General features: G+C 46.3%; 2 protein-coding genes across 3 annotated transcripts in view; one reads left to right on the top strand and one right to left on the bottom strand.

Moving 5' to 3' along the window:
• POF1B (POF1B actin binding protein) overlaps positions 1–17535 on the top strand; it is a 165927-nt gene extending 148392 nt beyond the window's left edge. The window contains exons 20-26 of the mRNA XM_082263304.1: positions 4171–4284; positions 6675–6827; positions 12037–12156; positions 12238–12366; positions 12950–13014; positions 14348–14459; positions 17299–17535. Of these exons, the coding sequence (XP_082119430.1) occupies positions 4171–4284; positions 6675–6827; positions 12037–12156; positions 12238–12366; positions 12950–13014; positions 14348–14459; positions 17299–17304 (699 nt within the window). The 3' untranslated portion in view covers positions 17305–17535. The remainder of the gene's footprint in view (positions 1–4170; positions 4285–6674; positions 6828–12036; positions 12157–12237; positions 12367–12949; positions 13015–14347; positions 14460–17298) is intronic.
• A 35944-nt stretch (positions 17536–53479) lies between these two features.
• ZNF711 (zinc finger protein 711) lies at positions 53480–140272 on the bottom strand (the record flags this gene model as incomplete). 2 transcript variants are annotated; one of them, XM_082263117.1, is made up of 9 exons in its annotated part: positions 53480–54937; positions 71357–71497; positions 74598–74645; positions 81109–81246; positions 86772–86921; positions 103743–103796; positions 103872–104030; positions 125868–126395; positions 140200–140272. In XM_082263117.1, the coding sequence occupies 9 exons, from the start codon at positions 140270–140272 to the stop codon at positions 53760–53762; spliced, it is 2469 nt and encodes an 822-aa protein (XP_082119243.1). In that variant the 3' UTR covers positions 53480–53759. The 2 variants fall into 2 exon arrangements, with proteins under 2 accessions (XP_082119243.1, XP_082119244.1); XM_082263118.1 differs by lacking the exon at positions 103743–103796.
• Positions 140273–144179: the final 3907 nt, after the last annotated feature.

Here is a 144179-nt window from a genome sequence, read left to right as displayed (position 1 = left end):
GTCACGTGGAGACATGCTGGGGGACATGGGTCAGGTGAGGTTTCCAGGGTATTGGGGCCATGTGGAGACATACTGGGTGACATGGGTCAGGTGAGGTTTCCTGGGTATTGGGGTCACGTGGAGACATACTGGGTGACATGGGTCATGTGGGGTGTGTTGGGTGGAGGAGCACTGAAACCTTGGCACAATGCAGTCATTGATGTCACATTATGGGAGCAGTGTGGGAGTTTTGTGTAACAGGTCCGACCAGGAGAACATGAATTAGGAATGTTGTATATATAATAGAAGGGTGTTTTATATCTGAGCAGGCGGGGGCTGGGAGACACTGAAATCTCAACACACGTTCATTTAAGAACAGCAAAGAGCCCCTTGTGGTCACCTGTACACCCTCTCTGCTCCTCTCTGATCCCATCTCATAGTGTATAGAGGATAATGCAAACTCTGCCCCCTACTGGATTCACCAGCAAGTGCAGAGAACCAGTGGGCGGAGCTCTGACTCTGAATTCAAGAATGTCTCTCATCCCCTGAAGGTGGTCACAGACATGTGAAGGTTGTAGTCATTTCGATGACTTGATCTGACCAGTCGACATGTCTATTGGCCAGTGGGGTCCTAAACATGTATGACTCCTATTCTACATCTGTATTATCTCTTCCCTGCTCCCATTATAAAGCCACAAACCATCCCACCACCCCAATACAATTGGATTTATTTTGTTTCTCAAATTCCCAGCCCAAGTCATCCTGATAACTGAAAAGAGTTCTCAGCCTATCAGGGTGTAGGATTTCATGCCGTCACTCACTGTAATAAACAATTCTACATCTGCTGCGCCTAGTACGAGTGTACCTTCAATAATTTGATGATCTCAACAGCAGCTGACAAAATATTGTGAAATTAATGATATTACAAACATAAAAAGAGAAATAGTGCAGCGCTAGATAGTAAATGACATAAACCAGTGGAAAAGTCCACGTCCACAAAGATGGAACAGCGTACAGAGGCCACCACCGACACCCAACAACACAGCCTCTTACCATCCAAACATAACCCTCATTACAAAGGTCTGAGCCAGCGATGTTTGTATCGCCAGTTGGCCCTTGGATTGTGACGGTACCTCTTTCCTCCTCTCTCAAGCGATTTTCCCCAGGTCTTGTATAACTCATAAAAACAAACAAAATACTCTCCATAGTGTAGGCATCTCAAGCCAATTTATTATAAATTAACTTCAAAAACTCACTCACATGGTGAAGATGAAAAAACCAGCGTATTATTATAGAAAAATCTCCAGCTGACCCTACGCGTTACGTCATCAGATGACGTCATCTTGCTGATTGATTTCTATAATAACACGCTGGTTTTTTTCATCTTCACCATGTGTTTTGTTTTTAAAGTTAATTTATAGTAAATTGGCTTGAGATGCCTACACTATGAAGAGTATTTTTATATGAGTTATATAAGTCCTGCGGAAGTTCGCTTGAGAGAGGAGGAAAGAGGAACCGGCAGTCCAAAGGCCCACTGGAGATAGGTCTGAACCAGTGATGTTTGTATCTGCCAGTACCTCTTTCCTCCTCTCTCAAGCGATCTTCCCCAGGACTTGTATAACTCATATAAAAGCAAACAAAATACTCTCCATAGTGTAGGTGTCTCAAGCCAATTTACTATAAATTAAATTTAAAAACTCACTCACATGGTGAAGATGAAAAAAACAGCGTGCTATTATAGAAATCAATCAGTGTTGCAAACCAACAAGATGGCCGCCGCATCCCTGCATGTACTAGCTTCATGCACCTCCAGCTGACCCTACGCGTTTCGTCATCAGATGACGTCGTCGGGGGCTTGACTGCCATCTTTTTGGTTTGAAACGCTGATCGATTTCCATAATAACACGCCAGTTTTTTCATCTTCACCATGTGAGTGAGTTTTTAAAGTTAATTTATAGTAAATTGGCTTGAGACGCCTACACTATGAAGAGTATTTTGTTTGCTTTTATATGAGTTATACAAGTCCTGGGGAAGATTGCTTGAGAGAGGAGGAAAGAGAAACCGCCAGTCCAAGGGCCCACTGGAGATAGGTCTGAACCAGTGATGTAGAGATGTTTGTATCTCCAGTTGGCCCTTGGACTGCCAAAAGAACCTCTTTCCTCCTCTCTCAAGCGATCTTCCCCAGGACTTGTATAATTCATATAAAAGCAAACAAAATACTCTCCATAGTGTAGGCATCTCAAGCCAATTTATTATTTAATTAACTTCAAAAACTCACTCACATGGTGAAGATGAAAAAACCAGCGTATTATTATAGAAAAACGATCATCTCCAGCTGACCCTACGCGTTACGTCATCAGATGACGTCATCTTGCTGATTGATTTCTATAATAACACGCTGGTTTTTTTCATCTTCACCATGTGTTGTTTTTAAAGTTAATTTATAGTAAATTGGCTTGAAACGCCTACACTATGAAGAGTATTTCGTTTGCTTTTATATGAGTTATATAAGTCCTGCGGAAGTTCGCTTGAGAGAGGAGGAAAGAGGAACCGGCAGTCCAAGGGCCCACTGGAGATAGGTCTGAACCAGTGATGTTTGTATCTGCCAGTACCTCTTTCCTCCTCTCTCAAGCGATCTTCCCCAGGACTTGTATAACTCATATAAAAGCAAACAAAATACTCTCCATAGTGTAGGCGTCTCAAGCCAATTTACTATAAATTAACTTTAAAAACTCACTCACATGGTGAAGATGAAAAAACCAGTGTGCTATTATAGAAATCAATCAGTGTTGCAAACCAACAAGATGGCCGCCGCATCCCTGCATGTACTAGCTTCATGCACCTCCAGCTGACCCTACGCGTTTCGTCATCAGATGACGTCGTCAGGGGCTTGACTGCCATCTTGTTGGTTTGGAACGCTGATAGTTTTATAATAACATGCCGTTTTTTTCATCTTCATTATGTGAGTGAGTTTTTAAAGTTAATTTATAGTAAATTGGCTTGAGACGCCTACACTATGAAGAGTATTTTGTTTGCTTTTATATGAGTTATACAAGTCCTAGGGAAGATCGCTTGAGAGAGGCGGAAAGGGCCCACTGGAGATAGGTCTGAACCAGCGATGTTTGTATCTCCAGTGGGCTCTCGGACTGCCGGTACCTCTTTCCTCCTCTCTCAAGCGATCTTCCCCAGGACTTGTATAACTCGTATTAAAACAAACAAAATACTCTCCATAGTGTAGGCATCTCAAGCCAATTTATTATAAATTAACTTCAAAAACTCACTCACATGGTGAAGATGAAAAAACCAGCGTGTTATTATAGAAAAACGATCATCTCCAGCTGACCCTACGCGTTACGTCAACAGATGACGTCGTCTGGAGCGTGACGGCCATCCTGCTGATTGATTTCTATAATAACACGCTGGTTTTTTTCATCTTCACCATGTGTTGTTTTTAAAGTCAATTTATAGTAAATTGGCTTGAGACTCCTACACTATGAAGAGTATTTTGTTTGCTTTTATATGAGTTATACAAGTCCTGGGGAAGATCGCTTGAAAGAGGAGAAAAGAGGAACCTGCAGTCTAAGGGCCCACTGGAGATAGGTCTGAACCAGCGATGTTTGTATCTCCAGTGGGCCCTCGGACTGCCGGTTCCTCTTTCTTCCTCTCTCTAGCGATCTTCCCCAGGACTTGTATAACTCCTATTAAAGCAAACAAAATATTCTCCATAGTGTAGGCGTCTCAAGCCAATTTACTATAAATTAACTTTAAAAACTCACTCACACGGTGAAGATGAAAAAACCAGCGTGCTATTATAGAAATCGATCAGCGATGCAAATCAACAAGATGGCCGCCGCATCCCAGCATGTACTAGCTTCATGCGTCCCCAGCTGATCCTGCGCGTTTCGTCATCAGATGATGTCGTCATGGGCGTGACGGCCATCTTGTTGGTTGGGAACACTGATCGATTTCTATAATAACATGCCGGTTTTTTTCATCTTCACCATGTGAGTGAGTTTATAAAGAAATGATAACTTCTTTGTCAGTGGGAAAACTTACAAAATCAGCAGGGGAATCAAATATTTTTTTCTTCACTCTACTTGATTGGAAACCAATTTTTTGGGTTGTGACTTATGTATTGGGTGTCGACTTCCTTCCTTTGGAAACTGATACAAAGTGTTTTTTTTTTTACAGAAATTAGAAACTGCCAAAAAATCTCTGGAGAGAGATCTGACCTTCAAAGACGACCAGATCCGAGAATACGAGACCATCCTGGCCACCCTGAGAGAGAAGAACCGCCAGCAGCAGGTACAGCCAACGCTTTATAGGACAGATGGCATGTGATTAGATGCTGTGTGATTGGACAGCCCCATGCGATAGGACAGTGTGTGATAGGACACCATGTGATTGGACAGCCCCATATGATGGGACACCGTGTGATTGGACAGCCCCATAAGATAGGACACTGTGTGATTGGACAGCCCCATAAGATAGGACACTGTGTGATTGGACAGCCCCATATGATAGGACACCATATGATTGCACAGCCCCATAAGATAGGACACTGTGTGATTGGACAACCCCATGTGATAAGACACTGTGTGATTGGACAACCCCATGTGATAGGACACTGTGTGATTGGACAACCTCATGTGATGGGACACCGTGTGATTGGACAGCCCCATACAACAGGACACCATGTGATTGGACAGCCCCATGTGATAGGTCACTGTATGATTAGACAGCCCCATGTGATAGGACACTGTGTTACTGGACAGCCCCATATAATAGGTCACTGTATGATTGGACATCCCCATAAGATAGAATACCGTGTAATTGGACAGCCCCATAAAATAGGACGCTATGTGATTGGACAGCCCTATGTGTTAGGACACTGTGTGATTGGACAGCCCCATAAGATAGGATACCATGTGATTGGACAGCCCCATGTGATAGGACACAATGTGATTGGACAGTGCCATGCAATAGGACGCTATGTGATTGGACAGCCCCATGTGGTAGGACGCTGTGTGATTGGACAGCCCCATGCGATAGGGCACCCTGTGATTGGCCAGCCCCAAGTGATAGGACACTGTGTGTTTGGAAAGCCCCATGTAATAGGACACCGTGTGATTGGACAGCCCCGTATTATAGGACACCATATGATTGGAAAGCCCCAAGTCATAGGACACCGTGTGATTGGACAGCCCCAAGTCATAGGACACCGTGTGATTGGAAAGCCCCAAGTCATAGGACACCGTGTGGTTGGACAGGCCTATGTGATAGGACACCGTGTGATTGGACAGCCCCGTATTATAGGACACCATATGATTGGAAAGCCCCATGTCATAGAACGCCGTGTGATTGGACAGCCCCATGTGATAGGACACTGTGACTGGACAGCCCCATGTGATAGGACACTGTGTGACTGGACAGCCCCATGTGATAGGACACCGTGTGATTGGACAGCCCCATGTGATTGGACACTGTGGGATTGGACAGCCCCATGTGATAGGACACCGTGTGACTGGACAGCCCAATGTGATTGGACACTGTGGGATTGGACAGGCCTATGTGATTGGACAGCCCCATGTGATAGGACACCGTGTGATTGGACAGCCCCATGTGATTGGACACTGCGGGATTGGACAGACCCATGTGATTGGACAGCCCCATGTGATTGGACACTGTGGGATTGGACAGGCCCATGTGATTGGACAGCCCCATGTGATTGGACACTGTGTGATTGGACAGCCCCATGCGATAGGACACTGTGTGATTGGACAGCCCCAGGTGATGGGACACCATGTGATTGGACAGCCCCATGCGATAGGACACCATGTGATTGGACAGCCCCGTACTATAGGACACCATGTAATTGGACAGTGCCATTTAAAGTGGTATTAAACACTCAGCTTTTTTTAGTTGAACACATTGAGCTCAATAAATTAAACATTTCCCAGTACGCTATTTGTTAACATTCTTACCCCAGCACTTTTAGTTTACAACTTTCAATGCTGCTGGTTCCTGATCTCTCAGTGCTGCTTCCCTGAACTCCTGGCCTTCACAGGAAAGAGTTAACAATGCACAGTGCAGTCTCCAGCCAGTCCATAGAAGGAAGGAGTAGGGGAGTGCCTTGGCATCCTAGGCTATGGGGCTGTGTGTTTCTATTGATGCACACAGTGTAGGGAGACACAACTCTGGTTCCTGCATGCAAGGGTGACTCCATAAGATGCCACAGGAGAAAGGAGCCACCCTGAACCAGGAAACCTGGAGAAGAGGTCATGACACCAGCCAGAACCGGAACATATAAGAGAATAAATGATGATGAAGAAGATGCATAATCAGCAAGGGATAAATCTGCTGCTGAAAGTTAAAGTCATCCCATTCTGGGTATAACTCGGCACGCTAAAGTAAGCTTGTTGCCGATAGTGTGGGGATGGGGAGGATTTACAAAAGCCCTGATGAAGGGGGAGTGTGGTTGGTTCCCAAAACGCGTTGGAGAGACTTCCTTTGTGGTCCCATTGGGTGTCCCAGACAGGAAGTGGAAAAGGAAATCTCCCTAGTGGGACACAGGCATACAAATAAACACTTTCCATTTTGGCCGATGTTCTACTTTAAGAGAAGTGACCCCAGTCTCAGGGACACCCCACCCCCCCCCCTCCTAATCCCAGCTCTTTCGTCTTTTGTCCCTCCAGCAAGAACTAAAGGACAGTCAGATGAAGCTGCGCAATCTGGAGACGACCATCACATCCCTGCGCAACGCCGACAGCGACAAAGAATACCGACTGAAGGAGCTGGAGTACGCCAAGAACGCCATGCAGCAGGAGAACAAAAATCTGCGGGTTCAGGTGAGACCACCGGGGGCGCCGGACATCTTTCTTGAGACGCTCTACACTGGGGGAGATCTGCGTATTGTTACCTGCAGCATTGTATCCCCTCCAGTCTTGGGGTTTATACACTGAAGGTGTATCTAAACCCAAGAAAAAAAAAAAGTATTGCAGTTGATCAGTCCATAGATGGGGTGGCCACATTCGTTTTTCTTTTTTCAGGATATTGGTTTTTCTCTTTTTCCCCTGGGGATCCTATGAGTAGTAAACTTCCTGTCCTCGGGTGACAACACTCACTGACTGCACTGCATTGAGAAGCAAAGTTGTCACTCCTAAATTTCACCTAAAGAACACCTCCCCCTCTCTTCATCCCCATAACATGGGGGGGTCGTCCGCACTCTGTGGGATGTAGATTTTCACTTTTCCTTGTGTGAGGAGACATAAAGAGATCTATTTATCAAGTATTTTAGCCACTTGCTGACCGTGCATTTTCTGGCAATTATTATTTACAAGTTTAACCACTTTACCACCGGAGGATTTTGCTGTCTTACGTCTGGGCCACTTTTTGCGATTCGGCGCTGTGCGACTTTAACGGACAATTGCGCGGTCGTGCGATGCCGTACCCAAACGAAATTTACGTCCTTTTTTTCCCACAAACAGAGCTTTCTTTTGGTGGTATTTGATTACCTGTGCGATTTTTACTTTTTGCGCTATAAACAAAAAAAGAGCGTTTATTTTGAAAAAATAATATTTTTAACATTTTTTTATATGAAATTCCCCCCAAAAAAATGTAAAAATCAAAATTTTTTAAAATTTTTGGCCAAATTTCTGCTACCTATGTTTGGTAAAAAAAATCGCAATAAGCGTATTTTGATTGGTTTGCGCAAAAGTTATCGCGTTTACTAACTAAGGGAAAGATTTCTGTCATTATTGGTGGTTTTTTTTTTAACGCGTAATGGCGGCGATCTGCGATTTTTTTTTTTGCAGGACTGCAAAATTGCGGCAGACAGATCGGACCCCTGACTGACATTTTTGACACTTTTGGGGGTACCAGTGACATTACTGCAGTAATCAGTGCTATATATATGCACTGTTACTGTAAAAATGACACTCGCAGGGAAGGGGTTAATTTTATTGGAGAGGGAGGGGTTAATGTATGCCTGGTGCTTACTAACGTGTGGGGGGGGGGGGAGGTGACTGAGTGAGTCAGGGATAGATCGGATGTTCAGCTATGCTGAACCCTGCAATCTGTCACTCCCTGTCACTTAGGAGATCCGCCTGCTCTGTTTACACAAGCGGGCGGATCTCCAAACTAGATTCCCCGACGATCGGGGATGAGCGGCGGCGATCACCGCCGCTCCTCCCCTGGCCCGACTCCCGCTGTGACTGAACACAGCGGGAGCGAGCCTCCGGCGGCGCGAGCGCTGCCCACAAGGGGCGGAGTCCAGCGACGTAGGTCTACGTCGCTGGACGATAACGAGCCACATTATCATCCCCCAAATTGCTTAGAATCCCCAAACTATATATATATATATATATATATATATATATATATATATATAATATAAATAATGTTTGGGGCTCTAAGCTATTTTTTAGCAAAAATAGCAAAAATACTGATTTAAACTTGTAACTATATATATATATAATGTTTGGGGGTTCTAAGCAATTTTCTAGCAAAAAAAAAAAAAAAAGATTTCATCTTGTGAATAAAAATTGCCAGAAAATGCAAGTGGCTAAAATACATGATAAATAGACCTATTTATATATATATATATATATATATATATATATATATATATATAAATTATTAGCCGAGACCCTAGAGAATAAAATGCCTGTTGTTGCATTTCCTTTATGTCACACCGTTTTTGCGCAGCGGTTTTTCAAACGCAATGTTTTTCGAAAAATTACATTTTAATACATTTTAATTAAAAAAAAAAAAAAAAACACAATATAACACCTAATTTTTTAGTAAAGCATAACAGATAATGTTACCCTAAGTAAATAGATACCTAACATGTCACGCTTTGAAATTGCGCACCCGTGGAATGGCGACAAGCTATGATACTTAAGAAATCTCTATAGGTGACGCTTTAAACATTTTTACAGGTTACCAGTTTAGAGTTAGAGAGGAGGTCTAGTGCTAGAATTATTGCTCTCGCTATAAGGTTCGTGGCGATACCTCACATGTGGTGCGAACACCGTTTACATATGCGTGCGCGACTTACGTATGCATTCGCTACTGCGCGTGAGCACGGCGAGATGGGGGCGCATAACATTTTTTTTCCTTATTTATTTTTTATTTTTACACTGTCCCTTAAGAGCCCATTCAGACTAGCGCGACACGACTTTGGGGGGCGACCTGTGAAGTCGCGTGCACCGCGACTTCGGCGCGACTTGCAGAGACTTCACATAATGGAAGTCTATGCAAGTCGCTCCGAGGTCGCCACGAAGTAGTACAGGACCCTTTTTCTAAGTCGGAGCGACTTGTGTCGCTCCTTTTAGAACGGGTCCTGTGCTAATCAATGGACCGCGACCTACCGCGACTTGTCAGGCTGACAAGTCGCCTGACAAGTCGCGCTAATGTGAGTGGGCTCTAAATGTTTTCATTTATTTATTTTTTTTAATGTAAATATCCCTTGTAATAAAAAAAAAAGGGATGACAGGTCCTCTTTATGGAGAGATCGGGGGTCAATAAAACTCCAAATCTCTCCTCTACTTTTAAAAGTGAAAGATAAATTCTTTGTACAAAAAAAGATAGAAAAAATTACATATTTTAGCTTAAAAAAAAAAAAAAATTGTTTACTTTCACTCTGGACCGGAAGTGATGTCATGACGTCGCTTCAGTCCTCCAAGAGGGGATCAGAGATGATGTGGTCTCTGGAAACCTCTATGGCCAACCGTGCGACTCACTGCATTGTTTCTTGGGCACACCGGTAAAAACAGTAACACTGGTGAGCAGTGGGGGGGGTTGGGGGATAGGGATAGGACGTTCCCTCCTGCCGTTTCTGAAAGCTTTCCAGCGGCTCATGAGCTGTTTTGACCGCTTTCATGAGAAAGCCAGCTGAAAAATAAAATACCGGGGTTATGGCTGATAGCGTCATTCATAACTCCGGTCACCCACTTGTAAACCGCAACCTATATATACATATTGTAGTTGGCAAGTGGCTAGCAAGGTTGCCGAAATTTCCCATGATCTTTTTCTGAATACATTCATTCCTAAAGCATCGGCTCCATCTAGTGGCCAAGTGGTAGTATAATTCAGCCTTTTTCAACAAGGGTGGCGAAGCACACTGGGGTGCCTTCTGGTGTCTTCAGGGGTGTCCTGGAAAAATGCCTAGAAACTGCCCAAAATTCGGATACAAGCCAGCAGGTGGATGAAGCCTGCCTATTAGTTACATAAAGCCACAGGTTTTCGTTGTGCACCCTTACAACCTTCCAGCCACCAGTGTCCTAACAACCAGCGACATCAACGGTTGATAAGAAAAACATTGGGCACCTGCATAGCACCCTTGTTTGCCCTTCCTCTGCACCTCTCCATCAGCACTGGAGGTCCCATTAGCTGAGTGAGGGAGAGAAACTGAGGGAGAAGAGAAACATTGGAATACTAGTCAGTACCAGTGTGAAAAGTTGTTTTCTTTGGAACAATAAATCCCCTCTAATGTTGGGAGTCCTACACATATGGGTGTTGCTGCGTTAGGTTAAGTTATAAAATTTTAGAATGGGATGCCTCGAGATTGTGCAGAATTGTAAAGGGTACCTTGACCAGTGGCGGCCCGTCTATTGGGGGTGCCGCCCCTCCATTCATGTGTTCGGCCCCCTGATCTACATGCAGGGCGCTGGATGCATGGATTCCAATGGGTTTTTTTTTTAAGCACGTGATTAGAGCCAGAGGCTCTAATAGGCTTCAAAAAAAGGGTGGGCTCGGGGCGCAGAGCACTGTGCCCTGAGCCCGCCTAGTTGTGTGACAATAACGAATGAATATTCGCTATTATCACACTGATTCTCCTCCCGGCCACTCAGGAAGCGGGCCCAATTGGCCTGAAAGGAGAAGCCATGCCATTGGCCAAGGAGGAGGAGGAGGGAGGAGAAGCAGGGGAAGCCCGACCCACGGAGGAGACTAAGGGGGAAGCTGCCGGCGCTGCTGCCTGCCCTCCACATGTCAGCCCAGGGTGAGCGAGCCGGCGAATGGGTGGGGGGTATGGTGTGCAGGCTGGAGCTAGTGTGGTCGAGGGGGGGTATGGTGTGCGGGCTGTAGCTAGTGTGGTCCAGGGGGGTTATGATGTACGGGCTGGAGCTGGTGTGGGGGGGGAGAGTATGGTGTGCGGGCTGGAGCTGGTGTGGCTGGGGGGGAGGGGGGTATGGTGTGCGGGCTGAAGCAGATGTGGTTGGGGGGGGTATGGTGTGTGGGCTGCAGCTGGTGTGGTCGGGGTGGGGGGGGTATGGTGTGCGGGCTGGTGTGCTCAGTCTGCCGCCCCTGGCCCATGGAGCAACAGCCACCTCTGGCCTTGACTAAAAAAAGGTTGAGAATCATGTATTCTTTCTCATTGAGATGTTTCAGAAAGCTATACTGCCTTTTGACCACTAGATGAAGCCAACAACATTGGAATTAGCCTAAGGAAATGATCCCGGATGGCTGCACTTCCAAAAATCCTTTTATTGAAGCTTCAAATCCTTTTATTGAAGCTTCATATGACAAGTGGTTGACAGATGGAGCAAAGGACAAAGAGATAGATGCGTTTTACGCAAATGTTAGCGCTTAGTCATTACCTTGGAGTGGCTTTTTTTTTTGTTTTATAAGAATTAGCCCATTCGAGATAACATGGGGGGGTGGGGGAGGGGGGATTTCAGTCACCTTGCACAAATCCTTTTGACATTCGGCAAATTAATGTTTTATAAATAGACCCCAAAAATTCTTTATTGTTTAAACCTTTTGCTTTGTATGAAATGTGAACTGCTGCATCAGGGCCGGGACAAGGGTTGGGCAGGAGGGTCAGTTGCCCTGGGCGCAATGATTTATTGAAGGGATAGGGGGGGGCGCCTTGACCCTAACCCTAAGGGAAAGGGGGGGGCACACTTTGGCATCCTTGCCCTGGGTTCTGGATGACCTTGTCCCAGCACTGTGCTGCATGCTCCGGTGTCCACTCTGTATAATTGTGTAACACTCTTCGCTGTGATGCGCTCAGTAATTGGCTGCTATTGGACGGGTCTGTGTTTTCCCCCGCAGGTCTCCGAAACCGTCTCCAACCCCATGCTCCAGGCCAAGACCGACGAGATCACCCGGCATTACAAGGAGATGATCGAGAGCCTCCGAGAGGAGAAGGACAAGGAGATCCGCTCCCTGCGGGTAAGGCTGACAATGGGGGATGAGCTGACCTTTTCCCGTAAGACGCGGAATTCTAACCGGTTGATGTGATGTGTATTTCAGTCTCAGGTCACCAAGTTCCAGCATGACGTGACGCTGAAGCAAGGCAGCAGCAGCGACCTGCAGCTGAAGCTCCTGGAGCTGACGTCCTCGCTGGAGGAGAGAGACTCCCTCATTAAGAGGCAGCAGGAGGTGAGGACCAAATAAAGAGAACCTTTCATCTCACCTATACACGGCCACTTGTATCATAAGTGTGTGTGTGTATATATATATATATTTATACACACACTTATATATATATATACACACACACACACACCTGTGGTACACCTGTGCAATACTGGAGGGGGGTCGGAGGTCAGATGTTAGAAGCGCCTGAAATACAGAGCGCCTCTCCTGCTAGTTTTCTGGATGACAATATCTGTAAATGTCTGATATATTATTCATAAAGGTGTTCTGCGTGGAGGGGGAGGGGTTAGGATCTCTGGCTGAACTTTATTCTTGTCTGTGTCCCCATTGGGGAGATTTACCTTCACTTTCTCACCTGGTGACACCTCATCAAACCCATCACCATAGCTAAAAGTGAAGTCTCTCTAGCTGGGGTACAGAGAGCAATAATAACCTGATAGGGGTTCTAACCCTTCCCCCCCACCCTTCCCAGGACACGGGGCCGGAGTTTTAATTTCAGATTTAGAAGTTGAGAAATTTTACAAAAAATGTATTTGAATAAAACAGAACATGAAGGACGGCCCTTTAAATTCTACGTTTCCTGCAGGAACTTCTCCGGTTGCGCACACAAAGAGAGTCGAAGAGCGTCTCCCAGGAGGTCATCACAAGGAAGTAAGTGGAGAGCTCACCCAGAGGACTACAACTCCCAGCAAAATAATTATAATGGGCACAGTGGGTGTACAGATCCGGGAACCCAGCACAGGGATGGAGGGAACCCCTCATAATGGGCACAGCAGGTGTACAGACCCAGGAACTCAGCACAGGGATGGTGGGAACCCCTCATAATGGGCACAGGGGGTGTACAGACCCGGGAACTCAGTACAGGAATGGAGGGAACCCCTCATAATGGGCACAGCAGGTGTACAGACCCAGGAACTCAGCACAGGGATGGTGAGAACCCCTCATAATGGGTACAGCGGGTGTACAGACCCAGGAACTCAGCACAGGGATGGTGAGAACCCCTCATAATGGGCACAGCAGGTGTACAGACCCGGGAACCCAGCACAGGGATGGTGGGAACCCCTCATAATGGGCACAGCGGGGGGTACAGACCTGGGAACTCAGCACAGGGATGGTGAGAACCCCTCATAATGGGCACAGCGGGTGTACAGACCCGGGAACTCAGCACAGGGATGGTGGGAACCCCTCATAATGGGCACAGCGGGTGTACAGACCTGGGAACTCAGCACAGGGATGGTGGGAACCCCTCATAATGGGTACAGCAGGTGTACAGACCTGGGAACCCAGCACAGGGATGGTGGGAACCCCTCATAATGGGCACAGCAGGTGTACAGACCCGGGAACTCAGCACAGGGATGGGGGGAACCCCTCATAATGGGCACAGCGGGGGTACAGACCCGGGAGCTCGGCACAGGGATGGTGGGAACCCCTCATAATGGGCACAGCGGGTGTACAGACCCAGAAACTCAGCATAGAATAGAATATAACCCCCTTTCAATAAATTCAAATCGAACACAAAAATTACCAGACAAAACAAATTCAGAAAATTAATTTAACGTATTTAACAAAATTAAATTCTTCAAATAACGAATCGAAATGAAACACATTTTTCTGAACTAACATAACAAGTTACAGCAATAACATTGTAACACTTTTCGGCTGAAGCCTTACTCATAGCATGTCACGGCAATGCCCTTGACGAAACGCGTAAGCGTGTTATTGCTGTAACCTGTTCGGTAGTTGATAAAGAATGATTGCAATGGATGATATCGAGTAGCTGGATTTATTGTATCAGTGGTCAACCAGTACCCCCCCCCCCCCCCCCCCCTGGGTTCCAGTGAAAAACCAATACAGAATTCCCTGGACTCCACTCCTGTCACTGTACCCGGATAGGAAGGGTGGGCTGTAGAGGAAGGAGGAATTCTCTGGGTTCTGTAAAGTCCTCGCAGTTCTGAAATAACATTTTCTGAATGTGTAATAACAGATACAGCACCCAGTACCCCATCCTGAGGCTGCTGCATGACTACAAAGAGACCCCGGGGTTTACCACATCGCAGACATTCCTCCTTGAGCAAAAAGCGAACAGCTGGAAATCGGTAAGAATAAAACGATTTGTTTTATGTGATGGAAATGTGACGGTCATTTGTGGTTCCCAACACCTAGATCTATTCATATATGTATTGTCTTAAAGGACGAAATCGTCATTGTTAGTCTCATAGAAAATATTGAATTGGCCGTCTTGCCCGGGGAATTTTTCCATCAACCCAACGAAGGTGAAAATAATTCCTACCACCTGCAGACAGGCCAACAATCCATACTTCATCCAGACTGAGGAACTTATTATAATAAATGACAATTGTCATTATCCGACTCACATCTTTATTTCTACTGGTGACCATTGTCACGGAAACAGAAAATTAAGGGAAATCCAAAATGTTACAATTGTTACCAGAAAAGGAGGCGGGGGAAAATTTATTTAGTGGGGATAAATGTTCCGGCAAATCAACCAAAAATAATGTTTTGTCTATACATATACTTTATGATGTCCATCAATTTCCCCCCTCGCAAGTCCTACAGGTTTTGTCCAGAGGAGAACAAGAGCCCCTCACCTATTGCCGTACAGTTGTCTCAATCCCTGGATCAGAACATTTTTCTCTATGCCCTTAGTAATTATTATAACTTTGGATACTTTATATGGCCAAAGGGTTGTAGACACCACCTGACCATCACACCTAAAGGATCTTGCTGGACATCCCATTTCAAAACCATGGCCATTAATATGGAGTTCTCTACCTTCCCCATGGTCATTGATAGGAAGCTGCCTTCTTTGTAGCTAATACATCCCTCACTCTTCTGGGAAGGCTTTCCACAAGATTTTTGAGTGTCTGTAAGAATTTGTGCCCATTTGTGAAAGATAGTACTGATATTGGATGAGAAGACCTAGCTCACCATCGGCATACAAAACCTTTCCAAAGGTGTTCAGTAGGGTTGAGGTCAGGGCTCTGTGCGGCACACTGGTCACATGTCTTTATGGAGCTGGTCCAAACTGGTCACATGTCTTTATGGAACTGGTCCAAACTGGTCACTCCATGTCTTCATGGAGCTGGTCCAAACTGGTCACATGTCTTTATGGAACTGGTCCAAACTGGTCACTCCAGGTCTTTATGAAGCTGGTCCAAACTGGTCACCCCATGTCTTTATGGAGCTGGTCCAAACTGGTCACCCCATGTCTTTATGGAGCTGATCCAAACTGGTCAGACCATGTCTTTATGGAGCTGCTCCAAACTGGTTAGACCATGTCTTTATGGAGCTGGTCCAAACTGGTCACCCCATGTCTTTATGGAGCTGGTCAAAACTGGTCACCCCATGTCTTTATTGAGCTGGTCCAAACTGGTCACCCCATATCTTTATAAAGCTGGTCCAAACTGGTCATACCATGTCTTTTATGGAGCTGGTCCAAACTGGTCGCCCTTGTCTTTATAAAGCTGGTCCAAACTGGTCACACCATGTCTTTTATGGAGCTGGTTCAAACTGGTCACCCCAATGTCTCTATGGAGCTGGTCCAAACTGGTCACCCCATATCTTTATAAAGCTGGTCCAAACTGGTCACCCCATGTCTTTATGGAGCCGGTCCAAACTGGTCACCCCATATCTTTATAAAGCTGGTCCAAACTGGTCACACCATGTCTTTTATGGAGCTGGTCCAAACTGGTCGCCCCTTGTCTTTATAAAGCTGGTCCAAACTGGTCACACCATGTCTTTTATGGAGCTGGTCCAAACTGGTCACCCCAATGTCTCTATGGAGCTGGTCCAAACTGGTCACCCCAATGTCTCTATGGAGCTGGTCCAAAATGGTCACCCCATGTCTATATGGAGCTGGTCCAAACTGGGTAACCCATGTCTTTATTGAGCTGGCTTTGTACACAGGGGCACAGTCATGGTGGAACAGAAGGACCATCCCCAAACTGTTACCACAATGTTGGAAGGTGAACAATTGTCTAAAATGGCTTTGTATGATGGATTATTAACAGGACCCTTTTCACTGGAAACTGAACTCTATCAATGGGGGTGGTGGGGGTGATGGTTAGTTGTCAACATACTTTTTCCATATGGTGTACTATTAGTTACCTCATTTGGTTGGCATTCCACAGCCTATTCTTACAGTAAAGAAAATCTTTCTAAAGTGATGGAAATATCTTTCATTAAACAACTGATGTACCCCAGTCCTTAAAAAAAAAAAAAAATATATATATATATATATATATATATATATATATATATATATATATATATAGTCTTTGGGATACAGAGTTTGTTAACGAATACGAGAACCCATATCCTGACCTATTTTAGTGCAACTCACACTTCAAGTCTTCACTTTCCTGGCCTTGCTCGCATCTTATAGTCCCATAGACTTCTATGGGACCACCTTCATCTTAGGAATTGGCCCCATAGAAGTCTATAGGCTCTCAATATGCAGACCAGTGGTGAGTATGCAATCTGTGGAAGAGAACAAGGTTGGGTTCGGTTAGGTCAGAGGAAGGGAAGCCCTCAGTGGCTACTTTGGCTCATTTAAACAGCACATTCACTCTGTAGCAGCAGTGGAAGAGATCCATTGCTCAGAAAACTAATCAGAGCAGCTGCTGGGGGCACACTTCTAATGCCCGGCCTGTCCTGATTTAACGGGATCAGGAGTTTTTTCTTTGGGACAGGCTACGCACAGCCTACCTGCATGGACAAGGACAAGAGCAACTATTTAAACATGTAAAGTGTTGGGGATGCTGGAATGCACGGGGGATTTTTGGGGGAAAATGACCATTAAAAGGTGATCTAACCCTTTTACCCTCATTGTCTATAAGTTGAATACAATCTGTGCCATTTTAACTCCATTTCCACTTTGCGCCCTAAAACAATTTTTGATTCTTTGTCTTTTAGGAGTGAGCGAGTCCCAGCGGGAACAGAACGGTGACCGGGAAATGTCGTCCATCATTAGTCTGATAGCAAAATCGTCAAGTTTGTCAGTGTTGGTGGTCCAGTCCATGTAACTGTCACACACACACAGTGGATAAAAGCTGGGGGTGATTGCGCATCGGACATTGTAATTTAAATGGATTTAAATGGTGTTTGGAGTCATATATAAGATTTAGAGGCTTTTAGGAAGAATCTCTGTGCCAAACGTGCCGAGATTTGAGTCCTAGAGGTACAGACGAAACTCCAGGTCCCTACATTCGCTATAATCCATCCAAAACACAAATCTGCGTTTATCCGGACATTTTAGATCTCAACAAATGTTCCAGCGCAAATGTGCGCAATGTTATTGAAAAGAAAACATTGCACTTGTTCTTCCCAAACTCTAAATTTACTTAAGACTCCAAGTTTACCAACTCTTCTAAATAGTTTTATATTTGTATATATGTTATAAATTAAATTTCTAAATAGTGTAGTTATTGATAGGAAGCAATACAGAGTGTGTAAAAGTGACCAAACCCCTCCGGGATCTAATTTAAAAATTGCTCTTTGGATTTTGCTAAAATGACAGTGGACACAACAATAGGTGCTTTTTTTTAGAAGAGTATATACCCTCAGGTGGGGTACTGAGGAGGGGTGTGGGATGTGGATTATATACCTTTAGGTGGCGTAGTGAAGAGGGGCGAGATGGGTATATACCTTCAGGATGAGAAACAAATAGGGGTTAGTGGAGTATATACCCTCAGGTGGGGTAATAAGAGGGGTATATAACCACAGGTGGGGTAATGAGTAGCAGTGAGCAGAGTATATACCCTCAGGATGGGAAATAAGTAGGAGTGAGGGAAGTATGTACCCTCAGTTGATGTAATGAGGAGGGATGAAGGGGGTATAAAACCACAGGTGGTATAATAATGAGGAGGGGTTGGGGGATATAACCACAGGTGAGGAAATAAAGAAGGGGAGGGATAAGTGAGGTATATACCCTTAGGTGGGGATAATAAAGAGGTGTGAGGGGTTGTTGAAGATCTAATAAAGTTTCTCTGCATCAGGATTGTTCAGAATATTAATTGGTGACTTAGGCTCCATTTGTGCGGGCGATTACACATGCTGCGATTTCTGGGTAGCAGGGAAGGAAACGAGTAGATGGGTAGCGGGGGGACGATATTGGGAGAAAAAACGGGTAGATGGGTAGCGGGGGGAGGTTATTGGGAGAGGAGACGTTAACGGGAGTAGGATATTGGGAGAGGAAAGGGTAGATGGGTAGCGGGGGGAGGATATTGGGAGAGAAATCAAGTAGAAGGGTAGTTGGGGGGGGGGGGGGGATATTGGGAGAGGAATCAAGTAGAAGGGTAGCGGGGGGAGGTTATTGGGAGAGAAAACGGGTAGACGGGTGGCGAAGGAAGGATATTGGGAGAAGAAACGGGTAGACGGGTAGCAGGGGGAGGATATTGGGAGAGGAAACGGGTAGACGGGTAGCAGGGGGAGGATATTGGGAGAGGAAACGGGTAGATGGGTAGCTGGGGGAGGATATTGGGGGAAGAATCAAGTAGACAGGTAGCATGGGGAGGATATTAGGAGAGGAAACAGGGAAATGGGTGGCGGGGGGAGGTTATTGGAGGAGAAATTGGTAGATGGGTAGCGAGGGGAGGACATTAGGAGAGTAAATGGGAAGCAGGGGGAGGATATTGCTAGAAGAAACGGGTAGATGGGTAGTGGGGGAGGTTATTGGGAGAGGAATCAAGTAGATGGGTAGCGCGGGGAGGAAATTGGGAGAGTAAATGGGTAGCAGAGGGAGGATATTTGGAGAGGAATCAAGTAGACGGGTAGCGGGGGGAAGATATTGGGAGAGGCATCAAGTAAACGGGTAGCAGGGGAGGTTATTGGACAGATCTTTTTACAGCATCAGTCAAGCTGCAGCTGCACCTCCTCTGGGGAGATGCGGCTCTGCTGGAGCTCCCTGTGCATGTGTGCGCACAGTCATCCATCAATACACTGGACTGGAGCCGACACTGAGAAACGGATGTGACATTTTGTATTATATTTTGTGTTTTCCCCTCCGTACAAGTTTTATGAGCCATTTTTTGCTGTCTATTTAGTAACAATCCTGCTTCTTGGTGGAGTCCTGTCCCCATCTCCCACAAAGGGATTATCCACCTGTACCCACCGGGAGACTTATGACAGGGCTTGCTGGGCCAGGAGCCTGGACCGGCTTAGGGTCTCTTATTTTGTATTTTAGACTGGGGATGGATTTATTTTATGTTATGCCTGTTGGATGAGGTTTTCATGTATCACTAAGCTGCCCTACACATGGAGCATGAAAGACATTCACAAATACGTGGGCAAAGTGTCCAGGAGCCTCTAAGAAGGTGCACAGCAGTACAGATAATGTCAGAAGAGGACAGATTTTTATGACATGTCCCAATATGCAGCAACGGTTTCTTTTTTGTTATAAAAAGTTAATCTTTAATCATTTAAAACTCCTTGAGCTCTAGTTGGTGACTTTGCCTAGACAAAGATTATGTCACCCTTGAGTTCCAGTCAGTGACTTTGCTTACGCTGATATGAGGTCATCCTTAAGATCCATTCAATGACTTGCCTAGACTAAGATGAGGTCATCCTTGAGCTCCAAAGTGATTGACTGGATCTTAAGGATGACCTCATATCAGCCTAAGCAAAATTACTAACTGGAACTCAAGGATGACATCATTTTTGTCTAGACAAAGTCATTGATTAGATTTTAAGGGTGACCTCATCTCAGCCTAGGCAGTCAATGGCCTTGCCTAGGCTAAGATGATGTCATCCTTGAGCTCCAGGCAATGACTTAACCTAAGCTGAGATGAGGTCACCCTTGAGCTCCAGTCAATACCTTTGGCTAGGCTAAGATGTCGTCAGCCAGGGCAAAGCTATTGACTGGAGCTGAAGGATGAGGACATCTTAGCCTAGACAAAGGTATTGACTGGAGCTCAAGGATGATATCATGTTAGCCAGGGCAAAGCTATTGACTGGAGCTCAAGGATAACATGATATCATCCTTGAGCTCCAGGTAATGGCTTTGCCTAGGCTAAGATGATGTCATCCTTGAACTCCAGGCAATGACTTTACCTAGGCTAAGATTACGTCATCCTTGAGCTCCAGTCAATAGCTTTGCCCTGGCTAAAATTATATCATCCTTGAGCTCCAATTAATGGCTTTGCCTAGGCTAAGATGATGTCATCATTGAGCTCCAAGCAATGACTTTACCTAGACTGAGATGAGGTCACCATTGAGCTCCAGTCAATACCTTTTCCCTGGCTAAGATGATATCATCCTTGAGCTCCAGTCAATGGCTTTGCCTAGGCTAAGATGATGTCATCCTTGAGCTCCAGTCAATGGCTTTGCCTAGGCTAAGATGATATCATCCTTGAGCTCCAGGCAATGACTTTACCTTGAGCTCCAGTCAATAGCTTTGCCCTGGCTTAAAGCATCTCATCCTTGAGCTCCAGTCAATAGCTTTGCCCTGGCTAAGATGATGTCATCCTTGAGCTCCAGTCAATAGCTTTGCCCTGGCTAAGATGATATCATCCTTGAGCTCCAGTCAATGTCTTTGCCTAGGCTGAGATTAGGTCACCCTTGAGATCCAGTCAATGTATTTGTCTAGGCTAAAATGTCATCATCCTTGAGCTCCAGTCAATAATTTTGCCTTGGCTTATAGGATCTCATCCTTGGGCTCCAGTTAATGGCTTTGCCCTGGCTAAGATTATATCATCTTTGAGCTCCAGTCAATGGCTTAGCCTAGGCTAAGCTGATGCCATCCTTGAGCTCCAGGCAATGACTTTACCTAGCCTGAAATGAGGCCATTCTTGAGCTCCATTCGGTGATTTTGCCTAGGCTGAGTTGATGCCATCAGTCTGCTGCTGGCAGGAGGAAGCATTTCCTGGGTCTCCCCTCCCCAAGTGATTAGACTGGATATTGTACCTTTGTAGCAAGTCACAAGAAGGCTGTCCCAGGGGCTGATCTATGTCATACATTTGCGAACACCACCATGAGCTGCACAGACACCAGGATTTACATCATTGTGTCATCTCTGAGCCGGGATCCCACTCCAGGGAGTAGATGGTGACCCTGGATGATGATGCCTGAACAGAGATTGCGCCATCCTTCTGGAGAGGAAAGCAGATAAAGGCATGGTCAGTACTGTGATCTCTATGAGCGGTAATAAATACCTGGAAGGGTTATACTGACACATTACTTGGTATTACTCTGCACTTCAAAAATACAGTATATCTCACGCTAGGTCCTCTATGTCTAGCCCATTCTCTTCCTTTTCAGTAGGGGTGTATATTTTCTGTAAACTGCTGTATTTTTGTAGGTTATTACTCATGTTTTAAAGCTGTGTGGAATAAATACAATTCTAAAACAAAGACTGAGTGTCATCGCTTAATACAAATAATAAAACTAAGAAGGGTGGAAAATCTCACTTGGATTTAGAATGTCAGCTCCAGGGGTATAAAGAGCAATTCTAGACACCAAGGACACAACTAATGCTTTCCAGCAAACACTGAAACTGTGCCAGAGCTAAAAATATCACCCGATTACCTTCATCTGAGTTCTATGTAATCCGCAGGAGCCAGAATCTGGAGAGCTCCTTACATGTGGGGTGGACAGGTCTACTTCCTGGATCCATTTGGCATAGTTCCCAACTGTCCCTGATTTTGAGAGACTGTCCCTCATTCGGAACAATGTCCCTCTGTCCCCCTCATTTTGGTCTGATCTGTATAGGTGTACTTAAAATGCACTACTTATCTATCATAAAATGCTTCCCAGTGCTAAACCTTTCATCCAATTTCTAAATTGCTGCATTTGTAAATTCCAAAAGCCAATACAAAGGAATAGTAATGGTTAAAAAAAAAAAAAAAAAGCACCTGTGGGTTTAACTAATCATTTTTTTTGTACAATTCTCCTTTAAGGGGGCGTGGCAGAGGGTGTGTCTTATGCCTCTATAATTTTGCTGATAGGTGTCCCTCATTCCCTCAAGAAAATCTGTTGAATGTTTTTTTTGGCTTGCTTTTATTTCTATTACTAGGAATGTAAACATCCCTTGTAATATAAATAAGGATGACAGGTCCTCTTTATGAAGAGATCTGGGGGTCAAAAGATCTCTTCTTTATCTTTTAAAGCAAAAGATCAACAAAAAAAAAACTGAAACTATTTTCTCTTAAGTTCATTGACGGACGCAGTCCTCTGATCCATATCAGTAGGTTATACTGCCCCCTACAGGAGTAGGACACTAGGCAGAAAAAAAAGTTCTGGCTACGCCTATAGGCAGTCGCGGAGGGTACACCCTCTCCATTTCTGCATAGGATGTCAGTTTTGTATCAAAGCAGTGTCAGAAAAGTAACACCAACCCAACTCAAAATAGAGGGGCGGGTACTGCGTCCGTCAATAAACTTAAAAGCGGAGTTCCGGCCTCGGGGGTCAATTTGAGCTAAAAATACCCCCGGAACAGTCAGGGCTAGTACATTCCATAATGGATAGCCTCTGAACCGTCCTGGGTCGCACTTACCTGTAAGAAGAAATACTTACCTTGAAAATTTCTTCTCCAGCGCAGCCATCTCAGGTGTGGGCAGCTGAAGCCGCAGCGTCCCTCTTCGTGACGTCGGAGTCCCACAATGCACTGCACCGGCCCCGCTCGTCACTTCCGGTGCAGGTGCGGCATCCCTGCACAGCTTCTGTGCATAGCCAGAAGCTGTTTAGCAGTGAATGCCGCGCCTGCACCGGAAGTGACGAGCGGGGCTGGTGCAGGCGCATTGATTCCTGGGAGCGATGACGTTCAGCTCCCAGGAATCATCGCAAACCGGAAGAGACGGCGCGGGCCGCGGCCGCAGAGGGAGGAAGTGAAAGGAAGGTGAGTATATTTTCTTCTATAATAAGGTAAGTGACCAAAAAAAAAATCGCCAGTATCCATTTCTTTTTCAGGTTCCCCTTAGCAAGCGGATGGCCCAAAATCGATTTCATCGATTTTGAGGCCGGAACTCCGCTTTAAGAGAAAAGGAGTTTACGGTAAGTAAAAAATGCAGTGTTCTCTATCGTTCATTGACGGACGCAGTTCTCTCTGATCCATATCAGTAGGGACGTCCCAAATCCGTGCCATAAAATGAGGGGTGGGAACAGCAGAAAAGAACAAATCCCCAAGGCTACCGGGCACAATAGGACTGATCAGAACAAAAGATGAGGCCCACCTGAAAACAAACAGTAAACACCCTCAAGGAAGGCCAAAAGCCCTCCAGACAGCAGCCAGCAAGACTTTGCGGCCAAAAGAGGCATCTGCAGATGCCAGCACATCCACCTTATAAAATTTGGTAAAGGTGTGAACAGACGATCAGGTAGCCGTCTTGCAACCTGAAGCACAGAGGTCTGTATGGCGAAAAGCCCAGGAAGCACGAAGCGTCCGAGTAGAAGGCGCCGAAACAGGGAAAGGTAGGACCCGACCCTTAATTGAATAAGCCTGCACCACCGTCTGTCCGATCCATCTGGAAACAGTCGCAGCAGACGCAGGCAGCCCTCTTCTTGGGCCATCCGTGAGTACAGAGAGCGAACCTGACTCACGAAAAGACTCAGTAGTCGCCAAGTACACCTTGGGTGCCCAAACTCTATCCAGAGTACGCAATGCACATTCTTCAGGATGTTTGGGCTTAGGACACAAAGACAGTGTGACTGTGTTCACCGTCACTTTGAGTGAAAGACAGATAATTAATGGTTTGAATTGCTTCAGATGGGACAGTGATATTTGTCAGCAATATCTCTCAGGAAATGTAGGAAGATGAATGGTTTGACTTTTCCGATTGCTACATAGTGAGATGGGGTGGGGTTTGTTATTGGTAAGTGGCGTGCCTGTATTCCTTTGTTCTATTGTTTCTGTCTGCCTTAAGATAAACTTATTATGGGATGCATATGTGTATGTGGATTGGCTGCTAAGGGGGAGGGGGAGTTGTCCCACAGTGTATATCTCTTTGTGCATGTGTTTGAATAAACAGTCTGTTTTACCCCTTCATGAAGTCTCGACTCATGATTGGGGGAATCTGCTACAAGGGATTGCTATGCTCTTCATACTCCCTTGGATAATCACGAAGCTCTTGTAAGAGCTTGTTCCTGCTTCACTCTCTGGGGAAAGAGAGGTTCACCCACTGGAACCTTGTCGTAGGTCCAGGGTGGGTAGGGGACGGCGACACCCCAACCAAGCTGCAGTGGTTCTTGGGATCTGAGGTGGTTATGGTGTCTGGTGGAGTGCTTGGAGCCCTCGGGAAGCACTAGGAGCATCCATCAACGGAGGTACCCAGTCGGGGTGCCGGTTGATCCATTACATTGGTGGCAAGTGGTGGGATGCTTCCTGCAGTCTGGGACATATAAACCTCCACCAGGATCCGAGGTCCGGATAGCAGAATAGGAGAGGTACAGATATCAGCCAACATAGAAGAGGAATTCGGAAGGAGGTTGCAAGAGATGCAGGGGACCAGTGTCAGAGCAGGTTCTGCTAGGATGGCATGATTCTGTGCGCTTGGATCTCTGGAAGGAAACTCTAGCCTGTAAGCAGCGTGACCAGGGAAAAATCCTCCCCTCCATCCAGAAAAGGTACTGGTCGCAGTATGGATTGTGGGAGATGTTTTTGGGAGATACACCGCACAAGGAGCAGACAGCTGAGTTAAGCAGGCTGGTCTGGGCAGAGATGCGGTCGGAAGAGAGCTATAGAGCCCTCAGGTGGCATGTATCCCAAACATGCCCTTGGAAAGCGGATGACAACCCAACGGAAGGCTTTGGCTATGGCGGCCTGGAACTGATGTACAGGAAGCTGTTAGGGGACCCTAACTTTGGGAGCGATTTGGAGTGGCGGTTAGAGGAAATTATGGATTACAGAGAGAGGATTCTAAACATCTCAGAAGTGTTCTGGGCACTGGAAGATATGGAGTTTCTGGCCGTTCAGGAATGGGAGCTAGAGACGGCTGCTAGACTTGGCTCAGTGCTGGGCTCCCCCTGCCTGGGAATATTCAGAAGAACCAGCTGACAGTCCAGAAATCCTGACTGAAGAGTCGACAATTTGCCACAGTAATAGTCTGCTTTGCTCACCTGCACCCACGGTCTTGGATGCGGAGGTCTTATGGCGTATGCAGCAAGTGCTGACTCACCTGGACGAACTGTTTCTGCACAGGATGAGCGTGGATGGAAGAATGCGTCTGTCCAGCCACTGGATAAAGGTATGAAAGAGGAAGCCATCTTTATTCCCCAACCACGGATCACAGATGTAATTGCCTTTTCAGCGGAGGATGTTATGGATAAGTCACCTGCCAAAAGTGTTGGCACTGGGCCCAAGTGCCACCAGCCCATGCCCTGGACTTTCAGCAATTCCAGAGACTGGGGATTTAATAGATTTTTCTGCTGAGGAGGAACAATCCAGTGAGCCTACATCAGAAGAGCGGGCATCCAGGCATAGCGCTGCTGACCTCTGCCTGCAACAATTGGTGACCCAGGAAGATGTGTGCAAGGCCACTGACTTTTGAGTTTACTTTCCTGCAGAACAGCTGGCATCAGGGCCTAACATCACTGAGCACTGCTCAACACCAACAGGGTGTAAAATAATGTAAAGTAATGGGTGGGTTTAAATTAAATTTAAACTTAAATTAAAATTAAACTTACATTTAAATTAAATTAAAATTTCGGTTGGGTTTTGAACCTTCAGAAGTCATCCCTGGTCCCTTCCATGAGACTGGACTATCTGGGCCTGACTTTGGACTCGTCCTCAGTCAGGGTGCTTCTACCTCCGGCGAAAAAACTCTTGGAACTTCAGACTGTACCAGCATGTGGTCGTCTCTTCGGACCTGCATGCAAGTGCTGGGACTGATGGTGTCGTCTTTCGAGACAGTCCCTTTCGCTCAATCCCTCTCTGGGATCCCCCAGAAGGCAATCCTCCAATGGGACTAGAATCCAAACTCTCTCCAGGGAGTCTGGATCTGGAATCCTTCCTCCCCTTTTTTACTGGGCATTTAGCACCACGGATGCAAGCCTGTCCGGGTGGGGAGGAGTCCTCATGATGGGACTTGTAGTTCTGCAACAGCTGGAGGGCTGCCAGTTTGACACACCTGCGCTAGAGGGCGCCCAGTGTTGAAATTGTCTGCCCTGCGCCCTCTAGTGGACTCTCTATAGGAATATATAGCGACTCATGGTGAAGACAGGGCTTCCACACTTTTCTCCCACTCCATTCAAAATTGACCAGTCCTCCCTGGGTGGAGTTATCAGATTGAAATTTTCATTCACATGTCCACAAACTTAGCATAAAAAATATACCCTGAACATTTTCAAGCATTTGTACATTTCCAACACGTTCTTTCCACAGCCTGCTTAATAATACCGATGGGAATGCTTGAATGCTGCCAATGACCCCTCAGCCTTGTATTTTTTGAAGGCCCTTTCCTTTAGCATTAACATGCATTTTTATGTTGGAGTTTAGCCACCCAGGGTTTAGTTTTGCTCTTTTAAATGTATTTCCCTTTGGAATTCACTGGCCAATCCCTTTGTTTAGTATGCTCTTGAAGCACTCCCGTTTTTCCTCCGTGTTCTTTGTTCCCAGGGTTCTATTCCATTTGATATTTTCTAGTAAAGAGCGCAATTTTTGGGAAATTGGCTCTTTTGAAATTCAGTGTCCTTATATTACCCTTGTGTTTCCTATTACTATAATTAATACTGAAACGAATTGACCTATGGTCACTGTTTCCTAAGTTGCCCCGTATTTCTATATCCGTGAGCAGGTCTGTATTGTTGGTAATCATTAGGTCTAGTACCGCATTGTTTCTTGTCGGTGCGTTCACCATCTGACCCATAAAATTGTCCTGCAAAACATTTAGGAACTGCCGAGCCTTGGCTGAATGCGCGGTTCCTTCTGCCCAGTCTATATCTGGTTAATTAAAGTCCCCCATTATAATGACATTTCCCATTTTTGCTGCCAATCCTATCTGTAAAAGGAGGTCCGCCTCCCCCTCCTCTCTCTGGTTGGGGGGCCTATAGCATACGCCCAATATTACCTTCCCTATAGTGACGTCCCTTTTAAGTTCTACCCATAGGGATTCTGCCTCGTCCATAGCTCCATTATTAATATCATCCCTCATATTTATCTGTACACTGTTCTTAATATACAGACATACCCTGTCCGCTTTTTTATCTTCTCTATCTCTGCAATAAAGGGAATACCCCTGAATGGTCGCCATCCAATCATGAGAGTTGTCGAACCAAGTCTCTGTTATCCTCACAAAATCGAAGTCCTCCTCAATCATCAGCAGCTTCAGCTCTCCCATCTTGTTGGCCAGGCTTCTGGCATTGGTATACAATCCTCGTCATTTTGACCGGTTGCATACCATATCCTTATTTGATGTTGTTTTTAGGCTGCTCTTATGATTTTTCCCCATACCCACCTTGGATTTAGGAACGCTGAACACCCTACCACTAATGTCCCCATTTGTGCCCTCTGAATCTTGCTCTTCGCTGGCTAATTCTACATCTGTACCCTCCCCCCATCACCTAGTTTAAAAGCCCCTCAAACTTTTTGGCCATCCTCTCACCCAGTTTGGTTGCACTCTCCCCATTTAGGTGCAATCCGTCCCTACCAAAGAGCCGGTGGCCGACTGAGAAGTCGGCCCAGTTTTCCAGGAACCCAAAACCCTCCTTACTACACCAGCTCCTCAGCCACTTGTTAACTTCCCTAATCTCCCGCTGCCTCTCTGGTGTGGTTTGTGGTACACAGAGAAGCAGATTGGCCAGGAACCCAGGACCGACACACCCCGCTGCTGCAACAGCGCCAGGACCGGAGCCAACACTTTGTGAAGACCTGAGACCAATGGGTAACGCCACAAACCGATAGAGATCCTTCCCCATGGCAAAAGCTGAGAACCCGTTGGTGTCCTGCACATGACGGGATGTGAAGGTAGGCATCTTTGATGTCTATGGAGGCCAGAAATCCCCCTGATGTAGGGAAGCCACCATTGTGCGAACCGACACCATCAAATTTGTGATCCACACGGAACCATCAAGGGCCAGTAGGTTCAGCCTTGTTGAACTAGAGCCTGCACTGCCCCATAGAGCGCCTGCAAGCAATCCGGGGACAGTCGTACATTGGAAGGGAAAACCTTACCGGAAAAAACGGATCGAAACTCAATCTTGCAACTGAACCGCATGACCTCCCGAACCCAGCTGCCTGGGATCCGGGCCAGCTGCAGGTCCGAGAACCGGAAAGGACTTGCCCCCCACCTATATATGGGTGAGGACGCACCTTCAGGCCCAGTAGGCCTTGTCCGCAAGTCTGGAAAAAACGGTCTCTGGTTCGCCAGACCAGGGTTGTTTGGAACCACCCGAGGAAGTCTTGAAGGATTTGCCACATTGACTGTCCCTAAGGGACGAAGAAACTGTTAGTGAGCCGAAAAGGAGGGACCCCGTCTACAACGAAGGCCCTTACCCTTGGCTGTGGAAGAAAAGCACTCTTCCCCCCCCTGTGAGACCCTTATATAATGTCATCCAGGGCAGTGCCAAACAGGAGATCCCACTGAAAAGGGAGATCCACTAAGGCCTTCTTAGAAGCTTGATCCGCGGACCAACACTCCGGCCAAGGTACGCCGAATATCCACCGCCAAAACTGACAGGTGACCCAATAAAGGAGCCGTGCCCAGCGCGCTCCTCACCAAGTCACAGCATTGGAACTCTGCTCGTCATGCAGAGTCAGCATGGCAAGGGCAATCAAACACTTTTCCCAGTGCAGAGTCCGCCAGGGAGTACAGATCGTGGCCACAGCCCGTGCCATCCTATCCCCCAGGTCCTTAAAGGACGGGGATACCTCCACCGGAAAACAATAGTAGTCCTATTCAGCCTAGAGACCGGTAGGTCTACCTTAGGCGGTACAGTCCACCTTACCAGAGACTCCACGAAAGGGTAACATCTACCAGCCGCTGAGACACCCCAGGGGAATGTCTCAGATGGTCACATTCTTTATGAGCATGCTAGAAAATTAGGCTGCTCTGGGTGGCATGCGTGCCAGATGCAACCTGCTCCCCAGGCGCAGTCGCCGCTGCGTTCTCCAAATTGCAGGGTGTCACGCACAGAAACAACCAGTGCATCCACCAGAGCCTTTATCATGCGCGGCAGGGGAGGCAGAAATGTCATCCTCATTATCCGAGGAGACTGGGCAAGAGGTAAGAGACCCGGCAGGGAGGCCCATGTCTGCGGCCGCCTCCACCCGGGACCCAAATGCTTTCCGAACTGCCGAAAATGCCTTGATGGACAGTGGAGATCCAGAAGGGCCCTGCGGCCTCCGTGAGGGGGTCAGGTGGGGACACATGGTCTGCAGGGTCCATACTGAACCAGAAGAACCCACCAGTAAAATTTGCAAAAAAATGACAAAAATTATTATTTTTTTGCAAAAAAAACGACCCCCCAAAGGTCAGGCACGCCCGCAGACCCCCAACAGAGAGAGAGAGAGGCCCCCAGAACCCACTGTCCTAATATGCATTCTCAGGACAGCACGTGTAACCAGCAAGCCCTTCCATAAGGGAGTGAGCAATGGAAACTGCCCAGGGTAAAGGGAGGGGCTCCACCCCCCCCGGAAAACGCTCCAGTCACTCCCACCTAGATTCTCAGCAGAGAATCCACTGCAAAATGGCCGAAAACAGGTGTACCAAGATGGCCACCACCACAATAGCAGACGAGGCTACAACAAAATGGTGGCCCCGCGCGGCCAGTGTGGCAACAGGACCCACAGGGCGACCCCTCGCCAGCCTTCCTACACCCTACTGCAGCAGGAAGCCCTGGAGGAACCGAGGCCCCTCCTGCACGATCGACTGAGCGCTGCGGACGGCGCACCCCCTGGCCCCCCATGCAGCCTGCACATTAGGTCCCAGCCTCAGGTAGGCCCAAACAGTCCCCTACATGGGAAGGGAGGAGGGGGGGCACATCTGGACAGAGGGAAATCCAGGAGTGTGAGGGTCCAACCATCCCAGGGAGAGACCTGTGTCCACCCCAAAATCTGCCAGGGAAGAGGGGGTGGGAACGTTTACTCACCATACCAGGAACACAGGCGAGCGCCATCTCCTGACAGGACCTCTTTCCACCAAAGTTTGGGGGCTGTCGGCCAAATAGGAATGCTGCGACATAGGCCTAGGCCCTGTCGTGTGCGACCTGGTGAGACATTTAACTCGCGGGCCAGTCCCCGTCCAGTGGGACTATGTCGCGGCCGACCCAGCGCGGAGCTAAGGCCTGCACGCGCTCGCTGGCCAGACTGGGGTGACCACTGGATCTAGATATCCAGCCCGTCGCCCAGTCCGACATAGATGCTTGAAGATCTCACAGGAAAAAATTCCGGAGAAAAAGGCTAGCTAAAAAAATTCTACATAAAAAAATACTTTTATGCCAGGACCAAAGATCCCAGCAAGGAACGGGGTCCCTACTCCTGACTAGGCAGATAAAAACTGATATCCTATGCAGGAAGAGAGAGGGTGTACCCTCCGGGACTGCCCATAGGCTTAGCCAGAACTTTTTTTCTGCCTAGTGTCCTACTCCTGTAGGGGGCAGTATAACCTACTGATATGGATCAGAGGACTGCGTCTGTCAATGAACGATAGAGAAATAGGGTTTCCATCTGTCTGGATTTCACAGACATGATCGGATCAGATAGCAGCGGGTGTCAGCAAAGATGTCTCCGCTGACATCTGCCGCTCCATAGGGCTGCATGGAGAATCCGATCAGGTCCGCCTGAAAAACTGACAGGCGGACCGGATCGGAAAGCCCGTGTGAAAGGAGCCTTAAACTCCTGAACTCTCCTTGCATTTACTCTTCGAAGATTCAGTATGTGTAGCTCAACCGCACATGGAACAAGGAACCGTCATCCATAAAAAATAAAAGGGTCCAAAGATAGTGAAGCCCCGTTGGATAAGATTATAAAAGTTTATAAAAGTTTATTAAGCATGATACTCACAAACAGGATTATGTGTCAGACATTTGCAGAGATAATCAGTAGCCGCGGCTCTAGAGCGTACCAGCATCACGTTCAGCCTTACATGTTTCATCCAATCGGATTTCATCAGAGGCCTCTGATGTTTGTGAGTATCATGCTTAATAAACTTTTATAATCTTATCCAATGGGGCTTCACTATCTTTGGACCCTTTTATTTTTTATGGATGACATAGTTACATAGTAGTGGAGGTTGAATAAAAAGACAATAGTCCATCCAGTTCAACCTATGTAGGTGTGTGTGGCCGTAATTATTTCCCATACCTCTGAATGTTTTGATCCTTGAGGTGTACATCCAAGAGTCTTTTAAAAGTAGCCATACTTCCCGCAGTTACTACCATTTGTGATAGAGAATTCCACAGTCTAGTAGCCCTTACTGTAAAGAACCCCCTGCGTAGCCTGAGGTTAAATTGCTTCTCCTCTAACGGCATTGAATGGCCTTGTGTCCTCATGCATTCCTTGCAACTGAATAGTTTTTTTTCTATGTTGAGATCACCGTTGAGGTATTTATAAATCGCTATCATGTCCCCTCTCAGGCGTCTCCTGTCCAGGGAGAATAAATCAACCCGCTTGTAAGCGCTCTTCATAATTAAGGTCCTCCAATACCCTAGTTTAGTTGCCCTTCTCTGGACTCTTTCCAGCTCCAACACATACCTCCTGAGGACAGGCGACCAGAACTGGACAGAATACTCTTGATGCGGTCGGACCAGAGTTTTATAAAGTGGAAGGATTATAGTTTTATCTCTGGAATACATCCCCTTCCTTATGCATGCTAATATTCTGCCGGCTTTGGCAGCTGCCGCTTGACATTGCATACTATTGCTAAGTCTATCTTCTACTAAGACCCCCAGATCTTTCTCCATTTTTGATTCCCCCAGTTTCACCCCTAAAGTGTATTGAGCTTTTATGTTTTCTGTCCCCAAATGCAATACCTCACACTTCTCCACATTAAACCTCATTTGCCATATAGTTGCCCACTCTGCGATTTTGTTCAGGTCATTCTGTATCATTTCTACATCATGATGTGAAGTTATTGCCCTACTTAATTTTGTGTCATCTGCAAAAACTGAAATCGAACTACTGATCCCGTCCTCAATGCTATTCATGAATAAATTGAACAAGATTGGTCCCAGGACTGAGCCTTGGGGGACCCCATTTTTCACCCCAGACCAGTCTGAGTATGCGTTATTTATTACCACCCTTTGGACACGCCCCTTTAACCAGTTCCATATCCAAGAGCAGACCTTGTGGTCGATGCCTGCAGACCTTATTTTATATATTAAGCATTTGTGGGGAACTGTATCAAACGCCTTAGCAAAATCCAGGTACACCACATCCATAGGTCTCCCCCTATCTAGCTCACCTCCTCGTAGAATGTAAAACAGATTGGTTTGACAAGAACGCCTTTTTGTAAACCCGTGCTGATTATTACTGCTGATGATGTTGTTCTCTTTAGCAAACTCTTGGATATAGTCCCTTATCATCCCTTCCAGAAGTTTACATACTATTGATGTCAGGCTTACTGGCCTATAATTTCCCGCGATATGCCTCTGTCCTATTTTGAATATCGGTATCACGTTAGCTTTTCTCCAGTCACCAGGTACAGTTCCTGTCAAAATACTGTCAGCAAACATCAGGAACAGTGGTCTAGATATAACCTTACTGAGTTATTTGAGTACTCAGATGACGGCTCCTTGTTCCATGTGGGGTTGAGCTACACATCCTGAATCATTGGAGTAAATGCAAGGAATGTTTGAGAGTACAGGAGTTTAAAGGAATTTGTCTTTATACAGCTGTTCCTCCCTCCTCCAGGATTTTCCTACATGCTCCATGCCTATGGAGGTCTGGTAAGCAGCCTTTGAAGAGCACTTTGGTGTCATCTCACACGATTATCGGTGATGGGATCTTCTGTGTATGGACATTGGACTATCATCAGATTTTTATTCACTCAGCGCTGCTTGTTTGGATTTTTACTATTGATTTTTTCTGCTATCAACAGATTGCCGCTAGCTGCTTTGGAGTGACATTTTATAGTTCCTAAAGACATAGAGCGAATGTTATTTGTGTTTTTATTATTAGACCTTATAAGGTGAGACTTTATAAGCACCGATAGTGTGAAAGGTGTCAAGCTTTCTGTGTATCGTGCTCTTTGAATAAACACCCACTGACATTGCAGTTTAGCTTGGAATCCTTGTGTTTTTCATCATGATGGGACCAGGCAAGGTCTGGGGTTCTGCTGAGATAGAACATGTATGGAGAAGGACTGGTAGTCAGATCTCCCTTGCGTCAGCAGAAATTTATTGCAAAGGGATACAAGTTGCATGTCCACAAACTTCCCATCACAATGGGGTATGGAATACATGAATAGTGCAGACAACTGGAATTTAGAATACAACAAATAATTCTGAAAAACTTTTTAGATGCTTGGAAACCACATTATGGTGACCCCCCTGAACATGAGCCACATCACAACTGCATTCACAAATACCATTAAATTTGTTTCCTATACAAATGTGTTTGTTGCGCAGTTGCTAAGATGATCAAAGGTAAGTGCTCAGCTTGAAGTTCGTGGAGTTAACTGCTCCAAAATTGGCATGTTCAGACTTTTTACTGCACTTGCACCCCTCACCTGTGAAGCAGGACCTCTGTTATGTACCATTATGGGCAATGTAGTTCAGATCCCTGCATTACATTCGGAGTGCCATGACAGACCACATCAATGCTCCATCATGGAGCAGTCGGAATTCACTTTAGGCCTCCTAGGACACTTTATCAATGCACTGAAAGAGCAATTTGTGACTTTCTGTTTTCAATGCAGGAATTTAACAGATTCCCGACTGCACGCCGCCAATTTACTGTGGCAGTGCGGCCCTCCTGCGCGAAACGACGTAGACCTAGGGGGCAAAATGACCTTTAGCTAGGGGGCGAGCTCCCGCCGCCGGTGGCGGGCTCCCGCCCCCACTCGGCAGCAGGGACTCCGATGCACGGGGCAGGTAGCTCCGATTGCTGCCTGACACCCGCAATCGCACCCTGTTGAGAGAGAACGGTCAGCTGTTGTAAACACAGCTGGCCGTTCTTCTCTCTGGATGATCACAGAGCTCCTATGATCCTTCTATATAGGAACACATGTCTCTGTAAACATTTCACAAGCTACGCCCTCCCCCCCCCCACGGTTAGAATCACACCCCTAGGCTCACATTTAACCCATTGATCACCCACAGTGTTAACCCCTTCCCTGCCAGTGTCATTATTACAGTGACCGTGTATATTTTTAGCACTGATTACTGTAGTGATGTCACTGTCCCCCCAAAAGTGTCAAAAAAGTCAGTCAAGGTTCCGATCTGTCTGCCGCAATGTCGGAGTCCTGCTAAAAATCGCAGATTGCCGCCATTACTAGTAAAAAAAAAAAACAATAAAAATGACATCTTTCCCGTAGTTAGTAGACGCGATAAATTTTGCTCAAACCAATTGCGATTTTTTTTTACCAAAAATATGTAGCAAAAAACAAATTGGCCTAAAATGTTAAAAAAATTTGATTTTTACATTTTTTTGAGAATGTTATATAACAGAATGTGAAAAATATATATATTTTTTTCAGAATTGTCACTCTTTTTTGCTTATAGCACAAAAAAAAAAAAATCGCAGAGGTGATGAAATACCACCAAAAGAAAGCTCTATTTGTGGGAAAAAAGGACATCAATTTTATTTGGGTACAGTGTTGCATGACCGCGCAATTGTCCGTTAAAGTAACGCAGTGCCGAATCGCAAAATATGGCCTGGTCATTAAGGGGGGAAAATCTTCCGGTCCAGAATTAAATAATGTGGCTGGCACTTTTTTTTATCATACTGGAAAAACTCTCGAGCAGGTAAAGGCAACCTAGGGGGCGTGTGCCAGAATGGGTATGAAATGTAAGTTTTAATGACAACCAGAAGATTGGCCTCTGGCAGGCACACAAGCTCGGACTGGCCTGCCAGAGCTCTCGAGGATACTTTGATGTTCCCCTGCTCCCTAAAAATGTAATCACACTGAAATAAGCTTTGATTAAAAGCTCCCAAGACTGCTAATTATAAAGCCTGGAGTGCCCCTCTGTGTTTGTGCCCTACCCACCTCCATGACATTGCTGAGAGGTCCGCCTGACATCACTGACAATCAGGAGCTGTCCCCCCACAAAGAACTAGTGTGGGCCCACCTATAGCTGCAGACATCACTATGTGAAGAAGCCTGTGGCCTACCCACTTCCTCCTCCTACTGTAATGGAACCTCCTGCAGCAGCAGGTGTGGTGTAGAAACTGTAGTGGTTTGAGTACTGAAGGTGCATCACCTGGGGCTGAGTGATAGTTCAGGAATTGGGGTGATTGGAGGAGTGAAGGTGCAGGAATTGGGGTGATTGGAGGAGTGAAGGTGCAGGAATTGGTCTGATCTGAGGTGTGAAGGTGCAGGAATTAGATGGATCTGAGGTGTGATGGTGCAAGAATTGGGGTGATTGGAGGTCTGAAGGTGCAGGAATTGGGATCTGAGGGTGTGACAGTAAAGGAATTGGGGTGATCTGAGGGTGTGATGGTGCTGGAATTCTGAGGGCATGATGGTTCTGCAATTGTGAGTGATCAGAGGTCTGAAATTGGGGTGACCTGAGGGTGTGATGATGCAGGAACTGGGGTGATCTGAGGGTGTAATGGTGCAGGAATTGGGGTGATCTGAGGGTACAGGAATTTGGGTGATCTGAGGTATGAAGGTGCAGGAATTGGGGTGATCTGAGGGTGTGATAGTGCTGGAATTGTGAAATTGTGAGTTAGAGGGGTAAAGGTGCAGGAATTGGGGTGATCTGAGGGTGTGGTGGTAAAGGAATTGGGGTGATCTGAGGGTGTGATAGTGCTGGAATTGTGAGTGATCAGAGGGGTGAAGGTGCAGGAATTGGGGTGATCTGAGGGGTGAAGGTGCAGTAATTGGGGTGATCTGAGGCGTGAAGGTGCAGTAATTGGGGTGATCTGAGGCGTGAAGGTGCAGGAATTAGGTTGATCTTAGGCGTAAAGGTGCAAGAATTGGGGTGATCTGGGGGGGGGGGGGTGAAGGTGCAGGAACTGGGGTGATCTGAGGGTGTGGTGGTACAGGAATTGGGGTGATCTGAGGGTGTGATAGTGCTGGAATTGTGAGTGATCAGAGGGGTGAAGGTGCAGGAATTGGGATGATCTGGGGGGGGGGGGGGGGGTGTGAAGGTGCAGGAATTGGGTTGATCTAAGGTGTGAAGGTGCAGAAATTGGGTTGATCTGAAGGTGTGATGGAACAGAAATTGGGGTGATCTGAGGGTGTGATGGTGCTTGAATTGTGAGTAATCAGAGGTCTGAAGGTGCAGGATTTGGGGTGATCTGAGGGTGTAATGGTACAGGAATTGGGGTAATCTGAGGGTGTGATGATACAGGAAATGGGGTGATCTCAGGGTGAGATAGGGCTAGAATTGTGAGTGATCAGAGGGGTGAAGGTACAGGAATTGGGCTGATCTGAGGTGTAAAGGTGCAGGAATTGGGGTGATCTGAGGTGTGAAGGTGCAGGAATTGGGGTGATCTGAGGTGTGAAGGTGCAGGAATTAGGGTGATTTGAGGTCTAAGGGTGCAGGAATTGGGGTTATCTGAGGGTGTGATGGTGCTTGAATTGGGGTTATCAGAGGGTGTGATGGTGCTGGAATTGTGAGTGATCAGAGGGGCGAAGGTGCAGGAATTGGGGTGATCTGAGGGTGTAATGGTGCCGAAATTGGGGTGATCTGAGGGTGTGATTGTGCAGGAATTGGGTTGTTTTGAGGGTGTGATGGTGCTGGAATTGTGAGTGATCAGAGGTGTGAAGGTGCAGGAATTCTATGATCTGAGGTATGAAGGTGCAGGATTTGTAGTAATCTGAGGTATGAAGGTGTAGGAATTGGGGTGACCTGAGGCGTGAAGGTGCAGGAATTAGGTTGATCTTAGGCGTAAAGGTGCAAGAATTGGGGTGATCTGGGGGGGGGGGGGGTGAAGGTGCAGGAATTGGGGTGATCTGAGGGTGTGGTGGTACAGGAATTGGGTTGATCTGAGGGTGTGGTAGTGCTGGAATTGTGAGTGATCAGAGGGGTGAAGGTGCAGGAATTGGGATGATCTGGGGGGGGGGGGGGTGAAGGTGCAGGAATTGGGTTGATCTAAGGTGTGAAGGTGCAGGAATTGGGTTGATCTGAAGGTGTGATGGAACAGATATTGGGGTGATCAGAGGGTGTGATGGTGCTTGAATTGTGAGTAATCAGAGGTCTGAAGGTGCAGGATTTGGGGTGATCTGAGGGTGTAATGGTACAGGAATTGGGGTAATCTGAGAGTGTGATGATACAGGAAATGGGCTGACCCTTCTCTTGAGCAGGGGTCTCCAAAGGGCCAGTTAACTGTCCTTTAGATTTTAGGGTGGCCAGTGGCGGTATAAAATGCCCCGACATCAGTTGGAGTAAAAAATGCTTCAAGCTTGATGGTCTCTGGGACTAAAATTACATAGCGCTTGTGGTCAGGAGGAGGAATAGTACCCCATTACTGGCATCAGTGGAAGGAATAGTGCATCGTTGTTGGTGTCAGCGGGAAGATCTATGCCCTACTGTTGGTGTCTGTGGAAGGAATAGTGTCCCATTGTTTGTATCAGTAGGAGTAATAATATCTCATCATTAGTGTCGGTGGAAGGAGTTCTCCATTACATTGTGTCAATGGAAGGAATTATGCCCCACTGTTGGTGTCAGTGGAAGGAATATTTCCCTGTCATTGGTGTCAGTGGAAGAAATAGTTCCCCATTGTTGGTGTCAGTGGAAGGAATAGTTCCCCCGTTACTGGTGTCAGTGGAAGGAATAGTTCCTCATTGTTGGTGTCAGTTGAAGGAATATTTCCCCCATGATTGGTGTCAGTGGAAGGAATAGTTCCCGTCATTGGTGTCAATAGAAGGAATAGTTTCCCATTGTTGGTCTCAGTGAAAGGAATAGTTCCCCATTGTTGGTGTCAGTGGAAAGAATAATTTCCCCATCACTGGTGTCAGTGGAAGGAAAAGTTCACCATTGTTGGTCTCAGTGGAAGGAATATTTCCCCATTGCTGGTGCCAGTGGAAGGAATAGTTCCCCACTGTTGGTGTCAGTGGAAGAAATAGGTCCCCTATCATTGGTGCCAGTGGAAGGAATATTTCCCCATTGTTGGTGTCAATGGAAAGAATAATTTCCCCGTCACTGGTGTCAGTGGAAAGAATAGTTCCCAATTGTTGGTCTCAGTGGAATAAATAGTTCCCCATAGTTGGTCCCAGTGGAAGGAATATTTCCCCATTGTTGGTGCCATTGGAAGGAATAGTTCCCCATTGTTGGTGCCAGTGGAAGGAATATTTCCCCATTGTTGGTGTCAATGGAAAAAATAGTTTCCTGGTCATTGGAGGGAATAGTTCCCAATTGTTGGTGTCAGTGGAAGGAATAGTTCCCCATTGTTGGTCTCAGTAGAAGGAATAGTTCCCCATTGTTGGTGTCAATGGAAAGAATAATTTCCTGGTCATTGTAAGGAATAGTTCCCCATCGTTGGTGTCAATGGGGAGAATTATGCCCCACTAATGGTGTCAGTGGTAGGAATAGTGTCCTATGGGAGGCAAAGGACTGCACCCGGCTCATGGGCCACAGATTGGAGACCATTGCTGTAGAGGATAGCCTTCCCAAACAATCCATCCATCTGACTCTGAAAACTGCCTCATGCTCCCCCTTAAGAGCCCTTTCTGTTATTATCCTCCATCTTGCTATCTCCTGCCCCCTCAGCAGGACCAATGGAAATCAGTATGGAGGATAACTTTATACCATAGAAATCAGGAAACCTTCACCTGTTTCCAGAGAAAACATCCCAAAAACTATAAAATCTGCAGGTGAAGTTGCTTTTGTGTTTCATGGCAGTGGACTGCGTTCCCCCCCATCCCATAAATCCACATATACACCAAGATAAAAGTGCTAAACATTTCAATGTTATTGTTTTCCATCCATAGATATAATATATGTACACATATATTTGAAATTAAAACAAAATAATAACAGACCGGTTACATACAATAAAACAAGTGCCTACAAACAACAATAAACCGGAAACAGTAACAAAAAAGGGATTTTCCTTGCACAGTTCCCTTGTATCTTCTAGCACCGTGGCCTCCATATTAGAAGAGCGCTACTGCGTGAACACGGAATCCTATACACGCCTGTGTGTTAGCAGCTATGTAAACACTTTGCAGAAATTCTTCTTACTCCGCCGCCAGTCCTGGACTCAGAAGGGATGGGAACGGTCTTGCAGCGGGCGGTCGCTGAAATAAAACTTTCAGGCACAAACTTTAAAAAAAAAAAAACGAGTTGATCCCGGACAGCACCGGCTGCTTATATATCTGTAATACAACTTGTACATCAGCAAGAAAGGCTCGATGGAACTGGAATGCGATGATTTCCATCCAAAACTGCCCTCTGGGGAGGGGGGGGGGGATGATTTGGGTGCAAAAAGGCAACGTAGTCAGGAGGAAGCGTCTCCAACTTTTTGAGTTTCTTCCTTACCAGTTCCTGTGCTTTCCCCGTCATTATCGGAGGATCCTGAATAAATAAAAGAGACGTCGGAGGAACAAGTAGCATAACCGCCCCCTTCCCCATCCAAGTCAAAGCGGCATATCTTTTCTCCTAAAACAGAGTGACAACCAGCAGCCTTGAAACCCTCCAGAACCTGAAGGCCAACTAAGTCCCCTTTTGGCTTCATGCACACTGGAAGTTATCAAAACGTCAGTAGAAAGCTATAGAAGGATCTTTTCAGCTTTTTTGCAGTAGCGTTATTCAGCGTTTTTTAGCTGTAGTGTTTTTTAGCTTTTATTTTTTAGAAAAACTATATTCTCACACTAGCTTATGGCTCGAAAACCTTGATAAATGCAGAATAGCCACATTTTTTTGGTGTTTTTAAGCTTTTATCATAGAGTGTTTTTACAGCCTCGTTTTTGGGGTATTTTTACAGCCAGAAAACGCCCCTGCCAAAAACTGCTGATAACAGCCTGTGTGTGCATGGACACATAGCAGAAGTTGCTGGAGAGTTTACTGGAGTTTACTGGCTGCAGGAAAAAAAAACATCTGATGCCAAAAACAGCCGCTGTAAAAACATCCCGTGGTCCCGTGTGCATGAGGCCTCAAAAGTGGTTGTAAACCTCAGACATGAAATCTGAACAAAGTATATCTCTCTATAATGAGTACTTGTCTCAGTGCAGAGCACCAAGTGTCATTTCTGTCTGCTGCCTCCTTCCTCTGCTATCAACATGAGTCACTTCTGACAAGTTTTCCTGACACCAAGAGAAAAATGATGACAGGGGAGGGAGCGCCTCAGCTCTCTTCCTGTGTTGAAAGGGGGTGTGTTCTGCCCTCCAATCAGCTCTCAGAGCTCCCCTCACTGATGTAACTTCAGCTCTCCACCCCCAGCTTTTCAAAGCTTATAGGGCAGTGATGGCGAACATTGGCACCCCAGATGTTTTGGAACTACATTTTCCATGATGCTCATGAACTCTGCAGTGTAGTTAAGCATCATGGGAAATGCAGTTCCAAAACATCTGGGCTGCCAAGGTTTGCCATCAATCATTGTTATAGGGTATAGAGGATGTGGGGGAAAGACGGCTGTAGATAAACAGCTACAACATATGCAGGAGGATTTTTTTTCATCTCTGTATCACTTTGCTGGGTGTATGTGAGGGTTTACAACCACTTTAAGGGCTCATTTACACTTGCTTCAAAACAGGGCTTCAGACACGTTTTTTTAAAGCTCTCTTAAAGCCAGTCAAAGCCCCTGTCACTAAATAAAATGGTTAGCTTACAGTCCAGTTTACACCTTGCATCTGCTTTGCTTCAGCTTCACTTCAAAAATGATACCCCATGTCGCTTTAGTGGTGCTTCAAAGCATCTTCAAAGCCTCCATAGAAGTCTATAACAAAGCTCGCTTGAAGCACCACTGAAGCATCATTGAACCACCACCGAAGCACCACGAAGCACCAAAAATGCATCAAAAACAGCATGTTGAAGCAGGAGGCGTTTTAATGTGTTGAAGCCAAAGCAAATGTAAATGAGCCCTAAGGATTTGTTTACAGTCCTATTTACACCTTGCATCTGCTTTGCTTTGGCTTCACTTCAAAAATTATACCCCATGTCACTTTAGTGGTGCTTCAAAGTGTCTTCAAAGCCTTTAAAGACACTTTATAGGCTTTGAAAAAGCCTACAACAAGGCTCGCTTGAAGCATCACTAAAGCATCATCGAAGCATCATCCAAGCGCCAAAAAAGCACCACTGAAGCATCACCGAAGCATCAAAAACACTTAAAAAAAAGCATGTTGAAGCAGGAGGCCCTTTAATGTGTTGAAGCCAAAGCAAGTGTAATCAAACCCTAAGGATTTGCTCCATTTATGTATCACAGTGGTTCTCCAAAGCGTCTTTAAAGCCTCTATAGAAGCCTATAACAAAGCTTGCTTGAAGCGCCACTAAAGCATCACCGAACCACCACCACCGAAGCATCAAAAACACATAAAGAAAAGGATGTTGAAGCGGTAGGCGCTTTGTGTTGAAGCCAAAGCAGTGTAAACGAGCCCTAAGGATTTGTTTCATCTCTATATTACTTTGCTGGGTATATGCAAGGGTTTCAAACCACTTTAAGGGCTCTTTTACACTTGCTTAAAAATGGGGCTTCAGATACGCTTTTTTAAAGCTCTCCTAGCGCCAAAGCCCCTGTCACTAAATAAAATGGTTAGCTTACAGTCCTGTTTACACCTTGCATCTGCTTTGCTTCAGTTTCACTTAAAAAATGATACCCCATGTCACTTTACTGGCGTTTCAAAAGCATCTTCAAAGCCTCCATAGAAGTCTATGATAAAGCTCGCTCGAAGCACCTGCAGCTTTTGAGAGGCTTTAATTCAGCTTTAGCTTCACTTTGTTTTGAAAAAATTGCAGGTATGAGATATCAACACCCACACAGGGCATCTGCCAAGCTTCAACAGTGCAGCACAGAAGCTTCATTGAAGCACCACCAAAGCTTTATCGAAGTATCACCGAAGCTTCATCGAAGCATTAATGTGTAAGGGCTCGTTTACACTTGCTTCAAAACAGGGCTTCAGATACGCTTTTTTCAAGCTCTTTTAACACCAGTCAAGGCCCCTGTCACTAAATAAAATAGTTGGCTTACAGTCCTGTTTACACCTTGCATCTGCTTTGCTTTGGCTTCACTTTACAAATTTTACCCCATGTCGCTTTAGTGGTACTTCAAAGCCTCCATAGAAGTCTATGACAAAGCTCGCTTGAAGCATCATTGAAGCACCACCGAAGCATCAAAAATGCATCAAAGAAAGCATATTGAAGCAGGAGGCCCTTTAATGTGTTTTGAAGCCAAAGCAAATGTATATAACGCCTAAGGGTTTGTTTACACTTGCTTCAAAACAGGGCTTCAGAAAGATATTTTTAAAGCTCTCTTAACGCCAATCAAAGCCCCTGTCACTAAATAAAATTGGTTACTGTTTACATTTTGCATCTGCTTTGCTTCACTTCAAAAATGATACCCCATGTTGCTTTAGAGGTGCTTCAAAGCGTCTTCAAAGCCTCCGTAGAAGTCTATGATAAAGCTCGCTTGAAGCACCTGCAGCTTTTGAGAGGCTTTAATTCAGCTTTAGCTTCAATTTGTTTTGGAGAAATTGCAGGTATGAGATATCCACACCCACACAGGGCATCTGCCGAGCCTCAACAAAGCTTCAAAAGAGCATCACCGAAGCACCACCGAAACATCAAAAACACATCATAAAAAGCATGTTGAAGCGGTAGGCGCTTTAATGTGCGTTGAAGCTGAAGCAAGCATAAATGAACCCTAAGTCTATACACCCAAGCGCTGTTTCATTTTGGCTTGCAATCACAGGTCAAAAGAGGATTTACCAAGCATTACACCAAGCTAGGAGCAGCTTTCTTGAAGCTCTTTAAAACCACTTCAGCTCCAGTCTGGGATTCCAAACCAATGAAAATAGTACCGCTGGAATGCCCCCCAAAGCCATACCAGTCAGATCAGCATCTGAATAGACTGGTATAGCGCAAAGAATAAAATCGCACAGGTGATTGAATACCACCAAAAGAAAGCTCTATTTGTGGGAAAAAAAGGACATCAATTTTATTTGGGTACAGCGTCGCACGTCTGCGCAATTGTCAGTTAAAGTAACGCATTCCTGAATCGCAAAATATGGCCTGGTCATTAAGGGGGGGGGGAATCTTCCAGTCCAGAAGTGGTTAAAGTCCTTTAGAGGCATGGCATGCGTTCAGACGGAAGTCTATTGGCAAATGCTTGTAACAGCGTGTAAACGCGGTAACTCGCGTTTATAAGCGTTTACATTTCTGACCATTTTAACAATGTAAAAAAGCTTCTAAACGCAAACGCCTCTAAAGGCGCATAAACGCGGCATGTAAATGTGGCACAACCAATGGTTTTATCCGTCGGTTACTAGCTGTCAAGTTCCAGCATTCAAGAGAGGGTTTCATACGTCCCATGTACATGAAGCCTTAGTGGTCTATTTATGAAGATCAGCAAAATACCGTATTTTCCAGCGTATAAGACGACTGGGTGTATAAGACGACTGGGCGTATAAGACGACTGGGCGTATAAGACGACTGGGCATATAAGACGACTGGGCGTATAAGACGACCCTCCTTATTTTCAAGTTAAAACATAGGTTTTGGGCTATACTCGCCGTATAAGACTACCCTTCTTTGGAAGCAAGGCAACACCATTGAAAAACATCAGATTTCTCATAGCTCTCCAAGGTACCCCAAGTACTGTAATACATGTAATCTCTCATAATATCTCCAAGGTACCCTAAGTATAAGTATTACCAGTAGATGTAATCTCAAGACGCTGGCTATGCGGGAATCCTGTACCGGTATACCGTATGTACTGTAGCTTCGGCTACATACAGTATACCGCGCTGAGCCAAACACAGTGAGCGATGTATTCTATTATTGAATGCAAAGCCTGCTCGGATTGGCAGAGTCAGAGAGGCGGGCTGATGTTACTCCGCCAATGCGAGCAGGCTTTGCATTCAATAATAGAATACATCGCTCTCCCTGATTGGCTCAGCGCGGTACACTGTATGTAGCTGAAGCTATGGTACATACGGTATTCCGGTACAGGATTCCCACACAGCCAGTGTCTTGAGAGATTACATCCAGGGCTGCCATCAGGGGGGGCCAGCCCATTTACTTGTAGGGGGCCCCGGGATTCTGAGGGGCCCGGCCACCCAGGCCCCAACCAAGGAGATTGAGTGCTGTTGTAGTAACTAGAATTGCTAAACCAGGGCGGCCGCAGAGTAAGCCGATGCAGTGGAAGGGATGTCTCTTTGTTGGATTGGGATGTCTCTTTGCTGAATATTTGAGGCCATCTCTTTGCTGGATTGGGATTTCTCTTTGCTGAATAGTTGGTGCTGTATCTTTGCTGAATAGTTGGTGCTGTATCTTTGCTGGATTGGATTCATTTTCATATATTAAGTTGTAAGAGTGTTAAAATAAAAGAGTGTGCATTGAAGGACTTGGTGGGACGGCCAGTGGGTGGGTTCGGTGGGACGGCCAGTGGGCGGGTCCTGGAAAATATTGGTTGTCAGGCCCGGAGGGGCCCAGGCCTAAAGCTGTGTAAGGGGTCTCAAAATCTCTGATGGCTGCCCTGATTACATCTACCGGTAATACTTATACTTAGGTTACCTTGGAGATATTATACTCGGCGTATAAGACGCCCCCCCCCCCCCCATTTTTGGGGGATTTTTTTGAGGTTCACAAGAAGTCTTATATGCCAGAAAATACAGTAATCTCTTTTGGCTTCATCCATGATGATTCTTGGGACATAAAAAGTCCAAATAAAAAAAAGTTGTGATATCAAAAAAAATAAAAAGGAAAGTTTCTTCTCTGGATCCCTTAATGGAATATAACAAAATTCTCAGCTTGGGTGATAAAAAATGAATCGATACATTTAAAAGTGAAAATAAATTCTGAGGATAATCTATAAAAGTGCAAACTAGATTTTGCCTAGCTGCCAGGATCAATCATTTTCCATTTAAAAACACAGTAAAATAGTAATATAGGAATTTTAGACCTTCGTATGATGTTTTCTTAACTCTAGATAAACGTCTTCAGAGCTTTATTTGGCTGAGCCTGGCAACTCAGGGATGACCAGGGAACTGCTAAGCATGCTGGGACTTGTAGTTCCACAAAATCTATAGGCTCCTTGGTTGAGTCTCTCACTTCTATACTGATAAAGTTGGCAGTAAAGTCAGTTGGCAACAAATTGTTAAAGTATAACTTTGCCTCTCAGAGAAAATCAAACTGTAAGGCTGGAAAGTGAAACAATCAGCTTTGTAAATATGATATATAACTTTGTATAGAAGTTCTCTCTATTAGTTAAAACTGAACTTTTAAAAAAATAAATCTGTTATGGGTTAATATATATAAAAAAAAAAAAAAAAATCACATAAAATGTATTTTTAAATGAAGATAGTACAAGTACCTGCATCTGTACTGATATCCCTGCACAGCAGTATGCATACTGGGAGGGGGCAGGGCCAACACGATGGACCAATTAGAGCTATTGCCGTGCACAGTGCTGACCTTAGCAGTGTACTGCTGCTCCTGTGCACAGTGCTGAGCTCAGCAGTGTACTGCCGCTCCTGTGTTGAGCTCAGTAGTGTACTGCCGCTCCTGTGCAGTGCTGAGCTCAGCAGTGTACTGTTGCTCCTGTGCACAGTTCTGATCTTCTAGGTGCACTGCCGCTCCTGTGCAGTGCTGAACTTAGCAGTGTACTGCTACTCGTGTGCACAGTGCTGAGCTCAGCAGTGTACTGACGCTCCTGTGCACCGTGCTGAGCTCAGCAGTGTACTGCCGCTCCTGTGCAAAGTGCTGAGCTCAGTAGTGTACTGTTGCTCCTGTGCACAGTTCTGAGCTTATATGTGTACTGCCGCTCCTGTACATCGTGCTGAGCTCAGCAGTGTACTGCCGCTCCTGTGCACAGTGCTGAGCTCAGCAGTGTACTGCCACACCTGTGCACAGTTCTGAGCTCAGCAGTGTACTGCCACACCTGTGCACAGTTCTGAGCTCAGCAGTGTACTGCCACTCCTGTGCACAGTGCTGAGCTCAGCAGTGTACTGCCGCTTCTGTGCACTGTGCTGAGCTAAGCAGTGTACTGCTGCTTCTGTGCACAGTGCTGAGCCCAGCAGTGTACTGCCGCTCCTGTGCACAGTGCTGAGCTCAGCAGTGTACTGCGGCTCCTGTGCACAGTGCTGAGCCCAGCAGTGTACTGCCGCTCCTGTGCACAGTGCTGAGCTCAGCAGTGTACTGCCGCTCCTGTGCACAGTGCTGAGCTCAGCAGTGTACTGCCGCTCCTGTGCACAGTGCTGAGCTAAGCAGTGTACTGCCGCTTCTGTTCACAGTGCTGAGCTCAGCAGTGTACTGCCGCTCCTGTGCACAGTGCTGAGCTCAGCAGTGTACTGCCGCTCCTGTGCACAGTGCTGAGCTCAGCAGTGTACTGCCGCTCCTGTGCACAGTGCTGAGCTCAGCAGTGTACTGCCGCTCCTGTGCACAGTGCTGAGCTTAGCAATGTACTGCCGCTCATGTGCACCATGCTGAGCTTAGTAGTGTACGGACGCTCATGTGCACCATGCTGAGCTTAGCAGTGTACTGCCGCTCCTGTGCACAGTGCTGAGCTCAGTGTACTGTTTCTCCTGTGGACAGTTCTAAGCTTGCCAGTGTACTGCCGTTCCCGTGCACCGTGCTGAGCTTAGTAGTGTACTGCCACTCCTTTGCCCAGTGCTGAGCTTGGTAAGTATACTGCCACACCTTCTCATGGTCTAAAACCATGGACCAAAGACAGGGGTCTGATTAAACTGTACTGGAGACCAAGGACCTGGCCAAACTGCCTGGCAGGATTACCAAACTGGCTGAACAGAATTTAAAATCTTTTGGCATGCAGTTTATTTCCCATCTATGTATTTCAGCAGTGTGTTCAGCCATTTCCCTAGAATTTAGCCCTAAGTATATTCGTGTATATTATCTATCACCCCCATTAGGACTGCACAGGCTCTTGAAGTATCGGTTGTGCCCAATGATGAGCATATGCCGAACTGTGCTTGCTGCCGCGGGATGAATGTAAACATGGCTGCTGCCTATGGAATGTCTGCACAGATGGAGCATTTAACTTATCTGCTGCTCTCCCTTCAACAATCAAACCTTGTGAGTGAATGCTGGGAAATGGGGTGGCCATTAGAAATCATGGCGGTGCTAAGAGGGAGTCAACAATAGATATTCAGTGCCCACAAACACCGTCCCTCCTCCAGAGCCTGGGGAGACATGAGCCCAGTGAGCCGGTCCACCCACGTCCTCCCCCGCTTTACTGACCAATGCACCCCCTCCCTCCCTACTACCACACTGCACACCCCTACTGCCCCCATCTCCTACCTCCATCTTCCCCTACCTCCTCCTCGCTGTCCTGTTTCCTCACCTGGCTTCTAATATGACTGCAATGGACACTCTGACATGGCATGGAAACCGCCGCCATTGCTCAGTGCTATGCTTTCTGCCTCCCTTCCTGCCCCCTTCTGCTGGCAATGCTCGGTAATGACAAGTCCTGCTTATATAAGCTCAGTATAGCTTAGTGGTGCACCAAACTGAAAACAAAAATTCAGGATGCACTTGGCCGAAAACCGAAACGGACAGTTTTAACCACTTGCCGACCAGTCACATTGACTGTACTGCCGCAAAGTGGTTCGATTCCGTCCAGAGACATAGACCTACGTCGCTGGACTCCTCCCCTTGTGGGCGGCGGGCACGCGCCGCTGGAGGCTCGCTACCGCTGTATTCAGTCACAGCGGGAGTCGGGCCAGGGGAGGAGCGGCGGTGATCACTGCTGCTCTTCCCCGATCATCGAGGATCGAGTGTGGAAATCCGCCCGCTTGTGTAAACAAAGCGGGCGGATCTCCTCTGTGACAGGCAGGGTCAGATTGCAGGGTTCAGCCTAGCTCAACCTGCGATCTGTCCCTGTGTCACTCAGTCCCCTCCCCCCACACGTTAGTAAGCACCAGGCACACTTAACCCTTTGATCACCAATAAAAATTAACCCCTTCCCTGCCAGTGTCATATTTACAGTAACAGTGCATATGTATAGCACTGATTACTGTAGAAATGTCACTGGTAACCCCAAAAGTGTCAAAAATGTCAGTCAGGGGTCCGATCTGTCCGCTGCAATGTCGCAGTCCCGCAAAAAAAATTGCAGATCGCCGCCATTACTCGTTAAAAAAAAAAAAAAACACTAAAAATGATAAAAATCATTCCCTTAGTTAGTAAACGCAATAACTTTTGCGCAAACCAATCAAAATACGCTTATTGCGATTTTTTTTTACCAAAAATATTTAGCAGAAAACAAATTGGCCTAAAATGTTAAAAAATTTAGATTTTTACATTTGGGGGGGGGGGGGGGGGGGAATTTCATATAAAAAAATGTAAAAAATATTGTTATTTTTTCAAAATTGGCGCTCTTTTTTTGTTTATAGCGCAAAAAGTAAAAATCACACAGGTGATCAAATACCACCAAAAGAAAGCTCTGTTTGTGGGAAAAAAAGCACGTAAATTTCGTTTGGGTACGGCGTTGCATGACCGCGCAATTGTCAGTTAAATTCGCACAGTGCCGAACCGCAAAAAGTGGCCTGGACGTAAGACAGCAAAATCCTCCGGTGGTAAAGTGGTTAAAAAAAAATATTTTGAAATTTAAATAATGTGGTTGGCGTTTTTGCATTAAAGTCAATGGGAAGCTATTTTGCATTGAAGTCAATAAGTGGCATTTTTGCATTAAAGTTAATAGGGGGCACTTTTGTATTGAAGTTAATGGCACGCAATTTTGCATTGAATTCCCTAGGGATGTATTTGCATTGAAGTCACTAGGGGCGTTTTTGAATTAAAGTCAATGGGATGCAATTTTGCATTGAATTCTCTAGTTTTTTGTTTTTTTTGCATTAAAGTCACTAGGGGAAGTTTTTGCATTGAAGTCAATGGGACGTGATTTTGCATTGACGTCAATAGGAGGCGATTTTGCATTGAAGTAAATTGGACATGATTTTGCTTTGAAGTCAATGGAACGTGATTTTGCATTGACATCAATAGGATGTGATTTTGCACTGAACTAAATTAGACACGATTTTGCATTGAAGTCAATGGGACATGATTTTGCATTGAAGTCAATAGGATGTGATTTTGCATTGAAGTCACTAGGTGGCGCTTTTGCATTAAAGTCAATAGGGGGCACTTTTGCATTGAAGTTAATGGGATGTGATTTAGCATTAAAGTCAATAGCATGTGATTTTGCATTGAAGTCACCAGGGGGCGATTTTGCTTAGAAGTCAATGGCATGCAATTTTGCATTGAAGTCCCTAGGGGGTCTTTTTAAATTGAAGTCAATGGGATGCGATTTTGCATTGCAGTCACTAGGGGGTGTTTTTGAATTGAAGTCACTAGTGGGTGTTTTTGCACTGAAGTCACTAGGGGGCGTTTTTGAATTGAAGTCAATGGGATGTGAGTTTGCATTGAAGTCATTAGTGGGTGTTTTTCCATTGAAGTCACTAGGGGGAGTTTTTTCATCGAACCCAATGGGGCACAATTTTGCACTTAAGTCAATAGGATGCGATTTTGCATTGAAATTACTAGGGGGTGTTTTTGCATAGAAGTCAATGGCACGTGATTTTGCAGTGAAGTCAATGGGACGCATACCATTATTGGCCCTTTTTTTTTTTCTACCGGCAAAACGCCGATAACCCTATTTTCGGTTGATAATTTTCAGTGGCCTATGCTGGGCCACCATTGCAAATCATGGGGCTCTATACAGCCTACCTGACAGATCGGGCCCTACTGCTGACCCAATGGGGCCCCAGTATATGAATACTGCCCATACCCCCCCCCCCCCATCTGTATTCTGAATGGGGAAGCCTATACAAGCAAGTATTTACAAAGCTGATTGCTTCACTGCTTTACATCAAAAATGTAAAAACTGTCATATGACATTGGTCCTTAACCCTTCGCTACCCAAGGACCAAACAACAAAGTGCAAACAAAATTGAAAAGATCAGTCGATCAAAAGACCATATTCATACAGCCGCCTGTCGCCTTCTGTGAACAGAGGCAGAGAGACAGCGGGCAGCACAAGACGGCACAGAGGACCGGAGAGCTCTATGAAGATGGCCACACATCTCGCTATTTGTGATCGATCCTGGTACGAGCAATCACAGTCAATCATCGAATGCAGCAACACAGACACAGTATCGTTCCGGGCTTGATGGTCCCCCCCCCCCCCTTCTTGATCTGCTTCCTATAGACTTTAATGGCTATACAAAACCCCCTGATGAAGAAGGTTCAACCTCTGAAATGCGTCGGGTCTGAGGAAGTCTGACAGTGGTGTTATCAAGGGGCAGAGGCAAGTAATCCTTTATTAACTGGAGATGGGAGCTGACCCCCAGAAAGGTACCAGCAGTGGGGATTGTCTTATTGTTGATGCCGCTTATACCCTGTTTTATGTGAGCGCAATTCGCTGTCATTACCACTGCCCGCCCGCAGTACGACATATGACGTCCTGGGCTTTAGGTGGAGATATCCGGGGGATGGGTGCAGCTGCAGGCATGTGATTCCCTGCACCGTAAGAACAATCATAGCGGCTGTACAGCCGCTTGATTGTTCTTACCAGCGGCGGGAGGGGCCTTCCCCAACCCCTCCCTCTGCCCTCCAGTACTTCTACCGGCTAGCCTGTGCGATCGGCGAGCTGGAGAAGGAATCCGCTGTCGGCCGAAGTTCACCATAGAGAATATCGAGAACAAGATGCCCCCCTTTCTTGATCTGCTTCCTATAGACTTTTATGGAAATACAAAACCCCCTTGATGAAGAAGGCTCCACCTCTGAAACGCGTCATGTCTGAGCAAATCTGGCAGTGGTGTTATCAAGTGGCAGAGACAAGTAATCCTTTACTAGCCGGAGATGGGAGTTGACCCCGAGAAAAGGTACCAGCAGTGGGGATCGTCTCATTTTGATGGGTGCAGCTGCACTATAAGAACAATCAGCGGCTGTACAGCCACTTGATTGTTCTTACCAGTGGCGGGAGGGGACGCCCCCCCCCCCTCTCGCCACCCTCCTGTGCTTCTACCGGCTCTCCCGTGTGATCGGCCAGCCAGAAAAGGAATCTGCCGGTGGCAGAGAATACCGAGGACAAGATAGCCCCCCCCTTCTGATCTGCCTCCTATTGACTTTAATGGAAATACAAAACCCCTGATGAAGAAGGTTCAACCTCTCAAACGTGTGTAGTCTGAGGAAGTCCGGCAGTGGTGTTATCAAGGGGCAGAGACAAGTAATCCCTTACTAACCGGAGATGGGAGTTGACCCCGAGAAAGGTATCAGCAGTAGGGATTGTCTTATTGTGATGTGTACAGCTGCAGACATGCGAGTCCCTGCACTGTAAGAACAATCATAGCAGCTGTTCAGACGCTTGATTGTTCTTACCAATAGCGGGAGGGGACATCCCCCCTTCTCTCCGCCCTCCAGTGCTTCTACCGGCTCGCCTGTGCAATTGGCGAGCCGTAAAAGGAATCTGTCGGCGGCAGAAGTACCCCATAGAGAATACAGAGGAGAACAGGGTCCCCAGCAGTCTCTATGACCCACGGAGGTCCCTATGACGTCACGCCCAGCCTGGCAGTTGTAAATACTACCATGTTCTCAGCTGGAAAGCCGAGATCTTTTTTTTTTTCCAGGCTTTCCAGCCTAGGAGGAGAGATTTGAGGTCTTATAGACCCCCAATCTCTCCATAAAGAGGACCTGTCATGCCCTATTCCTATTAGGAATGTACATTTCTTGTATGAGGAAAAAAAAAGTGATCCAAAAAAAATTTGAAGGGAAAGTGTAAAAATTAACAATTAAAAAAAAAAAAAAAAAAGTAAAGTGCCCCCGTCCACGCACGCAGAAGTGAACGCATACGTACATCACGCACGCATATGTAACCGGCATTCAAACCACACATGTGAGGTATCGCCACGAACGTTAGAGCGAGAGCAATAATTCTAGCCCTAGACCTTCTCTAACTCTAAACCGGTTATCTGTAAAAATGTTTAAAGTGTCGCCTATGGAGATTTTTTTAAGTCCGGTAATTTGTCACCGTTCCACGAGCGTGCGCAATTTTTAAAGCATGACATGTTAGGTATCTATTTACTCGGCGTAACTTCATCTTTCACATTATAAAAAAGCCTGTTGACACAGGCTCCAAAGAGCTATCAAAAGCAATTGGCCAATCACTCCGGGCAGAGCTGACAGCTCTCTAAACTGATCGCAGAATGGGTCTCCGATTTGCGGATTTAATCAATTCGATCAACTTACTGACTGACTGAACGATCGATCACATTGCTATGTGTGGCCATCGTCATCATTGTAGGTTCTATACACACAGCATTGGCTAAAAATGGATCCCAAAGCTGAGGTGTAACTAGAACCTTCAGGGTCCCATGGCAAGAAACCATGAATGCCCCCCCAAGGCCCTTCCCACTGATCCCGGGGGCCCTTAACTCCTGCCGCAGGGCCCTTTATTATGGTCCCACAGTGGAACCCTTTCACATGTTCTGCATTGGGCCCCCTTCCTGCAGTCTTGGGGCCTCCCACAATGTGGGAACTAGGGATGCACCGATCCAATATTCGGATCGGATATCGGCGCCGATATGGCCATTATAGCTGGATCTGGGGATCGGTAACATTGACCGATCCACTGGCCGATCCGGTTCTTGCTTAGTAACGGCTCGGCCTTCCCTTACTTGGTGCAGTAGTAGTATGGGATGGGAGCTGCTACTTCCTGTATAGTCCCGGCTCACAGGCGGAGGGATATCAGCTGCACTCCGCCTGTGAATGGAGGAGCCGTACCCATGAAGCAGCGGCTTTGCTCTGTACTGCAGCCCCATGTTTTGTGTGTAGCTCCGGATCGGTTCCGGTATCGGTATCGGCAATTTCACAATGCCAGATATCAGTATCGGGTCCAAAAAAGTCGGATCGGTGCATCCCTAGTGGGCCCGGCCGCAAATGCGACCTTTGTGACCCTGGTAGTTCCGCCACTCTCCCAAAGACATCAAAGAAAAGTGACTGCGGCTTTCTCTGAGGCCTCTCTGAGTGCCGTAGGTGGAGGGGACTGCGGTCCTTCATGTTGCCCTCTTCTGCCCTCTGCCACCCATTTGGCAAAGGCGTGACCGCCTCATGTATGGGGGGGGCGTTACATGTACCCTCCAATCCTTCATACAAAAGTGCTACATTTTCTATCATGCATGAAGTGCGTCGGAGCAGCGTTCTCCTCTTTTTTTGTTCCCTTCACACACACAAAAACACAATTACAAAAGGACCTCCTTGTGATGCCGCATTATATGCTGATTTTTTTCAGACGGCCGTCGGAATCCCTTTTTGCAGAATTCGCAGCGGTGCGGGTAGTCCTTGGTGTGTATGGAGATGACGTGGCGTTTGAAGCCGGACGCGTCCGTCGTGCTGTACTCGCAGTACTGGCACTGGTAGACCTTTTTGCCGCTGTGCGTCTTCATGTGCTTTTTGAGCTCCAGTTGCAGCCGGAAGCCGCGTTTGCATTTTTTGCACTTGAAGGGCAAGTCTTTCGTGTGGACAGACAGAATGTGGCCGCTCAGGATGAACGGGTCGGGGGTCTTGAAGTCGCAGTGGCGGCAGTGATGAACCTTCTTGCCTTGGTGCGTCTCGCTGTGTTTCTTGAGTTCGGAGGGGCGGTGGAAGCCTTTGTCGCACACGTCGCACTTGTGGGGGAACTCCTTGGTGTGGACGGAAATGACGTGGCGTTTCAGGTCGCTGGAGTTGGTGCTCTTGTGGTCGCAGTGGGGGCACTGGTGGGTTTTGTGGCCCTGAAAGAGCTCTGCGTGCTGCAGCAGGTCCTTCTCGTCGCTGAACGCCTGGGGGCACTGTTCGCACTTGAACGGTAAGTCCGCGCCATGGCGGCTTTTAATGTGCGTCTTTAGGTTCGACTGGTCTGCGCAGCGAAACTCGCAGAAATGGCACGCGTAAGGCTTTTCTCCCGTGTGGATCCTAAGGTGCTTCTTCAGCTCGGAAGGGTGTCTGAAGCCCTTTCCGCATTCGACGCACACGTGTGGGAAGTTCTTGCTGTGTACGGCCAGCAGATGGCGGTTGAGGAGCCCCTGCTCGGCTGTCTCGTAGTCGCAGTATTTGCACTTGTGCAGTCTGGGCTCTGTGTCCCTCAGGATGAGCTTGTTGGAGCTGAGCGGGCTGGCCTCGCGGTAGCGCCGCGTGTATTCCGTGAACTCGTGAGGTTTTTCTGTTTTGCTGGTCAGCTTGTGGCCCTCCAGGTGGTTGTGAAAACTGACTTTCTTGTTGGTGGTGAAATCGCAGTCCGTACACTGGTACTTCTTCTTTATAAGGTGGTCGGGGTGATTCTTCATGTGCCTTTTCAGGAACCCCCGGGATTTAAACTTCTTACCACAGATGTGACATGGGTAGACGGTCAGCGGCTGGCCGTCGGGGCCGATGATGACAGCTGTGTGAAATGCAGAGAAGATTAAAGTGTCACTAAAGTAAAAAAATATGCTTCAGATTTCAATTCATTCAATTATATAGACAATTTATACAGTGCTATTACCTACTTTATATACCAGTAATGGCTATACTTGGCACCCCAGATGTTTTGGAACTACATTTCCCATGATGCTCAACTACACTGCAGAGTGCATGGGCATCATGGGAAATGTAGTTCCAAAACATCTGGGGTGCCAAGGTTCGCCATCACTGGTATATACACTATATACAGAAGAATACTATCTTCCAGAAGAGCATTTGTGAGGTCAGGCACTGATGTTGGAGAGAAGGCCTGGCTCGCAGTCTCCGCTCTAATTTATCCCAAAGGTGTTTTGTCGGGTTGAGGTCAGGACTCTGTGCAGACCAGTCAAGTTCCTCCTCCCCAAACTCCCTCATCCATGTCTTTATGGACCTTGCTTTGTGCACTGGTGCGCAGTCATGTTGGAACAGGAAGGGGCCATCCCCAAACTCCTCCCACAAAGTTGGGAGCATGAAATTGTCCAAAATGTCTTGGTATGCTGATGCCTTAATAGTTCCCTTCACTGCAGGGGCATAACTACAACCTTCAGGGCCCTGGTGCAAGAATCAATTAGGCCCCCCCCCCCCCGACCTCATCACGGGATCCTTTCTCAAATTCTGCAGTGGGCCACCTCCTGCCATCTTGAGGCCCCCACATGGTGGTGGAACGACAGGGACAAGTCACAAGTGCGACCTTTGAGATCCTGGTAGTTCTGCCACTGACCTTACTATCCGCGCCAATTCATCCCAAAGGTGTTTTATCGGGTTGAGGTCAGGACTCTGTGCAGACCAGTCAAGTTCCTCCACCCCAAACTCGCTCATCCATGTCTTTATGGACCTTGCTTTGTGCAGGAAGGGACCATCCCCAAACTGTTCCCACAAAGTTGGGAGCATGAAATTGTCCAAAATGTCTTGGTATGCTGATGCCTTAAGAGTTCCCTTCACTGCAGAGGCGTAACTACAGCCTTCAGGGCCCTGGTGCAAGAAACCATTTACCCCCCCCCCCCCCCGACCCCATCACGGGGTCCTTTCTCAAATTCTGCAGTGGGCCACCTCCTGCCATCTTGAGGGCCTCACATGGTGGTGGAACAACAGGGACAAGTCACAAGTGTGACCTTTGAGACCCTGGTAGTTCTGCCACTGACCTTACTATCTGCTCTAATTCATCCCAAAGTTTTTCTATCAGGTTGAGGTCAGGACTCTGTGCAGACCAGTCAAGTTCCTTTAACCAAAACTAGCTCATCCATGTCTTTATGGACCTCGTTTTGTGCACAGGTCCAAATCATTTGGTGGAGGGGGGATTATGGTGTGGGGTTGTTTTTCAGGGGTTGGGCTTGGCCCCTTAGTTCCAGTGAAGCAGTGGCAGAACTACCAGGGTCGCAGCAGTTGCACTTGCGACCGGGCCCTGGCGTTCTGCCACTGTGTGTGTGTGTGTGTGGGGGGGCGCCAGTTCTAGGCAGTGATCAGGACATTACGTTCCAGACATAGTAGTAAACTGTGGGGGAGGTCACTGCACGCTGCCGCCGTTCGCCGATTCTGGTTACAGGCAACGATCATGGGGGTCGAGACAATGTACACTGTGCCTGAGGGACCACTCACTGCTACTGACACAGCGCTCCGCCCATTTCTCCAAGCAGATCCATGTCGGGAGGAGGAAACTGTAGTGGAGGAATAAGTCAGCTAATTAGCTGATGGGCCAGTCAAGTGAAGGGGGAGGAGCTCTACCCTGCTTAAGGAGATGTGAAGACAGAGTCCCTATGTCGGGACAGCCGTTACTGGAGTACCGAGTCCAGACTAAGAGCACCAAGCAAGCAGGGGGAATCCACTGACACTGAGAGCCAGTGTCACTATCCCATCCCCCCCCCACCACCATCCCTCTGCCCCTGAGCCCATCCCCTCCACCACCACTACTGCCACTGATCCTAAGGGGGGGCCTCAGGAGGATGTAAGGGGGCACTCTGGAGGCATTAAGAGGGCATTCTGGAGATACTGTTTTAGTATCTCCAGAGTGCCCCCTTACATTCTCCAAAATGCCCCCTAGTAATAGTAAGGTCAGTGGCAGAACTACCAAGGTCTCAAAGGTCACACTTGTGACTGGGCCCTGGGTTTCCACCACCATGTGGGGGCCTCAGGATGGCAGGAGGTGGCCCACTGCAGAACATAAGAAAGGGCCCCGTGATGGGGTCAGGGGGACCCTTCATGATTTCTTGCACCTAGGTCCTAAATGCTGTATTTACACCTCTGCAGTGAAGGGAACTCTTAAGGCGTCAGCATACCAAGACATTTTGGATAATTTAATGCTCCCAACTTTGTGGGAAGAGTTTGGGGATGGCCCCTCCCTGTTCCAACATGACTGTGCACCAGTGCACAAAGCAAGGTTCATAAAGGTAAGGATGAGCGAGTTTGGGGTGGAGGAATTTGACTGGCCTGCACAGAGTCCTGACCTCAACCCGATAGAACACCTTTGGGATGAATTAGAGTGGAGACTGCGAGCCAGGCCTTCTCATCAACATCAGTGCCTGACCTCACAAATGTGCTTCTGGAAGAATGGTAAAACATTCCCATAGACACTCCTAAACCTTGTGGACAGCCTTCCCAGAAGAGTTGAAGCTGTTATAGCTGCAAAGGGTGGGCCAACTCAATATTGAACCCTACGGACTAAGACTGGGATGCCATTAAAGTTCATGTGCGTATAAAGGCAGGCGTCCCAATACTTTTGGCAATATAGTATATGTGTCAAACACAAGGCCCGTGAGCCAAATCCGGCGCACCAGGCCATTTTCTGTGGCCCTCATACCTCTTCTGCAGCTGCAGCACCCCCTTGTCTCCCCACCTTGTCTCAGCAGTCAGCAGCAGAATGGAGGACAGAACTCCACTAGATCCAGCACTTCACTGTGCAACTGTAAAGAGTCTTGTCTCTAGCCACCCCCGACCCCCCCCCTACCTTCTGGGTCTCAGAAGTCAACAGCAGCGAGGAGGACAGAACTCCTACAATCTCTCTGTGCAGCTGCAGCACCCCTCCTCTCCGCCTCCCCTGGGCTCAGCATTCAGTAGACTCCAGCCCTTCTCCAGACCCTGCACTTTCTGCTTCCCAGCTCTGCGCCCAGTATCATCCCAGCGGCAGCACAAGGTGGGGGGGGGGGGGCGTGTGCACTCTGATATAAAGGATGGTGAGGGACTCTTAACTTCTGATGGTGGGGGGGACAACTCTTGACATCTGTTGTAAGGGACTCTTGATCTCTGATGGAGGTGGTGGTGGTGAGGGGGGGTCTCTTGACATCTGATGTAAGAGGGGGTGAGGTGCTATGGACATCTCCTTGTAATTATTATAAGTATACAATTCTATGCCAGTTGAAGGGGGTTGCACACTGCTGGTATCCCCAACTTATGGGAGACTGCTCAGACAGACCACCATGGCAGAACCATGAGCAATCTCCAATAAAGTTTGCTGTAGATGATGCCAGCGATGTGCGACCCTCCTTTTCAGACTTGCATCAACTGCTAGTGGAGTGTGAGTGGGCTCCGTTCCAGTCTGCACCCGCCCTTCACAGCTTAAGTCTTAAGTTATTACTAAAACCAGTAATAATGGAATACAGAGGCAATTATTTAATATGATGAAGAGTAGATACATTCATGTAGTTTTATAGATACAAGCGGTCCTTTGAGGGCAACCATAATACTGATGCGGCCTGCGATGAAATTGAGTTTGACACCCCTGCTGTATATTGTACATTCAACGTTAGTCCCTGTTCTAAAGTCCCTGCTTCACATGCACACAGTATCTCACAAAAGTGAGTACACCCCTCACATTTCTGTAAATATTTTATTCTATCTTTTCATGTGACAACACTGAAGAAATGAGACTTTGCTACAATGTAAAGTAGTGAGTGTACAGCTTGTATAACAGTGTAAATTTGGTGTCCCCTCAAAATAACTCAACACACAGCCATCAATGTCTAAACCACTGGCAACAAAAGTGAGTACACCCCTAAGTGACAATGTCCAAATTGAGCCCAATTAGCCATTTTCCCTCCCCGGTGTCATGTGACTCGTTAGTGTTACAAGGTCTCAGGTGTGAATGGGGAGCAGGTGTGTAAAATTTGGTGTTATCGCTCTCACTCTCTCATACTGGTCACTGGAAGTTCACCATGGCTCCTCATGGCAAAGAACTCTCCGAGGATCTGAAAAAAAAACCTCGATTTTTGTCTTACTGTAAGGTACTTTTCTCTGAGGTTCACTGACAGACACAGCTTAAAGTCTTCAGACCATTGGGTTTATGCGCTCGCTCTCCAGGAGTAGGACTAGACGGAAACCTTTTTTGTTAAGCCCCTGGGGCAGTCCCAGAGGGTATACCATCAACTTCCTACTGTAGGACTTTTCATGACTCAACCCCAAAAGAGGGGCGGGTGCTGTGTCTTGTCAGTGAACCTCAGAGAAAAGGGTTTTACGGTAAGACAAATTTCCAGTTTTCTCTTTCGTTCACCGACAGACACAGCTTCAAGTCTTCAGACCATTGGGATGTCCCAAAGCAGTCCAACATGAAGTGTGGGGAAAAAAACCACAGCAAACGCAGAATTGCCAACAAGGCTAAACATAGCCAACCAGGTAACAACAGGAGCTAAACTAGGAACAACTGGAGCTCCCCACCAGAAAAAAATTTCACCCTCAAGAAGTGGAAGCCTCTGCAACCACAGCCTGCAAAACTTTGCGGCCACATCCACTTTATAAAATTTTGTGAATGTGTGTGCAGACGACCAAGTAGCCGCCTTGCATACCTGAACCACTGACGCCTGATGACGGAAGGCCCATGAGGCACTAAGTGCCCTGGTAGAATGTGCTTTAACATGGAAAGGAGGAACCTGACCCTTAATGGAGTAGGCCTGCACCACCGTCTGCCTGATCCACTTGTAAATAATCGCAGCAGATGCGGCCTGCCCCTTAAAAGGTCCATCCATAAGAACAAAGAATCGGATTTCCTAATCATTTCAGTCATCGCCAGGTAAACCAAATCGCTCTTACCATGTCTAAGGAATGTAAGGCAATTTCCTTAGGATGTTTAGGCTTAGGACATAAAGGACGGTAGCACAATGTCCTCATTCAAATGAAACCCCGAGACAACCTTGGAAGTAACGTCTGACAGGGTCGTAACACCACTTTGTCCCTATGAATCACCAAACAAGGTGACCGACAGGACAACACAGCCAACTCCGACACGCGACGTGTGGAAGTAATAACTACTAAAAAAGCCACCATCTGCGACAGAATGAGCAGAGAAATTTCTTGAATATTTTCAAAGGGAGGCCTTTGAAGCACCGAGAGAACCAAATTGAGATCCCACGGAGGTACCAGGGATCGCACCGAAGGAGCCAGATGACGAACTCCCTGCACAAAAGTATGAACCAAGGACTTTGCCGCCAACGGCCTTCGGAAAATAATAGCCAAGGCAGAAATCTGGCCCTTGATGTTGCCCAGAGCCAAACGTTGATCCACATCCAATTGTAGAAACTCCAACAGGCGAGACACAGAAAAGGAGCGGGAAGAAACTCCCGTGACTCACACCAAGTAATGTACGCCTTCCAAACTCGATGATAAACCTTCCTAGAAGTAAATTCCTAGCCTTCAACATCGTAGGAATCACAGACTCTGACAGCCCTCTGTCTTTCAGCACCTGGCTTTCAATAGCCACGCCGTTAAAGCCAGCAACTGTAAAGCAGGATGGAAGATTGGTCCCTGAGACAGAAGATCTTCCCTGAGAGGAAGTTTCCAAGGGGCGTCTGCTACCAGCCTTACCAGGCCTGCGTACCAGGACCGGCGAGGCCAGTCTGGTGCCACCAGAATGACTGGAATTCCTTCTACCTCGTAGCAGTCTTAACAGAAGTTGAATTGGAGGAAAAGCGTAAATCAGATGATACTGACCCAGAGGGGCCACCCGAGCATCTGCGGCATTAGCCAGAGGATCCCAAGACCTTGACACGAACCTCTGCACCTTCCTGTTAAGACGGGAAGCCAGCAGGTCCACATCGGGGGTCCCCCACCAAAGACACAGTTGATGAAATACCTCCGGGTGAAGAGCCCATTCTCCCGGATCCAATGTCTGCTGACTAAGATAGTCTGCTTGCCAATTCTCTACCCCCGAAATGTGAACAGCAGAGAGGGCGGTAACATATTGTTCTGCCCACCTCAAGATGCCGGCCACTTCCCGGGCTGCCAGGGCACTCTTTGTGCCCCCTTGATGATTGACATATGCCACAGCCATAGCATTGTCCGATTGTATCTGCACAGGGCGTCCCTGCAGACGATCCATCCACTGAGACAGACAAAGTACGATCAACCGAATTTCCATGATGTTGATCAGCAACCTGGACTCCTCCCGAGTCCAGACACCTTGGGCCAAACACACTCCCAAGACACCGCCCCATCCGGACAGACCGGCATCCGTGATGTTTACAGTCCAATACAGGGGAAGAAAATATTTTTCCAGACGTAGGGCCAGGGAGCGAAGCCACCATAGGAGAGACTCCCTTGAATCCGACTCAACAGAATCAGATTGTCCAAAGACAGCGGATTCTTGATCCATTTGATCGGAATCAGCCCTTGCAAAGGTCTGGTGTGGAACTGCGCAAACGGAACCGCCTCAAAGGTGGAGACCATCAGACCCAGCACTTGCATGCAAGTCCTGAGTGACGATCCTTGGTTTGACAACAGGAGCCGAACAGCCTCCTGTAGCTTCAGTAGTTTTGTCTGAGGAAGAAAAACCCGGGCTCACGCTGAATCCAGTGTCAGACCCAAGTAGTCCAGCTTTGTGGATGGAGACAGTGCCGATTTCTGAAAATTCAGTGTCCACCCGAACTCCAGCAGAGTTGCACCATAACCTCCAAGTCTGCTTCTAGAGCTGAAGAAGACTCTGCATGCAGAAGCAGATTGTCCAGGTAACCCAGTACCGCGATCCCCTTCTGCCGTAACAAGGTCAACACTGGGGACAAAACCTTTATGAATACTTGAGGAGCTGAAGCGAGACCAAAGGGTAACGCCACAAATTGAAATTGCTCTTCGCCATGGCAAAACGAAGAAAACGCTGATGCCCAACATATATTGGAATATGAAGGTAAGCGTCCTTGAGATCGATAGAATCCATCAGATCTTCTTGATGAAGGAAAGCTACTACTGTGCGGATGGACTCAGAGCCTTGAGATCCAAGATGCCTTCCTTCCTGGGAACTGTAAACAGATTTAAATGAAAACCTTGGAAAGTTCAAACTCTGGAACTGGCACAATAACTCCTTGTGTTAACAGGTCCTGCACTGCTACGTAGAGGCCCTGTAGCCGCTCTGGAGACAGACCAAATTTGGAAGGAAAGAACCTTGCCGGAGGCAAGGACCGAAACTCAATCTTGTAACCGAATCGAATCAGTTCAGGACCCGTTTGTCCTGAATTTACAAGGTCCACGGATTCGGAAAGAAGTGAAGACATCCCCCCACCCCAGATGCAGGTGAGGGCGGCCTTCAGGCTAGGAAAGGCTTGTCGGCGGAACTGGTAGTGCCCGCTTTCGACTTACTATTCTAGGGTCTCTTGGAGATTCCCGTGAAGTTACGAGTGGATCTCGAACCCCTTTCCTGCGATCCAGACGGACAAAAGGGCTGCTTGTGAGCAGAGAAAAAAGGACCACGTTTACGACAAGGTTCCTTGCCCCTAGCACCCTTTGGAAGTAATGTACTCTTGCCTCCCGTAAGGCACTTAATGATCTCTTCCATAGAGGCACCGAACAGACGTCACCTACAAAAGGAAGATCAGTCAGCACCTTTTTGAGGGGCCGCATCCAGGGATGCAGCACAAATATACTGTAACCCTTGGATCAACTGATCCACCAGCTCAGAAGGGTGTTGACCCCCCTCCAGATCCTGGTGCAAAATCTTAGCCCATTCCGTTAAGGTCTGGGATACCAAGGTGATAGCAAATACCGGTCTTAAAATTGAACCAGCCACGGTGAAGAGGTACCGGGCCAGTGCCTCAGCTCATTTGTCCACGGGGTCCTTAAAAGATGGGGAATCCTCTACCACCAAAAGTGTGGCCTTGTTGAGCCTGGAAACCTGGGAACCTACCAATGGTGGAACCATTAGTTTCTTCAGAAGAGACTCCTCAAAGGGATATCTCCTAGCAAAACACTTAGGTATTCCAACCACGCCGATGCCATCTTTGGTGTTCACGGCAAGGCATTACAATGCGAACTTCCTTAAACAGGTGGGAACACTAATATTTTAATTGAATCCACTATAAATATCTCAGGAATGATTATTTCTTTTGGCAATAACCTTTGAAGAAGTCACATAAGACGAAACGCGTCAGTCCCACGTTATCTCACATCCGCCATCATTCCTATCTTTTATGCTGGTTTTACATGAATGCTTGTAAATTGCTTTAATCTCTTTTAACAAAATTAATTTATATAGCAGTATTACACTATCTTTGTGTTATCTGCCTTACTTTCTTATGTGGATATTACAAACCCAATTCCAAAAAAGTTGGGACACTGTACAAATTGTGAGTAAAAAAGGAATGGACTAATTTACAAATCTCATAAACTTATATTTTATTCACAATATAATATAGATAAGATATCAAATGTTGAAAGTGAGACATTTTGAAATGTCATGCCAAATATTGGCTTAATTTGGATTTCATGAGAGCTACACATTCCAAAAAAGTTGGGACAGGTAGCAATAAGAGGCTGAAAAAGTTAAATGTACATATAAGGAACAGCTGGAGGACCAATTTGCAACTTATTAGGTCAATTGGCAACATGATTGGGTATAAAAAGAGCCTTTCAGAGTGGCAGTGTCTCTCAGAAGTCAAGATGGGCCGAGGATCACCAATTCCCCCAATGCTGCGGCGAAAAATAGTGAAGCAATATCAGAAAGGAGTTTCTCAGAGAAAAATTGCAAAGAGTTTGAAGTTATCATCTACAGTGCATAATATCATCCAAAGATTCAGAGAATCTGGAACAATCTCTGTGTGTAAGGGTCAAGGCCGGAAAACCATACTGGATGGCGGTGATCTTCGGGCCCTTAGACAGCACTGCATCACATACAGGAATGCTACTGTAATGGAAATCACAACATGGGCTCAGGAATACTTCCAGAAAACATTGTTGGTGAACACAATCCATCGGCCATTCGCCATTGCCGGCTAAAACTCTATAGGCCAAAAAAGAAGCCATATCTAAACATGATCCAGAAGCGCAGGCGTTTTCTCTGGGCCAAGGCTCATTTATAATGGTCTGTGGCAAAGTGGAAATCTGTTCTTTGGTCAGACCAATCAAAATTGGAAGTTCTTTTTTGAAGACTGGGACACCATGTCATCTGGACTAAAGAGGACAAGGACAACCCAAGTTGTTATCAGCGCTCAGTTCAGAAGCCTGCATCTCTTATGGTATGGGGTTACATGAGTGCGTGTGGCATGGGCAGCTTACACATCTGGAAAGGCACCATCAATGCTGAAAGGTATATCCAAGTTCTAGAACAACATATCCTCCCATCCAGACGTCGTCTCTTTCAGGGAAGACCTTGCATTTTCCAACATGAAAATGCCAGACCACATACTGCATCAATTACAACATCATGGCTGCGTAGAAGAAGGATCCGGGTACTGAAATGGCCAGCCTGCAGTCCAGACCTTTCACCCATAGAAAACATTTGGTGCATCATAAAGAGGAAGATGGGACAAAGAAAACCTAAGACAGTTGATAACTAGAAGCCTGTATTAGACAAGAATGGGACAACATTCCTATTCCTAAACTTCAGTAACTTCTCCTCAGTCCCCAGACGTTTGCAGACTGTTATAAAAAGAAGAGGGGAGGCCACACAGTGGTAAACATGACCTTGTCCCAACTTTTTTGAGATGTGTTGATGCCATGAAATTTAGAATCAACTTATTTTTCCCTTAAAATGATACATTTTCTCAGTTTAAACATTTGATATGTCATCTATGTTGTATTCTGAATAAAATATTGAAACTTCCACATCATTGCATTCTGTTTTTATTCACTATTTGTACAGTGTCCCAACTTTTTTGGAAATGTGTTTGTACACTGGGAGACTTAGATTTCTGCTTCCAAGAGTTTACTGTTATCCTTTAAAAAAATATCCTTTGGGACAGGCATACACTGTGAGATCCATGGATTACATCAATTTTGTTTGACCCATTTGCTATAGGGTACTTGGGTCCATACCTTCCGGTGAGCGCATTCTATATTCACTTTGTTGGTGTGGGAATTCTTCTAATCACCTGTGCAATTTTGGATGGCTCCACATTTATGCTCTAAATTTCACCATTTGAGACTTATCACTATTTAACAACTTTTTTTTACTTTTTTCATCACTATTTTGATACACTGTTATATGGATTGTATCAGTCATTTTTAGTGCTGCACTTTTCTTTGTATTACTATTTGGACAACTATGTGTCGGTTGATGTGCTGGCAGCTTATGTTTACATGTCAGTTAGCGCAGTAAGAGCTATATGATACATTCCAACCATGCGTTTCGGGGAACCCCACTGACTAGTGACAATGTCGTCAAAATAGGCAGGAAAGGGAAACACCTTGGTCACCTTGGACGATCTGCGGGTGCCAAACTGCACCGGTGTCGCCAACTCAGCCTCAGCCGAGTCCTCGAACTGTAAAGTTTCCCTCACTGACACAATTAGGGATTCCACCAGCGTTTTCTCATGCTCGGCTGCAGAGGAGGAGAACTCATCCTCACTATTAGAGCACTCAGCGTGCGTAGACGCAGACCCAGTGGGCTGACTCTTGGTCGCGGGGGTCAAATCCACCTCAGAATCTGAGGAAGCAGAGGATACAGGTGAAGGCGGGGAGCGCTTCTTGCCAGGCCTCCTTCGCAGGGCCATATCTACTTTGGCTACTAGCAACTGCAGGGCTCCCGTCATGATTGCCAGGGCAGACTGAGACCCAGAGGGTCCCGCAGCTTCCAGGAGTGGATTGGGTGGTGAAACACGCTCCATAGGCTCCATGACCACAAAGGGTTAAACAGAGGCCCGCTTTTTTTTTAAAAAAAACATGAGACCCCCTCCTGCCTGTGCACCGCAGGTGCACCAAAAGAATCAGCACTCCCGCAGCGCTGAATACAGCAGAGGAAGGATATTTACCCCCAGAGAATCACCACCAAAGCTGGCGAGTGCCAAAACGGTCTGCCACCCTGCTGGAAGGAGGAAGAGGAAACGCTGACCTGACACTAGAGGTCCCCGCAGCCTCAGCACTGCATCAAACTACAGGAAAATGGCCGCCATTGAAACTCTGTGGGGAGACCAAAAACATAGCACTGGACTACACAAACATGGTTGCCGAAGTCGGAAATACAGAATTCACGGCTTGGCGGCACCAAGCGGCGCTGCACAGGACCCTAGAACCCACTGGACCCCAGGGAAAATTCCACAGACCCCAGGAGGGGACCCCTCCCCCCGCAGCAGTCCCCCCCCCGCAGCACACAGGTACAGACATCGGCATCACCCACCACCCAGCACCATGCAGCCCCCCCTACCCAAATTTACCCATGCTACCAAAAGGGGGCCGGGGGTGGAGGGGGGGGGGGGGGGACAGATGAGGGCACCTACTCAGCAAAAGGAGAAGGGGGAAAACACAAGGGGCAGGTAGGACACAGGAGGGGCCTACCATCCCCAGGGGGGGCCTGCAACCACTCCAGCAATTCTGCAGGAAAGGAGGAGGGACACTACTCACCATACCATGGTCACTAGGTGGGCGCCACTCCCAGCAGTCCATCGCACCACCTTGGAATGGGGGTGCTGCGGCATAAGGTACGCTGCGACTCTGGTCGTGACCAGGGCTATGCGACCTCACGAGGTGTTTCACTCGCCAGTCAGCCCCCGTCCAGTGGGGCTATGTTGCGGCCAACCTAGCGCGGAGCTAATAGTTGGGTTGCGCTCGCAGGCCAGACTGGGAAGACCGTAAGGATCTAGGATATCCAGTGCATCGCCCAGTCCGACTGTTGATTATAGTTCACACAGGAACAGTTGATTGTAGTTCACACAGGAACAGTTGATTGTAGTTCACACAGGAACAGTTGATTGTAGTTCACACAGGAACAGTTGATTGTAGTTCACACAGGAACAAAAATAATAAAGAAAAAGTAAAAAATTCCATTAAAATAGGAAAAAATGCCAGGACTGCAGATCTCAGCAGGTCCTTACTCCTGACTAGGCAGAATAAAACTGGGAGTCCTACAGCAGGAAGTGATGTTATACCCTCTGGGACTGCCTCAGGGGCGTAACCAAAAAGGTTTCCGTCTAGTCCTACTCCTGAAGAGACAGCATAACGCTCATTGGTCTGAAGAATTGAAGCTGTGTCTGTCCGTGAACGAAAGAGAAATAGGATTTTTTTTTTGTAGCATGAGCTCCAAAAGACTCTTGACAAGAGGCTTGACAAAGAGGTATTACCACCTCGAAATGCGTAGCCACAATCCTTTCCACACCCCTAGGGTCTGACATCATCAAGGAACTTTCCCTCGCTGTCAGATCGGCTCCAATGCTACTATAGTTCTCTTTGCTGCTGGTGGCTCTGCCCTACATTGCTGTTGTTTGGTTGGGTCCCTGTGAGGACAGCTCTTGCTTTGATGACATGCCTTATTTTATTCTTCTACATCTGGGTGGTTTAATCATTTTCTTACTAATAAATGCTTGACTTGATGAACTTAGATGTGCCTTCTAGTGTCCATTTCCAAAAAGCTCTATATTTGGTACTGCAGGCTGATAGAACAGGGGTGTCAAACTCAATTTCATTGCGGGCTACATCAGCTTTATTGTTGCCTTCAAAGTAGGGATCGACCGATTATCGGCAAAGCCGATATATCGAGGGCCGATCTGCACTTTCCCCGATACCAAGGTGGCCGATATTTCAGGAAAGTGCTGTACCGGAGTGATATCTGCAGCTAGAGGCATCACCCCGGTACAGGCGTCCATAGCCGACGGTCGGCTGTCTTTTAATGACAACCGATGCCTTCCGCGGCCCGCCCCGGTCTCCCGTCCCACCGGGAGACCCGGGCAACCAGCCTGCATGGCCGCCGAAGACCCAATCAAAGCCGCATTCGGCTCTGATCGGGTCTCCGTGTAAAAACCTGGAAGTGATGTCATGACTTCACTTCCGGGTACTCGGCGCCAGATTCAAAAAAATTACAGCATTCAAAACAGCCAAACTTGGCGTTTTGAATGCTTTTAAGTGCAGATGAGGGGTTTGGGGTCCTTTAGATCCCCAGATCCCTCCAAAAGAGTACCTGTCAAATAAAAAATGTACAAAAATATCTGCCGATACGCGATGACCAAAATATCGGTTCCGTTGTATTTGTAAGACTAAATATCCATAGCACCCCCCCTTACATCAGATGTCAAGAGCCCCCTCCCCACAATTAGAACAATTACAATGAGTCTCCCACTCTCTCTTTCATCACAGTGCACTCCCCTTATCTTGTATTGCTACCAGGGAGAAGCTAGGGGCGGAGTTGGGAAGCAGAAAGTGCAGGGTTTGGCGGAGAACTAGAGGAGTGCTTGAGTCAGCTGCTGGATCGCTAAATGTTGAGATCAGGGGGTGCTGCGACTGCGCAGAGATGAACCTCTCCGTGCCTGCATGGAGAAGAGCAGAATCTGGCGGAGGAGTTCTGTCCTTCTCTCTGGTGCCGACTTCTGAGACAAGATGGGGGCGGAGATGAAGGAGGTGCCGCAGCTGCAGGAGAGGTGTGAGGGCCACATGAAATCAGCTGGCGGGCCGCATTCGGCCCTGTGTTTGACACATGCTCTAGGAGCACAACAGAGCGTACCTCGTCAATCAGATTGGAAACAATAGTTTGCACTGTATTTCTGAGTCATCAGGAACCTCATCCTAATGTGAAAGGACTGTAATTGCTTTTTTTCCTTTTTGCCAAAAATCATATTTATATTTTCAGGTTTAAACTGCAGTTTGTCAGAATAATTTAGACTCTTAACTGGTGGAGTCCTACCCTGTCACATTCACTTTGCGTGATGGGCAATCATTGCTGCCTACATAAAGACATTCTGTGAGCCCAGGCTGCTGTGCTGACCCAACCAATGGGGGGGGAGGGGGGGTGCCCTTGACAGGCTGGGCTCACAGGAGATAGAGTAAATGGCCATCATGCAAATGCTCCCCCCGTGTCTACATGAAGATTCACCAACCCTCCCAGAGACCACATAAACATTCCTCAATGCCCCCAAAGACTACATGAAGATTCACCAACCCCCCAGAGACCACATAAACATTCCCCAATACCCCCAAAGACTACATGAAGATTCACCAACCCCCCCAGAGACCACATAAACATTCCCCAATACCCCCAAAGACTACATGAAGATTCACCAACCCCCCCAGAGACCACATAAACATTCCCCAATACCCCCAAAGACTACATGAAGATTCACCAACCCCCCCAGAGACCACATAAACATTCCCCAATACCCCCAAAGACTACATGAAGATTTACCAACCCCCCCAGAGACCACATAAACATTCCTCAATGCCCCCAAAGACTACACGAAGATTTACCAAACCCCCCAGAGACCACATAAACATTCCTCAATGCCCCCAAAGACTACACAAAGATTTACCAACCCCCCCAGAGACCACATAAACATTCCTCAATGCCCCCAAAGACTACACGAAGATTTACCAACCCCCCCAGAGACCACATAAACATTCCCCAATACCCCCAAAGACTACACGAAGATTTACCAACCCCCCCAGAGACCACATAAACATTCCTCAATGCCCCCAAAGACTACACAAAGATTTATCAAACCCCCCAGAGACCACATAAACATTCCCCAATACCCCCAAAGACTACATGAAGATTCACCAACCCCCCCAGAGACCACATAAACATTCCCCAATACCCCCAAAGACTACATGAAGATTTACCAACCCCCCCAGAGACCACATAAACATTCCCCAATACCCCCAAAGACTACATGAAGATTCACCAACCCCCCCAGAGACCACATAAACATTCCCCAATACCCCCAAAGACTACATGAAGATTCACCAACCCCCCCAGAAACCATATAAACATTCCCCAATACCCCCAAAGACTACATGAAGATTTACCAACCCCCCCAGAGACCACATAAACATTCCCCAATACCCCCAAAGACTACATGAAGATTCACCAACCCCCCCAGAGACCACATAAACATTCCCCAATGCCCCCAAAGACTACACGAAGATTCACCAACCCCCCCAGAGACCGCATAAACATTCCCCAATACCCCCAAAGACTACATGAAGATTTATCAACCCCCCCAGAGACCACATAAACATTCCCCAATACCCCCAAAGACTACATGAAGATTCACCAACCCCCCCAGAGACCGCATAAACATTCCCCAATACCCCCAAAGACTACATGAAGATTTATCAACCCCCCCAGAGACCACATAAACATTCCCCAATACCCCCAAAGACTACATGAAGATTCACCAACCCCCCCAGAAACCACATAAACATTCCCCAATACCCCCAAAGACTACATGAAGATTCACCAACCCCCCCAGAGACCACATAAACATTCCCCAATACCCCCAAAGACTACATGAAGATTTACCAACCCCCCCAGAGACCACATAAACATTCCCCAATACCCCCAAAGACTACATGAAGATTCACCAACCCCCCCAGAAACCATATAAACATTCCTCAATACCCCCAAAGACTACATGAAGATTTACCAACCCCCCCAGAGACCACATAAACATTCCCCAATACCCCCAAAGACTACATGAAGATTCACCAACCCCCCCAGAGACCACATAAACATTCCCCAATGCCCCCAAAGACTACATGAAGATTTATCAACCCCCCCCAGAGACCACATAAACATTCCTCAATGCCCCCAAAGACTACACGAAGATTTACAAACCCCACCAGAGACCACATAAACATTCCCCAATACCCCCAAAGACTACATGAAGATTTACCAACCCCCCCCCAGAGACCACATAAACATTCCCCAATGCCCCCAAAGACTACACGAAGATTTACCAACCCCCCCAGAGACCACATAAACATTCCCCAATACCCCCAAAGACTACATGAAGATTCACCAACCCCCCCAGAGACCACATAAACATTCCCCAATACCCCCAAAGACTACATGAAGATTTACCAAACCCTTGGAGACCACATAAACATTCCCCTATACCCCCAAAAACTACAAAGATTTATCAACCCCCCCAGAGACCACATAAACATTTCCCAATACCATCTGCCCAGAGACAACAAACATTTACTAACCCCCAAAGACCACATACTATGGGAAGAAATTGGGGTGTGTTACCCGTCTGCCATTGCCTGGGGTCCCCTCGCCGCCTCTTCTTGGCTTTCTGTTTCAGGGCTCTGCTGGTGGTGATACTGTCGCAGATCTGCAGGTACTGAGTTGCTGTTCCATTCTTTGTTTCCAGGCGAGACTCCATGTTTGCTGATAAAGGAAAGTATCAGACAATCAACAGCTACAACAAACAGACAACAAATCCCATCAAAGACAAATCTATCCAATGTTGAAGATCGTTGTGATCAAATGCTTTTGGTTTTTGAAATGGCGCCGTTTGCTTCTGGGCATCCCAGAAGTCATGTAACATCATCACTTCCGGGTTACTATATCATAGAGCCCAACAAAGCTGATCCGGTCTTTGTTGGGCTCCATGATCAGCTGGCGGAAGTGCTGGCTGGTCAATCGGGACTCCCGGAGGGACGGGAGATCCCGGCAAAGCCGCAGAAGGTAGCGGGAGGGGATGTCCTAGTTGGCTGCTAGGATTGCTTTTACAAGAGAGCTGACCATTGGCTCTAAAAAACGGTAACGGGGTGATGTCTGCAGCATGGGTGCGTCGCTGGTCAAGTGGTTAAACTCATACAAATATGGCGGAGTAGTAATCAGTGAGACAGAAATGTTCTTGGTGCCTCATGTTTAAAGCTGAAGTTTAGGCATGGACCATTTTGAATAGTTACATCGGTCCATCTTGGATCAATGTATGTATGCATGGTGCCATGCCTGATCAATCCCTGTGCAAGCTGGAAAACACTGCAATAGGCTCTGCTACTACATTGATCTCCACGATCTTCCAGGTCCCGTGCCCTACTGCTTCATGAACACCCATGAACGCTTGCCTAGCACATGCACCATTCAGAGAACACTTTGCAATTTCGCAATGAATGCAAAGCCTTCTGTGATTGGAAGAGATGGAGCTCGTGATGTCAACTCCCAGCCTTTCCACCTCATCCAATCAAAGAAAGCTTTGCATTCTTTGAGAAAATACAAATCTGTTTCCTAAATGGTTCCATGTAGATCACATGTGTCAAACACAAGGCCCGCTGGCCGAATTTGGCCCTCCATGCCATTTTATGGGGCCCTCGCACCTTGCCTGCAGCTGCAGGAGAGCTCCAGCCCTCCTCTTGTCCTCCTCTAGACTAGGTACATTCTGCTTTCCAGCAATGCCTCCAGCTTCTTCCCAGCAGATGCAAAAAGTAAGGGGGGTGCACTGTGATGGAAGGGAGGGTGGAGGACTCAACTGCTGATGGTGGGGAGGCTCGACGTCTTATGTAAGAGTAGGTGATGCTCTGAACATCTAGTCTTATAGATACAACCTGCCCTTGGTGGGAAGGCTCTTGATGTATTATGTAAGGGTAGGTGATGCTCTGGAGATCTAGTCTTACAGATACAACCTACCCTTGGTGGGAAGGCTCTTGATGTATTATGCAAGGGTAGATGATGCTCTGGACATCTAGTTTACAGATACAACCTGCCCTTGGTGGGAAGGCTCTTGATGTATTATGTAAGGGTAGGTGATGATGTGGACATCTAGTCTTACAGATACAACCGGCCCTTGGTGGGAAGGCTCTTGATGTATTATGTAAGGGTAGGTGATGATGTGGACATCTAGTCTTACAGATACAACTTGCCCTTGGTGGGAAGGCTCTTGATGTATTATATAAGGGTAGATGATGCTCTGGACATCTAGTCTTACGGATACAACCTGCCCTTGGTGGGAAGGCTCTTGATGTATTATGTAAGGGTAGGTGATGCTGTGGACATCTAGTCTTACAGATACAACTTGCCCTTGGTGGGAAGGCTCTTGATGTATTATGTAAGGGTAGGTGATGCTCTGGACATCTAGTCTTACAGATACAACCTGCCCTTGGTGGGAAGGCTCTTGATGTATTATGTAAGGGTAGGTGATGATGTGGACATCTAGTCTTACAGATACAATCTGCCCTTGGTGGGAAGGCTCTTGACGTCTTATGTAAGGGTAGGTGATGCTGTGGACATCTAGTCTTACAGATACAACCTACCCTTGGAGGGAAGGCTCTTGATGTATTATGTAAGGGTAGGTGATGGTGGGAAGGCTCTTGATGTATTATGTAAGGGTAGGTGATGCTCTGGACATCTAGTCTTACAGATACAACCGGCCCTTAGTGGGAAGGCTCTTGATGTACGTATAATTTAAGGGTAGGTGATGCTCTGGACATCTAGTCTTACAGATACAACCAGCCCTTTTGAGGACAATCATAATACTGATGCGGCCCGCAATTAAATCGAGTTTGACACCCCTGATGTAGATAAAGTCTCTATTTCGAGTACACATGTTCCAAACCATGCCAACACTAACGCGTTTCAGCATTTGAGGCCTTTAAGGCTGAAATGTGTTACTGTTGGCTCTGTTTGGAACATGTGTACTTCTTGGATGAAATAAAGTGAAATTTTATTCATTCTCACCTGGTTGCCGACTTTGTCTACACAGAAGGACTCTTGTGTTGCAGGGTGGAGACCGCAAGTCAGGCATGGTGAGTGGAAACAGAGAGCTCTTGCCGGCCCTGATTGCATGATTCGCTTGCAATGCCATTATCTTGCATGTGTGTTCTCTGAATGGTGCCCGTGCCCAGTGTGACTTCTGGTGTTCACAGTGCAGCAGGGCAGCCACTCTGCACGGGACCCAAAAGCTAGTGGAGATCACTGTAGTTGGGGGCGCAGTAGCGATGCCTATTAGAGCGATTTCCAGCTTCCATGTGGATCGCACAGGCATGAAACAAGACCACTCAAAAACAATTGCGCAGTCATGCAACACTGTACCCTAATAAAATTTCCCCACAAATAGAGCTTTCTTTTGGTGGTATTTGATCACCTGTGCGATTTTTATTTTTTTCCAGACTTCAGGCTGTAATTGACTGCAAAGGATTTGCAACCAAGTATTAAAAAGTGAAAGTTTGATTTATGATTGATAATCTGTCCCATTACTTTTGGTCCCTTAAAAAGTGGGAGGCACATATACAAACTGTTGTAATTCCTACACCGTTCACCTGATTTGGATGCAAATACCCTCCAATTAAAGCTGTAGTTAAAGCACATCTTGTTTGTTTCATTTCAAATCCATTGTGGTGGTGTATAGAGCCAAAAAGATTAGAATTGTGTCCATGTCCCAATATTTATGGACCTGACTGTATAGTATCTGACATAGTAACAATGACGTTTTCTGTATCTATAAACAGGAAGTTTGTTAGAAAAGCCAATTATAAACCAATCTTACCGCTCTCTTGCCATTCTCCGTACTTCCTGGGCAGCTCTCTTTCTTCTCCTACAACAGAATGATAGACATGGGACACCATCAGAATCTCCGAGGCGAATGCCAGGCAGGTGACGGCGGGCGCTCGCCATATTAGTTTGTCAATTACTACAACAGAGACTCCTCCCCCGTGCTGGCGGCTGCTGCAGCCCGGATCCTCCAAGCAGTTCTATTCCTGGGGGAAGGGCACAGCGGTGCAGCTTCAGATTCTGTGTGCCCGCCCTAAACCTGGCACCGCTAACGGGAGCTGACCAATAGCAGCTACAGAACTGTAGTCAGGTACAAAAATATTCTAAAGTAAACTATATAATAATTTCTAAGCAGTGCTTGCTATGATGTGTAAAAAATAATCTTGTGCCTTAACCTCTTGAAGACCCGCCCTTTTGCTGACATTTGTTGCTTACAAGTTAACCACTTAAGGGCTCTTTCCGATCAGATCCGCCTGTCAGTTTTTTAGGCGGATCTGATCGGATCCTCCATGCAGCTCTATGGGGCAGCGGGTGTCAGCGGAGACACCTCCACTGACACCCGCTGCCATCCGCATCCGATCCTGTCCGTGAAATCTGGACGGATGGAAACCCTATTTTTCCATCCGTTCAGTAATCGGATCGGATCGGGTCGGATGAGAGCGGACAGGCGGTCCGCTCTCATCCGATCCCCCATAGAGGGCAGCGGGGGCTGAGACACCTCCCTCTCCACTCTGCAAGCGGAGACAGAGCTGTCATCCGCCGGCTCAGCGGGGATCACGGATCGATCCCCGCTGAGCAACACAGATCCGCCTACGGAGGCGGACCGTGTGAAAGAGCCCTTAAGCGGTTGTATCCTCAAAAACAAAAAAATAAAAAATAAACCCTGCAGGACAAAGGCATAATGAGCTAGTATGCATCAACTATGGCGACAAACTACGGTACCTAAAAATCTCCATAGGCGACGCTTTAAACATTTCTACAGGTTACCAGTTTAGAGTTATAGAGGAGGTCTGGTGACAGAATTATTGCTTTCGCTCTAACGATCGCGGCGATACCTCAAATGTGTTTTGCGAACACCGTTTACATTTGCAGGCGCGACTTGCGTATGCGTTTGCTTCTGCACGCGAGCACGGAGGGATGGGGCGCTTTAAATTTTTTTATTTTTTTATTATTTATTTTATTTTTTAATAATTATTTTATTTATTTATTTATTTTCCACTGTCCCTTTCCATTTTTTTTTTTATCACTTTTATTGCTGTCACAAGGAATGTAAACATCCCATGTGACAGCAATAGTCACGTGTCAAGTTTTTTTTTTGGCGGGATGTGTGGTGAGGCGATACCTCACGTGTGGTGCAAACACCAATAACATTTGCAGGCGCGACTTGCGTATGCGTTCACTTCTGCACGTGAGCATTGAGGGATGAGGTGCTTTAAATTTTTTTACATTTTTTATTCATTATTTTATTTTTTAATATTTTATTTATTTATTTTTTTCTTTTACGCTGTCCCTTTGAATTTTTTATTTTTTTGATCACTTTTATTTCTGTCAGCAATAGTCACGTGTCAGGTTTTTTTTTTTTTAGGCGGGATCTGTGGTGAGGTGATACCTTACATGTGTGGTTCCAACACCGTTTACAGGTAGGACTTACGTATGCGTTCGCATCTGCGCACATGCACAGAGGGATGGGGTGCTTTAAATTTTTCTTATTTATTTATCTTTTTTCGCTGTCCCTTTCAATTTTTTTTTTCATCACTTTTAGGCTCCGTTCACATGTCAGCTTTGGATCGCGGGCAGAAAGCTCTTGTACTTCTTTGGAGCGTATTGCGTCCCGCGATTTTGTTTGCGCGATGTTGCCGCGATTCGGCAGGCGGAAATCGCGGCAACATCGCTCGGCGTTTGGGGGGCTATTGCAAATCAACGGGCAACGCTAGGCGTCCCGCGATTTGCAATAATCTCCGGATCGCGGGCGGAACCGCTGCGGTTCTGCCCGCGATCCAAACGCTGACATGTGAATGCAGCCTTATTGCTGTCACATGGAATGTAAACATCCCTTGTGACAGCAATAGTCACGTATTAGGTATTTTCTTGGAGAGATCTGGCATCTATAAGACCCATAATCCCTCTTTTGCACTTAAAAGCATTCAAAACGCCAAGTTCGGCTGTTTTAAATACAGACGTTTTTTTTAAATCGGGTGCCTTTTATCACCGAAAGGTTTTACCCCCTAATGACCCGGCCATTTTTTGCGATTTGGCACTGCGTTACTTTAATAAAAATGTTACGACTGTAACATTTATGTGACTTTATTTCTTTGTCATTCTTCCTGACCAGGCTATTTCTTGCAATACGGCACTGAGTTACTTGAACTGACAATTGCACCTTCGTGCGACGCCTTACCCAAATAAAGCCTTTTTTTTCCCACAAATAGAGATTTCTTTTGGTGGTATTTGATCACCTCTACGATTTTTATTTTTTGTGCTATAAACAAAAAAAAAAAAAAAGTGATAATTCTAAAATAAAAAATAAATAAAAAAAACTATATTTTTCAATTTCTGCTATATAACATTCCCAATAAAAAAAAAAAATAATAATTAAAAACCGAGTTTTTTTTTCATCATTTTAGGCCGATTTGTATTCTGCTACATATTTTTGGTAAAAGAAAAATCCCAATAAGCGTATTTTGATTAGTTTGCGCAAAAGTTATCGTCTCATTTTTATTTTTTTACTAGTAATGGTGGCGATCTGCGATTTTTAGCGGGACTGCGACATTGCGGCGGACAGATCGGACCCCTAACTGACATTTTTGACACTTTTCGGGGGACCAGTGACATCACTACAGTAATCAGTGCTAAAAATATGCACTGTTAGGGTCCATGTACACGGGACGTTGTTAAAAGTCACTTTGAATGCTGGAATTTTTAGGACGTTTGAAACGTCCGTTCGGTCGCGTTTGTACCCGCGTTTAGCGGGCGTTTGCATTTAGAACCGTTCCTAGAGGTCAAAAAAATGATTCCCCTTTAAAATGGAAAAACGCGAACAGTAAACGCGGGTCATCGCGTTTGGACGCGTTCGGTCGCATTTTTGCGCTTGAAACGCCGGGAAACACACGTTCGAATGCAAATAATTGCGTTCTAAAAAAAGTCCCTGAATGCAACTGCCTGCAAATGACTGTAAACGACCTGGTGTACATGGACAGATAAGATAAAATGTAGGTGGGTTCAGGGGCTTCTGAAAAAAACGCCCAACTGCTCCTAAACGGCCATTTCCAGCGTCCCGTGTACATGGAGCCTTACTGTAATAATGACACTGGCAGGGAAGGGGTTAACCCAGGGGCGATCAAAGGGTTAAATGTATGCCTAGGGGGTGTTTTATAACTGTGGGGGGGGGGGGGGGCTAATGGAATCAACACCTGTTTTCCTAAATAGGAGAAGCTCTATGTTAATTGCTGAAAGAACAATGGCCTGCTATGTTTACAACAGCAGACCGCCGTTCTCTCTCCACAGGGGGCGATTGCGGGTGCCGCTGGCCCCGCAGATCAGCTTCCCCGCTGGCGAATGGGCGCACGTGCCCCCACGATCGCTCCCGCGAAGCGCCGTACAGGTACAGCGATTTTTGGGGACCTGCTGCAGTTTATCTGCGGTGGCTGGTCGGCAAGTAAAGTCAAAATGTTTAAAATAATGTTTTTTTCCTTTTGCTTTTAAGGCCGGGCTCACACATGGTGCGGCCGCGGTTCACAGCATGGGGTCCTGTGCGCCCGTTCTCCAAATCGGGTGCGAATTTCTGCCTGAATTGGAACCAAAGACGCACATGACCCTTCTGCAATTCGGGCCATGGCCGCCCTGGAGGTGTGTGAACCGGGTCCATTGAATGCTGGTCACACTCTTCTGTCACGCGAATTAGATGCGGGGAAACTCTCATCGAACTTCCATATATGTGAACCTTAATGTGTGAGCCTTAAGCTAAAGGAGAGATTTGGGGTCTTTTTGACCCCAGATCTCTCCATAAAGAGGACCTGTCCTGCTTATTTCTATTACATGGGATGTTTACATTCCTTGTAATAGGAATAAAAGTGATTAAAAATTAAATAAAAAAATAAAATAAAAGGGACAGTTTAAAAAAAAAAAAAAAAACAGTAAAATAAATAAAAAATATATATATATATATATATATATTGAAGTGCCCCATCCCTTCGAGCTCGCACGCAGAAGCGAATGTATACGTAAGTAGCGCTTGCATATGTAAACCACACGTGTGAGGTATCACAGCGATCGTTAGCCTGAGAGTAATAATTCCGACCCAAGACCTCCTCTAACACTAAACTGGTTACCTGTAAAAATGCTTAAATCGTCCCCTATGGAGATTTTTAAGTCCAGAAGTTTGTCACCATTCCAGGCAATTTTAAAGCGTGACATGTAAGGCATCTATTTACTCGGCGTAAGATCGTCTTTCACGTTATACAAAAAAATTGTGGTAACTATTGTGTTTTGTTTCTTTTAATTCATTAAAGTGTATTTTTAAAAAAAAAAAAAAATTGCGTTTGAAAGACCGCTGTACTAATTCTGTGTGACATACAAAATTACGACTGCCATTTTTTTCCCTTGGGTCTCTGCTATATACAAAATATATATATATAATGTTTAAAAATAAATATTTTTTATTATATATATATATATATATATATATATATATATATATATATATATATATATCTCCAATGGGCCTCAATATAGAGCTCGACCTTAACTGTTTCATCAGTGACTCCTAATAGGAATGGTTGTTATGTTTTGGTCTGATGTTCCGGTCTTTCCTATTATATGTAATTTTTACAAGACTGCTGCACAAATTCCGTGTGACATACAAAATTACGACTGCCATTTTATTCCCCTGGGTCTCTGCTATATATAAAAAAAAAAAAAATATATATATATATATATATATATATATATAAAGTATAAAAATAAATAATTTAAATATTTTTTATTTAATTATATAATTTTATACAAAATTACGACTGCCATTTTATTCCCCTGGGTCTCTGCTATATATAAAATAATTAAATAAAAAATATTTAAATTATTTATTTTTAAACATTATATATCTATATATATATATATATATAGATATATAATGTTTAAAAAGAAATAATTTAAATATTTTTTATTTAATTATTTTACATTATATATATATATATATATATGTTATTATTTAGCTGTAAGAGCGTGGCCGACGTAGGTCTACGTCGTTTCGCATAGGAGGGCCGCCCTCCCCAGTTAAATCGGCGGTGGGCGGTCCGGAACTGGTTAAGGTTAAACCGCTTATTTTCTAATTTAGCTTGTTGGATCACTTTATTCACGGACTATATGGATTTTTTTTTATCACTACTGATTGGACATTTTTTTTTATATATTTCTTATTTTTATAATATTTTTTTGTGTGACTATGAATTAATATTCACTTTTATGTGCACATTTTATGCACGGTTTGCACATCCACTCTCAGATTTTTACCTGCTTTGATGAAATTGTTTGCACATGTCCTTTATTAGTAGATGCACTGGAGAACTTTGTTTTTTTATTATACACTTGATGTTATTTTATGCTTCTGGCACTGTGATAGCGCCGGTCCATATTGTTTATATATGGGAGTCACTGAGTAACCGCAAGATCTATAAAGACATGGATGGAAACAAGGGGGAAAGGAATATCTCTAAAAGGGGGACTTTAATGGCCAACAATGGAGTGACTCAAAGGTTAAATAGAGAAATCAAAGAATCATGATGTATAAATAAAAATACAAAATCACTTTATTATTACAACTGCAGTAAAAATCAATAGAATATTGTAACAGAACCGCGACCCACACGGTACTTGTGGACTTCTGTCAGTATACGGCTTCCTCCCAGCCGTGACCATATATACCAGATTTTCCCAGCTGCCCTCATCCAAAGCTAGCCGACAACTTAGCTTGTACTGGAATCTCCGTTTATTGAACAGTCACACAGAATTTATATACAGCATGGACTTTGCCCTCCTGATCAAATCACCACATACAGGTCAGGGGTTGCCTGATTACATTATCATATGCAGATTAAATTGTATACAAAAACAGAATGAACCTGAACTAATTATCTAGCCATCTGGACAGAACAATGTGGGCTCATTAACATTTAACAATGGGACAGGCAGACGTAACATAATACAGATTCCACCTCAATAGATAGACAATAGGACAAGACTGCCAATGACAGTCTGTCCGTCTCCTACCTCCCTCCCTGAGTCTCTGCTGTGTACTGGATTGTGCGGATACCTCCCTCCCTGAATCTCTGCTGTGTACTGGATTGTGCGGATACCTCCCTGCCAAGGAATCTCTGCTGTGACAAATAAACACGGGTAGGAAGCCCTTCAATGCCTTTGGCATCCTCTATGCAAGCTGTATGTTTGAAGCTGACCCCCTACACTGTCTACATTTATATGTTCAGCGCTGGGGGTTGAGACAGGACACTCACCGTAGGCGGCGGCCCAAGCCACAGGAACGAACGTCTTGCTTAGTCCGGAATCTTCCGTTTGTGCATCTGTGAGCGACGAGGCCTCTTCCTCCCCCACAATCACCTCCATATACACTTCATCCGCTATTTCTGCACAACCTAAAAGAAAACAAACACAATTCTACGAGGTGAAACCCCTAAAAAACCACTGATATCATAAAACGCCGGGTAAAAAGTGTCTGCACTGCTCACAGGAGCCAATCAGATCACAGCATGTGTATCTGACTACAGTAACCCCCCGCTCCATCACGGTTCAGTTTTTGCGGTCCTGGTATATTGCGTTTTTTTCTGTAATGTTATTTTACGAATTAATCATTGAAAATTAAATATTTTTGTGTTTTCCACAGCTCTTGCTCTGTCTCTCAGTATCTTTTATGTGACATACCGGTACGTCACTCGCCCGCGAGCCAATAGGGGGCGAGCATGCACCGCCGGAGGCACGCTCCCGCCCCCGCTCGTTCACTGACATCCCCGCGCTAGTGACCGGCGCCTCCGATGTCCGCCGGTGACTCGCGATCTCCCGGTGGAGAGGGAGAAAGGCAGGCGGCTGATGTAAACACAACCGCCTGTCATTCTCCCTGGTGTAACTGCAGAGATCATACGATCCTGCTATGTAGGATCCTATGTCTCTGTGGTTACATAAAAAGCCACGCCCCTTGACAGTAAGAATCACGCCCCTAGGGACACACTTAACCCCTTGATCACCAATAAAATTAACCCCTTCCCTGCCAGTGTCATTTTTACAATAACAGTGCATATTTATAGCACTGATTACTGTAGTAATGTCACTGGTACCTCCAAAAGTGTCAAAATTGTCAGTCAAGGGTCCGATCTGTCCATTGTAATGTCGCAGTCCCGCATCAGCCATCAGCCTTTCTCCCTCTCCAGCGGGAGATCGCGAGTGACCGGCGGACATCGGAGCCGTCGGTCACAGGCACGGGGATGTCCCTGAGCGCACGCTCGCCCCCTGCATGCTCCTGGGCGAGCGATGTAGTACTACGTCGCTTTGCCCAGGAGGGGCTGACCGCCGCAGTAAATATACTGTGGGCGGTAGGGCAAGCGGTTAAAGTGTATTGTATTTCTACTGTCTAACCTCGAGTTTAAAACGTTGCGTAAACTGTTGGCGCTATATAAATCCTATATAATAATAATAATATATAATTGTATTCTATTTTGTATGTAGTGCACACTGCACTCATTGTGCACACGGGACTTACCGTGTTTTCATTACATGTTTGCATTCCTTTGAGTCCTGATTAGAATTTAGCCTGCACATGTTACGCCCCTTCTTACCATAAAAGTACAATTGTAATAATAATGTGATACCTATGTAATCCGGTGTATAAAAACCTTCAACTGAGTCAAATAAAACAGAAGAGTTATTTTGTAAAGATGCGGAGTGTATCTTTTTGTGTCTGTTCCCTACTGCAGTAATTATTATTAATTTGGAACCACTGATCAATATGAGGATAGGAGTTGCCTATCTACAAAATTCCCAGAACAGGTGTTGGATTCAGCAAGGATGAGCTCACGAGTCCGAACCTGCCTGAGCAATCCTGTCAGGAAACTGTCAAAGCAGACAGCCAATCATAGGTGGCAGAAGCATTCCCCGCACTGCAGCTGAAGGTATACACGCCCTTTGTATATGTGCGGCTGTGGGGTGGGGCATACCGCTGCCGCCTATGATTGGTTGTCTCCTTTGACAGCTTCCTGGCGGGATAGCTCAGACACGTGTCCAAACCCACCTGACCTCACCCAACTCAACAGTAGAGATGGGCCCGGGCGTGACCGGTGACGCCAGGAAGTTGACACTGGAGTCCGCCAATCACAGGCAGCGAGACATTTCCCGATCCGCAGCTGCACAGATCGGGAAATGTCTTAGTCCCCAAAGCACCCAACCACCCCCCCCCCCCATGTTGAGGGCGGGTGGCCTGGTATGGTCCAGGGGGGCCCGCTCGTCCCCTCCCCTTTCCTGGCCTGCCGGGCTGCATGCTCAGATAAGGGTTTGGTATGGATTTTGGGGGGACACCACGCCCTGGTTTGAAACCTGCCTTTTTTTTCCCATTTTGGGGTGGAGTTCCCCCTCAAGATTCTCAGAGCGCAAGTCGGATCAGGATGCTACTTCCATTCAAATCAATAGGCTACCATAGGGAACCATTGATTTTCAAATTTAAAATAAGTATAACGTGGCTTAGCGCTGTATAAGAAACGTTAAGCAACGTTAATCAGCCTTTAGCAGCGTCAGACGTTTTTACAGCTTGACGCTGCAGCTCCAGAACGCACCGGTCCTGGGTTTTTTTTTTTTTTTGCAGCTTAATCACTTTACCACCGGAGGATTTTCCTGCTTTATGTCCAGGCCACTTTTTGCAACTTGGCACTGCGTGACTTTAACTGACAATTGCGCGGTCATGCAACGCCGTACCCAAACAAAATTTACGTCCTTTTTTTCCCACAAACAGAGCTTTCTTTTGGTGGTATTTGATCACCTCTGCGCTTTTCATTTTTTGCGATATTAATAAAAAAAGAGCGAAAATTTTGTGAAAAAATTGACATTTTCTACTTTGACAGTTAAAAAATATCCAATATATTCAATTTTTGTCATATATTTAGGCCAAAATGTATTTAGCTACATGTCTTTGACAAAAAAATCCTCAATGAGCGTATTTTTAACCGCTTTAAGACCGGAAGATTTTACCCCCTTCCTGACCAGGCCATATTTTGCAATTCGGCACTGCGTTACTTTAACGGACAATTGCGCGGTCATGCAACGCTGTACCCAAATTAAATTGATGTCCTTTTTTTCCCCGACAAATAGAGCTTTCTTTTGGTGTTATTTGATCACCTGTACGATTTTTATTTTTTGAAAAAAAGAGCGACAATTTTGAAAAAAAAAAACAATATTTTTTACATTCTGATAGATAATATTCCCCCCAAAAAAAAATATTTATAAATCAAATTTTTTTAACATTTTAGGCAAATTTGTTTTCTGCTACATATTTTTGGTAAAAAAAAAAATCACAATAAGCGTATTTTGATTGGTTTGCGCAAAAGTTATTGCGTTTACTAACTAAGGGAAAGATTTGTCATTTTTATTGTTTATTTTTTCTTTACGAGTAATGGCGGCGATCTGCGATTTTTTGCAGGACTGCGACATTGCGGCGGACAGATCGGATCCTTGACATTTTTGACACTTTTTGGGTTACCAGTGACATTACTACAGTAATCAGTGCTATAAATATGCACTGTCACTGTAATATTGACATTGTCAGGGAAGGGGTTAACACTGTTGGTGATCAAGGGGTTAATGTATGCCTCATGCTTACTGACGTGTGTGGGGGGAGGGGACTGTGTGACACAGGGACAGATCGTATGTTCAGCTATGCTGAATCCTGTAATCTGACCCTGTCTGTCACTTAGGAGATCCGCCGCTTTGTTTTACACAAGCAGGCGGATCTCCACACTCGATCCCCGACGATCGGGGAAGAGCGGCGGTGATCACCGCCGCTCCTCCCCTGGCCCGACTCCCGCTGTGTCTGAATACAGCGGGAGCGAGGCTCCGGCGGCGTGCGCGTGCTGCCGAGAGAGGGGAATGTCTGGTGACGTAGGTCTACGTCGCTGGACGATAACGAACCACTTTGCCGCAGTAGCAGCTCAGTGAGCGGTCGGCAAGTGGTTAGAAACGCCTATGCCACTTGGAGCTCCTAAAAGCCCCGTGTGTGTATGAGGCCATAGAATAACATGGAGGGGCGTTTTTTAAGCCGCAAAAAAAAAAAAACGTCTGACGCTCCTAACAGCAGCTGCAAAAACACCCCGTGTGCATGGGGGGCCTGATAGTGGTGGGCTACAGATAGAACCGCCCCTCTGAGGGCGACCATAATGCTGATGCGGCCTGAAATTGAGTTTGACACCCCTGTGGTAGAGGGAGGAGGGGAAATGTTTTTTTTCTTGGGGGGGGGGGGGGTGCTAGTAGGGATGATTGGGGAGTATTTGTGCTAGGAGGGGAAATTTGAGGGGATGTATTAGGAGTGGTGATTTAGGGGGATTTGTTTTATGAGGGGGTGGGGGAAGGGGATTTGTGCTAGAAGAATTGATATGGTAGAGGGAGGAGGGGAAATTTATTCATTTTGTTTTTTTTTTTTGGGGGGGGGGGGGTGCTAGTAGAGATGATTGGGGAGCATTTGTGCTAGGAGGGTAAATTTGGAGGTGGAGGAGGATTTGTGCTAGAAGAGGTGATAAGGTATAGAGAGGAGGGGAAATGTTGTTGTTTTTTTTGTTTTGTTTTTTTTTGGTGGGGGAGGGGGTGCTAGTTAAGGATGACTGGGAAGAATTTGTGCTAGGAGGGGAAATTTCGAAGTGGAGGAGGATTTGTGCTAGAAAGGGAGTATTGGGGGGGTTTGTGCTAAAAGAGGTGATATGGTAGAGGGAGGAGGGGAATTATTTTTTTTTTGGGGGGGGGGGGGGTGCTAGTTGGGATGATTGGGGAGTATTTGTACTAGGAGGGGAAATTTGGAGGTGGAGGAGGATTTGTGCTAGAAGAGGTGAAATAGTAGAGAGAGGGAGGGGAAATGTTGTTTTTTGGGAGGGGGGGGGGGTGTGCTAGTAGGGATGATTGGGGAGTATTTGTGCTAGGAGGGGAAATTTGAGGGGATGAGTTAGGAGTAGTGATTTAGGGGGATTTGTTTTAGGAGGGGGTGGGGGAAGAGGATTTGTGCTAGAAGGTAGGATTGGTGGGAATTTGTGCTAGAAGAGGTGATATGGTAGAGGGGGGGTGTTGTTTTTTTTTTTTTGCGGGGGGGGGGGGGGGAGGTGCTAGTAGGGATGACTGGGAAGAATTTGTGCTAGGAAGAGAAATTTGGAAGTGGAGGATTTGTGCTAGAAGAGGTGATATGGTAGAGTGAGGAGGGGAAATGTGTTTTTTTTGGGGGGGGGGGGTGCTAGTTGGGATGATTGGGGAGCATTTGTGCTAGGAGGGGAAATTTGGAGGTGGAGGAGGATTTGTGCTAGAAGGTGGGATTGGGGGGGATTTGTGCTAGAAGAGGTGATATGGTAGAGGGCGGAGGAAGATGTGTTTTTTTTGGGGGGGGGGGGGGGTTATGCTAGTAGGGATGATTGTGAAGTATTTGTGCTAGGAGGGGAAATTTGGAGGTGGAGGAGGATTTGTGCTAGAAGGTGGGATTTGGGGGTTTGTGCAATGGTAGAGGGAGGAGGGGAGATTTTTTTTTTTTGGGGGGGGGGGGTGCTAGTAGGGATGATTGGGGAGCATTTGTGCTAGGAGGGGAAATTTGGAGGTGCAGGAGGATTTGTGCTAGAAGGTGGGATTAGGGGGAATTTGTGCTGAGAGGGTAAATTCGAGGGGTAGATTTGTGATAGGGGGGGTGATTTGGTGCTCAATTTTTTTTTTTTTTTGGGGGGGGGGGTGTAGATTTTTGCTGACACATAATGCCATTACATCTTTGGGGGGGCGCAGTTTGGCATGTTTGCCCAGGTCTCTAGAGGACCTTCTCTCAGGATTATCACAGTGACACTTCTCCCAGTACAGATTAGAGGGGGGGCGGTAAGATGACGGCTGCCATGGGCCCAGGAAAATCTTTACCCCCCCCCCCCCCGGAGCGGTTTACTGTTACCGATATCTTCATCTTCCTGAGAGGAATCTTTCACCGCCATGTAGACCATCTTCTCCCGCGGTATTCGCCCCACCAGTCCGCTCTGTTCCAGGACTCCGGTGACGGGATGTCCGTTCTGGAAATCGCTCTCCGTTACGATCTCCGTCCCCCCTGCACAGAGAGGAGATTTATTACAGATTACAAAAACAATCGACCCCATGGCGAGGATTTACTGAAGGCAATCTGGGCGCTTTGCTCTCATTTTTTTTTTAACATACACAACTCGGCAATGCTATGGGGGGGGGGGCAGAGGATACTACAGTAGGGGATGAAGTGAAGGGGACAGAGGACACTGCTATGGGGGGGGGGGGGGTCAGAGGATACTACAGTGGGGGATGATGTGAAGGGGACAGAGGACAATGCTATGGGGGGGGGGGGCAGAGGATACTACAGTGGGGGACGATGTGAAGGGGACAGAGGACACTGCTATGGGAGGGGGGGGGGGGGGTCAGAGGATACTACAGTGGGGGATGATGTGAAGGGGACAGAGGACACTGCTATGGGGGGGGGGGGGGCAGAGGATACTACAGTGGGGGACGATGTGAAGGGGACAGAGGACACTGCTATGGGAGGGGGGGGGGGGGTCAGAGGATACTACAGTGGGGGACGATGTGAAGGGGACAGAGGACACTGCTATGGGGGGGGGGGGCAGAGGATACTACAGTGGGGGATGATGTGAAGGGGACAGAGGACAATGCTATGGGGGGGGGGGCAGAGGATACTACAGTGGGGGACGATGTGAAGGGGACAGAGGACAATGCTATGGGGGGGGGGGCAGAGGATACTACAGTGGGGGATGATGTGAAGGGGACAGAGGACAATGCTATGGGGGGGGGGGGGCAGAGGATACTACAGTGGGGGATGATGTGAAGGGGACAGAGGACACTTCTATGGGGGGGGGGGGCAGAGGATACTACAGTGGGGGATGACGTGAAGGGGACAGAGGACACTGCTATGGGGGGGGGGGGGCAGAGGATACTACAGTGGGGGATGACGTGAAGGGGACAGAGGACAATGCTATGGGGGGGGGGGGGCAGAGGATACTACAGTGGGGGATGATGTGAAGGGGACAGAGGACACTTCTATGGGGGGGGGGGGGCAGAGGATACTACAGTGGGGGATGACGTGAAGGGGACAGAGGACAATGCTATGGGGGGGGGGGGGGCAGAGGATACTACAGTAGGGGATGACGTGAAGGGGACAGAGGACACTGCTATGGGGAGGGGGGGGGGGCAGGGGATACTACAGTGGAGGATGATGTGAAGGGGACAGAGGACACTTCTATGGGGGGGGGGGGGGGGCAGAGGATACTACAGTGGGTGATGAAGTGAAGGGGACAGAGGACACTGCTATGGGAGGGGGGGGGTCAGAGGATACTACAGTGGGGGATGATGTGAAGGGGTCAGAGGACACTGCTATGGGGGGGGGGGCAGAGGATACTACAGTGGGGGACGATGTGAAGGGGACACTGCTATGGGGGGGGGGGGCAGAGGATACTACAGTGGGGGATGACGTGAAGGGGACAGAGGACACTGCTATGGGGGGGGGGGCAGAGGATACTACAGTGGGGGATGACGTGAAGGGGACAGAGGACACTGCTATGGGGGGGGGGCAGAGGATACTACAGTAGGGGATGATGTGAAGGGGACAGAGGACACTGCTATGGGGGGGGGGGGGAGGCAGATTACTGTGACACTCTATGTGTTCTTTGTGCCTTTTTTTTGATTGGTAGTTTTTATTTTTTTATTTTTTAAGGGTTCTTTGCTAGATCCTAACCTCTGGAAGGTTGCCCCATGCCCCCCACCCCGACCATACAGCAACCTTTCTCAACCTTTTACCCCAGCAGAACACGAGAATTTTGAGGTTCTCCAGGTACCCCGGTGAAACCAATGGATTGGTGACCAGTGAGAAAAATCCCCACAATGGTGGTCAGAATGCCACCCTTAGAGACACCTCTGCTAAGTGGCACTGACCCTGGACTATGCAGGCACCATCGATTTGGGGACAGTCAGCCACAGCTCAAGGAACCCCCTAGAACCCTCTGAAGGAACCGTGGTTGAGAATAGTTTCTGTAGAGTGACGGCTCGGAGTCTGCTGGGGCTGCTGACATCACATCAAAGATGGCGGCACCTAGCAGCAGTCTCAGGGGTATTGGATGTCTACACAAAGGAGGAGGAGGTGCATCCCATGCAATAAGTACAATTAGATAACTAAGAGACCTCTATGATCAGCTTTGTAAGAACCTCAAGCCTCATGAAAGTTTGTGATTTACCAATAATGGGCAACCAACTAGATGTGTAACATGCAAAATGGCAGCTGGAAGCTGGTTGGCTGGTGTAGTTTACCCTGAACTTCATGTTGTTCTGCCCCGCCTCTCTCTCCCAAAAAATATCCCAGTGCTCACCAACAATAAATAATGTGAAAATGTCCAGGATGTGAATTTTGCCGCCAATAACCGCCCCGCGTTCCCCCGCTACAAATATCACCAAAAGTGCAGCGCAAAAAAATAATTTAAATAAACAAAACTATCAATTTATAAAATATTGTCAATGGATATAAAACAAAGAAAATAAATACCATGAAAATGTGATTAGTTCATAAAATATAGATATATATCATGATAGATTATAAAATATAGATATATATCATGATAGATTATAAAATATAGATATATATCATGATAGTAAGTAAAGAAGCTGCGCTAAATGAAACAAAATTATTATGAAAGTCCTCCGATTTTTCCAATGCGACAAGTTCAATCCGTGGATGTGACCACCACCAACTTATACCCCTGCTTACCAGAAATATATTGGAATAATGCAGGCAACCATTCAGGACTCAAAAGGTTAAAAATACCAAGGATATTCACTGATATAATACCCCTCAGACTCGCAGAATGGACCAATCCAAATCAGAGGAAACGTTGGATCCAAGGATATTCCACATGTATTATCAATGGTCACATGCAGAAAATAAAAGGCCCATAGCGTAAAACCATTAAATATTTTTTGTAATAAACAAGAGTAACACTTACAAAAATGCAAGAGGTAAGCGCTGAATCGAAGCCGCCGGCCGGTCAGCTCCAAACACCCACCCTCACGTCTCGTAAAGGTGACGTCAGCACGCCGCGACCGACGTACGTTTCGTCAAAACTGACGTTCTCAAGTACCTTGAACTTGTTGCATGAGAAAAATCTGTGGCGGCTTTCAACTTTGTTTTGTCATGCGATCACCTTTTTTTTATCTGGTAAGCAGCCTATGATGTCGGTGGTGGTTCTTTACTTTATCTAGCACTCATTCATCACCTATTCACATAGGGGATCCACACCTAGTATGTGCACTTGTATGCTAAATACAGTATCACGCTATGAAATTTATATCTTTTACGCACATGATTGACGCCTATTGAGCTTATCGTCTCGTCTGAGGTTTGGAATCCTTTCGTGAGGGTCATTCTTAGGATTTACAGTTGGTTCGGAGAATTACCATCCTTTTATCAGGCGATCTTATTTGCTATTTCTGATAAGCAGTATACATCTAATATCATCTTTCTAGAGGAGTCAATATCTGGATGCATTTGGACTTATATTCAATATTTTTCACCAAACATTCTTTTACTCAATTTATTGGTTTATGGGACTTTATGAGGACTTTCATAATAATTTTATGTTTCATTTAGCGCAGCTTCTTTACTTATTATGCTTTTAGGATGTTTGTCACATTTAAGTTGCAGCTTTAATTTTTTGAGATTCTGGTTGATATTCTAGCGCGGTTACTATTTACATAATATATCATGATAGATTATAAATATAAAATATAGATATATATCATGATTGATTATAAATATAAAATGTAGATATATATCATGATAGATTATAAATATAAAATATAGATATATATCATGATAGATTATAAATATAAAATATAGATATATATCATGATAGATTATAAATATAAAATGTAGATATATATCATGATAGATTATAAATATTAAATATAGATATATATCATGATAGATTATAAATATAAAATGTAGATATATATCATGATTGATTATAAAATATAAAATATAGATATATATCATGATTGATTATAAATATAAAATATAGATATATATCATGATTGATTATAAATATAAAATGTGTATATATATTATGATAGATTATAAATATAAAATGTAGATATATATCATGATAGATTATAAATATAAAATGTAGATATATATCATGATAGATTATAAATATAAAATGTAGATATATATCATGATAGATTATAAATATAAAATATAGATATATATCATGATAGATTATAAATATAAAATATAGATATATATCATGATAGATTATAAATATAAAATATAGATATATAGATTATAAATATAAAATATAGATATATATCATGATAGATTATAAATATAAAATATAGATATATATCATGATAGATTATTAATATAAAATATAGATATATATCATGATAGATTATAAATATAAAATATATATATATATCATGATAGATTATAAATATAAAATGTAGATATATATCATGATAGATTATAAATATAAAATATAGATATATATCATGATTGATTATAAATATAAAATGTAGATATATATCATGATAGATTATAAATATAAAATGTAGATATATATCATGATAGATTATAAATATAAAATATAGATATATATCATGATAGATTATTAATATAAAATATAGATATATATCATGATAGATTATAAATATAAAATATAGATATATATCATGATAGATTATAAATATAAAATATAGATATATATCATGATAGATTATAAAATATAAAATATAGATATATATCATGATTGATTATAAATATAAAATATAGATATATATCATGATTGATTATAAATATAAAATGTAGATATATATCATGATAGATTATAAATATAAAATGTAGATATACATCATGATAGATTATAAATATAAAATATAGATATATATCATGATAGATTATAAATATAAAATATAGATATATATCATGATAGATTATAAATATAAAATGTAGATATATATCATGATATATATCTATATTTTATATTTATAATCTATCATGATATATATCTATATTTTATATTTATAATCTATCATGATAGATTATAAATATAAAATATAGATATATATCATGATTGATTATAAAATATAAAATGTAGATATATATCATGATAGATTATAAATATAAAATGTAGATATATATCATGATAGAGTGGGGGCGGGAGCGCACCGCCGGCAGTGCACGCTTGCCCCCTAGCTGCAGGCGCATGACCGACGTATACCTATGGCGGTTCACGCAGGAGGGCCAGCCTGCCACAGTTTTTCTGCGGCGGGCGGTCAGAAAGCGGTTAACTATTTAAATTTTTGTTGCGTTGCACTTTTGGGGATATAGAAATGTTAGGTTTTATTTTTTAACAAAGCAACACTTCTGCATTTCTTGCCTAGGCGAGAATTACGTTTGATTCTCCCCGCCCCCTGGGCGTGCAGCAGCTTCCTCCAACCATCTGCACACATGTGGGGTTTCCCTTGCATGTGCAAATCCTAGAGATGCACCGAAATTATACAGTATCTGACAAAAGTAAGTACACCCCTCACATTTGTGTAAATATTTTATCCTATCTTTTCATGTGACAACACTGAAGAAATGAGACTTTGCTACAATGTAAAGTAGTGAGTGTACAGCTTGTATAACAGTGTACATTTGCTGTCCCCTCAAAATAACTCAACACACAGCCATTAATGTCTAAACCGCTGGCAACAAAAGTGAGTACACCCCTAAGTGACAATGTCCAAATTGGGCCCAAAGTGTCAATATTTTGTGTGGCCGCCATTATTTTCCAGCACTGCCTTCACCCTCTTGGGCATGGAATTCACCAGAGCTTCACAGGTTGTCACTGGAGTCCTCTTCCACTCCTCCATGATGACATCACAGAGCTGGTGGATGTTAGAGACCTTGCGCTCCTCCACCTTCTGTTTGAGGATGTCCCACAGATGCTCAACAGGGTTTAGGTCTGGAGACATGCTTGGCCAGTCCATCACCTTTACCCTCAGCTTCTTTAGCAAGGCAGTGGTCATCTTGGAGGTGTTTGGGGTCGTTATGTTGGAATGCTGCCCTGCCCCCCCAGTCTCTGAAGGGAGGGGATCATGCTCTGCTTCAGTATGTCACAGTACATGTTGGCATTCATGGTCCCCTCAATGAACTGTAGCTCCCCAGTGCCGGCAGCACTCATGCAGCCCCAGACCATGACACTCCCACCACCATGCCTGACTGTAGGAAGACACACTTGTCTTTGTACTCCTCACCTGGTTGCCCCCACACACGCCTGACACCATCTGACACCAAATAAGTTTATCTTGGTCTCATCAGACCACAGGAGATGGTTCCAGTAATCCATGTCCTTAGTCTGCTTGTCTTCAGCAAACTGTTTGCAGACTTTCTTGTGCATCATCTTTAGAAGTGGCTTCCTTCTGGGACAACAGCCATGTAGACCAATTTGATGCAGTGTGCGGCGTATGGTCTGAGCACTGACAGGCTGACCCCCCCCCCCCCCCCTTCAACCTCTGCAACAATGCTGGCAGTACTCATACCTCTATTTACCAAAGACAACCTCTGGATAGGACGCTGAGCACGTGCACTCAACTTCTTTGGTCAACCATGATGAGGACTGTTCTGAGTGGAACCTGTCCTGTTAAACCATTGTTTGGTCTTGGCCACCGTGCTGCAGTTCAGTTTCAGGGTCTTGGCAATCTTCTTATAGCCTAGGCCATCTTTATGTAGAGCAACAATTCTTTTTTTCAGATCCTCATAGAGTTTTTTGCTATGAGGTGCCATGTTGAACTTCAAGTGACCAGTATGAGAGAGTGAGAGCGATAACACCAAATGTAACACACCTGCTCCCCATTCACACCTGAGACCTTGTAACACTAACGAGTCACATCACATCGGGGAGGGAAAATGGCTAATTAAGCCCAATTTGGACATTGTCACTTAGGGGTGTACTCACTTTTGTTGCCAGGGGTTTAGACATTAATGGCTGTGTGTTGAGTTATTTTGAGGGGACAGCAAATTTACACTGTTATACAAGCTGTACACTCACTACTTTACATTGTAGCAAAGTCTCATTTCTTCAGTGTTGTCACATGAAAAGATAGAATAAAATATTTACAAAAATGTGAGGGGTGTACTTACTTTTGTAAGATACCGTACATAGAATTTAAAGGGATGCATTTTTCTTGAGCTTTTCTTGCGCTAAAGGTGCCAATAATGAACGACAATAAATTCATAGTCATTTAAATTCATGATCTTAAATAAAAAGTTGAATACAATTCTATATAAAAAAAATATATGTATTTTTAAAAAAACTGTCATTTTCGGTTTAGGCACCAAAATTTCCATTCGCTGCTAACAAGGAAATATATTAGCTTACCTACGCAAATCCATCCACCGTCAAGTAAAAGCGGAACTCCAGGTAAATATAAAAGACTCCGATTAACCTCTTGCTGCCTACGTAATGCATAAGTGAGGCGGCAAAGAGGGAAGGCTTTAAAGCCCACATGCCGCACATATACAGCGCATCCGGAAAGTGTTCACAGCGCTTCACTTCTTCCACATTTTGTACAGCCTTATTCCAAAATGGATTAAATTCATTATTTTCCTCAAAATCCTACAAACAATCCCCCATAATGACAACGTGAGAGAAGTTTGTTTGAAATCTTTGCAAATTTATTAAAAATAAAAAAGGAAAAAAAAATCCCATGTACAAAAGTATTCACCCCCTTTGCTCAATACTTTGGTGAAGCTCCTTTGGCACCAATTCCAGCCTCCAGTATTTCTGAGTATGATGCTACAAGCTTGGCACTCCTATTTTTGGGCAGTTTCTCCCATTCTTCTTTGCAGGACCTCTCAAGCTCCATCAGGTTGGATGGGGGAGGGTCGGTGCACAGCCATTTTCAGATCTCTCCAGAGATGTTCAATCGGGTTCAAGTCTGGGCTCTGGCTGGGCCACTCAAGGACATTCACAGAGTTGTCCCGTAGCCACTCCTTTGTTATCTTGGCTGTGTGCTTAGGGTCGTTGTCCTGTTAGAAGATGAACCTTCGCCCCAGTCTGAGATCCAGAGCGCTCTGGAGAAGGTTTTCATCAAGGATGTCTCTGTACATTGCTGCATTCATCTTTCCCTCCATCCTGACTAGTCTCCCAGTTCCTGCTGATGAAAAACATCCCCACATCATGATGCTGCCACCACCATGCTTCACAGTAGGGATGGTATTGGCCAGGTGATGGGCGGGGCCTGGTTTCCTCCAGACATGACGCTTCCCATTCAGGCCAAAGAGTTCAATCTTTGTTCCATCAGAGCAGAGAATTTTGTTTCTCATGGTCTGAGAGTCCTTCAGGTGTCTTTTGGTAAACTCCAGGCAGGCTGTCATGTGACTTTTACTAAGGAGTGGATTCCGTCTGGCCACACCCATACAGGCCTGATTGGTGGAGTGCTGCAGAGATGGTTGTTCTTCTGGAAGGTTCTCCTCTCTCCACAGAGAAACGCTGGAGCTCTGTCAGAGTGACCATCGGGTTCTTAGTCATCTCCCTGACTAAGGTCCTTCTCCCCTGATTGGGGCCAGGCGGCCCGCTCTAGGAAGAGTCCTGGTGGTTCCAAACTTCTTCCATTTACAGATGATGGAGGCCACTGTGCTCATTGGGATCTTCAATGCTGCAGAAATGTTTCTGTACCCTTCCCCCGATCTGTGCCTTCATACAATCCTGTCTCCGAGGTCTACAGACAATTCCTTGGACTTCATGGTTTGGTTTGTGCTCTGACATGCACTGTTACCTGTGGGACCTTATATAGACAGGTGTGTGCCTTTCCAAATCATGTCCAATCAACTGAATTTACCACAGGTGGACTCCAATCAAGTTGTAGAAACATCTCAAGGATGATCAGTGGAAACAGGATGCACCTGAGCTCAATTCTGAGTGTCATGGCAAAGGGGGTGAATACTTATGTACATGGGATTTTTTCTTTTTTTTAAATACATTTCTGTGGAGAGAGGAGAACCATCCAGAAGAACAACCATCTCTGCAGCACTCCACCAATCAGGCCTGTATGGGAGTGGCCAGACGGAGGCCACTCCTCAGTAAAAGTCACATGACAGCCCACCTGGAGTTTACCAAAAGGCACCTGAAGGACACTCAGACCATGAGAAACAAAATTCTCTGCTCTGATGAAACAAAGATTGAACTCTTTGGCCTGAATGGCAAGCGTCATGTCTGGAGGAAACCAGGCACTGCTCATCACCTGGCCAATACCATCTCTACAGTGAAGCATGGTGGTGGCAGCATCATACTGTGGGGATGTTTTTCAGCGGCAGGAACTGGGAGACTAGTCAGGATGGAGGGAAAGATGAATGCAGCAATGTACAGAGACATCCTTGATGAAAACCTTCTCCAGAGCGTTCTGGACCTCAGACTGGGGTGAAGGTTCATCTTCCAACAGGACAACGACCCTAACCACACAGCTAAGATAACAAAGGAGTATGTGACGGTAGTCACTGTCACTGGGCATGAAAGACAGACACTATATGTGGGGCCCACAGGAAATATATGAAGATAAATTGGAATGACCTTTTCAGGCTGCTTGTAGGAGTTTATCTCATAGACCAGGGGTCTTCAAACTATGGCCCTCCAGTTGTTCAGGAACTACAATTCTCATCATGCCTAGTCATAACTGTGAATGTCAGAGTATTACAATGCCTTATGGGATGTGTAGTTCTGCAACAGCTGGAGGGCCGTAGTTTGAGGATCCCTGTCACAGACCATTGCTAGATAGTTTGAGGTAGGGTGGAGTTTGTTATTGTTAAGTGCCTCTATCCCATTGTTCTATTATTTCTGTCTGCCTTGGGATCAACCTATTATGGGATGTATATGTATATGTGGATTTGCTGCTAAAGGGGAGGGGGGATTCTCCCAGAGTGTATATTTCTTTGTCCTTGTGTTTGAATAAATAGTCTTATTCTCCTTCCCACCCTACACCGATGTCTCCACAAGTGACTAGACGGGCTAAGGGTCTTGGATCATGCTGGTACCAGGCAAGGGAAGCTGTTACCACGGACATACTCTTCTTGAGTACAGGGTCCATTACAGAGTGGCTACGGGACAACTCTCTGAATGTCCTTGAGTGGCCCAGCCAGAGCCCAGACTTGAACCCGATTGGACATCTCTGGAGAGATCTGAAAATGGCTGTGCACCGACCCTCCCCCATCCAACCTGATGGAGCTTGAGAGGTCCTGCAAAGAAGAATGGGAGAAACTGCCCAAAAATAGGAGTGCCAAGCTTGTAGCATCATACTCAGAAATACTGGAGGCTGTAATTGGTGCCAAAGGAGCTTCACCAAAGTATTGAGCAAAGGGTGTGAATACTTATGTACATGGGATTTTTTTTCATTTTTAATAAATTTGCAAAGATTTCAAACAAACTTCTTTCACGTTGTCATTATGGGGATTGTTTGTAGAATTTTTAGGAAAATAATGAATTTAATCAATTTTGGAATAAGGCTGCAACATAACAAAACGTGGAAAAAGTGAAGCTCTGTGAATACTTTCCGGATGCACTGAACCTCAATGGGCGACAGAGCTTTCTGAGCTGAGCTCCCAGCATGATGACCAAGCTTCTCAGTCAGGTGAGAAAAATCACCTGTGCAGATGTGCCGACGGACTCTTACCATTGGCTTATGTTATGTACATTTCTATTCTATTTAGGTTGCCATGGTTCTATTTTACGTCTTTTTTCTTACTTGTTTGCCCTCTGGCGGTGGTGTATGCTATAAGTCTTTTTTTCCACCGGTCGATGAAGGGTTAATTGACCAGCTGGTTAAGTGCTCTGTCCGATCGTGCTAGTGGCGCTGTTGGTTTGGATCAGCTGTGCTAGGAGCCAACAGAATACGTACTTCCGCCTAAGGTGTAAGGGGTGGGGATTGGTTGCTATAAATGAGATTGATGGACCGTCTGTGTCACGCCCCCAGTGACAAAGTCGGAAGTGATGAAACGCGTCGGGCGTGGCCAGACGGCGTTCTCAGCAACCATAACAATGGTGTAGGAGTATCCATTGGTACCCGGTCTGGCGTGGAGCTTTGATCTCGGTCCAAAGGTTGCCTACCTCACCTATGTAAGTGATGTACGTTTAATTTCAGTTATACAAGTGAGTGCATTGTCTGTATTTTTGCTACAATAAAGAAGTATATACGTTATTGCACCAGTGGAGGCTATTTATTTATCTTCCACATGTACCGGAGTCTTGACTGCCTTGATTTGGAAATTGAAGGGTGATGTTTTTGGAGTCTTGGTTTTTCTTGCGATGCAAGCTTGTTCATGAGAGTGAATAAGCATACCTTTCTGGTGAGTGTTAACTTCTACCTTACTCCTGGCACGGTGGGGGGAGGATTGTGGGGTGACCCTGTTTAACATCACACCCATCAAGACTCCTGGACTGAAACGCACAGTGTTTTATATTTCAGCTGATGGACTTTTAGGACTATTTTAGTTTGATTTTAACCACTTTACCACCGGAGGATTTTCCTGCTTAACGTCCAGGCCACTTTTTGCAATTTGGCACTGCGCGACTTTAACTGACAATTGCGCGGTCGTGCAACGCTGTACCCAAATGAAATTTACGACCTTTTTTTCCCACAAACAGAGCTTTCTTTTGGTGGTATTTGATCACCTCTGCGCTTTTCATTTTTTGCGATATTAATAAAAAAAGAGTGAAAATTTTGCGAAAAAAATTGACATTTTCTACTTTTACAGTTAACCGGCTTGCCAACCGCCGCACGACTATTTACGTCGGCAGTCAGCCCCTCACAGGCAAAGCGATGTAGGGCTACATCGCTAGCCTGTGAGGCTCTAGGGAGCGAGCGTGTGCCGCCGGAGGCGCGCTCCCGCGTGGTCACGGCCCCCCCCCCCCCCCGCGCGTGTGCCCGGCGGACCCGATGTACGCCGGCACTCATGATCTTCCGTTAGAGCGGGAGAAAGGCAGGCGGCTAATGTAAACAAAGCCGCCTGTCATTCTCCCCTGTGTAAGAATGGAGATCAGACGGTTCTACTATGTAGGACCGTTGATCTCTGTTCTTACACTAGTAGCCACAGCCAATCACAGTTAGAAACACGCCCCTAGGACACACTTAACCCCTCCCTCTCCAATAAAGTTAACTCTTTCCTTGCCAGTGTCATTTTTACAGTAACAGTGCATATGTATAGCACTGATTACTGTAGTAATGTCACTGGTAACCCCAAAAGTGTCAAAAATGTCAGTCAGGGGTCCGCACGACCGTGAAATTGTCAGTTAAAGTCCACAGCGCAGAATCGCAAAAAGTGGCCTGGACGTAAGACAGCAAAATCCTCCGGGGGTAAAGTGTTTAAAGGCGTTTAGTGATAGTAGATTACTGGACCAGTTTATTTACTCTTCCTCCACTGGTGGGAACCTCTAATGGAGTTTCAGGGGTCTCCTTTAAATGGATGTTATCCACCTCATTCAGTACTGAGTGTCTATACTCCTCCTCCTCCAGTGCACTCAGAAAAATTATACATAGTAGAACCGTTTGATCACCATTCTTACACAGGGGAGAATGACAGGCGGCTTTGTTTACATTAGCCGCCTGCCTTTCTCCCGCTGTCACGGACGATCGCGAGTGCCCGGCGGACATCGGGTGCGCGGGGAGGGGGGGGGGTCCATGACCGAGCGGGAGCGCGCATCCGGCGGCGCGTGCTCGCTCCCAGAACCCTTACAGGCTAGCGACGTAGCCCCACCTTGATTTGCTTGTGAGGGGCTGACTGCCGACGTAAATAGTCGTGCGGCAGTCGGCAAGTGGTTAAGTCGTATTGGTATTATTTTCTCTGACACTGCTTTGATACAAAACTGACATCGTATAGCAGGGAGAGAGGCTATACCCCCTGGGACTGCCCATAGGCGTAGCCAGAACTTTTTTTCTGCCTAGTGTCCTACTCCTGCAGGGGGCAGTATAACCCTACTGGTATCAAGATCAGAGACTGCGTCCATCAATGAACATCAGAGAAAAAAAAAAAAAAAAATCGCAGATCGCCGCCATTACTCGTTAACCACCTCCCACCCGGGCCATAGTACATATACGGCCGGGTGGGAGTCTCGTCCTTCTGAATGGACGTTCCGGAACGTCCTTCAGAAGGAGCAAGATCGCGCCGCCGCGGGCACGCGCAGCGGCGCGATCTCGATGTGCCTGTGTCCCTCGGACACAGCGCAACAAGATGCGTCAGGAGGGCCCTGTGATTGGCCCTCCTGATCACATGACGGCTGTGTCCAATCACAGCCGTCATGCAATGTAAATACAGCCGTTGTAACGGCTTCGATCTCTTCTCCTCCCTGACAGATCCTGTCAGGGAGGAGAAGAAGAGGATCGATACTGGAGCTGGGGTGATCAGTGAGTATTTCTAAGTACTCACTGATCACAGGGGGGGTCTGTGCTGGTTATCAGATGATTGATTACCAGTGCAGCCCTGGGGGGAGGGGATGCCACTAGAGCCACCAGGGATGCCCACCCATGACCACCAGGGATGCCCACCATGGCCACCAGGGATGGCAAACAGCCTGCCAGTAGTGCCCTCCTATCAGTGCTGCCCACCAATGCCATATATCAGTGCTGCCCACCAGTGCCCGTTATTGCCATCCACCAGTGCTGCCCACCAGTACCCATTATTGCCCACCAGTGCTGCCTATCAGTGCCCATCAGTGCCCCCCATCAGTGCCAATCAGTGCCGCCCATCAGTGCCAATCAGTGCCGCCCATCAGTGCCGATCAGTGCCACCTATCAGTGCCCACCAGTGCCCATCAGTGTCGCCGATCAGTGCCCATCAGTGCTGCCTATCAGTGCCCATCAGGCTGCCTATCAGTGCCCACCAATGCTACATATCAGTGCTATCTATCAGTGCCACATATCAGTGTCCATCAGTGCTGCATATCAGTGCTACCTATCAGTGCCCATCAGTGCTGCATATTAGTGCCACCCCATCAGTGCCACCCCATCAGTGCCACCCCATCAATGTCTCCTCATCAGTGCCTGTCAGTGCGGCATCATCAGTGCTGATCAGTGCAGGAAAAAACGTATCTATTCACAAAATTTTATAACCTAAACAAAAAAACTTTTTTTTTTTTTCAAACTTTTCTGTCTTTTTTTATTTGTGCACCAAAAAAAAAAAAAAAACCTGGCAGTGATCAAATACCACCAAAAGAAAGCTCTATTTGTGGGGAAAAAATGACACAAATTTGGTTTAGGTACAATGTTGCATGACCGCGCAATTGTCATTCAAAATGCAACAGCGCTAAAAGATGAAAATAGGTCTGGGAAGGAAGGGGGTTTAAGTGCCCAGTATTGAGGTAGTTAAAAAAAAAAAGAACAACAAAAATGACAAAAATCTTTCCCTTAGTTAGTAAACGCGATAACTTTTGCGCAAACCAATCAAAATGCGCTTTTTGCGATTTTTTTTTACTAAACATATGTAGCAGAAAACAAATTGGCCGAAAATGTTAAAAAATTTTGATTTTTACATTTTTTTTTGGGGAATTTCATATAAAAAAAAAAATGTGAAAAATATTGTTATTTTTGCAAAATTGTCGCTCTTTTTTTGTTTATAGCGCGTGATCAAAAAATCGCACAGGTGATCAAATACCACCAAAAGAAAGCTCTGTTTGTGGGAAAAAAAGGACGTCAAATTCGTTTAGGTACAGCGTCGCACGACCGCGCAATTGTCTGTTAAATTCACGCAGTGCCGAATCGCAAAATAGGCCCTGGTCAGGAAGGGGGTAAAATCTTCCGGGGCTTACGTGGTTAAAAAATATCCAATCTATTAAATTTTTGTCATATATTTAGGCCAAAATGTATTTAGCTACATGTCTTTGACAAAAACTTTCTCAATGAGCGTATTTTTAACCGCTTTAAGACCGGAAGATTTTACCCCATTCCTGACCAGGCCATATTTTGCGATTCGGCACTGCGTTACTTTAACGGACAATTGAGCGGTCGTGCAATGCTGTACCCAAATTAAATTTATGTCATTTTTTTCCCCACAAATAGAGCTTTCTTTTGGTGGTATTTGATCACCTGTGCGATTTTAAATTTTTGAAAAAAAGAGCGACAATTTTGAAAAAAAAAAAAAAACAATATTTTTCACTTTCTGATATATGACATTCCCAAAAAAAATGTATAAATCAAATTTTTTTAACATTTTAGGCCAATTTGTTTTCTGCTACATATTTTTTGGTAAAAAAAAAAAAAAAAATCACAATAAGCGTATTTTGATTGGTTTGCGCAAACGTTATTGCGTTTACTAACTACGGGAAAGATTTGTCATTTTTATTGTTTATTTTTTTTTTTACTAGTAATGGCGGCGATCTGCGATTTTTTTTTGAGGCGGACAGATCGGACCTCTAACTGACACTTTTGGGGGTACCAGTGACATTACTACAGTAATCAGTGCTACAGCTATGCACTGTTACTGTAATAATGACACTGGCAGGGAAGGGGTTAACACTGTAGGTGATCAAGGGGTTAAATTTGAGCCTAGGGGAGTGATTCTAACTGTATGGGGGTGTGGCTTGTGAAATGACCATAGAGACATGTGTTCCTATATAGAAGGATAACAGGAGCTCTGGCAGGGAAGGGGTTAACACTGTAGGTGATCAAGGGGTTAAATTTGAGCCTAGGGGAGTGATTCTAACTGTATGGGGGTGTGGCTTGTGAAATGACCATAGAGACATGTGTTCCTATATAGAAGGATAACAGGAGCTCTGGCAGGGAAGGGGTTAACACTGTAGGTGATCAAGGGGTTAAATTTGAGCCTAGGGGAGTGATTCTAACTGTATGGGGGTGTGGCTTGTGAAATGACCATAGAGACATGTGTTCCTATATAGAAGGATAACAGGAGCTCTGGCAGGGAAGGGGTTAACACTGTAGGTGATCAAGGGGTTAAATTTGAGCCTAGGGGAGTGATTCTAACTGTATGGGGGTGTGGCTTGTGAAATGACCATAGAGACCTGTGTTCCTATATAGAAGGATAACAGGAGCTCTGGCAGGGAAGGGGTTAACACTGTTGGCGATCAAGGGGTTAAATGTGTGCCTCGTGCTTACTTAAGTGTGTGGGGGGAGGGGGTTGTGTGACACAGACACAGATCGCAGGTTGAGCTATGCTGAATCCTGCAATCTGACCCTGCCTGTCACAGAGGAGATCCGCCCGCTTTGTTTACACAAGTGGGTGGATTTTCTCACTCGATCCCCTACGATCGAGGAAGAGCAGCGGTGATCACCGCCTCTCCTCCCCTGGCCCGACTCCCGCTGTAACTGAATACAGCGGGAGCGAGCCCCCGGCGGCGCGCTCGCGCCGCAGAGAGAGGGGAGAGTCTGGTGAAGTAGGTCTATGTCGCCAGACGATAACGAGACACTTTGCTGCAGTACCAGCTCAGTCGGCAAGTGGTTAAATTATATATTTATCATTCTTTGGTCCATTCGTGCTCTTTTTGTGTTAAAGGGGTAACACCATTATTGCGCTACTGTCATTTGTTTTTGATGGGATTCCATTCCTATCAACCAAATTTCTGTTTTGGACTCTGCAAGGCACTGAAGGCTGGGCAGAGCCCGGCAGCACATCTGTGCATGCGCAACAATGGCCAAGGGGGTGCGGAGCCACCTGGGAGAAGGACTGAAGTTCCACTTTAACACTGATTTGTTCCTAAATATTGATTTTATACAATAAATAAGTTCAGAGTTGGATATCACTGACAAATCTAACATTACCCTCATGAAAGCCGATGAGGATTTACAGGCTGCAGATTCAACTCACTTATAAAATGACATCAGACAGTTCAAAAATGGAGATTTTAATGAAATCTGTTCATACTTTGCCTGGAGACGGCTTCATCTGTGTTTTGGGAATCCTCAAACAGTGAAAAATCTGTATGGCAGACAATGATGAATGATGGGGTTATGGCTGAAATGTTCCGAGAATTATGTAAGAAAAGTCACTCACCTATTTCCACGTCATCGTCCGCTTCAGCCTTGAATATGTAAACTTTGATCACCTCCGATCCAAACCCGTCTTCCTTACATCCATCCCCATGGGAAACCTCAGTGCTGATTTTTATCGGGGTGCTGCCGATCCGTTCCAACCGTTCCCCGACATCGTCTACTAAATGGAGGAAAAACATTTTCGTCTTGTTACTAAATAATACACAATGTAATCTTTACCTATACATGTACACATAAATTACTTAGATACCCCCAAACATTATACAGTATCTGACAAAAGTAAGTACACCCCTTACATTTTTAATATCGTGAATTTAAATGACTATGAATTTATTGTCATTCATTATTGGCACCTTTAGCGCAAGAAAAGCTCAAGAAAAATGCATCCCTTAAAATTCTACATACAGTATCTTACAAAAGTAAGTACACCCCTCACATTTTTTGTAAATATTTTATTCTATCTTTTCATGTGACAACACTGAAGAAATGACACTTTGCTACAATGTAAAGTAGTGAGTGTACAGCTTGTATAACAGTGTAAATTTGATGTCCCCTCAAAATAACTCAACACACAGCCATTAATGTCTAAACCGCTGGCAACAAAAGTGAGTACACCCCTAAGTGACAATCTCCAAACTGGGCCCAAAGTGTCAATATTTTGTGTGGCCGCCATTATTTTCCAGCACTGCCTTAACCCTCTTGGACATGGAGTTCACCAGAGCTTCACAGGTTGCCACTGGAGTCCTCTTCCCCTCCTCCATGATGACATCACAGAGCTGGTGGATGTTAGAGACCTTGCGCTCCTCCGCCTTCTGTTTGAGGATCCCCACAGATGCTCAATAGGGTTTAGGTCTGGAGACATGCTTGGCCAGTCCATCACCTTTACCTTCAGCTTCTTTAGCAAGGCAGGGGTCATCTTGGAGGTGTTTGGGGTCGTTATGTTGGAATATTGCCCTGCGGCCCAGTCTCTGAAGGGAGGGGATCATGCTCTGCTTCAGTATGTCACAGTACATGTTGGCATTCATGATTCCCTCAATGATCTGTAGCTCCCCAGTGTTGGCAGCACTCATGCAGCCCCAGACCATGACACTCCCACCACCATGCTTGACTGTAGGAAGACACACTTGTCTTTGTACTCCTCACCTGGTTGCCCCCACACACGCTTGACACCATCTGAACCAAATAAGTTTATCTTGGTCTCATCAGAACACAGGAGATGGTTCCAGTAATCCATGTCCTTAGTCTGCTTGTCTTCAGCAAACTGTTTGAGGGCTTTTTTGTCCATCATCTTTAGAAGAGGCTTAATTTTGGGATGACAGCCATGCAGACCAATTTGATGCAGTGTGCGGCGTATGGTCTGAGCATTGACAGGCTGACCCCCCCCCCACCCCTTCAACCTCTGCTGCAATGCTGGCAGCACTCATACGTCTATTTCCAAAAAACAACATCTGGATATGACGCTGAGCACGGCACTCAACTTCTCTGGTCGACCATGGCGAGGCCTGTTTTGAGTGGAACCTGTCCTGGTAAACCGCTGTATGGTCTTGCCTCCCGTGCTGCAGCTCAGTTTCAGGGTGTTGGCAATCTTCTTACAGCCTAGGCCATCTTTATGTAGAGCAACAATTCTTTTTTTTAGATCCTCAGAGAGTTCTTTGCCATGAGGTGCCATGTTGAACTTCCAGTGACCAGTATGAGAGAGTGAGAGCGATAACACCAAATTCAACACACCTGCTCCCCATTCACACCTGAGACCTTGTAACACTAACGAATCATATGACAACGGGGGAGGGAAAATGGCTAATTGGGCCCAATTTGGACATTGTCACTTAGGGGGTGTACTCACTTTTGTTGCCAGCAGTTTAGACATTAATGGCTGTGTTGAGTTATTTTGAGGGGACAGCAAATTTACACTGTTATACAAGCTGTACACTCACTACTTTACATTGTAGCAAAGTGTCATTTCTTCAGTGTTGTCACATGAAAAGATAGAATAAAATATTTACAAAAATGTGAGGGGTGTACTTACTTTTGTGAGATACTGTATATTGAATTGACTTGTTTTAAACTTTTTTTTAGCATTCTCTCAGTTACTGCTGTTGTGCAAAATTTGATTGTGGACATTTCTTTAGTTAAATAGTCATAATGTCTCCCAGTGTCAGTTTTACCGGTAATCGCTATTCACAGCGATTATTTCTTTAACTGTTATTCCGGAAAGACTTGTTAGTGAAAACCTTCCATTAAGATGAGATGGCACAATATTAGTAGCAAAGAGAGTCCATCGCACAAATCTATACCCGCCATTCGAGGCCCCGTACTGCGGAGATATGTTTGTGATATGGAATTCTTATCATTTTACCAAGATTAATGGATGGCATATTTTAGTCATATTTGATCCGTATGACTGAAACACTGCTGCTATTATCTTATGCAGATAAAGCCTCATCAACTGGAACAAATAGAATGGTCACTATTAAATTTTGTTTATATATGAACTAAGTTTAATGAGATCCACTAACAGGTAATGGATCCATGTTTATTGATTGACATGAATGAACAATGAGAAGCCATGTGCTCTGTTCTTTGTGGCAGTTGGGAGCCTCTTTGTTCGGTCGTGTCCATTCATGGGCATCTACTCCACAGTTCCTATTGTACATTTTGAATGTATACATGTTCTGTGATTGGTGGTCTTGAAGCTACTCCCTGTAACCCCCTTTTGTTAAATTAACCTGCTCTGCCCTGGATGGGACAGTCACTCACGGGGAACCCTCCAGATGGCATCGAATTGACTACAGCAAGCATGTCTGTTCATTTCTTCGCTGCCGATCGCTTGGATAACCCTATACAAAAGAGCTGTACATTGTACTTTTCGGTGCAAGGGTTTAACCACTTTAATACCGGGCACTTCCCTCCCTTCCTGCCCAGGCCAATTTTCCCCTTTTAGCGCTGTTGCAATTTGAATGACAATTGCGCGGTCATGCAACACTGTACTTACACCAAATTTATGTCATTTTCCCCCCATAAACAGAGCTTTCTTTTGGTGGTATTTGATCACCTGTGCGATTTTTACTTTTTGCTAAACAAATAAAAAAAGACCGAAAAGTTTGAAAAAAAAGAAAGTTTTTTTGTTTATGTTATACAATTTTGTAAATAAATAATTTTTTTCCTGCACTGATGAGCACTGATGAGACTGCACTGACAGGCACTGATGAGGAGGCACTGATGGGGTGGCACTGATAGGCGGCACTGATATGTGGCACTGATAGGTAGCACAGATATGCAGCATTGGTGGGCACTGATAGGCGCTACTGCTGGGCACTGATAGGCGGCATTGATGGACACTGATAGGTGGCACTGACGGGCACTGATAGGCGGCACTGGTGGGCACTGATCGGCACTGACGAGCGGCACTGATGGGCACTAATGGGCACTGATAGGCGGCACTGGTGGGCAATAATGGGCACTGGTGGGCGACACTAACGGATGGCAATGATGGGCACTTGTGGGCAGCACTGATAGGGAGGACACTGGTGGGCATCACTGATGGGGAGGGCAATGGGGGGCTCCCTGAGCCCTGATTGCCATCCCTGGTGGCCATAGTGGGCATCCCTGGGGTCATAGTGGGCATCCCTGGGGTCATAGTGGGCATCCCTGGTGGATCTAGTGGCATCCCCCCCCCCCCCGAGGGTCTGCACTGGTAATCAATGATCTGATTACCAGTGCCGACCCCCCCCCCTGTTAGGGGAGCCGCCGATCGGCGCTCCTTTACTCGTGCCTGTCAGGCACGAACTAAGGAAAGCCGATCAACGGCTGTTCCTGTTTACGATGTGACCAGCCGTGATTGGACACAGCTGATCACATGGTAAAGAGCTACGTCAGTAGTCTCTTTACCGAGATCGGAGGTGCAGGGTGTCAGACTGACACCTCGCATCACCGATCGCCGCTCTGCGCGCCCCTGAGCTGTGTTATCCTGCCGACGTCATATGACGTCCGGTCAGGATAACACAACCACATTCCCGCCGTCATTTTGTAATAGGGCGGGCGGGAAGTGGTTAATGGCATTTGGTGCGTATTAATCTTGAGTGCACTGAGCGGGTTTCTATGCTCCAAGCCCTATTAATTTCCACTACACTTCCTAGTTTCTATGTCTAGGCAAATTATGTCATACATCCCAGGAGTCTTCAGGAGGGGAGGAGGGTTTTTTTCAGCTAAGCACATCCTCCTGCCGAAATACCGCTACCCATCAGAAATGTAACGGAAGTGACGTTCTGAGCAAAAAAAAACAAATTGGATTTTTTCTTACCGTAAAATCTTTTTCTCTGATGTTCATTGACGGACGCAGTCTCTGATCTTGATATCAGTAGGGTTATACTGCCCCCTGCAGGAGTAGGACACTAGGCAGAAAAAAAGTTCTGGCTACGCCTATGGGCAGTCCCAGGGGGTATAGCCTCTCTCCCTGCTATACAATGTCAGTTTTGTATCAAAGCAGTGTCAGAGAAAATAATACCAACACAACTTAACCACTTGCCGACTGCCGCACGACTATTTACGTCGGCAGTCAGCCCCTCACAGGCAAATCAAGGTGGGGCTACGTCGCTAGCCTGTAAGGGTTCTGGGAGCGAGCACGCGCCGCCGGATGCGCGCTCCCGCTCGGTCATGGACCCCCCCCTCCCCGCGCACCCGATGTCCGCCGGGCACTCGCGATTGTCCGTGACAGCAGGAGAAAGGCAGGCGGCTAATGTAAACAAAGCCATCTCTCATATCTAGTTCCAAGTTCATTTTTTTGCTGTCTTGCACCAGGGATTGGGCGAACAGTCTTGCTATACCCATACATCATTAACACATTAACTTTACAGGTTTTGTGTATCCTCTGTGAAGAAACATTCCAGGACTTTCCAATTTTGCAGTAGCGCCAGAACTTTTTGGTAAAAGTTATAGGTTTACAGTTTGGACATACTGTTTGTTCTTTGGCAGCTTTCTTTTTGGACTTCCTGGCCCCCAGAGCACTATACCCCATGGACTTACTGCATGCCATTCTAGGGTGTAGTCACATGTATCTTCTTTATGATCTATAAGGTTATTTTGGAGCCTCCCACCAGTAATTTGTAGTGCTGTATTCAGATTATCACCATTTATATTTGTATTGTATTTTTCCTTCCCCTTTTTTTTTTTTTTTTATTAAAATTATCAGTAAGCGTTATGGCGACCAATAGGTCAGTACGTTTGCAGGCCATTTTTGAACGGGTTATTTCCACCTCAAATGAAATCAGAGCCGGTGTGGTGGAGGATGGCATGGAGGTATCTCAATCTACACACAAGTCGCCCCCACATACCGAAGCGTTTGAGGTCGAAATGAGACAAACTTTTTTTAAGTTGCAACAGGCGAGACAATATGAAAATACCCAATGGTGGGATTTATCATTCCTCACAAAATATATAGAATTGGGCATTACTCCGAGAGGATTGAGAATTAAAAAACAATGTAGTTTTTTAGATGAGGATCTGACCAAAGAATGGCATTATTTAGCGGAGTTCTGTACCACAAAATGGATTAAATTAATAATCCAGCAAAGAGAGAGAAAATTACAGTTGGCCCAACAAATAGTCCTAGACAGGACCACTGCAATGAATAAGTTTGAATCCTCTTGCTTATACGATAAGTGGTTCAGTATATTGGAAAACAATATTAAGCGCCATGAGGACAATTTAGTATATGTCAAGACTAAGAAATTAGAACGTGACATATTAGATTATAAGACCAATCGAATTTTTGAGTGGAAGGAGTCAAAAGCAAAAAAGTCAAGGAATAAGAGCTTAGATACTCGTACTAATAATGACAAACCCCCTTGCTTACAAATCTGAGAAGGGTAACAAACCAAATAAAAATAAAAATAAAAATAAGAAAATACCCAATAAATACAAAAGGGATCTTTCTAAAGGTCCCTCACCAGCTCCATATTCCTCCCATCTAGGGCAACAATTGGATCCCAAAATTACATCAGCGGTATTAGAAACCCCTGAATTTAGGGGTATAATTAATGAAGCTCGCAATAACTCATCTCCCCAAGATCCCCCACCAGAAACTATAACCATCATTCCCGCTTCCCCCAAGAACAATAATATCAGCATTTCCATACCCATTCAAAACCGGTATAGTCCATTAGCCAGAGATCTAGACGGTTTTATTAAGGAAGGTGGGCGACCCAAATTTTCAAGTAATATCATTATGGATGCCTTACCTAGCTCTGAGAGCAATAATGAAGGATTGGATTTTCAAGTATGGGCTCCAAGGGGAGCCCTAAAAGAAAAAAGAAAAATAGAAGAGGTAGAAGAGGAGGATCTCGGATTAGGGAACAACAAGAAAGAAAGAATAGAGTTAATATAGATCACGGTACCATCAAGATTTACAACTTATCGTCCCATGTACTGACTGAAATAGAGACGTCTCTCCTCAAGAAAGGTTTAGGTTTCTCACCATCGATAGGTCCTAATGAATTTCATTTATTCAAGGACCTAAATAGATTCATTCGCCAGTTAACACTAAAGAGACATTTTGCCACTAACCAAACGAATGAGCCACCATCAAATCGAGCTGGGGTTGATGAACCCCAGCTGATTGAAACTGGTCATTCCAGTATATTAGATGAGGAAGCCCTACAAACACTGGAAGATCTGTGGATAGATGATTCTGGTCTAGAAGTATCAGAACTTTTACTGACTGATCCTGAGATACGTCACAGTGGCTTTAGGCCAAGCTCATCCTTTAACCCAGTTCATTCAAAGGGTCCCTACATTGAGACTTACTACCAGGCGGTCTACAGGGACTTTATCAAACTCTGTAAATCCCCGAGGGACTCATTCCGGAATAATCTGAGCAAAGAAGAGAAGGTAGCTCTAAAGGCATTAACAAACAATGACGAGATCATAGTGAAACAGGCAGATAAGGGAGGTAGTCTGGTTGTCCAGAACAAAATGCACTACCTCAGTGAGGCCAATCGTTTATTGGCCGACACAGAGACCTATATTAAATTAACTTGTGACCCACTTCCCAAATACCAACTTGAGCTTAGATCTATGGTTGAAGAAGCGTGGCACCAAGGAGTCATTAATGATAAAGAGAAACAATTTTTGCTCCCAAGAGAAGTCAGTACTCCGTACTTTTACCACCTGCCAAAGGTACATAAATCCTTGACACAGCCACCAGGGAGACCTATTGTGGCGAGTACGAATAGCTTTACGAGCGGTATTGCTAAATACATAGACTTCTTTCTCCAACCTTTAGTGTGTGAACTACCCTCTTACATTAGAGATTCTTCACAAGTTCTTGAAGCCCTTAAGTCTTACACTTGGGAAGATGACTATATGTGTCAGGACTCTGGAGGCGAGCCTGACGTGCAGAGGGTAGCCTCTAGCTCACCGAGGGATGGAGCACAGACGAGTCACCCAGGCAGTAGACGCAGGCTAACCCGAGGTGCGGAATCTAAGTGCCAACCGGTCTTCACCAGAGCCTCAGATGGTGAGGTTGGATTTTGCTGCGTGTATAGCACCAGGTCGCGGTCCTCGGGGTTGCCCTGCCAGGAGGTGAACAGGTCCGGATCTGGTGGCAGATAAACAGACAAGGATAAGACAAAAGAGTGGTCACAAACAAGCCGAGGTCAGGGCGGGCAGCAGACAAGCGAGGTGAGGGACAAGCCAGGAGGTCAAACAGGAATCAAACTGGATACAAAAGGTTTCAGGTTCAGGAACACAGGAGAAGCTTCAGATCAGACAGCAAAGACACTGTGCTTCTGAGGTGCTTAAATAAGGCAGCCTATTGCCAATTAATGAAATTAGTCTGAGCCAGGTTAACCCTTAGGTGGCAGATTCATGACAGCACTTTAGTGTGCACAGGGAGCGTTCCTGACATTGCCCCCCCCCCTTAAGGGCAACCTCCGGGTGCCCAATAGGTTTCTCTTTTGTGGGTGACTGCGAAAGAAAGCCTGGATAAGTTCCATAGCGTGGATGTTTCGTTCAGGCTCCCAAGAGTTTTCTTCTGGACCATAACCCTTCCACTTGACAAGGTACTGTAACAGGTTTCCTCTCTTCCGGCAGTCCACAATAGCTTCTACTTCATATTCCACATCTCCATCAACGATTACAGGTTCGGGTGGCTCTGAACTCCTACCAGGGAAGGTATTGGGAACTGCAGGCTTTAACAAGGAGACGTGAAATACTGGGTGAATGCGGAGTGAATTGGGTAAAGATAACTCATAGGAAACTTCATTAAGTTTCCTCTTGACCGGAAAGGGTCCAATAAACCTGGGAGCCAATTTTTTAGATGGACAGGCTAAACGGAGGTTAGTTGTGGACAACCAAACCTGGTCACCTGGTTGAAGAATTAATTCTCCCCTTCTTCTTCTATCAAAGATCTTCTTAGATGCCGTTTGTGCCTTAAGTATGGCTTCTTGCAGTAATTTGCTGTTGCGAGCAAAGAAATTAATAGTGTCCTGTACTGCAGGGACTCCAGAGTCAGACGGAATATCGGGCAAGAAGGATGGGTGGAAGCCGTAGTTTGAGAAGAATGGAGATTGTCCAGTAACAGAATGTTTAGCATTATTATAGGCAAACTCTGCAAATGGCAGCAAGGCCACCCAATCGTCTTGAACAAAGGTGGTAAAACACCGAATGTACTGTTCCAAGGTCTGGTTGCTCCTCTCGGTCTGCCCATTAGTCTGTGGGTGGTAAGCAGAAGACAAGGATAATTCAATTTTCAACAGACTGCATAATGCTTTCCAGAAGCGTGAGGTGAACTGCACCCCTCTGTCAGAGACAATATTTGCAGGTACCCCGTGAAGCCTAACAATCTCTTTTATGAAGACTTCTGCGGTTTCCTTGGCAGAGGGAGTACCCCTGAGGGGCAAAAAATGGGCCATTTTAGACAATCGATCCACAACAACAAAAATGGCAGAGCATCCCTTAGAAGGAGGAAGTTCCACAATAAAATCCATGGCGATCATCCTCCACGGTCTATCAGGAACTGGAAGTGGTCTAAGGAGACCCCATGACTTACTTCTCGCGGGCTTGCTTCGGGAACACACAGCACAGGAAGACACGTAGTCCCTACAACTTTTTTCCAGGTCAGGCCACCAGAATGTACGCTGCAGCAAGTCAAGGGTCTTACGGACTCCAAAGTGACCTGCCAAGGGATGGTCATGACAAGAACCCAGAACCGACATTCGGACATCTTCTGGAACGAAGATCTTGTCCCCAAACCATAGCAAACCATCCTTAGGCACCAGAGAAATTTCAGGAAGACAAGGAATACTCACAGAAGCCTGTTTAATATGAGCCATCCGATTAGTTAATGGAAGAAGAAAGTTACCTTCAGACAGGATGGTGTCAGGTACTGGAATTTCCTTCGGGTCATCGAACATGCGGGAGAGTGCGTCCGGTTTGACGTTCTTGGAACCAGGTCGGTAAGTAATATGAAACGCGAACCTTGAAAACAACAGAGCCCACCGTGCCTGGCGTGGTCTCAGCCGTTTAGCAGATCTCAAGTATTCAAGGTTCTTGTGGTCGGTGAAGAAAAGGATGGGATGTAATGCCCCTTCGAGTAAATATCGCCACTCCTCGAGTGCCACCTTGATGGCCAAAAGTTCACGATCGCCCACATCATAGTTTCTCTCCGCTGGGGAGAGTTTGCGGGAAAAGAAGGCTACAGGGTGTACCAAGTCTTTAACTCCCTGTCTTTGGGAGATAACAGCCCCTACAGCCACTTCTGAGGCATCTACCTCAAGGAGGTAAGGTAAGGTGGGATCAGGGTGTCTCAGGATGGGAGCAGTAGTAAACAGCTTTTTCAGGACTGAGAAGGCGGTCTGGGCTTCAGGGGACCAATGGAAGCGAATGTTCTGCTTGGTAAGCTGTGTGATAGGGAAGATGATGGTAGAGAACCCCTTAATGAATCTCCTGTAAAAATTTGCAAATCCAACAAAGCGCTGCACCCCCTTTTTGTCAGATGGAGCCGGCCAATCCAGGATAGCTGAAACTTTTTGAGGATCCATCCTAACTCCTTCGGTGGATATGATCAGGCCCAAAAACTGGATGCTTTGCTGTTCAAATTCACATTTCTCGGCCTTAGCATAGAGTCCATGTTGGCGGAGGCGGCCGAGAACGTTCCTGACGTGCTCCCGATGCTGGTCCAGAGATGCAGAAAAGATTAAAATATCGTCTAAATAGACAATTACGAAGGTGTCAAGCCAGTCTCTGAAGATGTCGTTTACAAAATGCTGGAATGTAGCCGGGGCGTTGCAGAGACCGAAGGGCATCACCAGGTACTCGAAATGCCCAAACCTGGTACGGAAAGCCGTTTTCCACTCGTCCCCTTCGCGGATACGAACCAAATTGTAGGCCCCACGTAAGTCTAATTTGGTAAACAAGACAGCAGACCTTAATCTCTGAAAGAGTTCTGGAACCAAGGGGAGAGGATATCGGTTTTTAACCGTGACTTTATTCAACTCTCGGTAATCCACACAAGGACGGAGAGAGTGATCCTTTTTTTCTACAAAAAAGATTCCTGCTCCTGCTGGTGAAGTAGATGGACGGATGAAACCCTTCTTTAAGCTTTCGTCCACGTATTCCTTAAGAACCTCCAACTCCCGTTCGGATAGTGGGTAGATACGACCAAACGGAATCTCGGCCCCTGGAAGCAGCTCTATAGGACAGTCATAAGGACGATGAGGGGGAAGGGTCTCAGCCCCATGTTTGCTGAAAACGTCCAGAAAATTATGATAAGCCTCAGGCACAACAGAGCATAAATCTGGATCAGATTCTAGGCACAGCAAGGTTCTGGAGGAGCTGAGAGAGTCAGGCAGGCAGGAATTCAAGCAGTAGGTAGACGGGAACTTGAGGACTCCAGAGGTCCAGTCGATTTGGGGGTTGTGTGCCTTCAACCAAGGTAGCCCCAAGATGACTGGAAACAAGGGGGACGCAATAGCGTCTAGGCTTATTAGTTCCTTATGGTCACAAGAGGAGATCATGAGGAGAGGAGTCTCCTGGGTTACAGGTCCGGAACTGATGTGGGAACCATCAGCCAGGAAGATGGTAAGTCCTTGGGTCTTGGGTTGAAGTGGAATACCCCGTTGAACAGCGAATGACAGGTCGATAAAGCAACTACATGCTCCGGAGTCAATAATCGCGGTTACTGATATGCTACCTCCTGGAAGCTGAAACGAGACAGGAAAGGCTAGGTGAGAAGTACTGAAAGCGGATGCTGGACCACTGGATGGGGAGATGGAAAGGCACTTACGTAGCTTCGCAGGGCAGGAGCGCACGTAGTGACCGGCTTCTCCACAGTACAGGCAGAGATTGTTCTGTCGCCGGCGATGCCTTTCTTCAGTAGACAGGGCAGGTCTCTTAACCCCAAGCTGCATGGGTTCCGGGACATCCGTAGCAAGGTTTGCAGAAGCAGAGCTGGTAGGAATCGGATTAAAGGAAGGGACGTTTACCGGGGCCGCGAACCGCGGCATCATCCAGGCTGGACGAGGCTGCTGGGTGGAACGTTCTGCACGGCGTTCCCTGAGCCGGCGGTCTATCTGGATAGCCAGATTTATTAGAGTCTCTAGGGTGTCAGGAACCCCAACCCGGGCTAGCTCATCCTTCAGCCCTTCAGAGAGACCTAAACGAAACTGATACCGTAATGCAGCGTCATTCCACTGGGTGTCGGAACTCCAACGCCTAAAGTCTGTTACATAGTCTTCCACATTTCTTTGACCCTGCTGAAGCGCATGCAGAGCAGCTTCAGCGGTGGAGGTTCGCTGAGGGTCGTCATACAGCTGAGCCATGGCACTGAAGAAAGACAATAAGTACTTTAGATGAGGACTGCGCTCTTCAATAAGCCGATGAGCCCAAGACTGTGGTTCATCCAGGAGCAGGGAGATGACAAAGCCCACTTTGGTAGCCTCCAAGGAAAAAGTCTGAGGTTGCAGAGAAAAATATAATTCACATGCGTTGCGAAACGCCCTGAACTTGCCTCTGTCCCCTGAGAACTTTTCGGGTGTAGGGACCCGGGGTTCAGGTGGCAACATCACTACTGTGGGACCTGGAGTAGGTTCTGCTGGTACCGAGGAAGAAGAATCTGTCATCACAGGGGGGTTCCCAGGTGCAGAACGCATCCGTTCCTCCAGATGCATGTAGCCCTCCTGAAGTGTCTTTACGGCTTGAGATAAAGTTGTGAGATGCTGGCAGATCTCATCCAATGGTGAGGCCCCTCTTGCAGGCTGCGACATGGCTGTCTGATACTGTCAGGACTCTGGAGGCGAGCCGGACGTGCAGAGGGTAGCATCTAGCTCACCGAGGGATGGAGCACAGACGAGTCACCCAGGCAGTAGACGCAGGCTAACCCGAGGTGCGGAATCTAAGTGCCAACCGGTCTTCACCAGAGCCTCAGATGGTGAGGTTGGATTTTGCTGCGTGTATAGCACCAGGTCGCGGTCCTCGGGGTTGCCCTGCCAGGAGGTGAACAGGTCCGGATCTGGTGGCAGATAAACAGACAAGGATAAGACAAAAGAGTGGTCACAAACAAGCCGAGGTCAGGGCGGGCAGCAGACAAGCGAGGTGAGGGACAAGCCAGGAGGTCAAACAGGAATCAAACTGGATACAAAAGGTTTCAGGTTCAGGAACACAGGAGAAGCTTCAGATCAGACAGCAAAGACACTGTGCTTCTGGAGGTGCTTAAATAAGGCAGCCTATTGCCAATTAATGAAATTAGTCTGAGCCAGGTTAACCCTTAGGTGGCAGATTCATGACAGCACTTTAGTGTGCACAGGGAGCGTTCCTGACAATATGTGGGCCTCTCTTGACGTTACGTCACTCTATACGTCAATACCACATAAAGTGGGACTTCAGGCTATCACACATTTCCTAAGTCAGTCTGGCTCATTCAACTCCCTACAGTCCATATTCATTGTGGACTGTATCGAATTCTGCCTACGTCATAATTATTTTTCCTTCCTGAACCAGTTTTACCTACAAATAAAGGGTACCGCTATGGGAGCCAATTTTGCTCCGGTATACGCCAATCTAACCATGGGTCTATGGGAAGAGTGCCACATCTGGAATAATAACCCTTTTGCCCAATATGTCGTCTTTTATGGGCGATATATTGATGATGTTATTCTCATCTGGAGTGGTGGCATGGAGATCTTTAGGGCATTTGTGGAACATTGTAATGCCAATTCACTGGGGTTATCCTTCACATCGGTCATTGACCCTAGTGAGTTGGTATTCCTAGATCTTGTACTTTCCCACGAAGGCTCGAACATCATCAGTAAGAACCACTCAAAGCCCACCAGTGGAAATTCATATTTACACTATGCGAGTTGCCACCACCCTGCATGGAAACGTAATATCCCAGGTGGTCAGTTCCATAGACTCCGCCGTAACTGTTCGAGAAGGGCAGATTACTGTGACCAGGGAACCAAAATGAAAGAGTGCTTCCTGGACAAGGGGTTCCCCCTACCCCTTGTCGAGGAGGCTTTTAAAGTTCATTTGGAGCCTGAACCAACCCATAAAAGGGACCAAGTTAGCAATACGAACAGCGTAAGGTTCATTACTGGTTACAACGACCAATATAGGGCGATCTCACATATTGTCAAGAGACACTTTAATATTCTTCAGCTTGATAGTAGATTAGGTCCCATCTTACCCACCGCACCACAAGTGACTTTTAAAAAAGCGCGCACAATTAAAAATATTTTAGCACCCAGCAAATTAAAGTTTCAGGCCCGTGCCCCCAACGATATTAGGTTTTATTTTGACAACCTCATAGGCACCTATCAGTGTAAAAAACGTGGCTGTTTGACATGCCAGATGGTTGTACAAGCCTGTACCGTTATTTGCAATAGGGACGATACTTTCCACATTAAACAATTCATCACATGTTCGACTGAATATGTCGTATATGTGCTTAGATGTCCATGCAAATTGATTTATGTGGGACGCACGATGCGGACATTACGAAAAAGAATAGGAGAACACCGCCGGCTCATCCATAAAGGATGTGATAAGCACAGCGTCCCACGCCACTTTTTAAAATATCACAATAAAGACTTCAAGAAACTTGAAGTTATGGTGATAGAAAGCATCCCGAAAGGAACACTGACGGAGAATGAACGTTTCTCTCTGTTATGCAAAAGAGAAACATACTGGATTTATAAATTTAATTGTTTAGCGCCTCAAGGCCTCAACGAGGAATTAGAAGTAAATTGCCTTATCTGATGCATTTTACAATCCAAATATTTTAAAGTATTATTTAATTTGGAATAATGACGTTTTAATTTTAAGCCTGCCGGTCTTTAGAGATTCAGGTGCTTACGGGTTAATCTTATTATTATATATTTTTTATAGATATATTTTATATGTATTTTTACTGATTAGACACATATTTATTATCTTATCAATTTTTAGATATTTCCATGTATGTCAACTAAGGTATTATAACCGTATATATTTAATTGTGATATACTAATTCTTGTTAGCCCCATGAAGCATTCTGGACCTTCAATATACCGTTATATGTTTTTTATATATATTTTTTTGTTTATTATTCGCCCCTTGTTCTTTCCATTATCATTTATTTTTTTCATTTTTTATCTTTCTCCCGATTTTCTCTATTTTTATTCATTTTAATCCTTTTCTCCAATTTTCTTATTCATTTATTGATCTCCTAGTGTGTGTCTTCTGATTCAGCTGTTTGGGGTCATTTTTTTGGCCAGTGCGCCTAACCCCGCCCATCTTTTGGCTTCTTAGAGCCCCCGATCGCCTCTTGCCACAACTTGATAAATCTACTATTGTAGCGAAACATGACGTTGTGGCGATCGGGAGGCTCTTCAGAAGTAAACTCAAGCAGTCCCCCGTCCTTTCTGACATCCCAGTAATCCTGGAGCCGGCTGTCTGCGGATCTTCGGCCCCACGCAGTGACGTCATCACAGTGCGACTCCCGAGGCTCACACCGGGTGCCGAGGGATTGTGACACAGAGGCTCCGATCTGAAGAAGCGGCCGCACATCAGATCGATTGAGCCCTCTTGCCTTCGATTCCATCTGACAGTCAGTGTCTAACTGTAGCCACCGGTTCCCTGCACGATTCCAATACCATCGGTGTGAATGTCCAGAGGCAACAAGGGGCGGTAGGACTGATCTTGTTTCATCCATACTATGCATTATCATTGGATTTATATAATAAAGTATTCATGAGACTATTCACTCAAGTCTATACTGGGGTTTATCACCAATTTTATGCAAACTGAGCGCCATCTCTCATATCTAGTTCCAAGTTCATTTTTTTGCTGTCTTGCACCAGGGATTGGGCGAATAGTCTTGCTATCCCCATACATCATTAACACATTAACTTTACAGGTTTTGTGTATCCTCTGTGAAGAAACATTCCAGGACTTTCCAATTTTGTAGTAGCGCCAGAACTTTTTGGTAAAAGTTAAATGTAAACAAAGCCGCCTGTCATTCTCCCCTGTGTAAGAATGGTGATCAAACGGTTCTACTATGTAGGACCGTTGATCACTGTTCTTACACATCAAGCCACAGCCAATCACAGTTAGAAACACGCCCCTAGGACACACTTAACCCCTCCCTCTCCAATACAGTTAACTCCTTCACTGCCAGTGTCATTTTTACAGTAACAGTGAATATGTATAGCACTGATTACTGCAGTAATGTCACTGGTAACCCCAAAAGTGTCAAAAATGTCAGTCAAGGGTCTGATCTGTCCGCCGCAATGTCGCAGTCCCGCTAAAAAAAAAAAAAAAAACGCAGATCGCCGCCATTACGCGTTAAAAAAAAAAACAACAAAAATGACAAAAATCTTTCCCTTTGTTAGTAAACGCAATAACTTTTGCGCAAACCAATCAAAATATGCTTTTTGTGATATTTTTTACCAAACATATGGTAAAAAAAAAAAAATTGGCCTAAAATGTTAAAAAATTTTGATTTTCAAATTTTTTGGGGGGGAATTTCATATAAAAAAATGTGAAAAATTTTGTTATTTTTGCAAAATTGACGCTCTTTTTTTGTTTATAGCGCATGATCAAAAAATCGCACAGGTGATCAAATACCACCAAAAGAAAGCTCTATTTGTGGGAAAAAAAGGACGTCAAATTCGTTTAGGTACAGCGTCGCACGACCGCGCAATTGTCCGTTAAAGTCACGCAGTGCCGAATCGCAAAATAGGCCCTGGTCAGGAAGGGGGTAAAATCTTCCGGGGCTTAAGTGGTTAAATAGAGGGGCGGGTACTGCGTCCATCAATGAACTTCAGAGAAAAGGATTTTACGGTAAGACTAAAATCCAATTTGCTCTATCGTTCATTGATGGATGCAGTCTTTTGATACATATCAGTAGGGACGTCCCAAAGCAGTGCCATAAAAATGAGGGGTGGGAACAGCAGAAAAATAATTCCCCAAGGCTAAACCATAGCCAACCAGGCAAAATAGAACTCATCAGAACAACAAGATGAGATCCACCTGAAAAAACATTAAAACGCCTTCAAGTGACACTAAACCACCCTTAAAACGGCAGCCTGCAAAGCTTTGCGGCCAAAAGAGGCATCTGCAGATGCCAGCACATCCACCTTGTAAAACTCTGTAAAAGTGTGAACAGACGACCAGGTAGCCACCTTGCAAACCTGAAGCACAGATGCCGTATGGTGAAAAGCCCAGGAAGCACTGAGCGCCTGAGTAGAATGCGCCTTGAAAGGGAAAGGTGGAACCTGACCCTTAATTGAATAAGCCTACACCACTGTCTGTCTGATCCATCTGGAAATAGTCGCAGCAGATGCAGGCAGCCCTTTCCTTAGGCCATCCGTGAGTACAAAGAGCGAATCTGGCTCTCAGAAAGACTCAGTAGTCGCCAAGTTCACCCTGAGTGCCCGAACCACAACCAAAGTATGTAGTGCAATTTCCTTAGGATGTTTAGGCTTAGGACACAAAGAGGGTAACACAATGTCCTCAGTTAAGTGAAAACTGGAAACCACCTTCGATAGGAAGGATGGATTCGGACGAAGTACCACTTTATCCCTGTGAACCACCAGATAGGGAGAAAGACAGGACAACGCCGCCAGTTCCGACACCCTGCACGCAGAAGTAATTGCCACCAAGAAGGCCACCTTCTGGGATAAGGTAAGCAGAGGAATCTCCCGAATACTTTCAAAAGGAGGTTTTTGGAGAACCGACAGCACCAAATTAAGGTCCCAAGGTGGCAACGGAGGTTGCACTGGAGGTGCCAAGTGTCGCACCCCCTGTATAAAGCTACGCACCAGGGATTGGGCTGCTAGTGGCCTTTGGAAGAAAATTGCCAAGGCTGAAACCTGACACTTGATAGTACTCAAGGCTAACTTTTGATCAACTCCCCGTTTAAGGAAAGCCAAGATCCGAGCCACCGAGTAAGAGCGAGGGGGAACGCCAAGAGACTTACACCACGCAATATACGAATTCCATGTACGATGATAGATCTTCCTTAAAGTGGCTTTCCTCACTTTAAGCAGAGTGGGAATCACTGAAGCAGACAAACCCCTGTCCTTCAGCACCTTGCTTTCAACAGCCAAGCCATCAAAGCCAGCGACTGTAAAGCAGAATGAGAGATTGGCCCTTGAGACAGTAGATCCTCCCTGAGAGGAAGTCTCCAAGGAGCGACTGCGACTAGCCTGACCAGGTCGGCATACCAAGCCCGGAAGGCCGGTCCGGAGCTACAAGAATGACCGGAATCGCTTCCGCCTCGATCCTGCGAAGAAGTCTTGGCAGCAATTTGAGAGGAGGAAAGGCATGCATCAGCTGATACTGCCCCCACGGAGCCACCAGCACGTCCGTGGCCTCTACCAGAGGGTCCCGGTAGCAGGCCACAAACCTTTGCACTTTTCTGTTGATCCCAGACGCCAACGGATCTACATCTGGAATGCCCCAATCAAGGCACAACTGCTGGAACACCTCCAGATAGAGAGACCATTCCCCTTGATCCAAGGTCTGTCGACTGAGGAAATCCACCTGCCAGTTTTCCACTCCTGGAATGTGAACAGTGGAGAGGGCTGGAACAAAGCATTCTGCCCATCGGAGGATGCCGGCCACCGGAAGTGACGTCACCTGGCTTCTCCCGACGCGTTGCATCACTCACACACGTGACTTTATCAAGCCGCCCTTGATAAAGTCACGTGTGTGAGTGACGCAACGCGTCGGGAGAAGCCAGGTGATGTCACTTCCGGTCTACGGCCGAGACCGGAAGTATCGGAGGTTAACCGCATCGGCGGTTACTGAACTGATTTTACCTTAACTGTAAGTCCTGTATGTTTGCTTTTAATAAATAACCTGAGCGTACTTCACGATGAGTGCCCATTAATTTTTCTGAGTGCACTGGAGGAGGAGGAGTATAGACACTCAGTACTGAATGAGGTGGATAACATCCATTTAAAGGAGACCCCTGAAACTCCATTAGAGGTTCCCACCAGTGGAGGAAGAGTAAATAAACTGGTCCAGTGATCTACTATCACTAAACGCCTTTAAACACTTTACCCCCGGAGGATTTTGCTGTCTTACGTCCAGGCCACTTTTTGCGATTCTGCGCTGTGCGACTTTAACTGACAATTTCATGGTCGTGCGACGCTGTACCCAAACGAAATTTACGTCCTTTTTTCCCCACAAACAGAGCTTTCTTTTGGTGGTATTTGAGAACATGTGCGATTTTTACTTTTTGCGCTATAAACAAAAAAAGAGCGTTTATTTTGAAAAAATAACAATATTTTTCACGTTTTTTTAAAAATGTAAAAATCTAAATTTTTTTAATTTTTGGCCAATTTGTTTTCTGCTACATATGTTTGGTAAAAAAAAAATCACAATAAGCCTATTTTGATTGGTTTGCGCAAAAGTTATTGCGTTTACTAACTACGGGAAAGATTTATGTAATTTTTGGTGTTTTTTTTAACGAGTAATGGCGGCGATCTGCAATTTTTTTTGCAGGACTGCGACATTGCGGCGGACAGATCGGACCCTTGACTGACATTTTTGACACTTTTGTGGGTACCAGTGACATTACTGCAGTAATCAGTGCTATAAATATGCACTTGGGTGTAATAAGATGTCCGCTGCCGCCTTTGTGTTCTGTCAGATTGGGAAACCTATTGAAACGCATAGCAGCCATGGTGGAATGCATAGCGCATGCGCAATAAGCTATTTTGTTTGCAATGTCACCTCCGTTGCATTTCCTGATGGGTCGCGGTATTCTGATAGAACACATGCATGCCTGAGCTAAGGGCAGATGGATTCCAGGAAGTAAATACTACAAGCTACATCAGGCATGTCCAACCTGCGGCCCGGAACCACAGGCAATGCGGCCCACTGCCCCCTGACAATTCTTTTTTTGCTGGGGAGGAAGGAAGTTGAGTCGGGGGCCACAGCAGCTTCCAACTAACTGTAGGCAGAGGCTGCCTTGGAGGGGAGGGGAGGAGGGGGGGGGTGAGCGTGTCCGGATTACAAACAGAGCGGGGATCTCCTGTTTACCGGGCAGCTGCTGTCATACCAAGCCCCGCCTCCTGGACAGGCTTCTATGATAGACAGCACATTGGTGATGTCTATCATAGTAGCCGGTCCAGGAGGCAGGACTTCGTATGACAGCAGTCGCCGGGTAAGCGGGAGTTTCCCGCTCTTTGTAATTCTGTGGCTCTCCTCTCTCTTTATTGCAGACTGCATTGGATGGACACGCACTGGTGAGGCTGCATTGGATGGGCTTGAACTGGTGAGGCTGCATTGGATGGGCACTGATCAGGCTGCATTGGTTGGGCATGCACTGATGAGGCTGCATTGGATGGGCACTGATCAGGCTGCATTGGTTGGGCATGCACTGATGAGGCTGCATTGGATGGGCACTGATCAGGCTGCATTGGTTGGGCATGCACTGGTGAAGCTGCATTGGATGGGCACTGTTTAGGCTGCATTGGATAGGCATGCACTGATGAGGCTGCATTGGTTGGGCTTGAACTGGTGAGGCTGCATTGGATGGGCACTGGTCAGGCTGCATTGGTTGGGCATGCACTGGTGAAGCTGCATTGGATGGGCACTGTTTAGGCTGCATTGGATAGGCATGCACTGATGAGGCTGCATTGGTTGGGCTTGAACTGGTGAGGCTGCATTGGATGGGCACTGATCAGGCTGCATTGGTTGGGCATACACTGGTGAAGCTGCATTGGATCGGCACTGTTTAGGCTGCATTGGATGGGCATGCACTGATGAGGCTGCATTGGATGGGCTTGAACTGGTGAGGCTGCATTGGATGGGCACTGATCAAGCTGCATTGGTTGGGCATGCACTGGTGAAGCTGCATTGGATGGGCACTGTTTAGGCTGCATTGGATGGGCATGCACTAGGCTGCAAGTGCCATGCAATCTCCCGGCTGCTGCGGGAGACTTAGGATGTCTGCAGTCGGTGACAGAGCCGCTGCTTCCTGTATAGTTCTGGCTCTGTCACAGGCGGAGTGATATGAAATGCACCCCTCCTCCTCCTGTGACAGGAGCCATACAGGAAGCAGCGGCTTTGCTCTCTACTGCAGTCGCTGCTTCCTCCAGCAGTACCCGTATGACCAGCATTTCCCACCAGCAGTAACCGCACCAGCTGTACCCGCCACTGCCAGCAGTACCCGCCAGCAGTCTGCAAAATAAGTAGAAAAGGTATGTGCATTAGTGTGTGTAAATTGTTGCAATATGATTTTAATAACTAGTTGTGTTTTGTCATAGTATGTGATGTCCTTGTTAATACATGTATGAATAAGGACATGACATTTTCTGGCTGCCTAAGTCACATGTTCTAGGGATGCAACTATCCCCCAACACATAACTGTAAATATCCCAGCATGTGTAGTGTTTCTGACTCCTCCCACCATCACCACTTCAAATCACTGAAGTGGTCATGATGGTTAGAGTGTTCCGGTGTTTAGAGTTGTAAACCTCTGTATACTGATTCCATTTCATTTCATCATCCTCTAATTGTGTTAAATTAGTGCTGGGGGTCGGGGCGTGGCGGCACGGGAAGGGCACGGCAGCGTTTTATTACTTATACCTTAACTATAGAATATATTTTATATGCGGCCCGAGAACATTTCTCTACACTCAATATGGCCAGTGCTGTATTTTGGCCTAGGCCAACAAGGCCCAGGCCTAGGGCGGCACTTTGCAGAGGGGCAGCAAAAAAGTCGCCCCCCCCCTCCACCTGAGACTTTATTGGCCACTGGTTGCTAGAGCCGCCTCTCTCACATCCCTCCTGTCTCTCACTCTCTCTCATCCCCCCTCTCTCTCTCACCCCCCCCTCTCTCACCCCCCCCCCTCTCTCATACCCCCCTCTCTCTCTCATACCCCCCCTCTCTCATCCCCACCTCTCTCTCTCATCCCCCCTCTCTCTCACCCCCCCCCTCTCTCTCTCTCATCCCCCCCCTCTCTCTCTCTCTCTCATCCCCCCTCTCTCTCTCATCCCCCCCCTCTCTCTCTCATCCCCCCTCTCTCTCTCACTCTTTGACACCCTCCCTCTCTTTCATCCCCCCTCTCTCTCTCCCTCACTCCCTCCCTCTCATCCCCCCTCTCTCTCCCTCCCTCACCCACCCCCTCTCACCCCCCCCCCCCTCTTGTGAGATCTCAGGGGTTCATGCTGGGACTTGTAGTCCTTCAATTTTGGAAGGAGTCACATCCGTTAAAAAAAGAGTGGGGCAAATTTACAAAGGAGGGGGGCGCCCAATTTTAGTTTTGCCTAGGGCAGCACAAAATCAAAATACACCACTGAATGTGGCCCAGAGAAGCCAAAAGGTTGGACACCCATGAGCTACATGAATAATTTGCCCTTACTCAAGATGGCCACTGGGGGGTGTTTTTCAAAGTGATTTCTCAACAAAATAAAGCAGACATGGAGACATGGATGGATGGGGGGAGTTTGCTTTGAATATTGAAAAAGAATTAACAAAAAAAAACATCATCTCTGAAGTTTGACTTACATGATATCATTAGATAATCCTCAGAAGCCCCCTTTAAATCATCCTCTTCCTCCTCAGTTTTGACGCTCACCGAGGATCCTGAAGGTGCGTGGATAATGGCGTCCGAATCGCAACTTGCCACCAAAACCTCTTGTGAGACCAGGGTGGGCGAATGAGACCCAGACAAGCCGTCCCGTACCACCTGTGCCAGCTGACCATCGCTGTCACTAACCAGGTCAGCGACAAACACTTGGTCAGGGACGGTGACGGTTTCGGTAATGATGTCAGACTCCAGAACGTTATGGCTGCTGTCTAACTCCTCCTCGATCGCCACGTCCGTTTCTAGGACCGCCTCCGGAACGATGACATTCTCTGTGATGATGTCGGCTTCGGTGATAATATCCGGACCTTGGACCACTTCATCCGACATCTCGTCGTGCTCCAGCATGATGTCGTCATCCGTGATGACATTGGAAACCAAGACGCCTTGCGGGACTGAGACGACGATGTGGTCGCCATCGATGTGGGCGGTGCCGGCCATCCCGGCCACTGTGGGGACAGACAAAAATATTAAAAAATTCTTACAACTCAAACTTTTACCTGAATTGCTTATGAAAAACACAGATTTTGACAATGACAAAATAACAAATTGTTAGAGAAACAGATCAGGCTGAGCTTCTGTCTCAATATCCCTGAATGAAAGCTCAACTCAGGGCAAAATGTTTTTTTCTTTCAAAGATTTTTTATTAAGTTTTAACAAAACAAAATCCATCAACAGATAACAGCATTTAGCCATATACAGTGCCTTGCAAAAGTATTCGGCCCCCTTGAACTTTTCGACCTTTTGCCACATTTCAGGCTTCAAACATAAAGATATAAAACTGTCATTTTTTGTGAAGAATCAACAACAAGTGGGACACAATCATGAAGTGGAACAAAATTTATTGGATATTTCAAACTTTGTTAAATAAAAAACTGAAACACTGGGCGTGCAAAATTATTCAGCCCCCTTAAGTTAATACTTTGTAGCGCCACCTTTTGCTGCGATTACAGCTGTAAGTCACTTGGGGTATGTCTCTATTAGTTTTGCACATCGAGAGACTGAAATTTTTGCCCATTCCTCCTTGCACAACAGCTCGAGCTCAGTGAGGTTGGATGGAGAGCGTTTGTGAACAGCAGTTTTCAGTTCTTTCCACAGATTCTCGATTGGATTCAGGTCTGGACTTTGACTTGGCCATTCTAACACCTGGATATGTTTATTTGTGAACCATTCCATTGTAGATTTTGCTTTATGTTTTGGATCATTGTCTTGTTGGAAGACAAATCTCCGTCCCAGTCTCAGGTCTTTTGCAGACTCCATCAGGTTTTCTTCCAGAATGGTCCTGTATTTGGCTCCATCCATCTTCCCATCAATTTTAACCATCTTCCCTGTCCCTGCTGAAGAAAAGCAGGCCCAAACCATGATGCTGCCACCACCATGTTTCACAGTGGGGATGGTGTGTTCAGGGTGATGAGCTGTGTTGCTTTTACGCCAAACATAACGTTTTGCATTGTTGCCAAAAAGTTTGATTTTGGTTTCATCTGAGCAGAGCCCCTTCTTCCACATGTTTGGTGTCTCCCAGGTGGCTTGTGGCAAACTTTAAACAACACTTTTTATGGATATCTTTAAGAAATGGCTTTCTTCTTGCCACTCTTCCATAAACGCCAGATTTGTGCAGTATACGACTGATTGTTGTCCTATGGACAGAGTCTCCCACCTCAGCTGTAGATCTCTGCAGTTCATCCAGAGTGATCATGGGCCTCTTGGCTGCATCTCTGATCAGTCTTCTCCTTGTATGAGCTGAAAGTTTAGAGGGACGGCCAGGTCTTCCTAGATTTGCAGTGGTCTGATACTCCTTCCATTTCAATATTATCGCTTGCACAGTGCTCCTTGGGATGTTTAAAGCTTGGGAAATATTTTTGTATCCAAATCCGGCTTTAAACTTCTCCACAACAGTATCTCGGACCTGCCTGGTGTGTTCCTTGTTCTTCATGATGCTCTCTGCACTTTAAACGGACCTCTGAGACTATCACAGTGCAGGTGCATTTATACGGAGACTTGATTACACACAGGTGGATTCTATTTATCATCATTAGTCATTTAGGTCAACATTGGATCATTCAGAGATCCTCACTGAACTTCTGGAGAGAGTTTGCTGCACTGAAAGTAAAGGGGCTGAATAATTTTGCACTCCCAATTTTTCAGTTTTTTATTTGTTAAAAAAGTTTGAAATATCCAATAAATTTCGTTCCACTTCATGATTGTGTCCCACTTGTTGTTGATTCTTCACAAAAAATTACAGTTTTATATCTTTATGTTTGAAGCCTGAAATGTGGCAAAAGGTCGCAAAGTTCAAGGGGGCCGAATACTTTCGCAAGGCACTGTAAATTGGTAGGTAACTTACAGAAAGCTTCACCATACAAGTTATGTGACCTGTGGAGTGAAAAATGTCAGCCATAAAACAACAATGCAGGTAAAAAGTCTCCTATGGAGGAAGAGCAACGTGAGTAAAAGTAGATCATGCAGTCGGGGGGGGGGGGACCCCCCTGACCCCCAGGCAACCCCAATGGGATCACAATCTGTCGCCCGGAGAGCCAGGAAAGACCCCACTCAAATAAGTGATCAGCAGCAGACTGAGTAGTGAAGCCGGTTCGGATAAGAATCAGGACCGCTTAGCTGATTTGCCAAGGTCTCTGGTGAGGAGCATAAATCAGGAGGGCAGTAACATCTGTGCTCCGATGAGAAGCATAAGTGGTATTTTCAGAAAAAAGGTCCTTGTAGAAGGGAGACCGTAGGAGATCAGGATCAACTAGAATCCTGGCATGGTTACCCTAACAAAAGTAGATACCTACCAACAGGGGTGAAGAAAGGACAGAGAGACCAGGGGGTAAGAGAAGACAAACGGGATAACGGACGAGAAGAAGAAAAGAGAGGGGGGAGAAGAGTAGGGGTGGGATACATATACGACCCGGAGGTCCCAAGATCCACTAATAGTGTGAGATAGACCCCTCAATAGATAAGCGAGGTGTGAGTATAGGCAGCCCAGGGTTCCCAAATAGTCTCTAATTTTTGGTACGTATTCAGGAGACTACTAGATAGTTTTTCTTGGGTCATGATCCAGGAGACTTTTCTTTTAAATAAGGTGAATGAGACCATAGGGCTCTTCCATGCTTTAGCTATAGTCAAATTCGCCCCAGAAGCATGAAATGGATCAACCTTTTTTGACCATTGGCGTTGTTCGGAGCAAAATGTTTTTTTTTTGTCAACTGCTTGTTTTGTCTAGGGAATGGAAGCAGGGCCTGTGCAAACTAGGCAGACACCTAGGGCGCATTTTCCTAGGGGCAGACATGTTTCCGCACTCTCTCTATCATGAATGATCCTTGTGAGCTGAGGGGAGGGGCGGCCGTGGGGGGAGGAAGAAGGGGCAGTGGAAGATGCCAGGTGTCTTGGGCAGTGCGGAATTACCAGGCCCTGGCTTTCCAACACTGTTAGGGGGCCCAAAGAGGCAGGAAGTGAGTCCACCAGAGTGCTGCCTGAATGATGATCCTCTTTGGCTGGAGCTGAGCGGCCTTAACCCCGGGCAGGAAGTGACTCTCTGCACTGAGCTGGTGGGCAGCCGTTTATTTCCCTGGGTCGGTATTAAGCAGGAAGCTGAGGAGAGCTGAACCTGAGCTCGGCACTGGAGGGCGGAACCTTTACTGGGGCAGAAGCAACGAGGCACCGGAAGGGTCTGAGGATGTTGGTGATGAAGGAGGTGCGGAGCTCTCTGACTGCTGCTTCTCCCTCCACCAGTAGACGGTTGGAGCTGTGGTGAGCACTGTGGTCCAGGAGAGGAGCGTCCTGGGAGAAGGAATCAGCAGGATCACAGAGAAAGGGGGGCAGAGTGGGGGCCACTCTCTTCATACCGCCCGGTGAGTGTGCCCAGAACAGGGGATCGGGATCCCTGGGTGTTACATGGAGCATCCCTGGTATGAAAGGGAATCAGGGTCATCAGGTGTGACATGGGGGATAGGGGTCACCGGGTGTAACAGGGGTTCGGGGTCACCAGGTGAGCCATGAGGAATTGGGGTCCCTGGGTGTGCCATGGGGGAATTGGGTCCCCAGGTGTGACACAGAGAAACATTAGGGTCCCCAGGTGCGACATGGAGGAACATCAGGGTCTGACACAGAGGAACATTGGGGTCACTGGGTATGACATGGAGGGAACACAGGGTCCCTGGGTGTGACATGGAGGAACATTGGGGTCAGTGGATAGGACAGCATGACATGGAGGAATATTGGGGTACCAAGGTGTGACATGGAAAAATATCAAAGTCCCTGGGTGTGACATGGAGGGACATCAGGATCCCCGGGTGTGACATGGAGGAATATGGGGGTCACTAGGTATGAGAGCATAACATGGAGGAAGCATCAGATCAGGGTCACTGGGTATGACATAGAGGAGTTTTTAACCATTTCCCTTTTTTTGGGGGGGGCCCAAGTAGCTGATCTTGCCTAGGGCGTAAAATAGTCTAGCACCGGCTCTGAATGGAAGAAAACTGTTTATTCACCTGATCCTCCACTCTACCTGTTAATGGCGCTCCCCCAAGAGCAAGCAGTGGACTGTTCCTGATGTTCTCATGTCCAGAGCAGGTCTATGGGTATGATGACTCAGGAACAGTCCAATGCCCAAGAATGCTAGACTACGGGGAGGGGGACAGGAGCCACAGGAGCCAATCTTGTGCTGGGGAAATCAGAGGATTAGGTAAGCATATCTCCATTCTCCAAACCCCCAGACTAGTGGTCTCCAAAATGTGGCCCCCTTTACTTGCCTTTATCTGGCCCTTGGGGCACTATTCCACCAACTGACACCAATGATAGGGCACCATTCCCCCCACTGACACTGTCAATGAGGCACTATTCCTCCCAATAAAACAAATGATGGGGCACTGATGCTGGGGCATTTTCTACTCCCACTGGCCACAGTCTGCCCCCCCCCCCTCAAGCTTGAAGGACAGTAAACTGGCCCCTTGCTTACAATGTTTGGGGACCCCTGTCCTAGACAAAAATAAGCAGTTGACCTGTGCAGTGCACGCACAACCCCACTGCATGGGAAAACTTTTTTCTGCCTGGAGTTGGGCTTGAAGCATTGCCCCTCGCCCTCAGTGCTTTAGTGCCGGTTCACACTACCGCGGCACGACTTCGGGGGCGATCTGTGAAGTCGCGTGCACCGTGACTTCAGTGCGACTGGCACGGACTTCATATAATGAATGTCAATGCAAGTCGCTCCGGTGTCGCCCCGAAGTAGTACAGGAACTATTTTCTAAGTCGGAGCGACTTGAGTCGCTCCTATTAGAAAGGTTCCTGTAGCACTGAATGGACCGCGACTTGTCAGGCTGACAAGTCGCCTGACAAGTTGCGGTAGTGTGAATGGGCACTTAAACTTTTTTCTCCCTTCATTTTATTTATTTGTTCTATGTTTAATGTCTACAACTCTACTCTTTTCTTAAAAAAATTATCTAAACTCAGGAATAAAAATGAGATTATTGTACTCATTTCTTGGAGTCCCCTGTGGGACACAGGAAGTCTCAAACCTTAACGTTCTACTGACACCTACAGGAGAATTTAAAAATGCAGGTGAGCCTATCATAACCCCTCCTATGACCAGCATGCCTCAGTTTTGTAGCAAATCAGTACCAAGAGTATGACCAAAAACAGAGGGTGGTACCTGTGTCCCTCAATGGTCTCCAAGAAAAGGATTTTACAAAAAGAGTACAAAAATCCTATATTCTTTCTCATCCATGGAGTAAAACATGAGGTTTAAGACCTTTGGGATGTTCAAAAGTGGGCTGGCCAAGGGGTGGACAACAACAAACCGATACTAACAACCGACACTAACAACCGATACTAACAACCGATACTAACAGGCCCAAGAAAGAACCAACAGAACTGGGTACTGCCTGCAGCTCAAAGAGGTACAGTGCCTTGCGAAAGTATTCTGCCCCCTTGAACTTTGCGACCTTTTGCCACATTTCAGGCTTCAAACATAAAGATATAAAACTGTAATTTTTTATGAAGAATCAACAACAAGTGGGACAAAATCATGAAGTGGAATGAAATTTATTGGATATTTCAAACTCTGTTAACAAATAAAAAACTGAAAAATTGGGCGTGCAAAATTATTCAGCCCCCTTAAGTTAATACTTTGTAGCGCCACCTTTTGCTGCGATTACAGCTGTAAGTCGCTTGGGGTATGTCTCTATCAGTTTTGCCCATTCCTCCTTGCAAAACAGCTCGAGCTCAGTGAGGTTGGATGGAGAGCGTTTGTGAACAGCAGTTTTCAGTTCTTTCCACAGATTCTCGATTGGATTCAGGTCTGGACTTTGACTTGGCCATTCTAGCACCTGGATATGTTTATTTGTGAACCATTCCATTGTAGATTTTGCTTTATGTTTTGGATCATTGTCTTGTTGGAAGACAAATCTCCGTCCTAGTCTCAGGTCTTTTGCAGACTCCATCAGGTTTTCTTCCAGAATGGTCCTGTATTTGGCTCCATCCATCTTCCCATCAATTTTAACCATCTTCCCTGTCCCTGCTGAAGAAAAGCAGGCCCAAACCATGATGCTGCCACCACCATGTTTCACAGTGGGGATGGTGTGTTCAGGGTGATGAGCTGTGTTGCTTTTACACCAAACATAACGTTTTGCATTGTTGCCAAAAATTTCGATTTTGGTTTCATCTGAGCAGAGCCCCTTCTTCCACATGTTTGGTGTCTCCCAGGTGGCTTGTGGCAAACTTTAAACTACACTTTTTATGGATATCTTTAAGAAATGGCTTTCTTCTTGCCACTCTTCCATAAAGGGCAGATTTGTGCAGTATACGACTGATTGTTGTCCTATGGACAGAGTCTCCCACCTCAGCTGTAGATCTCTGCAGTTCATCCAGAGTGATCATGGGCCTCTTGGCTGCATCTCTGATCAGTCTTCTCCTTGTATGAGCTGAAAGTTTAGAGGGACGGCCAGGTCTTCGTAGATTTGCAGTGGTCTGATACTCCTTCCATTTCAATATTATGGCTTGCACAGTGCTCCTTGGGATGTTTAAAGCTTGGGAAATCTTTTTGTATCCAAATCCAGCTTTAAACTTCTCCACAACAGTATCTCGGACCTGCCTGGTGTGTTCCTTGTTCTTCATGATGCTCTCTGCGCTTTAAACGGACCTCTGAGACTATCACAGTGCAGGTGCATTTATACGGAGACTTGATTACACACAGGTGGATTCTATTTATCATCATTAGTCATTTAAGTCAACATTGGATCATTCAGAGATCCTCACTGAACTTCTGGAGAGAGTTTGCTGCATTGAAAGTAAAGGGGCTGAATAATTTTGCACGCCCAATTTTTTAGTTTTTTTTTTGTTAACAAAGTGTGAAATATCCAATAAATTTCATTCCACTTCATGATTGTGTCCCACTTGTTGTTGATTCTTCACAAAAAATTACAGTTTTATATCTTTATGTTTGAAGCCTGAAATGTGGCAAAAGGTCGCAAAGTTCAAGGGGGCCGAATACTTTCGCAAGGCACTGTATTTGAAGGACCTTATGCCGAACGCTGGCATCAGATGAAGAGAAGAGAGTAAAAAGAACCCCAAGAAATTCTTTAAGTATATAAACAGTAAGAAAGCGAGGCCAGAACACATTGGCCCCATAAAAGATGATAAAGGAAATTTGGCCACAGAGGACAGAGAGAAGGCGAAAGTGTTAAATAAATTCTTCTCTTCAGTCTTCACAAATCAATCGGGGGGCTACACTAACCCAGCTTGTAAGGCCAAACTAAACAACACACCTCAGGAAATACCGCCATGGCTAACAGAAGATAGACTTAGAACTAAACTAGAGAAACTTAACATAAATAAATCACCGGGACCGGATGGCTTGCACCCGAGGGTTCTTAAAGAGCTCAGCCAGGTGATTGCCAGACCATTATTCTTGATCTTTAAGGATAGTCTACAGACGGGTACGGTGCCAGCTGATTGGAAAAAAGCCAACGTGGTACCAATATTTAAGAAGGGGCCGAGATGTATCCCGGGTAACTATAGGCCGGTCAGCCTAACATCTGTAGTCTGCAAGATTTTGGAGGGGATGTTCAGGGACCACATATTCTTTATTAGGCTTGGACAATGGTGTGACTGAGTCATTTAGAGATAGTGGAACAAGAAGCTGGTGAACCCTTTTAAGGTCCGTCAGAAATGACAAACAGGGACTCTGAAGGAAGTGGCTGAGAGAGGCAGACTATCACAGCTTGAGCCATATGCAGACAATGGAGGGACATTTCTAAGGGTTCAGCATCCACCCGAATAGGTGTTACCTCTGGATAGTTAAAAATACGCTGGGGTTTATTTAATAAAGGCAAATCCACTGTCCACTGCACAAGTGCAATAGGAAGTGCATTCCCTGTAGATCTGAGCTGGACAATCAAGGAAAATAAAAAACAGCATTTTTGCTTGCAAATGATTGGATGATAGAATCAGCAGAGCTTCCCCCTCATTTCAGATCTTCCCTTCAGATCTACAGCGACTGCACTTCCAAGTGCACTTGCAGTGCATAGTGGATTTGCCTTTAGTAAATCAACCCCATGGCCTACACCGACTGTTTGCTCAAGAGGAGGTTGTCCAAGTATTCCACAACAAGGATGCCACAAAAGCCCAACAGGGCTATTAATGGGGCCAGCACCTTGGTACAGAAGAGTCCGGAGGACAGGGCCACAAACAGCTAGTGCCCCGTCTTAGAACTTTGAAACAAGTTGCCAGGGGTCATTGAAAGAAGACCGCCAAGACCGACACCTGGCCCTTGATGGTACTCAAGGCCAATTTCTGCTCAACCACTGTTGAAGGAAGGTTAAAGCCCCGTACACACGAGTCGAAATTCGGCTGGGAATTTTCGTCCGACGACCGATCTGCCGATTTTCGGCTTGTTAGTATGATGCTTCCGACAACCGACTCCGACTTTTCGCCCGAAAAAATTCTGGTGTGCAGGCTATAAAATTTTTGTCCTCCGTCAAAACACGTCCGATTTTCGAGCAGTCAGTACAGATTTCGACAGGGAAAAATCTTATGAGAAAGACTGGGCATGCTCAGAGATGAAAGAACACAAAGAAAGCAAACCAACACATGACATCACTTCTGAAGTAGAATTTTGTCGTGCGGGAAAATTCGTGTGCAGTCTAGGCACATTCCAACCAACAAAACACAACTCTGGACAAAAGACGGACGTCTGTTCGGCGGAAATTCGTTGCGTGTGTACTAGGCTTAAGACCCAAGCCACCGAGAAAGAGCGAGGCTGAACACCAAGCGACTCAAACCACGAAATGTACGCTTTCCACGTACGATGGTAAATCTTCCAAGAGCTAGACTTCCTAGTTTTCAGCAGTGTTGGGTTCAATGACCCAGGCAAACCTCTATCCTTCAGCACCTGGCTTTCAACAGCCAAGCCGTCAAAGCCAGTGACTGTAAAGCAGGATGGAAGATTGGCCCTTGGGACAGCAGATCCTCCCTGAGAGGCAGTCTCCAAGGGACGTTGGCGACCAGCCGCACCAGGTTGGCATACCAAGACTGGCGAGGCCAGTCCAGAGCTACTAGAATGACCAGAATCCCTTCTGCCTCGATCCTGCGCAAGAGTCTGGGCAGAAGCTTGAGAGGAGAGAAGGCATAATTATTATGATTATTAGTTAGGCTTGTTACATGCGTCCATGGGTGGATCATCTGGTCTGAGGGAGTGTCCCCACTGTGTCCAATAGAGGAGGCCTGTTGGGCAGTGGAGGAAACCCAGCCAGTGACACACAGGCTTTTGTAGCTGTCCCAGTGGGTTGGTACAAACAGTGGTGCATCCTGGGATAGGCTATAAAAACCAGGGGAACATGTGGGAGGGGGTTTTTGGGCGGGAAGCCAACTCCCAGAAGGAGGGTATGGCTGTTTCTCCTGCAGGTGGTCACAGGCAGTCGGCCTGGTGAACCTGAAGGTGTTGCTGAACGCAGAGGTCCGGTGGATGCTGACAAGTGTAGTTTGGAGGCAACGGTGACTCTGGAAAAACAGTGTCCATGAGTACAGAGGAACTTGCCCAGGGGTCTGCCAGGAAGGGGACCCCTCCAGAAGCTAGGGTCGGCGGACGGGGCACACAGGCATTGAGAGGAAAGGGGGTGCCAGTTTCAGAACCCTGAAGAGAATATTTACACAGGAACATTTACCTTCATTTAGTGGCAAAGTGAAGCAGCGGCCTTGCCGCATTCTACAGTAAGCTGTCCCTCAGACTGTGAATAGTTAATAGTTGGAGTATCCCACTCATCCCTTCTCCTATCCAAGTTCTCAATAAAACCACAGAAAACCAACACCCCCTGGATTGATTGACCGAGCCAAGATCTTTTAATGCGGTTATCTGCTGTCAGTTGCTAAGGGTAACCCAGGGGAATCCAGAAAGTGTAATTCTCAGCAGTCCTCTAGGGGGCAGTGCTACACTAATATGCAAGAAGCTGTATAAATTAGGGTTAGTGTGCCTTTCATGAATTTGTTTCCAGCTACAGTTGCTGTTATTAAACCTCCCTTCTTTGTTGGAAATGTATTGCCTGGTCTTTCGTTACTTTTCTACATCAACAGATATACAGTATCTCACAAAAGTAAGTACACCCCTCACATTTTTGTAAATATTTTATTCTATCTTTTCATGTGACAACACTGAAGAAATGACACTTTGCTACAATGTAAAGTAGTGAGTGTACAGCTTGTATAACAGTGTAAATTTACTGTCCCCTCAAAATAACTCAACACACAGCCATTAATGTCTAAACCGCTGGCAACATAAGTCAGTACACCCCTAATTGAAAATGACCAAATTGGGCCCAAAGTGTCAATATTTTGTGTGGTCACCATTATTTTCCAGCACTGCCTTAACCCTCTTGGGCATGGAGTTCACCAGAGCTTCACAGGTTGTCACTGGAGTCCTCTTCCCCTCCCCCATGATGACATCACAGAGCTGGTGGATGTTAGAGACCTTGCGCTCCTCCACCTTCTGTTTGAGGATTCCCACAGATGCTCAGTAGGGTTTAGGTCTGGAGACATGCTTGGCCAGTCCATCACCTTTACCCTCAGCTTCTTTAGCAGGGCAGTGGTTGTCTTGGAGGTGTTTGGGGTCGTTATGTTGGAATACTGCCCTGTGGCTCAGTGTTGGGGGTAACGAGTTACAATGTACCGCGTTACATTAACTACATTACTTCTTTTGGTAACGTAGTAACGTAACGCGTTACATTCATAACATCGGTAACAAAATTACTTTACTCGGCTTGAGTAACACGCTTTCCTGCGTTACCCAAGCTGTTGACAACTCGCGCGGGCCGAGGAGGAGGCGGGAGGACTGAGGAGACGCGGGGGATCGTGTGGCTGAGGAGGAGAGCGGGAGGACTGAGGAGAAGACGCCCACCACTGCAGGTAAGTGTACTGGTCTCTCTGGCGTGGTCACTTTGGCATTGAAAGGGGGCACGCTGTGGTCAATCTGGGGACACGCTGTGGTCACTCTGGCATTGAAAGGGGGCACACTGTGGTCAATCTGGGGGCATGCTGTGGTCACTTTGGCATTGAAAGGGGGCACGCTGTGGTCACTCTGGCATTGAAAGGAGGCACGCTGTGGTCAATCGGGGGGCACGCTGTGGTCAATCTGGGGGCACGCTGTGGTCAATCTGGGGGCACGCTGTGGTCACTCTGGCATTGAAAGGGGGCACGCTGTGGTCACTCTGGCATTGAAAGGAGGCACGCTGTGGTCAATCTGGGGGCACGCTGTGGTCAATCTGGGGGCACGCTGTGGTCACTCTGGCATTGAAAGGGGGCACACTGTGGTCAATCGGGGGGCACGCTGTGGTCAATCTGGGGGCACGCTGTGGTCAATCTGGGGGCACGCTGTGGTCAATCTGGGGGCACGCTGTGGTCACTCTGGCATTGAAAGGGGGCACGCTGTGGTCACTCTGGCATTGAAAGGAGGCACGCTGTGGTCAATCTGGGGGCACGCTGTGGTCAATCTGGGGGCACGCTGTGGTCACTCTGGCATTGAAAGGGGGCACGCTGTGGTCACTCTGGCATTGAAAGGAGGCACGCTGTGGTCAATCTGGGGGCACGCTGTGGTCACTCTGGCATTGAAAGGGGGCACACTGTGGTCAATCGGGGGGCACGCTGTGGTCAATCTGGGGGCACGCTGTGGTCAATCTGGGGGCACGCTGTGGTCACTCTGGCATTGAAAGGGGGCACGCTGTGGTCACTCTGGCATTGAAAGGAGGCACGCTGTGGTCAATCTGGGGGCACGCTGTGGTCACTCTGGCATTGAAAGGGGGCACACTGTGGTCAATCGGGGGGCACGCTGTGGTCAATCTGGGGGCACGCTGTGGTCAATCTGGGGGCACGCTGTGGTCAATCTGGGGGCACGCTGTGGTCACTCTGGCATTGAAAGGGGGCACGCTGTGGTCACTCTGGCATTGAAAGGAGGCACGCTGTGGTCAATCTGGGGGCACGCTGTGGTCAATCTGGGGGCACGCTGTGGTCACTCTGGCATTGAAAGGGGGCACGCTGTGGTCACTCTGGCATTGAAAGGGGGCACACTGTGGTCAATCGGGGGGCACGCTGTGGTCAATCGGGGGGCACGCTGTGGTCAATCGGGGGGCACGCTGTGGTCAATCGGGGGGCACGCTGTGGTCAATCTGGGGGCACGCTGTGGTCACTCTGGCATTGAAAGGGGGCACACTGTGGTCAATCGGGGGGCACGCTGTGGTCAATCGGGGGGCACGCTGTGGTCAATCGGGGGGCACGCTGTGGTCAATCGGGGGGCACGCTGTGGTCAATCTGGGGGCACACTGTGGTCACTCTGGCATTGAAAGGGGGCACACTGTGGTCATATATATATATATATATATAAATAAAACAATAAATATTGTATTGTTTTTTTGTGTACTACAAACAAATATGCGCATTGGAATTTGTTCATTTTTTTTCAAAAGTAAAGTAATAAGTAGTGAAGTTACTTTTCAAATGCAGTAACTAGTAAAGTAATCTCATTACTATTTACAGAAGTAACTAGTTACATTTTTTGAGTAACTACCCCAACACTGCCCTGCCCCCCAGTCTCTGAAGGGAGGGGATCATGCTCTGCTTCAGTATGTCACAGTACATGTTGGCATTCATGGTTCCCTCAATGATCTGTAGCTCCCCAGTGCCGGCAGCACTCATGCAGCCCCAGACCATGACACTCCCACCACCATGCCTGACTGTAGGAAGACACACTTGTCTTTGTACTCCTCACCTGGTTGCCCCCACACACGCCTGACACCATCTGACACCAAATAAGTTTATCTTGGTCTCATCAGAGCACAGGAGATGGTTCCAGTAATCCATGTCCTTAGTCTGCTTGTCTTCAGCAAACTGTTTGCAGGCTTTCTTGTCCATCATCTTTAGAAGAGGCTTCCTTCTGGGATGACAGCCATGCAGACCAATTTGATGCAGTGTGCGGTGTATGGTCTGAGCACTGACAGGCTGACCCCTCCCCCCCCCCTTCAACCTCTGCAGCAATGCTGGCAGCACTCATACGTCTATTTCCCAAAGACAACCTCTGGATATGACGCTGAGCACGGCACTCAACTTCTTTGGTTGACCATGGTGAGGCCTGTTCTGAGTGGAACCTGTCCTGGTAAACCGCTGTATGGTCTTGGCCACCGTGCTGCAGCTCAGTTTCAGGGTCCTGGCAATCTTCTTATAGCCCTAGGCCATCTTTATGTAGAGTAACAATTCTTTTTTTCAGATCCTCAGAGAGTTCTTTGCCATGGGGTGCCATGTTGAACTTCCAGTGACCAGTATGAGAGAGTGAGAGCGATAACGCCAAATTTAACACACCTGCCCCCCATTCACACCTGAGACCTTGTAACACTAACGAGTCACATGACACCGGGGAGGGAAAATGGCAAATTGGGCCCAATTTGGACATTGTCACTTAGGGGTGTACTGACTTTTGTTGCCAGCGGTTTAGACATTAATGGCTGTGTGTTGAGTTATTTTGAGGGGACAGTAAATTTACACTGTTATACAAGCTGTACACTCACTACTTTACATTGTAGCAAAGTCTCATTTCTTCAGTGTTGTCACATGAAAAGATAGAATAAAATAGTTACAGAAATGTGAGGGGTGTACTTACTTTTGTGAGATACTGTGGGCGTTGCTTTGAGTTCAGACAAAATTGCAGCAAAATTGTGAGAGTTTTAGGTGACAGAAGTGTGAAAGGGGCGGTTATCAGTTCTGTGATAGGAGGGGACTTACCGAAGTCCTGCATGATCATAGTGTGGGGGATGGTGGGGTCCCGAGTCTGCAGATCCACTCCTCCGACATCCATGGTGTCCAAATCATTGACAGAACCTATAGGGGGGCAGAGGGAGGAGTTATCACCAATACAGCATTAGGACCAGTGCTGGGACAAGGTCCCCCCCCCTCCCCATGATATGTGTCCCCCCCACAAATACACTGACCACTAATCAGCCTACTTACTCCCTAAGCGTACATTTCCCCTCCCACTACAAATCCACCCTGAAAAAATCCCCCACCTCTGCACAAATCTTTGCCTCCCCCCCAAAAAAAAGAAATACATCCCCTTCTACTACAACGAATCTCCCCCGCCTACTTTGAATCTCCCACTCCTAGCACAAATCCCCCCCCCCCCCCAATTCCTTCTCCTAGCACAACCCCCCCCCCCCCCACACACACACACTTTAACTCCCCCTCCTAGCACAAATCCTCTCACTCCAAAATTTCCCCTCCTAGTAAACATCCCGTCCACTTCAAATCCTCCCAGAACAACTCCCCTCTCCAAATCCCCCCTCCTAGCACACATTTCCCCCCAAATCCCCCCCCCCAGCACACATTTCCCCCCCAAATCTCCCCTCAGAGCACACATTCCCCCCCAAATCTCCCCTCCTATTACACATTCCCCCCCCCAATTCCCCCCCTAACACACATCCCCCCCCCCAATCCCCCCTCCTAGCACACGTTCCCCCCAAATCCCCCCTCCTAGCACACATTCCCCCCCAAACCCCCCCTCCTAGCACACATTCCCCCCCAAATCCCCCTCACAGCACACATTCCCCCCCAAATCTCCCCTCCTAGCACACATTTCCCCCCCCCCAATTCCCCCCCTAACACACATTCCCCCCCCAATCCCCCCTCCTAGCACACGTTCCCCCCAAATCCCCCCTCCTAGCACACATTCCCCCCCAAATCCCCCCTCCTAGCAGACATTCCCCCCCCCAAATCCCCCCTCACAGCACACATTCCCCCCCCAAATCCCCCTTCCTAGCACATATTCCCCCTCAAATCCCCCCTCCTAGCACACATTCCCCCTCAAATCCCCCCCTCCTAGCACACATTCCCCCCCAAACCCCCCCTCCTAGCACACATTCCCCCCCAAATCCCCCTCACAGCACACATTCCCCCCCAAATCTCCCCTCCTAGCACACATTTCCCCCCCCCAATTCCCCCCCTAACACACATTCCCCCCCCCAATCCCCCCTCCTAGCACACGTTCCCCCCAAATCCCCCCTCCTAGCACACATTCCCCCCCAAATCCCCCCTCCTAGCAGACATTCCCCCCCCCAAATCCCCCCTCACAGCACACATTCCCCCCCCAAATCCCCCTTCCTAGCACATATTCCCCCTCAAATCCCCCTCCTAGCACACATTCCCCCTCAAATCCCCCCCCTCCTAGCACACATTCCCCCTCAAATCCCCCCTCCTAGCACAAATCCCCCCCAAATCCCCCCTCCTAGCACACATTACCCCCCAAATCTCCCCTCCTAGCATACATTCCCCCCCCAAATCCCCCTTCCTAGCACACATTCACCCCACCCCCAAATCCCCCCTCCTAGCATAAATCCTCTAACTCCAAAATTTCCCCGTCCAACCACACCCCCCCCCCCCCCGACACTTCAAACCCCCTGCTAGCACAAATCCTCTAGCCCTAAAATTTCCCCTCCTAGTAAACATCCCCCCTCCTAGCACAAATCCTCTCACTCCAAAATGTCCCCTCCTAGTAAACATCCCCCCTCCCAGCACACTTTCCCCCCACCCCCCCAAAAAAAAAAATCCCACCTCCTAGCATAAATCCTCTCACTCCAAAATTTCCACTCCAACTGCACATCCTCCCTCCCCCACTTAAAAAGTAACCCCCCCCCCCCCCCATCCCAGCACAAATCCCCCTTCAGCACAAATCGTTACCCCTCCCCATCCCCCAAACCCCCCCCCCCCCCAGCTGAAATGCCCCCCCCCTGAACTGAATGGTGGGGGTATAATATGATACACATGGGTTATTGATCAGGGAACTGAATGGTGGGGGTATAATATGATACACATGGGTTATTGATCAGGGAACTGAATGGTGGGGGGGGGGGGGGGTATAATATGATACACATGGGTTATTGATCAGGGAACTGAATGGGGGGGGGGGTATAATATGATACACATGGGTTATTGATCAGGGAACTGAATGGTGGGGGTATAATATGATACACATGGGTTATTGATCAGGAAACTGAATGGTGGGGGGTATAATATGATACACATGGTTATTGATCAGGGACTGAATGGTGGGGGGGTATAATATGATACACATGGGTTATTGATCAGGGAACTGAATGGTGGGGGGTATAATATGATACACATGGGTTATTGATCAGGAAACTGAATGGTGGGGGGTATAATATGATACACATGGGTTATTGATCAGGGGACTGAATGGTGGGGGGGTATAATATGATACACATGGGTTATTGATCAGGAAACTGAATGGTGGGGGGGTATAATATGATACACATGGGTTATTGATCAGGGGAACTGAATGGTGGGGGTATAATATGATAGACATGGGTTTATTGATCAGGGAACTGAATGGTGGGGGTATAATATGATAGACATGGGTTATTGATCAGGGAACTGAATGGTGGAGGGTATAATATGATACACATGGATTATTGATCAGGGACTGAATGGCGGGGGGTATAATATGATACACATGGATTATTGATCAGGGAACTGAATGGTGGAGGGTATAATATGATACACATGGGTTATTGATCAGGGAACTGAATGGCGGGGGGTATAATATGATACACGTGGGTTATTGATCAGGAAACTGAATGGTTGGGGTATAATATGATACACATGGGTTATTGATCAGGGAAGTGAATGGTGGGGTATAATATGATACACATGGGTTATTGATCAGGGAACTGAATGATGGGGGTATAATATGATACACATGGGTTATTGATCAGGAAACTGAATGGTGGGGGGTATAATATGATACACATGGGTTATTGATCAGGGAAATGAATGGTGGGGGGTATAATATGATACACATGGTTATTGATCAGGGAACTGAATGGTGGGGGGTATAATATGATTCACAAGGGTTATTGATCAGGGAACTGAATGGTGGGGGGTATAATATGATTCACATGGGTTATTGATCAGGGAACTGAATGGTGGGGGGTATAATATGATTCACAAGGGTTATTGATCAGGGAACTGAATGGTGGGGGTATAATATGAAACACATGGGTTATTGATCAGGGAAGTGAATGGTGGGGGTATAATATGATACACATGGGTTATTGATCAGGGAAACTGAATGATAGGGGTATAATATGATACACATGGGTTATTGATCAGGGAACTGAATGGGTGGGGGGGGTATAATATGATACACATGGGTTATTGATCAGGGAACTGAATGGTGGGGGTATAATATTGATACACATGGGTTATTGATCAGGGAACTGAATGGGGGGGGGTATAATATGGTACACATGGGTTATTGATCAGGGAACTGAATGGTGGGGGGTATAATATGATACACATGGGTTATTGATCAGGAAACTTAATGGTGGGGGTATAATATAATACACATGGGTTATTGATCAGGGAACTGAATGGTGGGGGTATAATATGATACACATGGGTTATTGATCAGGGAACTGAATGATGGAGGGTATAATATGATACACATTGGGTTATTGATCAGGGAACTGAATGGTGGAGGGGTATAATATGATACACATGGGTTATTGATCAGGGAACTGAATGGTGGAGGGTATAATATGATACACATGGGTTATTGATCAGGGAACTGAATGATGGGGGGTATAATATGATACACATGGGTTATTGATCAGGGAACTGAATGGTGGTGGGGTATAATATGATACACATGGGTTATTGATCAGGGAAATGAATGATGGGGGGTATAATAT

This window comes from Pelophylax lessonae (genome assembly GCF_965119305.1).
Source record: "Pelophylax lessonae genome assembly, chromosome: 7".
In the NCBI taxonomy this organism is placed as follows: domain Eukaryota; kingdom Metazoa; phylum Chordata; class Amphibia; order Anura; family Ranidae; genus Pelophylax; species Pelophylax lessonae.
This window is presented reverse-complemented; position numbering and strand designations above follow the sequence as displayed.